The following is a 144,179-nucleotide window of genomic DNA, read 5'->3' on the forward strand; positions in this document are numbered from 1 at the left end:
GATATCCAGAAATCCTACCAGTGGCTGGACAAAGCTGGACTGAAAGACAGCACAGAGGCACTAATCATGGCAGCACAAGAACAAGCTCTGAGTACAAGATCCATAGAGGCTGGGGTCTATCACACCAGGCAAGACCCCAGGTGCAGGCTGTGTAAAGATGCCCCAGAGACAATCCAGCACATAACAGCAGGGTGCAAGATGCTAGCAGGCAAGGCATACATGGAACGCCATAACCAAGTGGCCGGCATAGTGTACAGGAACATCTGTGCCGAGTATAACCTAGAAGTCCCGAGGTCAAAATGGGAGATGCCCCCAAGGGTGGTGGAGAATGACCGAGCTAAGATCCTGTGGGACTTCCAGATACAGACGGACAAAATGGTGGTGGCTAACCAACCGGACATAGTGGTGGTAGACAAACAGAAGAAGACGGCCGTAGTGATCGATGTAGCGGTTCCGAATGACAGCAATATCAGGAAGAAGGAACACGAGAAGCTGGAGAAATACCAAGGGCTCAGAGAAGAGCTCGAGAGGATGTGGAGGGTGAAGGTAACGGTGGTCCCCGTGGTAATCGGAGCACTAGGTGCGGTGACTCCCAAGCTAGGCGAGTGGCTCCAGCAGATCCCGGGAATAACATCGGAGATCTCTGTCCAGAAGAGCGCAGTCCTGGGAACAGCTAAGATACTGCGCAGGACCCTCAAGCTCCCAGGCCTCTGGTAGAGGACCCGAGCTTGAAGGATAAACCGCCCGCAGGGGCGTGCTGGGTGTTTTATATATATATATATATATATATATATATATATATATATATATACACACACATAATAACAGCAGCTGTACAAGTATTAACTGGAAATGAAGAATATAGTGACCAGTGTTGTGCAATCCACATTATGTCTTGTGCAGTGCAAATATGCTTAAAGTGATTTAGTGATGAAGTGAAAACAATGTCCAGAATGTCCAGTGTGTGTGTAAGAACCATATGTGTGGGTCAGTACTGTGTGGTGGTGTGATTGTGATTGAGAGACCGTATCGCCTGTGGGAAGAAGCTCCTCCTCAGTCTCTCTGTGTTGGTCTTCAGGGAGCGGAATCGCTTTCCTGACCTCAACAGAGAGAACAGTCTGTTGTTGGGATGGCTGAGGTCCTTCACCATCTTCCTGGCCTTGGTCCAGCACCGCCTGCTGTAAACTGAGTGCAGGTCAGGGAGCTCGGAGCGGATGGTGCGCTCAGCTGACCGCACAACCCTCTGTAGAGCTCGTCTGTCCTGCATGGTGCTGTTCCCGAACCAGGTTAAGATGTTTCCCGTCAGGATGCTCTCTATGGTGCACGAGTAAAAGTGCCTGAGCACCTTGGAGGGCAGTTGGAAGTCTCTCAAGCGTCTGAGGTGGTAGAGACGCTGTCGGGCCTTTTTCACCACGGTGTTGATGTGACAGGACCATGACAGGTCCTGCGTGATGTGAACTCCGAGGTATTTGAAGCTGTCCACTCTCTCCACTGGGCACTCGTTGATGACAGGGGTCTGGTAGTTCCTCTCCTGCTTAGTGCTGAAGTCCACTATCAGCTCCTTTGTCTTACTGACGTTTAGAAGGAGGTTGTTCCTCTGGCACCAGTTCTCCAGATTCCTAATCTCCTTCAGGCAGGCCGTCTCGTTGTTATCAGAGATCAGGCCCACCACGACGGTGTCGTCAGCAAACTTGATGATGGTGGTGGAGCTGGTAGTGGCCATACAATTCCTTGTAATTAGAATGATATGATCTCATAGGGTGGCTGTGGTTCAGAAGGTAAATGGCCTGTATTTGTATAGCGCTTTACTTAGTCCCTAAGGACCCCAAAGCACTTTACACTACATTCAGTCGTCCACACATTCACACACTGTTGATGGCAGCTACATTGTTGCCACAGCCACCCTGGAGCGCACTGACAGAGACGAGGCTGCCAGACACTCGTACCACCCTCTGACCACCACCAGTAAACAACGGGTGAAGTATCTTGCCCAAGGACACAACGACCAAGACTGTCGAAGCCAGGGCTCGAACTGGCAACCTTCTGATTATAAGATGAACTGCCAACTTTTGAGCTACGAAGGTAGCACATCTATTAATCCCTGTGCACTCCAGTCTGCATGCCAAATATCCTTGGGCAAGATACTAACCCCAAGTTGTTCTCCAGTGTTTCCACTGCAGTGTGAATGTGTGTGAATGTGGGATAGAAAGCACTTAAGTATAGAAAAAAAGCTTCTGTGATTAATGAGGCATGTTGTATAAAGTGGTGTGAGTGATCAGGTAGAGCAAAAACAAGCTATATAAGAAATACTCAATGTCCACCAAGTTACTACTTCCAGAATTAATTCTTTTTTTTTTTTTTTTTTGATTTCTTTTCTTTTTATTTCAGGCAGAAACTCAAGTTCACCTTGTAAGTACAACTTGTTTTACTCTGATATACAGTTTATGTATTTTATAAAGAATACCAGTGATTTTTCTTCTTTGGAAATAACAGATCCACACATACAAACACTGGACCCACAAAACAATGTTCAAATCTCCAGTTAAACGAACACATAGAAAGTGTTTTTTAAATAGTTTATGTGAAAAAACATTTTTCTCTTTTTGTTTTATAATCCAAAGGGTTGTTCAGTCATTCAATTCAAACAGTTTTCATGTTACTATATTTTAACTGCTCTGTCTATAAATAATTTACTTGCACCATTTTGGTTATTCATTTATTTAAGCTCAATAACGTAACCACCTCCTTCATCGCATTGGTTTCTTTCATTATATTTTTTTTTACAACTGAAGACATGGCTTATATATATATTTTTTTTAAATTCTGAATTAATTCTGAAGTTCAGAAGCGATATTTGAATTCTGCACTTATATTCTAATCTCTGCACTTATTTATCCATCTAAACATCCAAGCTTTCAAAAACCTGTGATAACCTTTGTTGTTTTAATAATATATGTTGATTAGCTCTCCATTGTGTAGCCCCTTAAAAATACAGCTTATTTCAAACTGTCAATCCTTCCTCTTAGATGCATGATTATATTCATTGATGATAATCTAGAAAAGCTGAACATATGTGGAAAAATACAAACCTTATTAACCTTGCTCAACTGACTAAATGCTGTAAGAACATCTTGCTTTACTGGCTTGATTGGCAATAACAAAAACTATAAGCACATCCTTGACAGGTCAATATTGCATCAGATGAAGGACTGCTTTGTCATTGAGTGAGTGACAAAGCAGTCCTTCGGTGTAACCCTACCTCAGAAAAAAATCTCCACAAATATTTGCGTACTCATACTCATGCTTGATTTATTAGTCACTGTCTAGTGAAGGTGTCTGATGATCAGTGCGTCAACGTTTTAAATTTCTTTATATAAATGGTAAAATTTTGGGTTCAAGAGCCCAAGTTGTGCATTAAGGTGACCCTGACTATATCTCACTGGTACTCCTCAGATAATATATGATGTTTAGATAATTTATGATGTTTGTGCTTAAATGGTTTTATTTCATATTTAAAAAAAAACCCCTACAGTTACAAGCAAAATAGAGTGGAGTAGAAAGCATTCTTTTTATTCAGGCTTATTAAAAGCAGAAGAAAACCCAAATCTCTGGTGTAATGCACACACTACCTCATTCCTTAAGCTGCAGAACAAAAGAGAGAATAAAAATGCAGAAAAATTAGCCAATCACGTTCATCTGTAATTCAGACATATGGATTACAAACTAACTGAATTACAGGTGAACTGTTAGTTTGTTTCAGTGATGGAATGATAACAGATTATGATAACACATGACAGCAGTGCCAAAGACAGATGGGAGATTAGCGTCATTCACATAAAAACAGAATTCAGATTTCCTCACACACAGGCAGTGAGAGCAATGGTGATCATGACAATCAAAACAAGTAGTTTATCAAAGCAGCTGCTCAAAAGACACGAAGAGAAAAAGAGGTTAATGATCTTTTCTGTCAGTTTCAGCAATAGCATGACTTCTGAACTTCAAGAATTCTGAACATTGATTTATGTGTCATTAGAAGTGATCACAGAGATGCAGGAGTTAAACACAACTACAGCACAGAATGATTCCTTTCAATTTTTAATTCAGTTTTATTTATATCGCGCCACTTCACATAATAATATATGATTCACTCTGTGTACTGTAATATGAGAATGTTTACAAAGCCACTGTATCAGTTAAAGAATCACCTCTCCATTTGCTACCAACTCCTATTGAACAAACACAGCTCAATGTCATCACAGCTCATTATTAACTTTGCTGTATGACTGATCTATTTTGAAACGTCTCGTTATATTTCCAATGTTAGTTTCTGTTGCTTTATCTCACAAGTCAGTAGGTATGCATATTTTATTTCTCAGACTAACTGTGTGACAGTTCAGTGTAATGATGATAAAGTATTTTTAATTTCTTTAATTGGCAGTTCATTGCCCAACCTGTCCTGTATTTATAAAATAGAGAGTGTCTGTTTACAGAAATGTTACCAGAAAATAGTCAATACAATATAATATAAATACAAATTGACAATATACAATTGTCAACCTGAAAAATATTTCAAAGTATTTCAAAATATTTCTGGTAGGAAAGAAAAGAAAGAAAGGGGAACACATATTTAAAATGTGCAGTACACAAAAATGAGATGCCATCCATGTTTCCATGTTCTCTTGTCCAATCCAGGGTTGTGGAAGGCGCAGCACCACTGTCCTGTGCAGCATTCATCAATAATTGACCTCTAACCATGCAAAGATCCAGCCTCCCCTGCATCACCAAGCCACCTGCTTGCATACTGAAAACTTCAAAGCTTTGAAAGAACTGGTGGAGAAGGAATTTTGACTTTTTCTTTCTCTTTTATTATAGTTTGGAAACTAGAGATCAACACCAAAGACTCAACTTTTTAATGTATTTTTTAATTTTTTAAATCTTTGTTTCCTTTGGGTCTTTTTCTTCTCCACAAATCAAAGATAGCCAATTCTAGCATTCTGCTCTGGTTTGTTTCATTTAAAAACTGCTAAATAAGAATGAAAGCTGAATTTACCTGAAGGGTAACAGCCGACCTACTCCTCGTGTTGCTTCAAAGTAACATCTGGAGTGGCTCCTCTTTTTTTAAAGGCACATGCTACTACTTGGGAAAAATGCACCTCTGCAGTGACTGATCAAAACTTTTGACTGGTCACAATAAAACTGGCCTAAAGTTCACATTGGGGTGATCATTTTCATGCTATACTAACCAGTTTTCCTCAACTGGATGAAAGTGCTTTAAAACAGGAAATTGCATGTTTAACTTAAGAAATACATAAGGGGGTTATCAGATGGTGACTGGTTGTAGTAATATAAACCATGCTGAAACAAAGTAATGATTACAAATTTTATTCTCCATTATCAATGCTTTTATCTGCCACTTTTATTAAGAAGAGAATGATATTGTGTTTCACAGACAAAAAAAAATAAAGTCCTCCTAGATTTTACATGGGTGGTGACTGGTCTATAAAAATATAATAGCCCTGGTGTCTCAAATCCCTTTAACTGGTTAATATATAACTGTTTGCAAGATGCTTAAAAACAAGCAAAATAAAGTTAACACAACATCTTCTACTCAGCTTTTTGGCTTGCAGGCAAACGGCAAGAGTTCAAGAACATGCAGAATTATTCTTTATAATTTCTGACCTTACCAGTTTTTCAAGGATTCTCGCTTCATCTTATTTTAGAACAAACAGTGTGAAATCATTTAGAGATTTGAGATAACTAGATGCATATACAAGAACCAAACCATACCAGCATCTAAAAGACTTCAAATGAACCTGTAGCTAGCCACGCCTGTGTAATCAGGGCGGCCACGGGTTAGCAACCGCTATCGCTCCCACAGCAGATTGCCCCAAGCAGCCAGCAAACCAGGCCAATTGGTTGACAGTAATGAGAAAGCCTTACACAAATACTTTTATTCTGTGAATTGCTGGAAAACAAGAAAAAAGAAAGCAACATCAGTTAAATATCTATTTAAAATCTGTGTTTTTAAATTCTTATTAAACTAATCATTGTTGCACTCTTAGAAAAGACCAAGTTAATGGAAATCACTGGTTATCAATCTGATACTCTGCTTCCCTCTAGTGGCTTTGCTTGTCACATACACAGTCATCCAGGTGATTGTAGTCTAAGGAGCTTGCAAAGAAAAGCGTCTGGACTTCTTTGAGTTGCTTGAAGACGTTTCACCTCTCATCCGAGAAGCTTCTTCAGTTCTAAGGTCAAATGGTGGAGAGTCCCAGATATAAATCTAGTGGGAGTATCCCCCCACAGAGGGACAAAGGACCCCCTGATGATCCTCTAATCACCTGAGCCAAGGTTTGAAAACGGGTGTGGGTCACAATCAGCCAGAGTTTCGGGTGTGTTCATTGTGAAACCTGGCCCCACCTTATCATGCGAATTCCTGAGATGAGATGGCCCAGGATGTGAGTGGGCATTAAGGCGTCTGGGAAGGGATCTCAAAACTGGATTATAGATGGCAGAGAGTTGGTGTCGTAAACCCCCGCCTCTGTTCAAAGATGGTCGCTCACAGTGGACATAGATGGCTTCTTTCACTCCTCTTTCAAACCATCTGTCCTCTCTGTCCAAAATGTGGACATTGGCATCCTCGAAAGTGTGTCCTTTATCCTTTAGATGGACTGCTGAGTCTTGTCCTGTGGAGGTGGCTCTTCTATGTTGTGCCATGCGCTTGTGAAGTGGCTGTTTAGTCTCTCCGATGTAGAGGTCTGGGCATTCCTCGCTGCACTGTACAGCATACACCACATTGTTAAGTCTGTGTTTTGTATGGGCTCAAATTGTGGTTATAAATATTTTGTACTTGTAAATCAGGATTTGTATGTGTAAAAAATATTTGTGTGTGGACTTAGCCAAAAAATACAAGATTGTAGTGAATGTAACAAAACACTGATTATTCAGAATACAAAATGCTTTGACTCTTTGAAATTAATTAATTAATTAATTAATTTAATGCTTTTCATACATATTTTAGGGTTAGAGAAACCATGACCAGACCATGATAAACAAAATTTTCTGGTCAATATATCTAGAGGATAAAAGGACTGTGGAGCTGGCTACCATCATCACGGTGAAGCATAGTGGTAGTGGTGTCATGCCCTACTGCATGATACTATTACCACTATGTGTATCAGCAGCAGGAACTGGAAGATGAGTTGTTTTTTTGTAACACAGACCAAGTGTCATGATCCAAAGGTATGACTGGAAAATTCCATCAGGAACCTGATATCTGTTGTGTGTGTGTGTGGCTGAGCACCTGTTTATAGGCGGCGTCAGGCCTGGAGGGTGTGGCCCTGCAAGGGGACTGGCCACACCCGAAGCCACACACCTGCTGCTGATCAGGCCTCGTCGGGGGAGCTACTTAAGAGAGTCTTGGAGCTTCCACTGGCGCGGGATCATTGCATGAGACTCCACGTTAGTCTTCTGTTTAGTCTGAAAGTGTATGCCTGCCATTACGGAGTGTCCTGACAGCTGCCGCTATTGTTTCCCCGCAGGAGGAGCGTGGAAGGCTTGGGAGAGCAGCGAGCACCGGGGGGTGCTGACACGGGAGCAGAGAGCACGAGGGAGACACGACACGGGAGTCTGGGGAATACACTGGGGTTTATTGTTACTTTCTACCATCACTGTAAATAAACGCACTGTTTATACACAGAGTACCGCGCCTGGGTCCTCCTTTTCCCCACATCCCCACGGTTTGCCATGCCATACCGTGACAATAATAATGATACTAATAACACCCCTGCAACAGCCCTCCCTTGCCTCTGGTCTCTTGGATGGCTGCCCCATCTGGTGCCTCCGTCCTTCTTCACAGGATGTCGAAGAAATGTGTTGTCTCAGGTTTTCAGTAGTTTTGGGGGCTGTGGCCTAGATATTTTTTTCTTCCTGTCCCTGATTAGATATTATAATACCATACCATATAAAATTTTATAATGGAAACAACAAATACTAATGAATAAAGAAACAGATAAAAGAAACACAAGTGGAGCCAATAGAGAATGTATAGAGCTGATCTTCAAAAAGTAAAATGTGTTTGGCCCCACAAGCATTCAGATCAGAGTTCTGATTGCAAAAACTGCCAGACAGGACATAAATTTAAAAAAAGGAAAAATGACATTAGTGAAGCAGGGCTTAGCATGTGGTCGACCAAACTGTATTTATTCCAAGAAAAAAACGAAACTGGAATAACAAGATGACAAGAGACATGTTGCAACTCGTCCTCTCTCAGAATAAAATAAAACAGCAGTTTCAGTTGAAGCTGAGCTGCTCATTGCACCACTAAGTAGCACAGCTGTAACATAGCTGCACCTGCTCGAGTTACAAGATACATGCACAGTAAATAAATAGGCTTATATTTAAGAAAAATGAGAAAGAATGTATTATTTACAAAGATTGTATTAACAAATATTATTTTTCAATAGAAATACATTAATTGGTATTAAAGGAGAGAAACAGAGGTGCATACAGTTAAAAAGGAAGACTGTCACAACAATTAAGAATAGGTCAATACAACGAGAACCAAAATAAATAAAGCTGTTAACTTATTATTTATCTACAGATTATATATTGTACAGATGTGCTGCCTCATTTGCAAATAAAGTTTTCTTGATTTGGACTGTATATAAATATAGCCTATTTAGACCTTAAAACGATGTTGTTTGGCTCTTATTAGTCAGATCGACTCTGCCATGCATGGCACTTAAATTCATTATGAAAACTCTTTCTAATACAAGACCTTTATGAATGGTGCCTCACAGAAAAGTGCTGCTTCTGATTTAGCATTGTAGCTATCACAGATTATTAGACTCAGTGCAAATTTAACAGCTGGTGAAAGTGACAGTCATCGACTGTAGGTTAGAGGTAAGAAGCCCTTCTTTGGTTGCCTAGATGAAGTTAAAACATTTTGGGTCTTTTGAGGTTTCTACAGTGATTTTAATTTTACTTCCTATATTATGGCCATGGACATGGTCCAATCCTGAGGCTCACCGCTCCTGATTGGCCATTTTAAAGCAAAATTAGCTACACTAGGATTGTCAGTCTGTGACTTTGGGTGAGACCCAAAGTAGCTGTTTTTTCTGAAATGGTGCGACTACAACCAGAAAAGTAGTTACAAAGTTACAATAATGCACTGGAATGGGAAATGGAGCATATTCTCCTTGTTTCCAAGACAATATGTTTTATTCTTGGACTCCTAAGCAGCTTCGGATGGTTCACAGTTCAAAATAATACTTATTTATCTTTGTTTTTAAGCCTCAGTTTGACATTTCAGTTCGTCTTCTGTCTTTTCTTGGCTCCTCTCCCTATAAGCCAACTTTTGTCTGACTGACTGGTTTCCCTCATAAACAGAAGGTTTGAATGGTAAGGGGACCTTTTGTGCTCATGGTCAGAACTACATGTCTCAGATGAAAATATTGACGATATCCACTCTCTATAATGCAATAAAAGTGATTACATGACCTCATCACATGAAACAGATACTACAGGTCATCTAACACAGTAAGAAATGTAACAATCAATTTGCACAGATGAACTGAGTTGAGTTATTGCCATTTAGAAATACATACAGAGAGACTAAAGCCATGCTGAAGACTGTTTAAGCACAGGTGCTTTGTTCAGGGATATTGACAATGACAGTCACTGTATTCATGTAAACTCTTTTTCAAAGCCTGTTTCCCTGTCATTGAAATGTGTAGCTTCTTCAGCTGCTCTCCTGCTTCCTCCAGATATTTCAGAAGCTCCACTTCCTGATCTTACTTCATCTGAAGTTCTTGCCCCTCTGGAGTTGTGTGGTTATCTATCAAAGCTGTTCCTTGTGGTGTTTACACATCTGGATTCTTGAGCATCACCTCTTTTTCATCATGTTCATGAATCCTAGTAAACATACAGTGTTAACTTGTCATTTTGTGTTCTTTGTGGTCACATAGAACAATGTATACAATTCACAGACAAGAGGATTCACTTGTGTTTGAATATTGGCTTAGTTTATCAGGCTTTTTAAAGTATTTACCCCCTATTTGGAATTGGTTTTATTTTGATTCTTCATGAATGAAAAAAGAAGTTTAGGGTCATGGCACATTGTTGACATGCTTGCCATGTTGTCTCAGATCTCAGTAGAGAAAATTTAATGTTCTTGTAATGACAAAAACACTATTTTAAAATGGAAAAAAAGAGAGACTTGTTTACCTTACTCGGCATCTGTGAATGGTCAGTAGAATACTCAGAAACACGGCGAGTAAGCCCGGAACTAAGACCAATTTCAAAGACCAGGACGGGACTGGAAGATATCATGTAACATTATTAAAAACCACAGTAGTTTCACATATGGCATATGAAGCATTTCATCATGAAATCTACCTGGAACATGTATGTGTGTCTCTCTGCTCTGGTTGGTGTTCCTCTGTTGGACTCTGCAGGTGATGTTGTTGCTGTGTCTCTTCTCCACGGTCACTCTGCTGCTGACAGTATAGAGGTCATCAGGACCTCTGAGGGTCTCTGCAGGGCCAGCAGAGAGGAGGTTTCCCTCACCGTCCAACCACAGCAGCTCAGGCTCTGGATACCAGCCTGCAGACTCACACTGTAACACCACCCTGCTGCTGGTTTTACTTATTACAGTGACTTTAGGAAAGGAGACAGCACCTAAAAAAAGAAAAGAAAACCAAGACCAGGAGAAATACTTTAAATTCACAGCACCAACATTGTGGTTATTGGTTGATTATGTTTGTAAAAGGTATCAGTGTGACCAGTAATTTAGAAAAGTGAACAGGAAAAGCAGAAGAAAATGAATCGATGGAACAACTTTGCTAAAATAACCAAAGAGACACATATACACTTAAGTTAATTATACAAGTTAGTTATTATGAAAGCAAATTACTATCATAGTGTTGCATTTTGAAGAAAATATTATTGCATTTTGACACGGTACACCCTGGATGGTTTGCTAATCTGTGGAAAGGTTAACACATAAAGTCAAAAAGCATTCACGCCTACAGACAATTTTGAACTGCCAGTTAACCTGACCCCACTAACTGCATGTCTTTAGACTGTGGGAGAAGGTGGGGGTACTGGGAGAGAATCCACACAGTTGTGGGAAAAACATGTAAACGCCACACTGAAAACACCAGTCAAACCCATCAGAGCTAATACCCAAAACACTACTGTGAGGTATCACTGCAACAGCATGCTGATCATAAATGTATTCATTTGTTGACTTATTAAGGGGGCAATAAATAAGTTAACCTCTTAAGCCGCACAGAAAGCACAGAAAAAAAAAGTCTTATTTTAATTTTTGCTTTTTTGACAAAAGTTATGGTTTGGGTTTGAGATCTGGTTGAGGTCATCAGTGGAGAATTAGATCTCTCGAAGTTAATGACATATCCTGAGTCATGCATACATATTAACAAGAGGATCCCAAGCTTTCTTCCCTCAAGGTTGAAAAATCCTTCTACTCCATGCAGGGATCCAGTCCCATGACACTAAAGGATAACTTGATCTGAAGTAGTTGTAATGAGTAGATGTAATGTTTCCATGAGAACAAGAAGCCAGTGTCTCCATTCTTTTCTTTCAGTTACATGAGATTTTTAAACTCAAATTGAGCACTCAAAGTACTTTAAAACACATTAATACATAAAGAAAGGACATAAAAAAATAATATAACGTGCATTTACTTACCAACAATGAGTTTAATGAAGGCCTCTTGTCCCACTTGTGGCACAAGGCATCTGTATATTCCCTCATCAGAGATGGTCACGTTTGAGATTTTCAGTGAAATGTCTCCATGTTCCAGTTTTTCCTTAACCACTGATGTCCTTCCTCTGTACGACGGCTGTTTGTTCACCACGTGTTCTTTTTCGTCTGCCCACTCGTAAACAAACCCGGGTGTTAGGTCAGGTCTCGCCCACTCCAGTCTCATCCCATTAGCATTCATTTCTGGTTTAACGTGGCACGGCAAAACAACCTCTTCCCCAACTGTGGCCACGACTGCTCGCAATGGAACGACAATGAGAGGCCGCCCTGAGGAGGAAATGGAAAATGGAAACAGCGGAGTAAAGTGAGCATTCCTGACAGTGTAAGTCACAGTTACTGTCAAACCTCTTACAGTTTACAAACAAGTTGACATTTATACTGTATAAAATTAGACCAAACTGGAAATACTACTTCTACTACTACTACTACTACTACTACTACTACTAATAATAATAATAATAATAATCTAACCTATTGTGGGGTTTTTTTTCACGTCTTAAACTTGTACTTTCTTACATGACCCAAATATTTCCCATGTGTGGGACTAATAAAGGTTTATCTTATCTTAACTTACCAAGCACTTAACCTTGGTGACGTTGAGCTCAGAGAAGAAAATGAAAAAAATGTACAAACTGTACTGTAAACTGCAGTCAAACCACATGACAGTCGTTTACACAGAAGGCATCTGACCCCAGGATATAATAAAAAACAAACAAACTACGATATAATATAATATAATATAATATAATATAATATAATATAATATAATATAATATATGACAACAATCATGACCTGTTCAGGCAACCAAAAATGTGGCCTTTGCTTCTGTTTTTTGGTTTAAGAAGGAGAAACACAAAAGGTTGCATAACAAAACATATAATGCAATTATGCAGTAAAAATGTCTAATAATCCAATGGCGACATCAAATGAGCGTTCAGTAGAAAAGAGTATTCAAAACACAAAAGACTACACAAAGAAATGCTTGATAGGGGTTGTATTGTGAAAGGCTTTGTGGGTTGGCTCTTTGATTCTGGAGGAGGAAGTTACTGATCTCAACCACAAATGTTTTGCACGCAGTTAAGAGGCAGCGTGTGCAATGTGAAGTGACACCATGCTGATAAAACTATGAACTCACCTCTGTGTATCAGGAGAAGGCAGAAAATCATGTGCTGTAAAATCATGGCTCTGTAGCCTCTCAACGATAACTTATATCTCCACAGATGCATCTTGGAAATCTTAAAGAAAAAGAAAAGTTGTAAAATTAACGAGATTAAAGACAATCAAAATAAATCATGCTAATTGTGCGATTTTGCTCCAAGAGAAAAGGCATTTTCTGTTTGTTTTGTCCTCTTTTCTTCATCATTGACTGTTTTTTCTCCCTCTTCTGGTCGTTTTTAATTCGTTTTTTATATTTGCTTTCAAAACAATGAACTCCCCCTTCCAGATCTTTTCATATAAACCGATTGTTAAGTTTCTGCATTGACTCCGGACTTAGTTTTGTCGCTGTAGTCATAAGCTTCTTGCTTTTGTGTTAAATGACATTAAGTATCAAAGTTAAATCAAAAATTTATACTCACAAGAGATACTTAACTGTGATTTTATCATGTCATATAATGCGAAAAAAGCTATTCTATTCTATTCTATTCTATTCTATTCTATTCTATTGTTTTAATCTCAAAGCCAGAAAACGACAAAGACATATAAACGATGTTGGACGGTTTTAAAATCCCCCGAACTGCTGTGACCCCTTCCGTCAGCTGAGAAAACTCTAACATTTAAATCGACTGTACTTGGATGGGTAACGAAATGTTTCTCCCACTGAAAACGCTACAGCGGGATGACAGAATCGACCTTTTGGGAATTGCGACTTACTGCTATTGTGTCCTTGTTTACTTGCATTCATCTTTTATAAGGCATTGATGCCTCTTTTGTTGTTGGACCCTATCTGAAAGTTACGGATACCACGTTCACTTTCACTGTATTGTTGTCTGTTTCTTCTTTGTATTATTTGTTACGATATATTTATATAATTGCACATAAACGTTAAAACCTTTACATCGACACTGTAAGGTGTTTTACTTCTATAACAGTTCTGATGAGAATAATCAAAAGTATTTAAGAGGAATTCTTACCTCAAAGAGAACAAAAGTCTACGACTTGCTGCGCAAGAGCTGTTGTTTGTTTACACTGTCACGTGCGATCAGCCGCGTGAGCTTCCTGTCTAAAACGAGGAAATCGTGACGACGATAATATAGCTCAGTGTTTTTAAGCTAAACGTTGTTTGCAGATGCCATGTATATGTAAATATATAGCAACAGATATATAAAACCTCGTGTCTCAGCGTTACCGTGAGCTTTCACTGATATGGCATTTCTGGTGTCACTTTTCTCTATAACGCTCTCTCTCTCTCTCTCTCTCTCTCTCTCTCTCTCTCTCTCTCTCTCTCACACACACACACACACACACACACACACACACACACACACACACTGTGGTCTTTGATTTCATCATTTTCATATTTTGACAAATTTGTTTGAAGGCTGTAAAATAAATCGATTTAATAACGTTCTTTTAAAAATATATTTTATTTGGGTTAGATCAACACGTTTTTGTACATAAACGTGAAACTGGACTCGTACAGTCTCTCTATAAGAACAGAAACACCCTACAAAGCCTCGTTATCAGTGCAAAATTGCATTGAGGTTTTGCAAAAACGACGTGCTTTACTTGCTCTGTAATTCAGCCTGAAGCTGCCTCAGACCTAATAATAACTAAAGTAATACACAAGGCTTCGACAAAGATAAGTAAACTATATACTATGGCAGACTCCACGAATCAAACTATAGAGCTGGAAAGTTGACACGTCGATGAAGCACCACCAGCCCGTTTACTGTGTAAATCGAGTGTAATGTTTCATTTTTAACACCAGATGGCGACCCCTGGAGAGGTCAGGAGCACCACCTTTTTTCTTCTTTTTTTTTTGTTGGTGTTGAAGCGTCAGTGTGTCAGCAGGTGAGAAACAGCGTAACTGCTGCACCGCCCACAGCCAAACCAAGATCAAAAGTCTGAGGTTGTGAGTGTCAGTCAGTGTGTATGATCACACTGATCTGAAAGGCTTCTCGTGTCTGCAGAGAGAATGATAACTTCCGAAACATTTAATTTGGTTCTTCAGTAATTGAGGGGGAAAGTCGTTTGTCCTTTAGGGATGTATCGTCGTCTTTTCGTGGTTGCCAGTCTGCTGTCATCCTATATGGGTAAGAAAGAGAGCTGGGTTATGCTGATTTTGTTTAGTGCAACGATTTAATTCACGTTCAGTCAAAGACTAAAGTAGGGGAGACCTGGGATAGTTGTAACATTTTTGACATTTCTGTCTGTAAATTGGAGCTCGTTTAAGGTAGTGGATTCAAAATGTAATGCAAAGTATTTACATGTCTCTGCTATTAAATAGTGCAGCTATTTTCTCTGCAGCACAATTACCCATTGCATGGTATGGTCTCAAACACGAAGAGTGAAATGTTACAATTAACCCCATAGTCTGGGTTAGTTGTAACATATCCTGGGGTGAAATGTAACACAATGAAATAAGGGTACTAACAAAACATTAACGTGTAATCTTTGTTTATTCAACACATGAATGCACTTAGAGCCATTTATGTAGCTATGTGTGTGTGTGACAGAATGCAGAAATCCAGCTTTTGAACATATTCCAACCCCCCAAAAAGACAAATTATGTAATTTTCTGCAGCTGAATATTTCATTAATTTTGGTTGGTCTTCCTTGAGTTTGGCCTCATTGGCTCAGTGGGCATTATAACCTACAACTCTTGCACTAATTTTGAACATAACAATGAAGCTGAAAAAATGTAGTTGTTCACCAGCATCGCAATTCCATTACTTTTTATCATGGTTTACCTTGGTGTGGTTTGCAAAGTTGTAACATCTGCATTATTGTTACAACTAACCCAGACTGTTGCTGTTACAACTGACCCAGACTCCTATAGCCATGAACTAGCTAACATTACAGCCAACAGCTAAAACATTAGCACTAAAGACCTACACAGAATATATCCCCACAGACATACAAATAACATAATTTAAGTTTGATGAGTTTAACTGCAAAGCAGATAATGCTATTAGAAGTTGAAATTAAGTAGAAAAACGTACTTTTTGTCATACAAATTACTTTTTTTCATGTTAAATTGTCTGTGTTTGACAAAATGTGCTGATTTTTCACATGTGATAGCAGAACTGAATTGGGCATGCACAGGATGAGTCACATCATTTGAAACTTAGCCCTGATTGGAGAAATTGGAAGTGTTACAACTGACCCACGTTACAACTATCCCGGTCTCCCCTAAATCAGAAGTGCCAAAGAACGTTAGGGATTTTACTGAAAGGAAAATTTAAAAGGTCGGTTAACTGCAAAACGCCCTCGTCATGCATCGCTGTTATCAGATAAAGATCACAGGAGCCAACAGGTTTTTTTTTTTTCAGGATTTCTTTAAATTAACTTTTTCCAAGCGGTGAACAGTGATTCCTGGCCGTCAACAGGATACTTAACAGCACAAGCTCAACATGACCTTTCATTGCACGTGCCGCGGATCCAAGCAATACTGTGATTGTTTGTCTTCCACTAGTGCGAGAAAGTGTTTGTTTAAACTTCACCTGTTGCCGTTACCTGTGTAAATCATGCCAAACCAGTTAGCTGAAAAATAATAACTCAGCGTCCTTAGGTCAAGTTTCAAATCTGCAGTGATCTCAGGACGTTGTTAAGAGATTTTCAGAATAAAATAATAGTTTTCAACATTATAGACAGGATTTCATATTATACATTCTGTAGTCGTGCTGTATAATTACTACAAACACTGTTGTCATAGTATTTTTAACCAGTGCTGAAATTATGGTTATTTAATGTAATTACTCACAAAGTTTGAAAAAACAAAACCATAATGCATTTAAAAGTAACCCCAAATCAATACGAATATAATATCTATAAATGGATAAGAGAGGAAGAGAAAATAACAGATATGTCAATTAAATATGCCACAGTCTAGTGCAGAGGGAATTTGGGGGACTTGAAAGAGGAAAAAACACAAACATAATTGTGAACAGCAATGATGTGCAATCATTTAATCATAATTGTTCTTTAATTGTTAAAGATGCACACACTGCATGCCTGAATCAAATGAAATGTACGGTTTGTTAACTGGTGCAGAACTGTGCACCATGTTCAAAGTTTCTGATGTTCAGTCTTAACTATGTCTGCATGTCTTAATGAGGAGTTGCTGCCATGTGATTTGTGTGAATAGATATTTGCACTGACATGCAGTTGAACTGGTGTACCAAATAAAGTGTGTTTCTATGCATCTTGCTTACGTAAATGTCACAATTATCTGTGTCCTGAAAAAGTGTGGGACATAGAGTATGTGTGAGACAGTGTGGGACATTTTCATGTATGTACAAAGTATACATCTTACAGGTTTGGGGACTTCCCCACCTTACCTCATGAACATCACTGGCCAATATCTTAATCACGCTGAACCAACCAGTGCAAACCTCAATAGATGGACTCGTGCCAATAGTTGTATCATTAACCAAATACTATGCATTTAAAAATAAATGCCATCAGAAATGCAGTGCATTCAGAAGTTCATGATTAATTGGATGAGAGAATATTTGAGTGACTAAGCCGTCATTGTTGCGTCACAGGAAAGTACTGCTGCAATGTTATGCAGGTGAAAAAGATAATAAGTGCAAGCAGCTGATTGTGGCATTCAAAGTCCTCAGAAACAAAACGTCCTTGTCAGTCTTGCAGCTTTGTTTTCTGTCGGGCTCTTTGGGTGGCAATTTTCTTTCATTTCAAATAAGATACGATGGCCAAACCTGGATAAGAGAAAAAATAAATCAACAATGCCACCAAAAAACAAACAAAGAAACAACAAAAAAAACAACAGTTTAATGTGTCAGAATATTTTTTTTTCTCTTAAAAAGGGGCTTTCTCTTCTGAATGTCGTACTTTTGTTACAGATGTATGCCCTTATAGCTTTAATGTGGCATTAAAAATATATGGGATAGACTTGATTGTCTCTGTAATGTAACTGTAATCCTGCTGGTCAATACTCAGAGTATTGATCAGGATTTGAAAAAGGCTGGTAAACTGCAGAGTTTGCCTTGCAGCTCCGTGCTCTCTTCACCTATAGAATAACATATAGGAGTCAATCCACCTGGAGGCGTAAAGTTTTACTCACATTGTTTATTGCCTACTTCAATAACTTTAGTTTTTATCATTTTAATATGGTTGTTTATCCTTTTTGTGTTTCTTTTTTCTTTTCTTTTCTTTTTTCTAGGTGGATCCCCTGCTCAGGATCAGCCACTGCACGTTCTTGCCTTTGCTGGTGGAGATGTTATTCTACCGTGCAGTTTCAATATCTCTGACAAGGAAGACTTTCCGACTGTTGAGTGGTCCAAGGAAGGCTTGAAGCCAAATGTTGTCTTCTTGTACCGGGATGGTTGTGAGGCCTACGAGATGAAGAATCCAGCCTTCGAGTACAGGACAAGCCTCATCATGAAAAAGCTCAAAGATGGAAACATCTCATTACGGATCTCCAATGTGCAGGTGTCTGATACTGGAAAGTACCAGTGCCTCGTATTCCAGAAAAATGTCGCCAGGAAGGTTTCAACAGTGGAGCTGTTTGTGGGTATGTCCACTCATGTTCATTTCTACACAAAGAGTTCACCATTGAATTGCCTAAGTGTGCTCCACCCACTTAAATGTTGGATTCTTGTCCAATTCAGCTAAATTCATTTAACATGCGATCAGGATCTGGGTTTTACTTTAGAGTCAGAGCTTGAAGGGGCACAATTTTGAATTACAGGAGGATAAACTATGCTCCACAAAGTTTATGCTAGGTTAGATGGTGGTCATTGATATAAGTTGACCCTACCCCTAACAGCACAGAGCTCTTGGCTTTAAACATAGACAGTATCTGTGAGCTGCTTCTTTTCTTCATCTGTATCTCATTTCATCTTCTATCTATTTGATTTTCCTTTTGAATAAACAATTGAGCTATTAATTATACCTAAAAATCTGAATCCATTCTTCGGGTCGTATAGCAACTGAATAAAAATCAATGATACGTCCATAAATCCACACACTTGTAAAACTTCTCACATTTCAGCCTTTGGTTGTCAACAGTCTAAAACTACTTCAAAGTTAAATGAGTCTTGATGAGTATCGAGCTTTATTGGTTGATAAGGTTAGCCACTATCTTGCTAGAGCAAACTTTCCTTCTGCTCAAATGTTCTGTTTATGGAGGTCAACAGACGAAAGCATAGGAAACAGGGGAAACTAGCTTCTTTTAGACAGTGGAGCTGAACAGAAGAGTTGCACCAACGACCAATAAAAGAGGAGTAGACCATATTTTGACTGTGACATATACAAAGCTGCTCTAGTTGAGTTCAAAGATAAAAACATAACATAATAGATCCAAAAAAGGAAACTTTAAACAGATTTCCAAATGGAAGGAACAGAACAGAGATTATTTAAACACAGAACAAGCCACTACTTTCAGCTAAATATCACACTTTAGTGGCAAGTATCCCGAGTATAGGCTGTAAATATAGTAGCAGTTATGAAAAACACCGAGAATCAATTCCACTTTGCTCTTTAAGTAATACATTGTGTACATAACATTTAATCCTATGGGTTAAAAATACGCGACTGTATTCTGCGTCATTTCTGAAGCTTAAAGTACAAACAACAGCTTCATCCACAGGAATGTCCTTTGAGTTCAGTGTGTGTACACATTTGACTCTTTTTTTTTTTTTCTTTTCTTTTTAATAGTTGGGTGTTTCATAACAGGCTGAACTGGTTGATCATTAGCCTCATTGCTCATGTAGCAATCGCCCACCTGTGGGCTGGACCGGAAGAACATATCCGGTGTGTCCTCATTTGGTTTCATGTCTCTCTGTTTAAATGTGATTTAGACCAAATGTGGACATTAAATCAAGCTGCCACTGCCAATAATGAAAAACAGGAAATGAGACTATTGCATTTCTTGAAATTCTTGTTTCATTCGTGTCTTCATTAAATCCCTGAAGTTGAGTCACAGTCATTAGACCTTAAACAAGCAACCATTGCATCACCAAACCTCTGCCAGGGGTAGTTGATAAAATTCTGTTATTGTTACAAATTTGGATATATTTTTGTCCCTAATGAATGAAAAATATTAACACAACCAGAAACCATGGTGATACCTGCATCATTTTTTTTTTTTTTTTTGGGGGGGGGGGTCTGTAAAGTAAATTGTGTGTGCTAAACTTTCAAATGACACCAGCTTTATTTCATTATTTTACTGGGAATATGGCCAGTTGGCCTTGCTCAGAAGTGCATATTATACTATTAATAATATTTGTCCAATGTAAGATTTAAACTTCTGTAAAAGTTGCCATGGTTAAGGATTGGTTCACATGAGATAATCTTTCTTTCATCAGAGGAACAGACTTTCAGGATGTCTTTTTATAGGAGGAGACACTCATCTACTTAAACGCTCAATTTCAAGGAGCTTTAGAAAAGTTGTTTACTTTATAAAAAGCACAGCTCCATATAATTATCATAGGGTCGTGACCTTACAGTTTAAATCGCTCTGAGGCAACTGCTGTTGTGATTTGACACTGTCTATAAATAGTGTAATTTAATTGTGTAAAAGCAGTTTGTATTGTCTGTGTATCACTTAGTGTCTTTCATTCTTCTTCAGAAGCCAAGAGTGTTATAAAGTGTGGGATTGACGTCATAGATGTAACTTTAACATAAAAACAATAACAGGTTTATCAGAAATAAGGACAGGTGCATCGGATGGAAGATTTATGATCACACCTTCTGGTTTTGTTGTTTTTACAGTGGCTGTTTCTGAGCCAAGGCTTTCAGTGATTTCAGCGGAGGGTGATGCCATAACTCTGCATTGTGAAGCAAAATGCTGGCTGCCAGAGCCTCAGGTAACATTTCTGGATGACAATGGAAAGAACATCTATGGGGAAAACCCCAAAGGACAACAAGATGCCCGTGGATGTTTCACTGTGACACAAAGAGTCACTCTGCAAAGAGCTACCAGCAGGTTATACATATTTTTTTAGACATTAATAATTGGATAAGCATTTTTAATTTTATTACAGTACTGTGCAAAAGTCTTGAATCTCTCTCTTTATATTCTGATAGGACAACAGGAAAACGCAGCGTCAGAACTCATTGTTTCTCTGGCTTTAATCTCATTAAGTAACTGTCAGGAGTAGTTCTCGTGTAGTGTAACCCTATCTGCTGTGGACTGGCCTCCTGAGAGCCAGGACCCCTATATTCACACTGTGAGATCATCATGACACAACACAAAATAAACATCCAAAGGAGAATTTCAGTGACCTTCAGAAACCCCGATGAGTATTCTTGAAGACTACCTAAAGAAATGACAAGAAACATTGCCTAAGAGAGTTCAGACTGTGTGCCCATTTGTGTTTGTACTTTTCAATAAATCACTGCACTTTCCCCCCATTGAATTCTTTAGGTGGGAAAAAGTGCAGTGATTTATTGCACGTAGACTGGCTCAAGACTTTTGCACAATACTGCAGATTATGTTTAACCAACTAACTGTAAAATTAGATTTTCACTTATATGATGTGATTTATAAACTGTGTATTTGTCAAACAGTATAACCTGCAGAGTTCATCTACAAGAGTTTAACCAGACCAGGGAAACAAAGATCCTCATACCAGGTATGCCAGATCTTCACGTGTGCATTCAAACACCCATATTCACATTTTGTTTAATGCATTTGCTATCTATTTAGGGTTTATGTGTAGGTTTTATTGGGATTTCGTGTGTGGAGTTTTATCAGATGACCCCTATGTTAACCATTTGCTCTCTTGTTGCTTTCCACATGTCACTTCACACCAGGATTGACACCCTAACCCACTGTTGTCTTTATTCTAAGCTGTAAGAAATCCACACCAGATCTGGGTGTACCCTCATGCTTTGCGCATCTTTTATTATCTCTGTCACGCTTGTTGTACACGCTTGGCTGCCAGTCATACACATCAACGATGAACCCCAAACATACGACCCTACACAGATTCTAGGCTGATTGCAATGCACAGGTGCGTCTGCCTTCCCTGCAGCGGCACCGCAGAACACACCTGTGATTGATAATGTAGTTCTAGCCAAAATATCTATACTTAGAAACCGATCCATCCATCCATTCTCTTCCGCTTATGCATGTCTTTGGATGCTGGGAGAAAGACAGATTACCTGTGGAGAACTCACGCAAACGCAGGGAGAACATGCAAACTCCCCACAGAAAGACCCCGCCCTGAAATTGAATTCTTTCTGTGAGGCAACAGTGCTTACCACCGTGTCACTGTGCTGCTTAGAGATCATGATAACAAATTGTATCTTTACTCCAATACAACCTATGTACAGCCTCTGCACCACATGCTTGCCAGTTTGCATATCGCCTCTATTCTTGACATTGTCTGGAGTCCTGTTGAGTTTTGTTGGCAGATCTGTCTGTCTGTCTGAGAATTATCTGTTCATATGTCAACACAATGTTATGTCATTTCAGGTGTCTGCATGAAGTCTGATCCTCACACTATCGCCATCACCATTGGAGGAACAGCACTTCTTTTCTTAGTTGCAGCTGGATTCATTGCCCTTTCATGCATAAAATGCTTCAGATTTGGTGAGTCACAGTTCTGAATTATACAAAAAAATGCATAGCAAGGGCCATTGATATAGACTGCCAGTGAGCAGTTGAGAAACATTTTGAAATGACAGCAAAGTGGTTTTGGTGTTTTATTTTTTATTGTTGTTGTTTTAAGGATGAAGAAAAATGTAGCTGCTCTTTACATAGAGAACACAAAGACAGAAGTGCAAGTCTTTAAGGTGGAAACTCAGGAGTTTTGAGACTGACTCAATAGTATACACTGATCAGGCATAACATTAATAATAACTGACATGGCACCAGTAAGTGGGTGGGATAAGTGGGAGCCAAGTGAACATTTGTCCTCAAACTTAATGTCAGAAGCAGGAACAACTGGTATAGGCATTTGAGCATTAGTTTGGGCCTAAATTGTGATGGCTAGATGACGAAGTCAGAGCACCAACGAGTTCATGTTGAGCCAAGGCTCACTGATGGATGCGCGATCCGATCCAACAGACGAGCTACTGGAGCTCAAATTAAAGAATTAATTAAAGTTAATTTTGTTTCTGATAAAAGGTGTATGAATACATACACTGGGAAACACTTGGGAAACACCTGGTACCACAATGTACTTTTGGAAAAAGGCAAGCAGCAGATCCTGTTATACTGTTCTGCTGGAAAATCATTGCTCCTGCTACCCATGTGGGTAATACTTTGATACGTACCACCTACCTAAGAATTGTTTTTGCAGACCATGTACCCCTTTCGTGGAAATGGTTCCCTGAACTTTTTAGCAACATAATACACAACGTAATAAAGCAAAAACGGATCATGAATGGTTTATGAAGCTCAATCCAATCTGTTCGTCTGTGACATGTGTTTGGGCAAAGAAGTCCAGTCCAGTCCACTTCACAACTTCCACGACTTGAAAGACATTTTTCTAACATCTTGATGTTTTGACAGTGAAAAAGGGACCAAAACAATATTCAATGGGTGATCATATTGTTTTGCCTGATCTGTGTATTTCTTGGAGTTCCTTTGTCTGTACAGTGATCATAGTTTTTGTTTTGTTTTGTTTTACTGAAGTCATAAATCAAGTGAAAGGTTGGATAATTTTCCTATAGCCAGCTATACAGTTTGAATTCTATTTGCCACAAGATGATTCAGCTTTTTTGTATTTTATTTTACACAGCTATTGTAAAGCAGCCAGTGAACAGAAATACATCAAATCAAAGCCTCCTCCACCCGACAAGAGTTAACAGCACAGACAGCTCGGTAAATGGCAGCATTGGACAGATGAAAAGACAGTCTGGGTTTCTTATCGAAGATGAGACCCAAAAACTAGAGGACAGCAAAGTTGTTTCCTACAACAGTGGAACAACTGTCCAATGTCATTCCACAACCACAGCAGACGTTTCAAAACCCTCCAAACTACTGTTAACTCACGGCCCTGACAACAAGAGCTTGACCAGTGTGTACAATCCAAACCCATCTTCAGTTTCAACCAGCTTTAAAACTCCAAAATCTGATGACTTACCCAAAAGCAGGGGTTCAAAGCTTATCATCAAAAGGCAAAACAGCTTTCCAGGACCTGGTCACATATCTCAAAGAAACCACCGTATGTACAGCAGTCCAGATATTTTACAACTACACTTACCAACATCCAACCCTTCTTCTGCTCTCAGTAGCCACCAGATGATCAACTCCAGTGTCTCACCCCATCAAAGCACCCACCATCCTCAGCGTAGACACTCGTCAGTACTTCCACAGTTAGCTGAATTTCATAACCGTCACAGCCTCCTGAGAAATTTACCTGAAGAAGATGAACATAGAAGTTTATTAAGAAATGAAAAGTAAAGGAAATGTAAGCTGTACATTTCAAGCATAAGGCAAGACAATGCTTGCTCGGTTTAAATGACTGAAACTCCTTAACTGAGCAATAACTAGAAACTGAAATTTCACACCAGTGATGGAAGCACGGAGTAGGGGCTTGACAGTCAGCTGCAGTGTCTCCTGTTCTTTGAATGTTTTTAATATTAAGCATGATTTCTTTCTTTTTCTTTACATTACCAGTCAAAAAATGGGACCAGACCATGATGTATGGTGCTTGCGATACTTTTGCTTATATATAAAAGGCTGTTTCTTTTTACTTTCATATTAAGAGTTGGGGCTAGTTTGTATCTTTTTGTTTGTTTGGAGAAAAAAAACCATTTCTTTGTTAACATTGTTAACACTCTGTGGGGAGATCGTGGCTCAAGAGTTGGGAGTTCGCCTTGTAATCGGAAGGTTGCCGGTTCGAGCCCCGGCTTGGACAGTATCGGTCGTTGTGTCCTTGGGCAAGACACTTCACCCGTTGCCTACTGGTGGTGGTCAGAGGGCCCGGTGGCGCCAGTGTTCGACAGCCTCGCCTCTGTCAGTGCGCCCCAGGGTGGCTGTGGCCACAATGTAGCTTGCCATCACCAGTTTGTGAATGTGTGGATGACTGGATGTGTGAAGCGCTTTGGAGTCCTTAGGGACTAGTAAACCTGTACAAATGCAGGCCATTTCACCATCACTTTGTTAACATATAGGAGTGCTTTTCCAATAGATGAAATAATTTTAGCTAATTTTTTTCTTGCACTTTAAAGCCTTTTTTTACTTGCTATTGTATTTTTTTGTATACTGTTATGTATTAATGTGCTTGAGGAAAAAAAAATATATTTCCAATTATGTTTTTGCATAAACTGTGCAAATGGAAATTGATATGTTTGTATTTTTATAGATGAAACATTGGACATTGAGCTCTGTTTCAGTGGCTCATGTAACAAAAATGTTTTGTTATCCGAAAAAAAGAAAAAGGCTCCCAAATCATTCTTGTTTGCTAATGTTTTGCACAAGGTCATTTGTGCCTTTGTTTGCTGCCCTGATTATCCCAGTGTACTTTCTGCTGCCATGAATCAGAGCTAATTTCCCTGACTTTACTTTTTACTCAGGAAATGCTTTTATCGCTGCCCCGATTTTAAGTGTCAGATGACTCCACCAGGAACACTTAACCCAGGTGTTAAGTGTTTATTTATTTCATTGTATCTTTTCATATCTATAATGTATATTGATGTAAGTCTTTGGTATTACTTTTATGTCTTCAACTGTGTTTATTATTATTATTATTATTATTATTATTATTATTATTATTAAAATTAAAAAGTTGTAGTTTGTAAAGTTTGTAGGGCATTTGTTGAATTTGCACACACTGACGACAACGATTAATACATTGAAAAGTACAAACACAAATGGGTACAAAGTCCGAACGCTCTTAGGCAATGTTTCTTGTAATTTCTTTAGGTAGTCTTCAAGAATATGCCTCAGGCTTCCTGAAGTGCATTCACAGTCAAAAATAACCACTTCATACATTTTCCCAATGCATTGTCATGTGACTTGTGTCATCCGTGTATATATTCAGGTTGGAACGTCCTTGTGTGGAGGGAGAAAATGTTCTCCCACACTCATAAACGGAAAGAAAGAAAGAAAAAAGTCAAGGCATCAAGTGGCAAGTTTAGTCCATTGTGCTACAGTGAAACTGGTAGCACAAAATGCTTTTATCACTGTATTTTATTTTATATTTTAATGACAGTTTAGCACATTAGGTAGCTATAAACACGGAGTGTACTTGAACGCACCACACACACACACACACACCGATAGTGAAACCTCATGAATGAACTCCAGGCAGTGTCTCTGTGCGTCCTGTCTACCGTACCATCTTTAATGGGCTCGTCCTGTTTTCAGACCGGTGTACACTTTCTATGAACTTTTATACCATTTCAGAGACTAAAGGGAAACTTCAGCCTTTCCCCCTTGGTGATGTATCAGCGCCTTTTTCTGTGTGCCAGGCTGCTGCTATTTTTTACAGGTAAGGAGGGGAATACTACTTCAGCTGCTATTATTACTTATATTACATGTGTCTATAGCTATATAAATGAGCTGCAAATTTATGTAATCCCAATGGTAATGACAAAAAAGATTACAAATGAAGTTACACAGAAGAGCAAAGAGGCAAATGTCCATGATTTGTACGTTTGAGTAACACAAAGTTTAAGGCTAAATAACAAATAAGACAAACTTGTTTTACCAGCTTTAAATTCCATGAACATGACAGCAAGAAGATCGTTGTGTTATTGTTAAAATGATAGTCTTGCTGTTGTTTGTACAAACCGTCTACTACAAGTGAAGCTATTTAATGGAGCCAGAAAACTCATTTCCTGTGCTTAGCATATTAGAGTAATGACAGTAATTCTGTTTAGTAAAAAAGCAAAATCTGATGCAGAACATTTCAAGAAAAGAAGTGCTTTACAAAGTCCAGATAGATACACATAAAACAACACACAAGCCTGTCTGAACAAATGAGTTTTAGGCTGGTTCTCCTGCCTCCTTTAGTCAGCCTGCAGAGTGAAGGAGGCCAAGAATATATGTCAGGCTGCTCCAAAGTTTTGGATCCATAGTTTTTCAGGTGGTCATGTGAAATCACTAAAAAAAGACCTAAGAAACCACGTCGGAGAGTAGTGGTGAAGTAGTTTGACAATAAGGGTGGGGACCTCACCCCATAAAGCCATAAAGGATAAAAGTAAGAGCCAAGGTTTTAAACTGAAGTCTAAACCTGACACAAAGCCAGTGTAAAAGCCTGAAATGGAGTGATATAAAAGTTATTCTGCTCGTAATGTGTATGGACAGAATTTCTAGGTGCAGCAAGTGGCGGAAGGCTTTCAACTGGGTGGTCTCAGAATGAGTCAGGGACGGGTTCCTGCCCCAATTGGAGGAGTTTAAGTATCTCGGGGTCTTGTTCACATGTGACAGGAGAAGGGGAGATCAATAGGCGGATTGGTGCTGCGGCTGCAGGGATGCGGATGCTGTGCCGGTCTGTTGTGGTGAAGAGACAGCTGAGTGTAAAAGCAAACTGGCCTGCATTTGTATAGCACTTTTCTAGTCCCTAAGGACCCCAAAGTGCTTCACACTACATTCAGTCATCCACCCATTCACACACACATTCACACACTGGTGATGGCAAGCTACATTGTAGCCACAGCTGCCCTGGGGCGCACTGACAGTACCTCCTGGGTGAGGTCTTCAAGGCATGTCCCACCAGGAGCAGGCCTCGGGGCAGACCCAGGACACACTGGAGAGATTATCTCTCTCAGATGGCCTCGGTGTCCCAACAAAGTCCCCGATTCTAATTGGATTTTCCTAAATCTTTTTATAAGTGCAAAATGTTTACATGGGAATGCAATTACATCATAAACTGTATGTTGACAGAACCACCTTCGTGTTATTGCTATTATAACAGTAATTACAGGCCCACAGAGTGATACGAGGGAGATATGACTAGGGATGGATATTGATAAGATTTTCACGATTCCGATTCCATTTTCGATTCTGTTTAACGATTCGATTCTTTATCGATTCTTTTTTAAAAAGGAGAACACTAAGGTCGATTAGCTTAGAACTTTGTTTTATATCTTCTCTTTGAACAAGATAGAAATTTAGGCGTAACATAGCCTTACAAACCCAACAGTGAGATCTTAAGAGATCCAGCCTACGGCTCTTCAATGGGGTGTCACAGGGTCCCCAGGAAAAAAATTGTAAATGTAAAATAATAAAATAAATATTCTTCTGTAGCAATAACAAAGTATAACATAAATTATTCTGTAGCAATTACACAAGAATATCCAGTAATGTCCCTGCCTACAATTAAACACATTCACTTACCGAAAATCGGGGGCATCTGCTGTGGCAAATGGGTGCAAGCCTTTTACCACAAACTTAGTCACTGCTCGGTGACATTCGTCTATCCTGGCCTGAAAGGAGATGCTACCGGTAGACTGCAGCAAGAACTGCCAGCATCTGAGCCAGCCAGACTCTGTCTCTCTCATCATGGTCACCTAAATGCACAGTAATGACAGGTTTGTAATAAGGCAGATCGCGCTAACATAATATGCACTGTTAGTTGATTATTTACCTGCCGCATTAACGGGAGAGGACGTGCAAACGTTACCGCTGCTGCTGGGCTGAGATTCACGAGTCCGGAGCAGAATTAAAAACACGACATTCATTTAAGGCTATCACGTGTTTTGTGAGCAAATGCTTTTGCATATTCGTGGTGTTTCCTTCCTTAAATTAAGTATCTACTTTGCAAGTATTGCAAGTTGCCCTGTTGTCATCCGTTCTTGTAAAGTATAACCAAACTTTTTAGCGTTTGAGCCGCCATGTTTCCTGCCAGGTAAATGACGCTCTGCAACGTGGTGACGTCATTCAGGGCGACTGGAATCGATAAGGGAATCGTTTGTTAAAATGGCAAACCATTCCAAGGAATTGAAACAGTGGGAACCGGTTCTCAACAAGAACCGGTTTTCGATACCCATCCCTAGGTATGACTCACACATTCTTGCATTCACAGTGTTGGAATATGAGATAAGTTATTGCATAGTTTCCACTCATGAGTCGGATTAACTTAAGACCTGTTTTCACATTTATACCTTGTGGTAGGATGTATGCAAAAGGTTATGTCAACAATACAAATCATTGTTCTTCTGCAAGAGGTGCAAATATTTTTCCGGGAGCAGAGATTTTGCTTTATGCCTCCGGCTGTTTCATGTGATCATCACTGTAATAATGCAGCTTACAATATTGTTATATTTTAATATTTTACTACTGCTACTGTTATTCCTTACTAGTGTCGTTTGAGAGTCCGTGCTAGTTTGCTAACTTGGATTAAAGGGCAACAGCCAAATTTTCTGGATCTCATGGGTGGCCCGGAATATTTGGTGCGCCTATGATTTATCAAAGGAACCCCAACCAGGAAACCCGAAAGTGTGCAGCACCACAATGTTTGTCCCTTGTCCAGATATTCTGAATAGTTGTATGTTTACAGGGATTGCTGCTATTGTGCCTTATCACACTGCACTATTTTTGTGGCAGTTGTTTGTGTATCTAACTCTGAGTATCGTTTCAGTCACAAAGACCAAGCTGCCTTTGATTTTATGCAGTTAAAGCAAAGGCACAAGAGCGATCCAGCACTCAAAGCACCCTTAATGGAAATTTATGGGAAAATTTTGCAACATCAATCAACATTAATCGGGTCACATTTAGAACTTTTTTTTAAAGAATGTTTATGGAAAAACCTTTAACAGAAACAACTATACAATCTAAAAAATTGGGGACTCCTGAAATGTAAGATCTTTATTTGAAAGCTAATCCACTGGTGATGTGGTGTTAATAAGTACAGTGTTGCATTTTTTTAATGTCCTGGAAATTAATGAAGTATAGCTAATTGAACACTCTTTAAAAATAAATGTATTTGATTGTTAAAGCATTTTTCTTGCATCCACAAATGTTAGCATGATTTTTATGATTTAAATCTTCTTGAGGCATATTCATCGAAAGATTTCCTAGATGTGCACAATTACATTGCATTTCTCTGGAGTTTCCATCAGTCTCACAGTCGGAATGAGCGCCATAGGTAAAAAAAAAACAAAAACCCATAGCTTTACTGTTTAGCTATCACTACTAATAATAATCATTATCTTATTACCTGTGTTGTGTCACAAGTGAAAAAGGATCTTGTTTATTTAATCTCCTACATGCATTGTTGCACTAAATTATCGCAGCATAAAACTATGAAGTTGTCAGTCTGACGCAGTGGACTTTTTTTTTTTTTAACTTTTGTTTATGCTGCTTGATTTTGAAAGTATGAGGAAGCGCTCTCTATCTGCCACGTGAGGTGGTAGAGTTTGTCTTTGGTTTTACAGTTGTTTGTAATTCCTCGATCATTATTAATTAACCATCTCTTTTATCTTATCTGGTTATGCACTGCCATTTGTGAGTGATACAGTGTTGCTCAAAGAAAGTCACTCAGCCCTTCTTTATTTTATAGTTTTTACAGTCGGTGGCTGCAAATCATCTCACGTTTGTGCAGCCTGATGAGACAATCATGATGACATGATATCTGCTGCCATATCAAGGAAGGAAAAACACAAGATTGCGTAAGCAAACAATTGTTCTTGCGCAAGAAAGCAAATGCAAGCCACTGAATAATTTAAAGAGCCAAACAGCAATTGGCAAATGCAAATGCTATATCTCAATCTGGTCACAAGTAGGAAACTGACTAGTATAAAAAACTGATAAGTATGGCAAAATAAAAAGTTCAATTCCTTTAAGGTTGCACAAATAAGGTCCAAGGTCTCATTATTACAAGTAAATGCAATACCATCCTATAGGAGTCAGTGGAATAGTAGTGCTATCCAGTGCAGCTTTAAAAAAAAACAATCATGTCTTTGTTTTATTATTTGTCTGATTGTTAACTGCATAACTGAAATAAATGAAAACAAGCCCAAGTTATAAATATAGTGACTGAAAGAAGAAGAATTCTGTCAAGGCCGGTGGGGCGAGCCGTGTAGAATTAGTAAAGGACCCAAGATGCAGGCACTGCTGATGTGAGGTAGCTTTATTTGTGGCGATTGAAAATACAAAAAGGCGACGGTGGCGAAAAAACAGAACTGAGAAAACCTAAACTGGGAAGACTAAGCATAAAACAAACCTGAAGCCAGAAACAGAGATGCAGGAAGACACAGAGAGAAAACCATAACATGCTGTAGGGAGATAACGCAGATGAACCAGCAACTAACAGGCAGACACAAGGCTTAAATACACAGAGGGATAACAAGGGACTGAGACACAGAAGGAGGGCACAGCTGGGAGTAGTCTGACATGGCGGGACAGGTGATAACTGAACACACTGCGATCAGACACGGACCTTCAAAGTAAAACAGGAAACACACACACATGCAAAGACACAGACTTAGAGACCTGACTACACTAGAGGGGATACACAGGCAGGGATGACACAAAACAGAGGGAGCACAGAATAAACACTGGGAAACCAAAACACAAACAGTCATAATTCATAATAGTATCAAAAGTAAAAGTACAAAAACCAAAAACACTGGGTCACCGACCCGGGACTGTGACAAATTCAGGCCTTCAGAGTCAGAGTAGAACTGCTTATTCTTCATAGAAGCCGTTTGAAGTAATTATGACTGGATGACTCCTAGGTGGGGTGTTTTGGGTGGATTCGGGATTGAGAATTGCTGAGGACACACCTGAAAATAACTGGAGTAATTACATTATTAAGTTGGTTTGGGAATGCCATGGAGAAGGAGGTCTGGGCAGATCTGTTTAGACTGCTCGTCCCTCACCCAGAGATGAATAAGTAGTATAAAATGTAGCATTAAATGAAAACATTTATTCATATATTTATGTATTTTTTTTCCTAGGTGAACATGCTGCACATGGTAAACAGAGGCAGGTTCTAGCATTTGCTGGTGGAGATGTTATTCTACCATGCAACTTCAGGATCTCTGACAGCACTGACTTTCCGACTGTTGAGTGGTCCAAAGAAGGTCTGAACCCAGACGTGGTCTTCCTGTATCGGGATGGCTGTGAGACCTACGAGATAAAGAATGCAGTATTTGAGTACAGGACAAGCTTGATCATGAAAGAACTGAAAGATGGAAACATCTCATTAAGGATCTCCAATGTGAAAATGTCTGATGCAGGGAAGTACAAATGCCTCAAGCTCTGGAAGAATGCTCCTCGGGAGGTCACAGTAGTGGAGCTTGTTGTTCGTACGTCCTCTCAAGTTCACTAAATAACCAAAGCTAGGAATGCTGCACAGGCCTCGAACCTTGTCTAGTTTATCAAATCGTAGGCTGAACGAACCAAGTAATGTGAATGACTCCTTTTATACATTTCTGTGAATTATTCAGATTCAGTGTCCAAATAGACCCAGCGACGGCATTTTGATGGATTAAGCCAAGTCACGTCTAAATGATGAAAGAGGATAACACACTTGCTTGAGTGTAATTTTCGTAGTATTCGCCTCTCAAAACAGCATCAAAAAGAGTTTTTGGCTGATTGTAAGATTGTAACACATGGTTAGATAGACATTTTTGCAGTACAGCTGGCTTCTGTGAGGCAACAGTGCTAAGCAATTTTTGGCCCATAAAAATGACAAAAAAAAAAAAAAAACAGCTAGTTGTTAATACTTCAATAGTAATTTCATAATAGAAAACATTTTTTAGCAGCTCCATTACACTTTGTGGGTAAATCTAGAACCTGTGTTTACTGTGAGTATGAAATGAAGCTTGTGAATGGACAAGAAGTAACTGACACTTCTAAGCTTGTGTGAAGTACTGTGTCAACAAAGGCTGAGAGTTCAGTCTGTGCACACATGTGCGTCAGAGTGTCTCAGGTTCAACTGGTTTTGTCCTCATTATGTTGTCATTGTGTGCTCTCTCCAGTACTTTAAATTGTGTACAGAGTAAACTGTGTACACTATTTGTTCCCCATGTAGTTATTCTAAAAATCACGTCTCTTTGAAGTTGTTTACCAAGTTTATGTGATTAATTGGTCGATTTTTCCCTCTAATGAAGCTTCTAAAGAAGACTTTTTATAGTGTTTAATTTTATTAAGAAAGATTTTAATCTTTACCTATTTACCTTTTGATAACTTGGTTATCTTTAGCTACTCACAGTGAACTACATTTGGTATAGTTGGTTGCTTGAAGCTTAATTAAGACGATGGCTTGAATTATGCACATAAAACTAGTCATGAAGCTGGTTATTCAGGAAGTGATGACAGATGAAAGATTCAGTTGGCACACCTGATTAGATTATTTTTGTTTACAGGTGCAGTCTCGGAGCCAAAGCTCTCAGTGGTTTCGGTTGAAAGATGTGGGGTGACTGTGCAGTGTGAGGTGAACTTCTGGCCAACAGAGCCTCAGGTAACATTTCTGGATCACCAAGGAAACGACATCCCTGCTCAAGGTTCAGAAAGAGATCGAGATGCCAGCGGATGTTTCATCGTCAAACAAAGAGTTACTCTGCAGGAAGCAAACAGCAGGTTCAACTGACATCATTGCTCCGTCTTTCAAAACTCACTGATAATTTATTTTGTGTAACATAAACAAAATGTTTTCCTTATGCCTCAGACGCATCAGAAGTTGCTCTCTCATCTGCAAGAGGTTGCGATGCAGTACATCATGTATCATGAAACAGACTTGTTGTTGAGTTAAGACATCATTAGTGCAATGTGAACAGGAATCGTTTTAAATCTTATGACCTTATTTTGACTGGTCATTGGCATTTATGATTTCTTTAAAGGTAAAACTCTTGTGTATGAACGTATTTCTCTCTGTGAAGTCTTAAACGTCCAAAGCAATAGACACAAGAGATGTGAAGAAAAGAGCGAGGGCAGAGGGTGAGATGTGCATGGATGACTTGCTGCAGTCACCCCTAAAGGGAGCACCCAAAAAAAAAAAAAAAAAATTAAATTTGGTTCTATTAAATTGATCCTGTTTTCTTAAAAGATTTAACCAGTGATATACTATGTTTGGTAAGTAAATCAGACACAAGCAGCCAGTTTTTTTCCCCAACTCATCATTATATTTAATTTCTTAAAAAACATCTATCCATCCATTTATCTTCTTCCAATTATCCGGGGCCAGAAGTCTAAGCAGAGAAGCCCAGACCTGTCTCTCCCCAGCCACCTCCTCCAGTTTGCCCATAGCAACACCAAGGCGTTCCCAAGCAGCTGAGTGTTCCACTGGGAGGAGGCCCGGGTGGTTCAGGCATTTGACACTGTCAGATGCCTGAACCACCTCAACTGGTTCTTTTCGATGTGGAGGAGCAGCGGCTCTACTCTGAGCCCCTCCCGAATGGCCCAACTCTCTAAGGGGGAGGCCAGTCACTCTTCGGAGGAAGCCCAATTCTGCCGCTTCTATCTGCGATCTTGTTTTTTCAGTCACTACCCACAGCTCATGACCATAATTGAGGGTAGGGAGGTAGATTGATCAGCTAACAGAGAGCTTCACTTTGACACTCGTCTCTCCCTTCATCATGATGGACCAGTATGGCGTCTGCATCACTGCAATCACTCATGGTGCAGTAACTCGTCCCTGAGTGGGCACTCCTCCCTTTTCCAGCTGATTCTCATTTCCACCGCTTCACACTTGGCTGCGAACCGTTCCAGTGCGAGCTGGAGGCCATTACCCGATGATGCCAACAGAACCACATCATCTGTATAAAGCAGACATGAGATTCTCTGTGAAAGCCTTCCACCGCTTGGCTACACTTAGAAATTCTGTCCATAAAAATTCTAAACAGAATCGGTGACAAAGGGCACTTAATGTTAAAAATCTTTTGAAAACAAAACACCTTTGTCCACATAAAATGTTACTAATTTACTCTAAAACTAACCAACTTGCATGTGCCATATTTGTTCTCACAGCATCACCTGCAGGGTTCACCAGCCAGAGATCAACCAGACCAGAGAGACAAAGATCCTCATATCAGGTACACGGGGACTTCAACATCACACATGTACCTGCTGGCTAACAGAATAAGAGAAATGCAGCCTGTTGCAGGAAGTTCACTTACTTTTAAAAACTCCAATCTGCTCAGGAACTCCAGATGCAAATTAGTGTTAAACTCTGGAACAGTGCATCAAATGACAACAATCATTTTTATATAATACATTGTCCCTTTTTAACTAAAACAAATAAAAAAAGAACTACCACCACACATATCCAACCTCAAATCAAATCATATGCATTTTGATTAATCTGTTCATTAAATAAACAGTTTTCTTGCATTATATCACATCTGAGTTGTAGAAAGTCGAAGGTGATTCAATTGTTTTCAGGTATAGTCTGCAAAGTCTTCCGATAATTAGCTCGGGAAACATCTTGTTGTAATAAAATAAAAACATAAATGTGTTCTATTTTGTATACATGGAGCCATTTATGTGATTATGCAACACTTCTTAAGAAAGGAAGCTGCTTAGTTTGCCATAGTTCCTAGATATTGGAAAATCAGTTCTATGTTGAAGACATCATGTTTGTGATTTAGCAGATAATGTGATCAGATGTTAACATCATGCATGGTGTTATTTCAGCCACCTGCAGCTCCGACATTTGCACCGCTGCCTTTGCTGCTGGAGGGTTGGCTTCTGTCTTATTTTCAGCTATTTTAGCTCTACTGATATATAAGGAACACAATAAATCAAGTAAGTCACTGTCTTCATTTAACAAAGATGATACAGCTAAAAAAGTGAAGACATGAGCGAAGTGGTGAGCATCTAAGTGTTTTCTCTGCCTTGAAAAGGTTCACGTCTGTAGTGTTGTCCAACTGCCACAGGATGGCAGACATGCACCTCTCAAACAAGAACCACATGCTCAAAGAGACCACAGACCTCAAAGTGCTGTTGCTGAGTACTTACTCGTACTTAAAGACAGCTTGTTTCAGTAGAAAAAACAATAGCAACAGCTTTGCTTTTAGTGCTATCAAAAACATCAACCCACTCTTCAAAAGAAAAAAAAAACAATGTCCTGTAAGACTTGTGAAAGTCTATTAATGTCACATATTATAAAACAAAAGCTAGAAATATAGTTGCAGTGCTCTTAATGGCCAAAGGGGCACACATAGTGGCAGCTGTGGCTCAGGTGTTAGAGCGAGTCATCTGCCAATCGTAAGCCTGGTGGATTCGTCTGACTGACTACGCGCTGAGGTATCCGTGTTCAGATACTGAACCCCATTTTGACCCCAGTGCATTCATGTAAATGCTATAAAGTACTTAAGCGCTGCATGAACACATGTGATTGGGTGAATGAGACTTAGATGTCTGCTCAACTGAGTTGAAAGGTGATATACAAGTACCAGTCCATAACATTTACTTCTCCATAATCACCAAAATATCTTTATTTAGTACCTCTACTTGTTTCATGTCTATTCAGGGACACCTCTAGAAATCTTTCATATGGGGGCCAAAAAAATATCGGGGTGGCACACCAAAGACAGAACAGTGAGGGACATCTAAAGTGACAAAAATGATATAGGCAGGAATAAATAACAAGTTAATGTCTCAACTCATTGTAGGGTGTCTTGCCCTCTCTTGTGTTCACTTGTGTTCTTGGTGCTGGGGGTCACTTGGGGGGCCAGCAAATTTTGGTGGGTGCCCAGTGCCTCCCTTGGTGGTGGTCCTGTACCTGACACCAATCAAAAAAAAGAAAGTACAACTATGCAGTGAAGTTAAGGACGGGCGACAAGCTTGTGAAAAGTTGCCTATAAGTGTTTTAATGTTTTTATTACCTTCAGATTCGAATGTTTGGTGGGAAAAATCTTCATTTTGTTGCTTCACAGCTAAAGTCACTTTAAAATTATGTCTTCTTTTACAAAAATAGTTTGGGTTGCTTTTACTTTCCCTTCTTGTTAATCCGTAAATTAATGTCACATTATTAATGACACATTTTTTTTTCTGTCTACACAGCCCAAAAAAAGAAGCGTCTTCACAGGAAGTCATCAGACCAAAGAAAGAATAGCAGCACTGAAAATATGTTAAACAGTTTAACTGAGCAGCTAAAAGAAAGATTGGCTGGACTCAAGTCAGAGCTTCAGGAGAAAGAAGAGATCATTCGCCAGCTAAAAAGAAATGATCAGCCGTCTCGTGCTGTTGCTACCCAGCATGACCAACCAAATTGGGGCCTTTTCACGTCCAAACCAGAAATCCCCGAAAAACCTTTCAATCATTATTCTGACCTTGACTCCAACGCTAGTTACTGTGCTGATGACTATAATCCAAAATCCACAGCTTCAACCAAAACTTACCCTCCAAAATCTGGCAGTTTACACCACAAAGGTTCACATTTAGGAGTCAAGAGGCAAAACAGCAGTCCAGCACCGGGCCAACCAATCCAAAGAAAACATCGCAACAGAAGTAGTCCTGCTATTATGTCTTTAGCGTTACCTAGCTTGTCTTTAACCAGCAATGCAGAGAAAATGCTGGACCACATTAGCAGCTCAAAGAGTGAAGCTGAAGCCCTGCTAGATCAAGATGCATTCTCACCACTGCATAGAAGTTATTCAGGAGGTTCTCATTTAGCTTGCAGTAATAACCGCTTTTATGTACTGGAAGATTTAACTGAAGAGTCATGAGCTGCCAATTCACAAAAGGAGAACAAAAACCGGAAAACTTTCAGTTAACATCTACTAATGACTGCATCTTAGCCAGATGTTTTACAAGCTTGGCTTCAGAAACTAGAAGATATCAACTTTGAAATTACTTTGGCCTTATAGTTCTTTTATAAGATTTGCATTTGGTTGTGCTATGGGGAAAAATCCATGTAAAGCATGGCTAGAATGCTGATGGATAACACTTAGGCAGACATTCATGAACCGACTGCTTTAATTCCTATTTGTATTTTTGTTTATGGATGGTTATTTTTTTACACCAACAGTTATTTAAAAGGTAAGAGCTGAAAATGAAGTCTTGGGTTTTAAGCTAATGAGCATTAAACATAATGAATCAGATTTGGATGTATTATATAACCAACATATTTTGTGTGTGTGTGTGTGTGTGTGTGTGTGTTGATGTTTTATTGAATCTCAGTACCTTAATTTTGATTTATGTTTTACTGTAATGTAAATGTTGCTTTATGTTACCATAACATTTGATGTCAAAGGTTGTATTGAGGGTTTACATTATTTAAAACTGCTTTGTAATACAAATTTAAAATGTTCTGTTTGGCTTAATGTTTCAGGTTTCAAAAGCTAAATACTTAATGAAATATTTATGTGTCATATAAACAAAAATGATCATTTTCTCAAGCTTATGCTTTGTATTTCTTCCACACTCAAGTTCATTGTTTATTTCTTCAGACAATATTAGTCTGAAACCTGAAAGAAAATAAAGTGTGAAAACTACTGAAGTACAGGAAACCTCCAAAATTCACAGGGATTACATTCATAGAGCACCTGCGAATTGTGAAAAACTGCAAAAAATTCCTATTTTTTTTTATAGTTCAACCCCTAAATGTGTATTTGGGTGGCATCTTTGGGCTTTAATAGGGAAAAAGAACAAGAAAGCATTCAGTGCAACACTTAAAATGCGGAACTGCATTTGCCAGAGATGCAACAACATGTTGTTGCAGCTGAAAAGACATATCAGAATCAGAGAAACTTCATTAATCCCAGAGGAAAATTGAGCATGTGAAAATGATCCAGAAATACCACCTTCTCTGGGCAGGTTAGACATTTCCTGAATATAAGAAGCTAATGAAGTACGATACTCTGACTTCAAACATGAATTAACTTGATGCTATGTGAAGAAAGTTTCTGTAACTACTCAGTTACTCACTTACATGCATGCACGCGAGCACACACACAGACCTTGCACAGTTTAAGAGTTTGTTGGATTTTCTAATCTTTATATTTTGAAATACCTGTTAACAGTTGAGATGATTTTTAAGTTCTACTGAATCTTTATAGTTAAGAGCAATTTGAAAGGTAAAAAGAATAATACATTTAATAGTCATCCGTTTTTCCTCATCTTATTTGGCATAAATCAATTGTTTGTTTGTTTTAATGTGAAACTGAGGAACATTTAAATGATCACCTTAAGGCAGAATACAGAAGAAGAGCACCCTCTTGTGGCGGAACTGAAACATTCCATGTAAATGACTCTCAAACTCGTGACTGATGTCATTAATCTAATCATGTTCCTGCCTGCCTTCTCCAAGCCAACCAGGCTCTACTTTGCTTGCTTTAGTTCTTAATGTTCTTCTGTCTTTCATTCTCCAATCCGTGCAATAAGCCTCTTGGACCCATCCAAGCTGCAATCTTCATCTTCACTCCCATGTAGAGTCTGGGGATCCTGTCCTAAATCATGTCACCACTGGAATTATTTCTGCTTTGATGGGTCGTTGGAGTCAAATTACCAAATAGCTTAATACAGTTCAGTATCTGAAAAAATTGTTAAGTGTCAAGTTTTTCTATTGAAGTATTATTGTGGATATTGCTGGATTGTCTAATTAAACGTAGAAAAAAAAAGAATCACTATATTTTAAGATAATTTTTAATCAGATTTTTCAGGTAGCTGTCACACCACCTTTGATGGCACGTCTCATTCTAACCTGTTAGAATAAATGAATTCTCGTTTTGCAGTGTAGTCAGGGTTACACAAAAAGTCTTCTAATAATTATTAATGAAAGGAAAAAAATCCAACACGGATCTGTCAGTGAAAGCTTGTCTAATACTATCATATTTATGATAAATCTGTATTTTCTCCTTTTTGTAGCTGAGGTCTTTTAATTATTATTTTTGAACCTGCTACATTAAATATTCATAAATATTTGTGTGTGTGTGTGTGTTTTAATTAGCTCATCTCAGGAAATACCGCTCTAAATAGAAGAGCGGAACCACCACCCACCCACTTGATTTGCAAATTCAATATGGACCTCCAGCCATCCTTTAAACGTCTTGGAGTTCAAGTTAGTGTTTTCATTTTTTGTTTTGTTGTTGTTGTATTTTACAGGGAAGTTAGAGCTGGTGTTGGCGTGTCATGTGTAAGCGAATGAGAAGTAAAAGTGTAGCAATCTTTAACACACCCACCCATAGCACACACCCAAGCCCAGGTCCAAAGTCTGAAGTTGACAATTCAGTTCTCATTCAGTGTGACTGTTTTTTCGCAAGTCTGATCTTAAAGAGTCGCTTGTGTCTGAGGAGAGGATGATTACTTTTGAAACATTTAACTGGTTTTATTAATAACTGTGTAATGATGATGTATCATCGTCTTCTCGTGATTGCCGGTCTGTTGTCAGCTTATATAGGTAAGAAAGAGAGCCGGGTTGCTTTAAATTGACGTTGCGCATGTCAAAGTTAAATTACAGTTATTCAAATGGAAACATGACTTGAGAAACAAATTAAGCATTTCGCTGAAAGACAAAATTAATAGAACAGTTGACGGCAAAATGCTTTTTTTCTGCGGTTGGCAGAATAAGAATCACAGGAGCCAATCGATAAAACAACAAGCATGCGTTTGGATTTCTTTAAATGTCCTTATTTCTTTTTTTAACCCGAAAAGCCGGTTAAAGCCAGTATAGCACATCATCACGAGGATGTTTCAGTGTATGTACTGAGGAGATGCAAGCAGTACTGCTACTGTTTATCTTCCACTGCTATGGGAAAGTGTTTATATAAACTGCTTCACCTGATGCCGCTACCTTTTGTAAGTCAATTAGCTGGAAAATGATGTCCGATCAAAACGTTATTAATAAAATTTGTGGATTATATTTCTGACACTTAGAAGAAGAGCAGAAAAAGTTCCTCTTGGGTGTTATAAGTGGGATTTTATATCATGTATACATACAGTAACAGGAATGTATGATTATGGCAAAAAAAAGAAAAAAAAAAGAAAAACATGTATTTATATGTAACCCCAAGTATAATTCATCTGCATGCATGAACTGAGTGAAATGTAAAATTATAACTGTGCATACAGTGGGGCAAAAAAGTATTTAGTCAGCCACCGATTGTGCAAGTTCCCCCACTTAAAATGATGACAGAGGTCAGTAATTTGCACCAGAGGTACACTTCAACTGTGAGAGACAGAATGTGAAAAAAAAATCCATGAATTCACATGGTAGGATTTGTAAAGAATTTATTCGTAAATCAGGGTGGAAAATAAGTATTTGGTCACCTCAAACAAGGAAAATCTCTGGCTCTCACAGACCTGTAACGTCTTCTGTAAGAAGCTTTTCTGTCCCCCACTCGTTACCTGTATGAATGGCACCTGTTTGAACTCATCATCTGTATAAAAGACACCTGTCCACAGCCTCAAACAGTCAGACTCCAAACTCCGCCATGGCCAAGACCAAAGAGCTTTCGAAGGACACCAGGAAAAGTATTGTAGACCTGCACCAGACTGGGAAGAGTGAATCTACAATAGGCAAGCAGCTTGGTGTGAAAAAATCAACTGTGGGAGCAATCATCAGAAAATGGAAGACATACAAGACCACTGATAATCTCCCTCGATCTGGGGCTCCACGCAAGATCTCATCCCGTGGGGTCAAAATGATCATGAGAACGGTGAGCAAAGATCCCAGAACCACACGGGGGGACCTGGTGAATGACCTGCAGAGAGCTGGGACCAAAGTAACAAAGGTCACCATCAGTAACACACTACAACGGCAGGGAATCAAATCCCGCAGTGCCAGACGTGTTCCGCTGCTGAAGCCAGTGCATGTCCAGGCCCGTCTGAAGTTTGCCAGAGAGCACATGGATGATACAGCAGAGGATTGGGAGAATGTCATGTGGTCAGATGAAACCAAAGTAGAACTTTTTGGTATAAACTCAACTCGTTGTGTTTGGAGGAAGAAGAATACTGAGTTGCATCCCAAGAACACCATACCTACTGTGAAGCATGGGGGTGGAAACATCATGCTATGGGGCTGTTTTTCTGCCAAGGGGACAGGACGACTGATCCGTGTTAAGGACAGAATGAATGGGGCCATGTATCGTGGGATTTTGAGCCAAAACCTCCTTCCATCAGTGAGAACTTTGAAGATGAAACGAGGCTGGGTCTTCCAACATGACAATGATCCAAAACACACCGCCCGGGCAACAAAGGAGTGGCTCCGTAAGAAGCATTTGAAAGTCCTGGAGTGGCCTAGCCAGTCTCCAGACCTCAACCCCATAGAAAATCTGTGGCGGGAGTTGAAAGTCCGTGTTGCTCGGCGACAGCCCCAAAACATCACTGCTCTCGAGAAGATCTGCATGGAGGAATGGGCCAAAATACCAGCTACTGTGTGTGCAAACCTGGTAAAGACCTATAGTAAACGTTTGACCTCTGTTATTGCCAACAAAGGTTATGTTACAAAGTATTGAGTTGTATTTTTGTTATTGACCAAATACTTATTTTCCACCCTGATTTACGAATAAATTCTTTACAAATCCTACCATGTGGATTCATGGATTTTTTTTTTTTTTCACATTCTGTCTCTCACAGTTGAAGTGTACCTCTGGTGCAAATTACTGACCCCTGTCATCATTTTAGGTGGGGGAACTTGCACAATCGGTGGCTGACTAAATACTTTTTTGCCCCACTGTAAGTTTAAAGTTCCCGAAATTACTTTTCTTTCTCATTTTTAAACAGTTTAAACATCAGCAGGTTGTCTTAACCACGTCTGCATGTCTTAATGCAATAATTTGTCGCCATGTGATTTGTGTGAATAGATATTTGCTGTGATGGCTGCACTTACAGCCACACAGTGGTAATATCACCATGTTAGTGTAGAGGCTTATAAGTAACATTGCATTCACATTTCTTTCTTTAAATATAGGAATTTATTTACAGAACAATAAATAACTGGTTTTGGTTTAGAATTCATTCACATATCCACATAACACTGCATTCTAAAATAAGTGCGCACATTTTAGTTTACACTGTTATGTATGATTAATCTTTTGTTTTCTGAGTTACCTTAGTTGCAGCTGTTCCAGTCCCTTGATTAAGGAGCCAAGAGGTGGAAAAGGGGCGGAGCGAGGTTTAAAGGAAGGCTACAAATTGGTTCACGCCATAACTCAGGACCATGGGGGGGGAATTAGAGTTCAGTATGTTTGGTTTAGTTAGGTTTTGTGTGTTTTACCCCTTTTCCTGTTTTTGTGGGCTGATCAGCCACTATTTAAGTTTCCCCTTTGTTGCATTAAGTTAGGGCAGTTTGTTTGAGTTATCAGTTGTGTTGTCAACTTTGAGTAGAGTTTTGTTAGTTTGACCTCTTTTATGGGCCCAAGATTTTGATTCTTTTTGCATGAGTTAACCAATTATGTTTTTTGGGTTAAATAAAAAAATCATTTTTTGGACTTTAACCTGTGCCTAAGTTTCCTTCACTGCTCGGTCCATCACATTTGCATTAACATGCAGTTGAACAGGTGTACCTAAAAATTGGCTGGTGAGTGTGTACTTGTGTTATTGACATGACATGTTTATCTTAATTGAATGTCACAGTTTTCTGAGTCCTAACAAAGTGAACATAGAGTATGTTTGTGTGGGACAGTGTGGGACATCTTCATATAAAAACTATACATCTTACAGGTTTGGGGTCATCCCCTTACCCCATGAACTATACCTTTCCTTTTCTGTCAAGAAGTGGAACAGTGTTATTCACTGATGTGCACCCCTAGTTCAACCTGTGTTTTTTTTTATTGGTGAACAATATCTTAATCGTCCTAAACCAATCAGGAACACTGTGCAAACTTCACCACATGGACTCGTCCCAATAGTTGTACCATTAACCAAATACTATGCATTTTGTGTGAACCCCAACAGAAAACTCAGTGCATATCAAATGTTTATGAGGAAATCGATGAGAAATGCATTCGAGTGACTAAGCCTCCAATGTACTTGCATCACAGAAAACTACAGCTGCAATTTATGCAGCTGAGAAGATTATTAGAAATACAGCTGATTGTAGCGTTTAAAGTGCTATGAAAAAAAAACAGCCTTGGTGCTTTTTTTCGGTTGGGCTCTCATTAGGGTGGTAATTTTCAAATATTACCTAAATTAACTTCAATTTCAGGAGCCTTGAGGAGTCAAAAAGAATTTTAAAAATTTTTAAAAGGTTTTTTTCTCCTGTTGAAGTCAAAGGTTTACCTCTATCTCTGTTGTCACAGATTTATGCCCTTACAGATTTAACATGGGGATAAAAACATATAGGTTATACTTCATTTTCTCTGTAATATAATTGTAATCCTACTGGTCAATACTCTGCGTATTGACCAGTATTTTAAAAAGACTGGTAAATTGCAGAGTTTGCCTTGTAGCTCTCAGCTCTCTTCACCTATAACACATAGAATAATGTAAAGGAGGCAATCCAGATGGAGTTTGCACACAGCTTTATTAGTATAAATATGGTTGATTATTCCTCTTGTGGGTTTTTTTCTAGGCGGATCCCGTGCTCATGGTCAGCCACTGCACGTTCTTGCCTTTGCTGGTGGAGATGTTATTCTACCGTGCAGTTTTAATATCTCTGACAACACTGACTTTCCGACTGTTGAGTGGTCCAAGGAAGGCTTGAAGCCAGATGTTGTCTTCTTGTACCGGGATGGTTGTGAGGCCTACGAGATGAAGAATCCAGCCTTCGATTACAGGACAAGCCTCATCGTGAAAGAGCTGAAAGATGGAAACATCTCATTACGAATCTCCAATGTGCAGGTGTCTGATACTGGAAACTACAAATGCCTCATATTCCAGAAAAATGCCATCAGGAAGGTTACAAAAGTGGAGCTGGTTGTGGGTATGTCTACTAATGTTCATTTCCACATTGGTAATTCGGCTGTGAACTGTGTGGTCCACCAGCCTGAGAGTTGAATCCTTGCCCATTTATTATATGTACATTAGAGTCAGAGCTCTTAGCAGCATGTAGTTTAATTATGAAGTAAAGCTATGCACCAAGTCTTATAATAGAGGATGTGTAAGGCTATAAAAGAAACGTTTTTTATAACTTACCTGTACTACATTTTTAGTTGATGCTGGGTTGGGGTTTAGAAACCAAAACTGTTCAATTAGGCTTACAATAAGACAACCGACCTTATGGTTTTCCATGGTGACATAATGTAGATATTACAATCCTTTTTTTATTTTATATAACATTTTGCTTGCCATGACTTTGGAGACTTTGTTTTATCCGATATATTTTTACCAGGATAAGCTATTCACATCATCATCATTCAGAGGACTCGTTCTTAAGCAGGACCAGGTTCAATCACGTCCTATTAACTTGATTGAAGTTGGTATTCTTTTTCATGAACTGATCATGTTTCTCTTTCATTGCAAGGAAAACCCTTCCTGGATTACATTGGTATCATTTACACGAATGCCTCTGCTCACTATCTTCATCTGTTGGATTCTGTCTATCATGGGGAGTTAAGATTTATAACTGGCTGTAAACTTTTAGCTCACCACTGTGCTTTATGTTCACTGGTTGACTGGTCCTCATTGGCAGCATGGTTCATTGGTATCATTTTATCTATCAATCTTTTTCTCCTTTACTGTCCTTTTATTTATCAGAGTATATGTTTAGTCAGACTGCAGCGTTGGGACATCATTACATCATTACGTTTACTGTTCCAAAACTGACCTTTAAACAGCACCAGCCTTATCTAGTGTTTAGTCTTGAAGATGGGCATATAACCAGCTATATTTAGTCTCTTGCTGTTGCTTTTTACTACTTGACAGAATTGCATATTTTATGATATTTGATAAATATGTGATTTAAGGTCCTGCAAAAGTTGGCATAATTAAAGATTGGTTCACAGAAAATACATTTCCTTTCCACAGGGCACAGAATTAGTTTTTTCGGATGAAGGGACACCTTGACAAACCACAGTCATCTACTTTGGCTTGACTCCATGTAGCTTTTGAAAAAAAGTAGTTTACTTAATGAAAAGCACAGCTTCTTAAAATTATTGTACGGTTAAAGACCCTTTCAACAATAATAACCTTAAGACAACTGTTACTGTGATTTGTCACCATGTACAGAGGCTTGCAAAAGTATTCGGCCCCCTTGAACTTTCCCACATTTTGTCACATTACAGCCACAAACATGAATCAATTTTATTGGAATTCCACGTGAAAGACCAACACAAAGTGGTGTACACGTGAGAAGTGGAACAAAAATCATACATGATTCCAAACATTTTTTACAAATAAATAACTGCAAAGTGGGGTGTGCGTAATTATTCAGCCCCCTCTGGTCTGAGTGCAGTCAGTTGCCCATAGACTTTGCCTGATGAGTGCTAATGACTAAATAGAGTGCACCTGTGTGTAATCTAATGTCAGTACAAATACAGCTGCTCTGTGACGGCCTCAGAGGTTGTCTAAGAGAATATTGGGAGCAACAACACCATGAAGTCCAAAGAACACACCAGACAGGTCAGGGATGAAGTTATTGAGAAATTTAAAGCAGGCTTAGGCTACAAAAAGATTTCCCAAGCCTTGAACATCCCACGGAGCACTGTTCAAGCGATCATTCAGAAATGGAAGGAGTACGGCACAACTGTAAACCTACCAAGACAAGGCCGTCCACCTAAACTCACAGGCCGAACAAGGAGAGCGCTGATCAGAAATGCAGCCAAGAGGCCCATGGTGACTCTGGACGAGCAGCAGAGATCTACAGCTCAGGTGGGGGAATCTGTCCATAGGAAAACTATTAGTCGTGCACTGCACAAAGTTGGCCTTTATGGAAGAGTGGCAAGAAGAAAGCCATTGTTAACAGAAAACCATAAGAAGTCCCGTTTGCAGTTTGTCACAAGCCATGTGGGGGACACAGCAAACATGTGGAAGAAGGTGCTCTGGTCAGATGAGACCAAAATGGAACTTTTTGGCCAAAATGCAAAACGCTATGTGTGGCAGACAACTAACACTGCACATCACTCTGAACACACCATCCCCACTGTCAAATATGGTGGTGGCAGCATCATGCTCTGGGGGTGCTTCTCTTCAGCAGGGACAGGGAAGCTGGTCAGAGTTGATGGGAAGATGGATGGAGCCAAATACAGGGCAATCTTGGAAGAAAACCTCTTGGAGTCTGCAAAAGACTTGAGACTGAGGCGGAGGTTCACCTTCCAGCAGGACAACGACCCTAAACATAAAGCCAGGGCACCAATGGAATGGTTTAAAACAAAACATATACATATGTTAGAATGGCCCAATCAAAGTCCAGATCTAAATCCAATCGAGAATCTGTGGCAACATCTGAAAACTGCTGTTCACAAACGCTGTCCATCTAATCTGACTGAGCTGGAGCTGTTTTGCAAAGAAGAATGGGCAAGGATTTCAGTCTAGATGTACAAATCTGGTAGAGACATACCCTAAAAGACTGGCAGTTGTAACTGCAGCAAAAGGTGGTTCTACAAAGTATTGACTCAGGGGGCTGAATAATTACGCACACCCCACTTTTATTTTATTTGTAAACAATGTTTGGAATCATGTATGATTTTCGTTCCACTTCTCACGTGTACACCACTTTGTGTTGGTCTTTCACGTGGAATTTGAATAAAATGGATTAATGTTTGTGGCTGTAATGTGACAAAATGTGGAAAAGTTCAAGGGGGCCGAATACTTTTGCAAGCCACTGTAAATAATTGAATTGTTTAACAGCAGTTTTTATGGGGGTATGTGCCTTTCATTTTTCTTCAGAAGCAAGTTCTATAAAAAGATTTAGGATTAGACATCATATATTTTAGTATAAAAACAAGAGTAGAACAAGCAAGAAATTAGGATACATGTGTGGCAGATATATAAATCTGTTTTTGTTGTTTTTACAGTGGCTGTTTCGGAGCCAAAGCTTTCGGTGATTTCAGTGGAGGGCGGTGACATAGCTCTGCATTGCGAAGGAAACTGCTGGCTGCCAGAGCCTCAGATAACATTTCTGGATGACAAAGGAAAAAAGATCTCTGAGGAAAATCCAAAAAGAGAGCAAGATGCCCGTGGATGTTTCACTGTGACACGAAGAGCCACTCTGCAAAGAGCTACCAGCAGGTTATAAATATATACTTATACTTTCTAAAACATCTGTAAAGTGGTTTAGAAATGAGGAAACAAAATATTCATCTTGGCATTAAATGTTTTACATACTCTGCAAAACATTTGAACCTCTCTCTTTCTATTCTGCCAGGAAGATGGTAAAACACAGCTTTAAAAAATAATTATTTTGCAGGACACGTCACACAATGAAAAGGTCACGGTCCACGAGGACACTTTTTCCCATATAAATGAAGACTGGCTCAAGACTTTTGCACAATACTACAGATAATGTTTTTACGAACCACCATCAGTAAAATGAGCTTTTCACTAATATAACACTAATTATGTCATTTAGTGTCACCTGCAGAGTTCATCAACCAGAGTTTAACCTGACAAGGGAAACAACAATCCTCATACCAGGTATGCAGGGACTTCACTGTGACATGTGTACATCTTACACCTAAAATCATGTTTTATTTGCATTTTTCATCCATGTGAGGTTTATGTTTTAGAGTATTTTATATTTTCAAAATATTCCAAGTTATTTATATAACTGCACAGTGTTATGTCATTTTAGCTGGCTGTATGAAATCTGATCTTCAAATGGTTGTCATCACCATTGGAGGAACAGCTGGGTTTCTCTTAGCTGCAGCTGGACTGATTGCTCTTTTGTTTAAGCCATGTGGCAAATTTGGTAAGTAACAGTTCTCAACTAAAAGACGAAAACAAAAACAGTGCTACAGCAAGGCAAGCCACGGAGCCATATACTTTTATATATACTGAGCAGCTTAGACATATTTTATAGTGAGGTATGTCCAGTGATCAGTAATCAGTGTTGGGAAGTGCACACACTGATTCTTAATAACATTATGACCACTGATTTTGTCTTCATCATAGCACCTGTTAGTGGGTGGGAAACATTATGGAGCAAGTGAACATTTTGCCCTCAGAGTTGATGTTAGAATCAGAGAAAATTGGCAAGTCTAAGAAATTGGAATGGTTAGGCTAGTCAGAGCATTTCTAAAACTGCAGATCTTGTGCGGTGTTTCTAGTCTGGAGTGGTCAAAATCTATGAAAAATGGTCCAAGAAAGGAACAGTGGTGAACCAGCAACAGGATCATAGGTGGCCAAGGTTCACTAATTGTTGTGGGAAACACGGGCTGGTCTGTCTGGTCCAATCCAACAGACACGCTACTGTAGTTCAAATTGCAAAATAAGTTAATGCCTGTTCTGATAGAAAGGTGTAAGAACACACGGTGCATTGCAGTTGCATAAGGGGCTGCATATGCATAGCCAAAGACCAGTCAGGGTGGCAGTGCTGACCACTGTCCAGCACTGAAAGCACCAACAATGGACATATGAGCATCAGAACTACACCACAGAGCAATGGAAGAAATGGCCAGCTGGATGGCCAGCTTTGTTTGTGTTGCTTACCTGGGGAACACCTGGTATCATGGAGAAGAGCAAGCTGTCAGATGCAATGTGATGCTTTGGACAATGTTCTGTTGGGAAACCTTGGGTCCTGCCATCCATGTAGATGTTATTTCGATGTACCACCTGCCTAAACATTCTTATACACAATCCCCTTTCATGTGAAAGGTGTTCCCTGATAACTGTGGAACCTTTTTGGCAGGATAATGCACCCTACCACAAAGCAAAAATGGTTCAGGAATGGTTTGAGGAGCCCAACAATAAATTTGAGGTGTTGACTTGCCCTTCAAATTCCCCAGATCTCATTCCAATCTGTTTGTCTGTTTGACATGCTGGAGAAATAAGTCCTGGGAATTACTTTCCCAAAACAGTGATTGGGAAAGTGTTTTCTGAAGTCATAAATAAAGTGAAAAGCAGGGTAATTCTCTTGTAGCTGTATACATTTTGGTTTCTTTCTACAACTAGATTATTCTTCTGATTTTTTTAATTTTTTTTTTTTATTTTACAGCTATTGTAAAGCAGCTAGTGACCAAGAAGTCATCAGATCGAAGTATAACGTGTGAAAGCTACCACCTACAGACAACGGACAACTTGGTAAATGGCCACAATGGGCAGATGAATGAGTTTCTTATGGACGATGAGATCATAAAAATACAGAACAACAAAGTTACTCACTACGACAGGGCAACAATTGTTCGACGCCATTCCACAACCACAGGAGATGTTCCAAAACCCTCACAATTATTCTTAAATCATAGCCCTGACATTAATAACGTCACCAGTGTGTACAATCCAAACCCATCTTCAGCTTCAACCAGCATTAACACTACAAAATCTGGCAACTTACCCAAAAGCAGGGGTTCGAAAATTGTTATCAAAAGACAAGACAGCTTTCCAGTCCCTGGTCACGTATCTCAAAGAAACCACCGTATGTACAGCAGTCCAGATATTTTACAACTACATTCACCAACATCCAACCCTTCTTCTGATCTCAGTGGCCAACAGATGATCAACTCCAGTGTCTCACCCCATCGAAGCACCCGCCTTCCTCAGCGTAGACACTCCTCAGTACTTCCACATTTAACAGAATTTAATAAGCATCACAACCTCCTGGGAAATTTACCTGAAGGAGATGAACAGAAAAGTTTATTAAGAAATGAAAACAAAATGAAACGTAAATTGTACTAGAGTTCAAATAAGTAGTAGAAAAATGGAATTTAAAAGGACTGAGCCAGCCCGGTGGTGTATTTCCAGAAAACGAAGCTAGTCCTTCAGAATCAGAATACTTTATTAATCACTAAGGAAAGTATGTAAGAGATACAGGTCTTTGATTTTTTTTTTTTTTTTTTGCATTACCATTTGCAAAATCACACAGACAATGATACTTTACCATGATTTGGGGGAAAAAACAAAATGTTCTGTGCTAAAATTAGCATGGATATCTTTTCCAAGAATCTAAATCAAGTAAGCTTAATTGTTATTGAATTATTGTATATATCATGATGTATTTATCCTGCTCATACATTAACCCTTTTGTTCTTTAATTAAAAATATTTCCAGGTTTTTGCATAAAATGTGCAAAAGGGTATCTTTGTATTTCTGTAATTGAAACGTTACATTTGCTAAACTTGGACAGTGAGCTCGGTTTCAGTGGCTCATGTAAAAATGTTTGTCATCTATCATCTGTAATCCCAAATGATATCATTTTTGTTTGGTGATGTTTTTTGTACAAGGGCATGCATTCATTTAAGTTATTATTAAAATGTAACTTTCCACCAACTTCACCCAGCTGTGAAAGTACTTTACAAATCTCTCAGCACAATGTCCCAACAAAGTCCTGTATTCTAATATGATTTTCTCAAATATGTGTGTATATATATATATATATATATATATATATATATATATATATACTCACAACCTAATTTCTCAGAGGCAACAGTGGTAAGCGATTTTTGGCCAGTAAAAATGATAAAAATAAACAGCTAGCCGTTCGTAATGAGCTAATATTTCATAATGGAAAGAGCATTTAGTCGCAGCTCCATTACACTTTATTGGCAAACCCAGAATCTATGTGGATATAGAATGAAACCTGCGCATTGATAAGATCAGAAGTAGCTAACCCTTCTGAGCTTGTGTTACATTTGTCAACAAAGACAGAGTTCAGTCTGTGCACAGATGTTAGATGAGGTTGTAATTTGTGGGGACGTGGCCTCTCAGAACGAACTGGTTTGTTTTTATGTGCTCATTGCATGCACTCATCAGTACTTTACAAATTGCATACAAATCTTGTTCAGATCACAGGTAGTTATGGTATAAATTATATGAAGATTAGAAAAAAAGTTACAAAAATTAAACCGATTCCATCTTTAAGTGAGGAATGAGATGATCTAACAAACTGACTTGTTGGGTTTTATTTTATTTAATATAAAACAAAAAAAGTAAAAAAATTAACACTTTGGGTTTTAATCCTCCGTTTCACTAAGAAATTTGAATCTTTACCTATCTGCCTTTTTATAGTCTGATTATCTGAAGATACCCATAGTAAACTACATTTTGTTCAGTGGGATGCACACAGATTAATTTAATGTTTGACAGAGTAGTGGATCTCTTGGAGGACCACAGGGTAGATTCATTAATGTAGTAAAGAAGGACATGCATTGAAGATTAAATGTGTGAATTTCTTTCCCCCCCAAAACACCCTTGTGTTTTTCTTTTTTTCTTAGTAGCATATGTATAAAAGCTGTATTGATGTATAAGGGGAACAAAAAAATGAGGTTAGTCATTGTCTTCAATTAAAAAAAGATGGTAGGCTGAGAAGTGAAGGCATGCCGAGTGTTGAGCAGCCGAGTTTTCCCTCTGCCTCGAAAAGCTTAACATTTGTAGTGTCCTCCAACTGCCACAGGGTGGCAGACCTCTCCAAGAAGAATCACATGCTCAAAGAGACCACAGACCTCAAAGCACTGTCACTGATTTGTCAATGATGTGGTTCATTCTTAATGCTCTCATACTGAATGCACACCAAAGTATCAGATATTGAACCTCATTTTGACCCCAGTACATTCATGTAAATGTTAAAAAGTGCTGAGACATAAGCCCAGCATGAATGTGTGTGACTGGGTGAGTAAGACTTGTAGAAAGGTGATATATAGGTGACATGCATGTCCATTTACCATTTACTTACTTTTCCACAATCACTAAATATCTCTATTTATATGGGGGCTTATATTATTTAAAACTGCATTGTGCTAAATATCTGTTGTGTAACCAAAACGTTAATCTAGTGTTAAAATGTTAAATTAACACTTGGAAGAAATAAAATATGAATTCTACTGAAATTAAAAAAAGCACTTTTCCAATTTCTTTATCAGTGGAAAAGAACGTTAAAGTGCAAAAGGGTCTGTTGTTATGAAAGTGGTTAGCCATTTTAGTGAAAAGACATTAGCTGTGCTTGCTAGGCTAGCAACTGCTTGTGTGATTATTTGTTGTCTACTAAAAGACCATCCAAGAAGATGTTTGTTACCAGTTCTGAAAAATTCTGTCATTGTGTTCATACCTGTTGTTTATGCATGCATCTCACTGGCAAGCATTAGTGACAACAGAGCATTCAATCTTTGGATACTTTTAGCTCAAAGAAGCCGCAATGCTAAAACTAGTGCTTCAGAATGGTAGCTCATAGTGATGTGTCGGTCGCGAACGAAACGGCTCTTAGAGCCGACTCTTTGACGTGAATGATGCGAGTTTTTTTTTTTCTTTTTTCTTTCTCTCACCCTCTCTCGCACTTTTTTCCGCTTCACTCTGCACAGGACTTGTGCTTTGAGCTGGGAAGAGGGGGAGGGGCGGTAGTTACACTCTCAGTAGCACAGGAACAGAGCGGGAGGGAAAGAGAGCCAGAGACAACAACGTCACATTAGAAAAGTATAGTAATCATCCACAACTATTTTCAGTTGCGGATGATAAAGGATTCAGAAAAGTTTATTCATGCAGGCCTATATAACAGAGAATATGCATCTTCTTTTTGTTTTCATATTTTAATTTATATTTAATTGTGTTGTGATTTGCAGTGTTTTATGTTGTTTCACTTTAAATTTGTTTAAAAGGAAAAAGCAGCACGGTGGCACGGTGGTTAGCACTGTTGCCGCACAGCAAGAAGGTCCTGAGTTCAATTCCACCATCAGGCCGGGGTCTTTCTGTGTGGAGTTTGCATGTTCTCCCCGTGTTTGCGTGGGTTCTCTCCGGGTACTCCGGCTTCCTCCCACCGTCCAAAGACATGCAGCTTGTGGGGATAGGTTAATTGGATAATCCAAATTGCCACTAGGTGTGAATGAATGTGAGTGTGAATGGTTGTCTGTCCTTGTGTGTTAGCCCTGCGACAGACTGGCGACCTGTCCAGGGTGTACCCTGCCTCTCGCCCTATGACAGCTGGGATAGGCTCCAGCGCCCCCTGCGACCCTGAAAAGGATAAGCGGAAGCGAATGGATGGATGGAAGGAAAAAGCTGAAAATTTAAATAGTTGAAATGGAAATAGTTGGTTTTTGTATTATATGATTTATTTATTATATTTTATGTAGAGTGAATAAATAAATGTATATTTAAAGTATATTTACGGCACGTACAAAGTCCGAAGCACGTACAAACACCAAAACATGTAAAAACTCCGAAGCACGTACAAAGTCCAAAGCACGTACAAAACCAAACAGAAGTGCTCCAGGATGCTAGGCGTAGTGTTGAGCTTTTGTTACCTAGTGGCTGCACAAGCCAGGAAGCACCAACAACCGGATTTGGTGTGTGGAAGTAACAGGTAAATGAACTTTGTTTTTTAAATTATCTGAATATATATGAGTGCTTGTGTATAAATACACAAACAATACACACATGCTTTCAATTGTGTAATTTAAGTGATCTAGGTAGCTCTGTTTTGGAAGTTCAGTTCATGCTAGAAATGTGTTTTGGAGTTTGTACGTGTTTTGTCTCTAGGGGCCACCGTATATATTTATATATAAACATATATAAATAAAACCACTTTTTTTTACATTAGTAATTCCTTTTGTGCATAATTTTGTATTGTTGTTAATAATAAATAAATTAAAGCAACAAAACAACCTGGAGAGCTGGTTGAGAGCCGAAAGAGCCAGCTCTTTTTAGTGAGCCGAGCCGAAAGAGCCGGTTCTCTAAAAAGAGCCGGAAATCCCATCACTAGTAGCTCATAAATCAGCCCACAAATCAGCAACTGATATTAACTCTTAGATCCACGAGTGACTGGACTCTACATTCTTAAGTAAGTCAAACATTGCTGTTTTCTTGCCTTATCTGCTCGCTGTATTCAATTGTGACAAACTACCTGTTTCGAGCTACAATCGATACACACATACTGTTGACTTTACTTTACAACTTTACGACCTTTGTTTCTAGGAAACTTATGATACCTATCGGAGCGTCATTTTTGAGCCACTTATTAAAGTTTCTGGTATTAATACAAAAACGGCAGTTTTGTAAAATGTATAAAAGGTAATTAAAAAACGTAAATGGCATGTATCAATAACATGTTTGTTTGTTTGTTTGTTTGTTTTGGGTTTTTTTTTTTTTTTTTGGGGGGGGGGGGGTATAACTGCAATAAAAAATAATAACTTTACATTATGAAGATATTGAAAGAAAACAACCTCACCAGATCATTTTTGACCCACTTACACATTTAAGGGTTAAGGTGGCTGCTCGCATCTTGTAAAAAAGATAAATTGGTGTAAGGGAGATCAAAAACAAGTAATGGATATCAAACCAGCATTTATATGCATTAAAACAGATAATACTGTTAATATGTGATTGCATTACTTGCACAGGCAACTTCTTGGGTTGTTTTATAGTTTGGTGTACTTTCCCCGAAATAAAATCGATGCATCTAGTAAGCAGGTCAGTTGCATTAATCAAATCAATAGCATGCCATGATAACTGTTGATGAGCAAACACATTTCGATGTGTTTCCCGCAGCAGCTGCCATCAAACAAAACAAGCACGCCTACCAAAATCTTCAGGAAGTGAGAGATCAGCGTCTGTTTTTCTGTTAGTTGGTGTTGACACAGGATGCAGCTAACACCATTCTGCCTGATGCTGAGTGAGTACAAAATTCAACATTTAAGGATATTTTGAACAATTTGGACAATTTTTTTCTTATAATCCATCATTATCCCTGCTTACACTTTAATTTCTTAAACACTACTTTTATTCGGTCCTTAATATATTATTTTCGTTGTTTTTTTTTGTTGTTGTTGTTTTGTTTGTTTTTTTAATTTTCACCCTTTTCTTGTCTCTTTCTCTCTCCCTTCCTTCCTACAGCCTGTCTTCAGGTCAGCCCTGACAGGTCTCAGTTCTTCAGGTATGACAACATCTCTTTGAGCTGTGGCGAACAGTTGAACAACACTGGTTGGAAAGTGAAGAGGAAAACGCTCGCAGGGGGGACCAGACCCTGCTCCTCTGGCTGGGGCTATGCCTCCTCGGGTTCGACTTGCATCATCGGACAAACCTACCCACCAGACAGCGGCGTGTACTGGTGTGAGTCTGTCAGTGGGGAGCAGAGCAATGTGGTCAACATTACCATTACTGGTATGAATAACACTACGTTAAGTTCTGCTATGCAATATTTAAACTTAAAGTCACACTTATTAAGGCAGATCATTTAGAAACGAAGCAAAGAAAACCTATAAAAATGACAAATCTTGATTTTCTGCATTTTCCAAAGATCAGCCTGTGATTCTGGAGAGTCCTGCCCTTCCTGTGTCCAAGGGTGCCACTGTAACACTGCATTGTACACCTGAGACAAAGTCCTTCAACCAGTTTTTTGATTTCTATAAAGATGGCCACTGCATCAAAAGGAACTCCACAGGAGAAATCACCATTAAAAGGGTTTCTAAATCTGATGAAGGACTCTATAAATGCAGCATTTCAGGAGGTGAAGAATCACTAGGCAGCTGGCTGGCAGTTGATGGTGAGCAACAAAAATCCCATCACATACACAATGTTGAGCAATTTAAAATTTTTAAGCATTTTAAGAAAAAAGAAATTTAAAAAAATGGCTGTTAGAGGAATTATATCTAAAAACTCCAAAATTTGCATATTTGTCTATGTATTTTGTACATCTGCAAATGATGAAGAGAGAAAAACATTCTACCCCTAAAAAAGACACAATTAAAGAAAACATGTATTTAATAAAGCATTTAAATGTATAATTTCCATGTTCATCTCTTTACAGCTTCATCTCAGGAGTTTCCTTCATCTACATCTGCAGCTGAACCGGCCGCTCCCTGCTCTTTTTCTGTCTTAAGACTAGTATTTCACCTGTTGGTGGGAACGCCTTACCTGGTGTCCACTGTTCTACTGGGGCTTATATACCGAGAGAGGAGGAGAGGTAAAGTAAACCCTGCAAGTGTGTAAGAGGTATTTCTTATCAGATTGGGTTATAACAACAACAACATGTGCTATCAGCTAGTAAACTATTTTCTGGAGGCTTTTGTTTGTTGTCAGTGACAATTTCTGTCAATCAAAACTGTTGTCTGAAAATAGAATGTTACATAAAATAGATATGTCATCTATAGTTGATTATTTTGTTGTCTTCATTTTTTTTTCATATTTGGCACAGTGACATGCATCAAATCATTAAGAAAATAATAGTCCAATGTATCCAAACCTGTTCATTTTAAGAATTTCCTTAAACAGAACCTTTGTGACAAAGTGAATCAGCCTAAAGATTACAAAAAGCAACAGATCATGCCACAATCTACAGGAACACCGCAAGCGAGGTCACAAAACACCATCTAAAGAACTGCAGCCTTCACTTGGTTCAGTAAAAGTCAGAATTCATGATTCAACAATAAGAGAATGGATACGAATTGTATTCATGGGAGAGTTCTAAGTAAATCACTGCTGACCAAAAAGAAAGGCTCATCTCACAGTGTCAAAAACATCTCCATGATCCCCAAAACCTTTGGCAAAATAATGTCTGGACTCACAAGACAAAAGTTTTTGGAAGGTTTTCTCATCTCACCTTTTCTCAGCATAAGAAGATCATCATGCCATCAGTCAAACAAGGTGGTGGTAGTGTGATAGTCTGGGACAACTTTGCTGCTTCAAGACCCGGACATCTTACCATAATTGATGGAACCATGAATTCTCCTCTCTACCAGAAGGCCCAGCCATCAGATCAAGCTTATACATATATATATATATATATATATATATATATATATATATATATATATATATATATATATATATATATGCACACAAAATTTCTCCACAGCAATGTCACAGGCTCACTGCCAAATGTTTGATTCCGCCCTTACTGCCAAGTAACTATTAGCTCTGAAACATTTAAGTGTGACAAATATCAATAAAAGAAAGAAAAACATTGAAAATGGAATGCAAATCCTTTTTTTTCTCTGTACTGTACGTATAATTTGGCCACTAATTCAAATTCAATTCATAAAAGTCTTCATAAAAGTGGCTGTAGCGGTAGAGCTGGTCATCTACTGATTGGAAGGTTCGTGGTTCGATTCTTGGCTTCCCCCAAGTCTGCATGCCAAATATCCTTGAGCAAGATGCTAACCCCATGTTGCTCTCCGATGCATCCATCGAGTGTGACTGTGTATGAATGTTAGATAGGCTAACAGCTTGTAAAAAGTGATTGGGTGAATGAATTAGTTGTATAAAGCACTTTGAGTGCTCAATTAGACTAGAAAAGCACTATATAGGAACCAGTCCGTTTACGTTAATGTACAATTTTAGAATTCATAAAAGGGAGGCTTTTGGAAACTGTTTGGTTTCAGCGCTTACATCAAATAATCAAATCATCCATGCCTAACTGTGTAATGTCATCCTCCTTTTGTTGATATGATGGCAATGGATAATACTCCTTAAAATCTAATGCCGTATTTGTAGTTCACTCTACGATATATTGACTATATATATGTGTGTGTGTGGGTGTTGGTGTGTGTGAGGTTGGAAATAGAGATAAAGGAAAGTAGATATGTTCGTTTTCTTATGTCAAATATAACATTTGTATGTTCGTTTTCACATTACACATGTTTTAATGGTTGCCAGAGGGCTTTAACTTTTAAATTTTAAATTTTTAAATTTTATTTCTTGTCTGGCTTTATCATTTTACAGTATTAACTGAAGGTGGACGGCCTCCACAACATAATTCTTGGTTATAAGAACTAATAATCTGGTTTCAAATGGTGCTACAATAGTGTGAATTTGAGCTTTCATAATGAGACTTTATAAATCATCGGTTGATCTCACGGTGGTCATGTCCATTTTTTTATACTGTGCTCATGACCAATAGATGTTATTGGTAGAAAAAAGTCTGTTCTTTAGGTGCCACGTTATTATAAAGCAGCCATGTTTTTTCTGGTGAACTGTGTTTTGACACCAGCTGCTGAGGTTATTGAGGTTTGCAGGTAAATTCCAAAGTTACAATGTGGTATTGCAGGTGACCTTTGACAAACAAGTTACTTCTAGAAAAATGAGGCACTCTTGATCTGATTAAAAACCTTTTACTGCTGTTTGCTGACGACTGTTAAGACAAAAGCTACAAGAATTCATGTTGCTGTTCTGTTTGTTTTTTCTTCACAGCAGCTCAGAATGCTGCAAAGAGAATGAGCACGGATCATGTCATCATGGAAATGGTTGTTTAACCAAACAAGCTGATGAACATGTACCACGAGGTGTCCTGAACGTGGGTATTCATTTTTCACCAGCTTTCAGTTGACATTTTCCAGCATTTATCTGTGCAGGGCCAACGGGGACCGTAGTGTCATTCAAAAAAAAAAAAGAGCTGAGGCCTGCGTAAGTGGTCTGTTTGTAACACTTCTACAAACTGAGTCTTCTAATAACTAATGTTATTGTCTTGCTGTATTCTGCCACAGTATTTCATGTTTTGCATTGTTATTGTGTGTGTGCAAGCCCATCACCATGTTGTTTACTTTGTTTATCAGGAAAACAGTAGTTACTATCTGAATATCAGGATAATGTTTTAATACGACTTCATGTTCACTAACACTCGAGTATAAACCTTGGTTTTTTATCTCAAAGGGTTTTTCCTGTCCTGATGCCACTGCGTGTGCCTGCTGCGCAATCTTTCTTCATATCTTACCACTTATAGCCCTTTCAACAGTATCTCAGGTCGACCTGATGTGGCTCTAATCGACTTTAATCATTTTCCATTAAAAGGACCACTTAATGTGCGTGAGGTCATCATAGCAATGTGGACAAAAGACCCATGACATCATTTGCATGTGACGCCAACACCACGACAGGTTGAGGCGATGGTTCACCTGCTTCGATGTATGACACCCGGTCATTGGGGGCTATTGATGAGTTAGGCTCAGAGAGAAAGGTTTGAATTCAGTTAACATCCACTCATTTGAATGGAATTTTTATCTGTTTGGAAAACCAAAATTGAATAACCAGAGTGCAAAACGATGCATACTTAATTTACTTTTTTAGCATCTAGCTAAAACAAACCGTGGGTTAATAACCCTAGATGGGTCACCAGAGACCTGTTGAATGTTAGGAGTTTAAAAAACAGAAAGTGCAAGTGTGTGTTTAGAGGAGACAAAGATGTGTCTTAGTTTTTATTCCTGTAATGAGATTTTTTTAATCAAATTTTTGTTTTTGGTTTATTTTAAAACAGTGGTAAGGTTTTGAATTAATATTTGATATGTTAGGTTCTTGTCAATAGTTTTTCACCTATTATGATCTTTTTGTACAGATTTAACCGATTTTTTAAAAATTGTTTTAGTTGAATTCTTAATTTCATAGCAAGAATAAATATATTTTAAAAATAAATACTTCATGTCTGGAGATGAAGAGATGCCTCTGATTCATTCTTGTGTTGTTGGTTCGTCCGGAGTGGTTCTTTTGTTTTTTCTCACTATTAAGGTTTTCATGACCAGTTTCTCCGATCACATTATCAACCCTGCCGAGTGACTTTTCTTAAAATCACAGAAATCTTAGGACTGAATAAATGTTAGTAAGCTTTCCCGGGTTCTGTGTTTTGTTGCTCAACAAAGGCTGTTCACTTTGCTCAGTTCCTTCCTGTTGTGGTGTGGGAGGGGACAGTAGGAGAGCAGAAATATGAAGAGACACATAAGAGCAAAACTGGCCAGTTCTTTTATTGGCCACAGGTGGCTTTAGTCAAGTTTCCACTCAGTCATAAATCAGTAATAAGCAGTGAGGTGTAAAGCATGCTGTGACATTTCTGTTGACATGGAGCCCATAGTAAAAGTCCCAGACATGGCTGCTATCTGCTATTTTTGACGTGTGACGCTTTTGACCTTTTGTGACAATTTTCCTCTGTTTTCATAAGAGCAAGAACATTTGTTGAAAAATATCAAACTGTTAGATTACAGAGGATGTGAAATGCATAATCGCTGTGTGTGAAAAGGAAGTGTAGGGGCCTTCAGTGCTCGGCGAAGTGTTTGTGGTTTTATTTTCATCAGCTTTTGTACGGCTGTCTCTTGTTGTTTTTGTCCACACTTTCATCTCCATTCAGCATGGGCTCAAAACTTTACTCAAAATTAATAATATTTCTTTAAATTGCAAACAGAGAAATGCAGTGATTATTGCTCCATCAGCTCTTTCAGCCAATATGGGTCAGCTGTGGTTAAATTGAGTGTATTCAATCTAGGGGAGTGTAATTTCTGAGAAGACACAGGACACTGTGCCAGTTTAAAAACCCACAACACAAACAGCTCAGCAGTTATATTGAAAGCATGTGCAGTTTAAAATGGCAAAAACGATTTAAAAAATGGAACAAAAAAACAAAAAAATGGAAACGAGTATAAGTGCTTGTTTTGACAGGTAAACTTGTTTGACCTATATTTAGTTTTCTGCTGTGTGGCTGGAAAATCCTGTGGTCTGGTTTCTGAGTAAAGCTGCTCTCTGTTGTGTTCGGTGGTGGGAACAATAGGACCTATCTCAAACACTGAACCAGAGGTTTCTGACCCTGAATAAGTACTGATGTCACTGTCATGGAGTGCACTGCTGTGTAAATCATAGTGAATCTTTACAAAATCTTCACATTACAAATTATTTAAATATTCTCCAACATTTTGTACATAAGAAGGGAAAAAAGGAGGGGAATTGACGATGAATGAAGTAAAGACAGAAAAATAGAGGTAATTTAGTTCTTTTTTTTGTTATTTTATATAACAATATGTCTTGGTCAACACAATCACAGCTGCATTGTGCCAAATACAAATGTAAACCACGGGCAAGTCTGTCTGACTGAAACCACTTCCTGTGGAAAAATTTGGCCAGATTTGCAAAAACGCTAATATGAAACACTGTTAGGTTTCTGTTGTGTGATACACTTTTAATCTACATTCTCATATTCTTATAAAAGACTCACTAAATCGCACTCATTCTCAGAACAAATCAAATGTCAAACTTGCTCCAGCAAAGAATGTGAATTACAGCTTGGCCAGAGGTAACCAATAGAATTAGCACCATCTGCTGGTTTTCTCTTAATACAAGCAATCCAAATGATTTAATAGTACAGACATTTAATGTTAAACATAGAAATGAATAAAATACACACACAAACACACACACACACTGGCACAGTGGGGTTTGGGTTACCACCTATAAGCAAAGTCTATCTATCTATCTATCTATCTATCTATCTATCTATCTATCTATCTATCTATCTATCTATCTATCTATCTATCTATCTATCTATCTATCTATCTATCTATCTAGAGATGTATTGGAACGTAACTGGATGCAGTGGCAAAAAGCACATTGCCAATGGATTCTAGAGCTGTTTCCATTTTAAGTTTCCAACCTTGTCAGAACAGTTTGGCTATGGCCCCTTCCTGTTCCAACATGACTTGCACCAGAGCACAAACCAAGCTCCATAAATACATGGATGAGTCCTGACATCAGCCTCTTAGAAAACACCTTTGGGATGAATTAGAGTTAAGTGAACCAGGCCTTCTTATCAAACATTAGTTTTTGATCTCACAAATCCACTTCTGGAATAATGATCAAAAACTCTTACATTACTAAACTTTGTGGAAAGCCTTCCCAGAAGAGTTGAAGCCCTATGACTAAAGAATGAGATGTCACTGTAGTTTGTATGCATGTGAAGGCAGATGAGCAAACCCCTATAGTTTGTATGCATGTGAAGGCAGATGAGCAAACCCCTATAGTTTGTATGCACTCAAAAAAAAAAATCTAAAGTGACAAACATTCAAAAACTATTTACATTTTAAGAGAAAGATAATGGCTGTTTTGTGTTTGTCTAAATGATGAGATTCTGGTCATATTAGGTTTATTGTTATCACCGGCACTGATTTCCACCTCACAGGGTTAAAAGATGTGTTTGTCAGCCCTAACAGCCCTGACTTTCCTTCACCATCCAGATCACAAAACATAAACAATAAAGCAACAGAACTAAAGTGCTTTTAGTGCTCAGTTGTAGCAGAAAGGTGCATTATAAGAACTTTTCTTTTTTCTTTTCAGGCTTCAAACCTCAGTGCCTTACTTCCAACCATTTTCTCTGTACATATTAAACCTGCCTCATTTGTATGTTTACATTTAAGTCTGTAAGATGTTAAAGGATGAAATACACACATCTAAAAGCTGCTCTCTGTAGCTTTTATTTACAACTCTGTACATGTATGTCATGCCATCATTCCACCACCAGATAGAGCCAAAGACTAATATCAGTACACTGGAGATTGACACGATGGTGCGATTCTTCATCAGTAAACAATATGCATCTATATCATATAGTATATACATAAGTAGAAATGTGATTATTTACTCAGAAAAAAAATGTGCAGTAACAACGTTTGTGATATCCTTTTCCCAAGTTCTCTAGATTTTATAGCCAGTTTTGTTTTTCCTTAATCTCTTTCTTCTTCCATTAGACTACTTTATCTGTAAAAATAAAGAAAAAATACTGTTGAACGACTGACTTTACACTGTTGTTTTTAAGCCAAAATAAAAGTTAAAGTTAAGAAACAGGAGAACTTTTGACTCACAGAACGCGTGTGGACTTCCTCTCACCACCCAGACCACAATGCCAACGGTCGCTGCAACACCTACAGCCCCACACACAGCACCAGCAATTTTGCCAGCACGACTGCTGTCATCACCTGCATGTATGCATGGCAGAAGGAGAATAGCTGAAGTAATCAAGTACATTGTATTCATTCATTTTATAACCTGGCTGCACATTTTCAACCCATTAAAAGTATTCATAGTTACCTGATGCTTTGGGCTCATCTGCCACCATAGTTGATATGCTCAGTGTTTCTGTTTCGGTTACTGTTAAAGACAAACATATCGACATGGTGGGAAAATGGCCACATTCAGATTCGTTCCAGTCCTGCACCACCACCAAGGAGAAAAACATGCATTATTTTGCAGCTACAACTAGTGATGGCTGAATGGCTCTGTCTTGTTGGGCACAACAAACATCTTTGTTTTGATCACTCCTAGTAGAATTACACAAAAAAAATGCATTTGATAACTGAACGCCACTAATGGTAATAACAGGTTACAATAACCAGACGTCAGTGATGCAGGACTTTAACACAATATTAATGCTCTCTGTGTTTGACGCACCAGTAGTCGTGCTCGCTGGAGTAGTTGAAGGCAGAACGGTTGTTGGCATAGATGTTGTGATGACTGGTTCTGAAAACATGATAATAAACATGTAAAAATAATTGATCGTGAAAAGCAATGAAGGGAAAAACATAATGTGAGTGTGCTCACCTGTGCGATAGCTCACAATCACACATCGTAGCTCAGACTGATATTTGGCTGCACTGATGAACAATTGAAATAGTACAAAAACATAAATTTAAAATATTCCAGTCCTCGTGTATTTACTGTATGATGTGCTTTTCACTTATTATTATTAATGGATCCAAATCCCACACTGACCCTTTCTCTGCCTGGACTAAGAAGCAGACGGGATGATCTTCTCCATCTTGATTCTCAGATGGCGTCCAAGTCAGGATAAATTCTCCATGTGATTCATTGTGTTTTACAACATTGTGCGGTCCACTGAACAAAAGCTTTAAAACCCTTAAAAACACACACAAAGGAGAGATTGATGCTGAAAAGTATCAGATATAGAAATAAAAAGACAAAGATAAACCCTAAATACCAATAACCCAAAAACAACAATATAAGGTAGTACTATATTTATTCTGCCTCAAATGAAGGGAGTATTTAATTGTTTCAGTTTGTTTGTCTGTTTGTTAGAATTCTAGCATCCACAGTTTTGAAGATATAATTTTCCAATTTTGTGTGATGGTAGATACCGAAAACGGCTGATTTAATTTGGGTCAAAACTGGGTCAAGGTCACACTAAATTTGAAAATCTGTAAAAACAAACAAACAAACTTTATATTAGCCACAATTTTGTAATGTAATGTTAATTTATTTTCTTCGAACTTCACAACACTATGACCTTGACCTTCAATTTCAGCACTCAAGGTCAAAGGTCAAATTTCAAGAAACCATATCTTTTCATTTTTTTCAATTGAATGTTGCAATGACTCAATAACAGGGTGACATCATCATATTGCAATAAAAACATCATAAAGCGTTAAAGTGTTAGTACAGCCCTTCAGTTTTGGGGAAGTTAGACTCTCTGAGAGCACTTGTTGCTTGTTTAATTGATTCTTGGGATTTAACTTCGTGGGCGCTCCACCTTTGTATTAAGTGGAGGGATCTAACCACTAAACCTTTAAAAAACACACGTGTAATGGTGCAAAAATTTTATTTCTTTGTAAGGTAAACATGGTACTCAAATATGTTCTGTGTTTACTCACATGGTGTTTTTCACCTCTGCCATAATGGTAATGTTCACTGTGTCATTAGTGTACATGCGAGCCCCATTGGCTGGGGTTGGAGGTAGAAACCTGGGCAGGTAGACTCCCTCTGAGCATGATGGTGCAGGAGAGTCCACTGGAAAAAGATTTTTAGGTCATTACAATAGATAGCTAGCAAAGTAGTGTAGCAAGCAATTTAACCTTGATATGAAGTTTATCAAATTTTGGTTGCTCAATTAAGACACTGGTTTGATATGTAAGGTTCCAAAACTGACAGAAAGTCAGAGTTGATTTGCACATGTGCAGAGGAGGGATAGAGGACATATTGGGCAATAGATGTTGAATACAGAGCTGTCAGGCAGGAGAAAAAGAGAGGGACCGCAGAGAAGATTGATGGATGTGGTGAAGGAGGACATGCAGAGGGTTGGTGTGACAGAGGAGAATGCTGGTATAGGGTGAGATGCAGGAAGATGATCTGCTGTGGCATAAAGGGAGCAGCCGTGAGTGAGTTCATCTTTTCTTGCAGCACTATGGAGTATAACATCCCTGTGCTGATTTTACTTTGAATAAACAGGATCCTCAAATGGTAAAAAGCTTTGAAAAAGAAAAAAAAACCTACCCATCAGAGCAAATCTGATTGGTATTTTGCTGAGAGCCTCGCTGGGAGTGATGTTTGTCTGAAAACCATAATCACTGATGATGATAGTCTTTTTTGGGAAGTCCTCCATTTCCAGCTGTACTGCATATGAACCTTCATCTTGCCTGCTGACAGGATTAAATGACAATGTGCAAGCCTGCACAAGTTTGGTGAAGACTTGTTAAAAGTGGGCATTGTGTTTGAGTTTGAGGGGTAGAAATGTTTGTGAATTGTGGAGAGACAAACGGATGGATGGAAGAAAGACATTTTATCAGCGCTTACCATCAGCAGTCCTTCAGCTAGAAGAGCTAAGAATTAATAATTTACAACATTTCTCTGTTTCTGTGACTAGTTTTTACTGTAGTATCATGCTGTAAGTGTATGTGAAACTCACTTGTGAGATGGTCAGAACAGACGGTGGTGTACAAGGATTACACTCATCTGCGTCTATGTCTCCAAATCTGCATTTAACCTTGTCTCCATCAGGGTCAAAGGCCGACAGGGTGAAGACTCTTTGACAGTTTGAAGGGACTCTGGCACATAGGAATCACATGCAGTACAGTAAATACAAAACTCACCCAAAAATCAGCACTGTAACTTTGGTTTTTAACAACTGCAGTTTCAACAAGGCTTCCTCCAAGGAAAACAAAAATAAAATACATGTAAGGACTGTCAAGAATCACCCATTTAACCCTGTTAACATTCACCATGTCACTGGATATTCTTTAAGGGTTATAGATCGGGATAGAGCTCTGATATCTCCACATATTTTAAAAATATTGGAAAATGGAAAATCCTGTAACAGCAAAGCTGTAATGCCAAAACGTGTGAGGCACTGGTTGAAAGGTGAAAAGTGCCTTTAAAATTAGGTAGCCATAATGTTTTGCTGGTGCCCCACTGTCTGCTACTGACTTGGTTTTATGTGAAAAAAAATAATATGCAAGTCATATTTTATTTTATACTCCTTGTGCCTGTGCAGGTTCTCTTCCTCCCACAGTCCAAAGACATGCAGGTTAGGTTAAATGTCATTTATTAATTAGCCATTTGTGTGAATGTGAATGCAAACGTTTGCCTGTCTCTCTGTGTTCACTCGGTGATGGAATGACAACCTTTCCAGAGAGTCCTTGTGACCCAGCATTTTGAGTTTCTTTGTTTTGGTGATATTTTGTATTATGGTTTATGTTCCTGTTCCTGTTCATTAGTAGTCTTAGCTTGTTTCGAGTTTCTCATGTTCCTTGTTTAAGTCTTTGATGATTAGGCTCTCTGTTGTGTCTTTGTCCTGTAGGTCTTTCTTCGTGTCCATGTTTATCCATGTTTCCCCAGCCCGTCATGTATCCTCTCGCCCCCTCTCCTCCACTCCTCTGTCAAGCTCATGTGTCAGTCTGGTGTTCCTTTGTTTCCTGTTTTATTGTGAAAGTCTTGCATTCCTTATTCAGTGTGTTTAGTTTTGTTTTCCCAGTCTCGTTGTGTATAATTAGTCTCAGCTGTGTTCCCCATGTGTTTTCTGTTGCCTCATGATTTTACTGTGTATTTAAGCCCTCTGTTTCCCTCTGTCCAGTGTTGCATTCTCCCTCATCTGTCGTGGCTGTGTGCTTCTCCGTGTGTTTCTTTGTTAGTTCAGTATTCCTGAAATTTCCCTGTTTAGTTTTGTATCATTTATTCCACTCAGCAAATAAAACTGTGTTTTTGTGTTAACGTCCTGCCTATGAGTCTGCATTTGGTCCTTTCCTGCCTTCATTACAGTAAGTTTATGACAATTAAAACAATAAAGAAGCTTACCGCAGGGCTGGCAGGATGGTGGTCTGAGGTGACTTGTTTGGCTGATTAGTGTCGAGACGAGTCCTCAGGTCCACGTTAGTCAGAGCTCTCCATTTCTTCACCTTGTTTTTGGTTTGAATCCAGTCACCGCCATCCAATCTTTGGGGTTTCAAAGAAGGTAATTTGGTTATTTTCTATACACAACTTATGCTAAGAACTTGTGCAACATATACTAATTAGTATTCATTCATACAAGAAATGATGGGGTATTGTTATCAACCTGCCGGGCGGGTGGGTGGGAACCTGATGGACACTCAATGTTGCAAAGGTGCACCTAATAATAATCTGGGATATATTTAAATTTTAATGGCTTTGATCTCAATGTCAAGGTTAAAGTACAAGTTTTCTGAAAACCTTGTCTGTGTGATAATTTTATAACGAGGTCATCTAGGCGTCTCAAATGATTGCAATTATCAACTCAAGGTCAGAGGTCAAAATCAATCAATTTTCTCGTAGACTCCTGGTGGAGCATAGGCCTTCTAGGTCAGAGGTCAAGTTTACTGAAAATCTTGTAAATACAAATTGATGTATGTAAATAGATCTTTGTGAAATAGCAGGCAATGAAGTATAATCAGGTTTTGATGATGTTTTAGGTAAGACAAGTCAGGTAAGACTACACTGTGAATGAAAAAGGGCTCATATATATTAAGGTGTGATGCATGACATTTGATGCATTGTTAATTGTTGTTTTTGGTTTTTAATGTTTGTTAACTAGAATTCTTACGCTGATTGGGAAGACTAGAGAGAACATAGAAATCCCTTTTGTGTTGTGTCTGGCAGGACATCTGGCATTAAATCAAAATCAAATATGCAGTGCTACCTGTAATAGTGTGGCAGCCCATTGCAAATGCGGGAGGAGATGAAAGTAGCTCTGTTACATAATCTGATTGCCTCAAATTAGGATTAGGGGCTGGTTTGGAGTTATCATCTATGATAATTTAGACCTCAGAGGATTAAACCTTTCTTTTTTTATCTGACGTGTTACTGACCGTAGCTGAAACACAGCATTGCTGGAAACCTCCCGAGACATGACTCCTTCCCTCTGACACCACTCTTTGTCCTCCTTATCCACAATGCTCAGCTCCACACTTTCTGTACCACAGTCACCGCTGACACAGCTCCACGTGTCTTGATCGGTGCATGAGCGAAAGCTCAGCTTGTAGTGAAAGGCCACCTGTAATATTGTAACAATAACACCTGTTGTGTTATTATAAAGAGTCCATGCACTGTTCAAATAAAGTCAGTGCTTTTAGGAGCCTTTTGGAATGTCAGTGAATTTGCCTTTACTTCAATCCTCCTTAATTAATAAGTAAAACTCTGAGCCCCTATTTCAGACTAAACTAAAGAGTCCTGGCATTAATGGTATAGGTACACCTACCGTGACAGAGCCATTATGCGTCTTGTCTTTGGGGGTAAAAGTCATCACTGTCCCAAAGAAATGGTTAGCCTGAGAACCAAAGAGCAGCAGCAATAGAAACAGGAGCAGCATGTTTATATCCATAGTTGTGATCAGTGCAACTGCGTAGCCCTAAAATAAAGTTTAAAATAGAGTAAAATAAAGTCCTTGACCCAGTTATGTATGGCTCTGAAATGAAACAAACAACGTGTTTTTCTCCCAGTACTCCTCCTACTTTTGTCTCCTCCCTTTACAACTATAACTATGACACAGTTATGTTGTAAACTGAGAGCAGACAAACGGAGGCTGTCTCTTCATTCAAGGCTTCATTGTACAAGCACGACTTTTCTCTTGATCCTGTTTACTTAGAGTTAACTAACTTTTTGCTCTAATCAATCTGATTGTATTGAGGAGCCCCACCTTTAAAGTTCACATCTCTTTCTCTCTCACTCTCTTGTTTTTGACAGAGTAGCAGTGGAAATATGATATTCTGCCATTCCTGAACGTGAGAAGGAAGCAGAAGGGTGTGCCAGCTGCTACCACGATCCAAACATTCTGGCACTGCAGGAAGCTGACTCACCAACTGTTACAAGCTTTAATTATTCCCACAATAGTGCTGTGATTATGTGCAGATTTACTCTTAAATCATGCAGTCTGATTCAGTGTGCACTACTATGTTAAACAGCAACTACACATTACTTATAGGTCCTAAAGTACTTTTTTATCTTTATGTTGGACATTCCATTTCATTTCTATACAGATAATGGATTCTGGATTTTCAGGCCATTTTCATTTCCATAGGTCTAAAATGATGCAGTTTTGTCTCAGCCACTGCTCTGCCACAGTTAGGCTCTCCTTTGGCAGTGGTGCAACCCAGTGGGAACCTCTGGGATTGGAAAATAAAGTCATCACTAAAGTGCCAATAATGGCTCAGCAGCACATCGGACTACAATTAAAAGTAGGTGACAAAGATTGAGTGTGTAGTGTTTTCCATTGTCAGGTGATTGTACAGGTGATCTGGTGGAAGAAAACCTGTCTCCAAGCACAGACTCCAATGATAAATGTTACACTTGACACCAGAAAAAAAAAGGAGCCAGGAGGCATCATTTTCCCAAAGATGGTGCAAAACAAAACAAAACTAATATGACCTGAACATCCAGCTGCAGGTTCAACAGATGTCTGCAGGATCTTCAGGAAAATTGAAAAGCAGCAGGGAATTGACTTAACTTTGCTATTTACAATATAAATAGCACAGTTGTCCGAGTTGGCCTAATGTTTTTCTAATGTTTAAGTTGGGGGAAACAATCTTTTTCCTTTTGCAAAAACAGCTGCAACATTTTAGCACCAAGGAAATGCTGGACACCAAACTGGAGCCACAGATGTCAGTGGCTATTGGAAGACCTGGCACAAGAATTTCAGCAGTGACTCACACATGCCCACATATTGTGGCTGCCATGATCTCTTTCCTATTTAAATTTCTCCAACATCTGGAAGTCATGCTTTGTCATATTTAGCTCTGGAATTTGTTAAAATGTGGGTTGGTCTTCAAAAGGCACCAGAACAGAATTGGCTTCACGTTGTATGAAAAGAGGACCGATGGAAATAACTTTAGCTCTCTAGTCATCACTTTGAAAGTCACCTACATTGAAACATAGTATGATGAGCTTAGACTACTTTACTTAGGATACTTTTTAGCCTTTTAACTGCAGACCTCTGAGGGGGGAGGGGGGAATGGAAATTGACAGACAAAACTATCCACTTGTATGTTAACTAGAAAACGTTTGCTCTTCTCCAAAGAGCTCCAAGAATAATAAATGCTGCTCTATCTGCAGAACAATCCCTCATATATTTGATACTCATGGTACAACTTGCTGGTAGCACTCCTGCATGTTTGGCTTTGATATAAATGCTAGAACCTTTAGCTGTTGGCATAGGTGTGTCTTTATTTATCATACTTACAGTGTCTCCATTGTGAGCAGACACACACAGACATGTCCATGTATGATCATGTACAAACTTGCTCTCATGTTGACAGGCAGTGAAAATAACCAGTTGCTGACAATCTGGTCTGATTGGTACATGCTGACCTCAGTACTGAGGTAGTTTTTAGTTGAAAAACCCAAATATTAACATTGTCAGTATATAATCTACCACAGATGTGTCAAACTCAGTGTCACTAAAGGCAACACTATGAAATGAGAATCAGAGAGTGAGTTAAAATGTGCACAGAAATTCCCTCTCTGGTGGAAAAAGTTTGTTGCACTGAACACTGAATAAATAAGGAAACCAATAACATAGGTTCAAAGGTCATTGTCATAAAATGCAGTCAAGGAGTTGCTAAATGAAAAGCTCCTGTTGATAACAGTTCAACAGGGACTACTGTGAGTTTTAGGATACTGACAGACATCAATGTTGCCATAACATGTAAATGTGTTAATCAGCTGAGAATCAATGACAGCTGCACAAAAGTATCCAAAGAATACATCAGTGAGCAAAATGTTTCTTGAGCTATAGGAAATGAGGCTCTTAAACCAAAGTAATCATTTCAACGTATCCATTTAATTTTTTTGAGCATATATATGACTTGACTTGTAAAGAGTCTGGACTGCCCAGAAAGTTAATGATAGACAATTTGTCAGGGAGAATTAATGATGTCAGTGAATTAAATAATTCCAAAATTATCTGTGTATTTTTTTAAAGAGATACAGAAAACAAATCCAAAAAATGACAAAGAAGTTCACACAGGAAATAGAAAGATCTTGTTAAGGCCAACATGAAATGGTTCATTTCCTCATTTCAAACATCTAATATGATCTGGTATTCTGTTCAGTTCAATTCATTTTTATTTATATAGCATCACAAGAACAGGTGCCTCAAGGTGTGTAAGGTAGAGACCCTACAATAATACAGAGAAACCCCAACAATCAGATGACCCCTTATGAGCAAGCACTTGGTGAAAGTGGAAAGAAAAACATGTTTTTAACAGGAAGAAACCTCCAGCAGATCCAGGCTCTGGGAGGGCTGCCCATTGCTGCAATCAATTAGGGGTGAGTGGAGGGAGAGCTGGTATCTTCTATCGTAAATAAAATAATTTTTTTATTGTTTATTTTTTTTAACAACTGTGAGCCAATTTGGGATTAGGATTATGGTTTAGAATGTCCAACGTAAAAATGTCCTCAGTGAAGATCGACTAATGAAAAAACCACAGTGGTGAGAAATACCCGCCCTCTTACAACACTACATTTTGTACTATGTTGGTTGAAAATTTTCATATTTTTTGAGGTTTTTAGCTCTCACGCATGACATTTTACTTTCACATGTTGTCTCTGTAGATATTTCCTTTTGCCAGTATTTAAATTTTTCTCTGATAAAACAGAGTCACCTGCATCTGGGGGAGTCTGCCTGTAGCTTTAATGAACAAGCTTGTACATTAATGCCATCATTTCACCAACAGATGGAGCCAAAGACTCAAAACAGTTCATTGACCATTTATGTGAGGCTTTGACAGTAAAATGCAGACCTGCATTATATAACATTTACATTTGTAGAAATTGGAATGGGACGCAAGAAGCGAGCAGCTGAAAGTAGCTAGAAGACCAGTGATTTCCAGATTCTACAGGTTTGTTCTCCCCATCTTCATCCAAAGCTCCAACTTTTTTCTGTAAAATTCAAAAACAAACCAAAAAGACAGGTGAACCACAGCCTTAAATAATGTGTATCATCAGAAAATCCTTTTAAAAATTCTGGAAAAGTAGCAAATGTTGTGACTCACAGAGCACAGGAGAACTTCGATTTAAAGCCCACAAGGCAATGCCAACAATGGCTGCGACGGCTCCAACACCAAACACAATACCAACAACTTTGCCAGCACCCATGCTGTCGTCACCTGCATGTAGAAGAAGGATAAACATAAAAGCTGACAATCTTTAAGCTGCTTTTAAGCTCAAACAATATTTCCATGACAGCTATTCACTTTCAAGCTATGAAAAATAATCATATTTACCTGATCCTGTGGACTCATATAGCACCTTCTTCTGATCTTCTGTTTCATTTACTATTAAATAACAGAGAAATGTAGTGAAAGATGTAGTAAATCCAAACATCAAACATAAGATTTTACTTCAACACATCAAATATCTAAATGAAGCTCATATATTCTGTTGCAAAAAAAGCAATATGACAGGAAGTACAATTGTTAACTGTCTTTTTGCCACTGGTTATAATAAATAACTAATAATGAGAGTTTGAACTGCCATCATGATACAGGCCTTTGGCAAAATTCATGATCTGCATCAGCTCCTCTATATTTCACGTACTGAACAGAAGAGTGGTTGTATGTTCTGGGGTGGTTGAAGGCAGAACAGTTGTTGGCAGAGGAGTGGTGATTGGTCCTGAAAATATAATAAACAAATATGTAAAAATAAACAGTTACAGTAATCAATGAAGGAAATGCACATTTTTGGAGTTTACTCACTAATTTGAATGCTCACAATCACACAGCGTAGCTCAGAGTGATACTTGGCCGTACTGAGAAAAGAAATCCAAAACATAGTAATTAAAAAATGAAACAGTACAACATATGTCCATAAAAATGGTGGTGCGAAAATGTTTAAACCATCTGACTTTAACTCTGCCTGGACTACGAAGCAGATGGGATGGTTTTCTTCATCTTCACTGTCAGATGGTGTCCAGGTCAGGATGAATTCTCCATGTGATACAACATGTTTCACAACGCTGTGTGGTCCACTGAACAAAAGCTTCGAAACCCTTACAAAAATACACAAGATAGAGATTTGGCATATACGGGTAAATCAGAGTGCAAACATCAGAATTTATTGCAGACTGTTTCATCACCGTTCTTTTTATTGTATCTTTTTACAAAAAGAAATACATCTTAAACAATATGTTTAAAGAGGAAACGAGCAAGCAAAGACAGCTCTCTATCAATGCCTCTGCTAAATAATTTTCCCAGTCCTGCATCTGATGTTTTCAAACACATCTATTTATTTATTTTTGACCTGCAATTCAAAACATTCTACATTGCAAACAAAAATCAAATAAAAATGTCTTGCACTGTCAAGGCCATCATGTAGGACATCTATGTAGCAATGCAACATAGGTGACATTGCATGGGTAGTGTAGGGTGATCCAGATCAAGTTATATTCCAACTTGGTTACTTGCCCTTTCTTGGGTAAATTAAATGTATATTTGGTAACCTAGATGGACATCAAAATTGGCCTTCCCATGACTCACTGTGAGGTTGTAGAACCACTTGGATTTTGTCCCAGCTAATCAGCAAAGATCAGGTTATGTGGCTGATACTGACATTATTGCATGTGGCCAACCAATAATGACCTAAAGTTTGTCAGAGTTTAGTGTCCCTCCAGAATTTGGGAAATTGGGTTTTTCACCCCAACCTACTCCCACTCTTGTTGTCATAACATCAAAACTAAGAGTAGTAATTTGATTAAACTCATGTATTATATGGTTTAATAATTATTCTGCATGTTGACATTAATGTTGTTTGTTCTGGATTTCTAAAACGTTTTTATGCCACATAATGGTCACACCATATTTGAATTCATGCCCTGTTCACCTCAAACTATTACAAGTGATGGATTGGATGTTACCACTACTTCATGTATGACTTTACAGTGATCCAGTGAGAAATGTAATTTTTTCGTTTTTTGGTTTGTTTGTTTGTTTGTTTTTTAACTATAATTCTTATTAGTATTAAAATGTATTTAATAATTTAATGTCTGCAATTTATTTATCTATCTTCAGTAGATCTAGACATCAATTTTACTATTTTTCTTCAAATGTGACTAGACAGGGATGTACTTCAACATGTGCATTATATTTACTAAAAGTGTAGTGTGAATCAAGACAAATGTTCATGAATGAATTTTTTCTTAAAGTTATGTGTTTTTCATATAGTTTTTATATACACAATGTTTTGAAAAGAAATGTATATTCTAAACAAGCAAGGAATCATATATGGCAGCGTTACTGATTTTGATTTGTGCAATGAAATTGAAAAACACTGAAAAGAGTCACAAACGTTTAAAAAAAAAAGGTTCTATATTATGCTCACACACATTCTAGGAGAAAGTCTGAAACAAAAATATTCTTTACATATGCCAGTGTTTTGTGTCTTTCTCTTTAACTCACATGGTGTTGGTTGCCTCTGCCATAATGGTAATATTCAATGTTTCATTAATATAGGCCAACAGCTGAGTCCCACTGACGGGGGTTGGAGGCAGAAACTTGGGCAGGTAGGCTCCCTCTGAACAGGATGGCACAGGCGGGTCCACTGGAACAAAACAAAAAGGTGGCATATTAATTCAAGATCATGTCAGTTAGTGACTTAATTGGGCAAGCTAGGATTTCAAATGAGATATGATTTTGAAAGTTATTTCAACAACAAAAATATAGCCAAGTAGCTGTAAATGTAGCTGTAGGTGCTTCAAATGTAACAATGTTGGAACTTTGTGTGGGACATGTATTGCTGTGTTAGCTGGTTATTGTGCCCCCAAATGCAAAGCAATTGAGTCAAGAGTCATAAGTAGTACAGAAATGCAAATCCAAGACCTACACAGTAAGTATTTAATTACTCTTCTGATGTCAGATGATTGCAGAAGAATGAGATGATCCACAGATGTAGACAACTGCATCTGTAGGAGTTTTCATCCAGGACTCTGAAGGACTGTGAAATAGTTAAGAGGTTAAAAGTTAAAGACCTACCTATTAGACCAAATCTGATTGGTATTTTGCTGAGAGCATCACTGGGAGTCCTTGTTGTCTCCACATCATCACTTTGATGGAGAAAGATGGTCTGCTTGGGAAAGTCCTCCATCTCCAGCTGTATTGCATATGCACCTTCATCACTCCTACTCGCAGAATGAAAGGTCAGTTTGCAAGACTACAGAAGGAAACACAGAGAGAAACCAGTTACATGTTTATATAGCTGAATTTGTGTTTTATAAGAAGAAGCTATTTTGAAATAGTTTTTTAGGACATCTTTGAAATTGTCAGAAATTGGAAGGTGGCATGACCATGAGGCAAAACACAATAAAGTGTGTTCTAACCCACTGAGGTTTCAGCAATGACCCCAAATCTATATTTGGGGGTGTAGCCTTTGGGTGTATGAGAGTTATTACTGTATTTTATTGTGATGTAGAGTTATTCATTATTTATTAGATTAAATAATAACCTCAGAAGAATAATAACGTCTTAACTTTGTGACACTTAGCTTGAGACAGATGAAAATGCTTTTAACTTACTGGTGTGATGGTTAGAAGAGATGGTGGTGTACAAGGATTACACTCATCTGCTGCTGTGTCTCCATATCTGCATTGAACCTCGTCTCCATCAGGATCAAAGGCCAACAGGCTGAATTCTCTCTTACAGTTTGAAGGAACTCTGGCACACAGATATCACAGGTCAAATATTCTCGCCTAAAAGGTAGAACTGTCTTGTGGTTTTAATAAGTGCAAAGACAATATATTTCTCTCTAGCTCAAAAGATTTTGTATATCCAAAATCACTTTTGTTTATTAAGCTTTACTTCATTAGCTACATAGCTACCTATCTATGGCTAGGGATAGGTTTGTTACTACAAGCACTTTTATGTAATGTTTGCCTGTTTGAAACACACAAAGCTTTTAAAAGTAATGTAAGCAGTAATGTATTTTTATTAAAAAATAATGTGCATTGGTACTATTAGATTATTCTGTTATTATATGTTACCTTATATATGTAATCAAAGTAGTTGAATTAGAATACTGCTGTAGATCACATTATACCCTTTAATATAGAGTGTGTGAGCTGTATGTAGTGTAGTTCTCATTATACTTTTGAGTTAACAGAACATATTCACATATTAGTTCATTAGATAAATGTGCATCACTCTGTATCCTTGATCTGCTGGGAATGTGTTACACTGTTTTCTTGACATGCTTAATTGTTGAATCATGAAGAGAAGGTTGTAAGCAGGAGACTCTGTGTCTAAAGACAGGGGAGATAGATAGACCACATTCCATACCCCCACCTTACAGAAAGCAGAGAAACAACTGCCGAGGTCATAACTTAGGCACTGTAACAGAGAAAAAATGTGATGTTTTGGCTTTTACGACTAGCTGGGGGCCACTAGAGACTATAAAAAGCTGAGCAACCCGTCACCATTTTGAGACATGTGCCTGACCCTCTGGTAGCATCTCTCCCGTCCGGACGTTGTAATGCTCTGACTGTTGAATTGTATGGAAATAAATGATTGTTGATTAAGCATTGATACACCGAGTATTGTCCCTCCTTCAGCCCAAAGATTCAAAGAATTGGGAGATTTCAACAGTACTTAACTCCTTGCCAGTGAATGTAATTCAGCACACTACTTGTTACATTTACTTGTTTTGTTGCTCTGCAAAATGTTCTGAAATGCATTTTCACCTGATTACCATACCAAAGGCTACAGTCCCAAACAATAACACAAATCCCTACCCTAGAAGGATTTGCACGGGATCTTTTTTTCAGTTCCTAGTTATGAACATAAAACCAACAGCACAAAGGAAAGATGAAAAACCAGGACCCAGATGCCCAACGTGATTCTACTTTAGAAACATGAAAAGGTACAAACAGAGGGCGCCGCCTGACTGCTTATCACTGTCTTGGTGAACTGTTGATCAGGCTCTGCTATGCTGGGGTCAGCATACACTGAGATTTAATATCACTCTGGGTTGTTGGCTAGCTTAGCATTAGCATGCTGTCTGTACAGGTGATTGCAAAGAGCCAAATTTATGTTAGCAGTACAATAAAGTTTCTGTCCTAGTTTCCATTTTACCATCACAAACATCTTTCATGTGATAAAAGTAATGCCCAAAATCTCAACTCAAAAACTCTATGGCTGTATCATTGCACTGCTCTACCACTGTCTTCCTGCTGCACACCAACTAAAATTTGTTGACTGTAGCAGATAGAGAAAATCTTTCTTTTACTTTTTTCTTTCTATCTGGCACACAGATAACTGAAGAACCTTTGTAACACAATAACAACATAATAGTAACTAATGTAATTATTCAATTTGGTACAATAACACACTGCATTACCATGTTGCTAAAAAACAACCAACACTGGCAAAAATGTAATTAAATCCTAGCCCTAAACAGACTAATGGTGTCCTGATTATTATCATGATTCTATGTAAAGAAAAAACATCAAATTTTTCAGGAACCCATATTTCAGTTACATGTTTTAGGACACAGGTGTTGAACTCCAGCCCTCGAGGGCCGGTGTCCTGCAGGTTTTAGATGTGTCCTTGATCCAACACAGCTGATTTAAATGGCTAAATGACCTCCTCAACATGTCTTTAAGTTCTCCAGAGGCCTGGTAATGAATTAATCATTCGATTCAGGTTTGTTGACCCAGGGTGAGGTCTAAAACCTGCAGGACACCAGCCCTCGAGGCCTGGAGTTCGACACCCGTTTTAGGATATATATTACATGATAATTCATTCTTTTCATATGCCATGAAGTATTGAATTTATTTTTGATTTGCAAACAAGATATATGATGAATGTTTGATGCTTTCCTCTAATGATGGTTTGCAAATACTAAAAAAACTAGCCACAACAAAGTTAATAGCTTTACCTCAGAGCTGGCAGGATGGTGGTCTGAGGTGATTTGTTGGGTTGAGCTGTGTCAGATCGAGTCCTCAGGTCCACCTGAGTTATAGCTTTCCAGTTACCAATACCATTTTTGTTGTCAATCCAGTCACCACCAGCCAAACTACGGATTTGAATTGAAGGTTGTAAGGTCCATAGTACACACATTAATATACTAATTTGTACATGAATCCAAGTAATGTATAAGCACAAGACATTTCTAAGATATGGGAAAGACCATTTTTACAGATCAGGAGGCCCCCAAAGCCTGGAGATTTTAAACAATTAGGGATGTTTAACCTCTTAACCATAGGTGTTATTTCGATAAAATTCCTTTCACCACAGCAGAAAAAACATACACTTAAGGTTTTTTCTTCCAAAGGGGACAGTTGTTGTCAAAACTCTGTAATTCTTATTGTGAGTAACCGATGTACAGTGTACTATGTTTTTGTCAAGTGATACATACAAGTTTGACCACTGAGTGAATGCAATCAGGTCAGTGGCATTTTGTTGAATCTGCTGTTTCAGCTGACGTGTTACTGACCGTAGCTGAAACAGAGAGTTGCTGGAAACCTCCCGAGTCATGACTCCTTCCCTCTGACACCACTCTTTGTCCTCTTCATCCACGATGTTCAGCTCCACACTCTCACTACCACAGTCACCGCTGGCACAGCTCCACTTGTCTTCATCTGTGCATGAGCGAAAGCTCAACTTGTAGTCAAAGACCACCTGCGATATTGTAAAAAAAAAAATGAAAGAAAGAAAGAAAAGATGATGCTATTGTTATATAATTTTATAATATTATAACAAGATTGTTGCAACTTAAAAAATTAATAGACAGTACTGTGTTGTCCACTGGGTAGCTAATACCTTGATTATGTTGTAATAACAAATTGGAAACCACACAGCTTCATGATCACCCTCTGATCATGGAATTCATGGCACTTCACACAATAAAACCACTGCATACTAACTAGAGATGGACCGATCCGATATTACGTATCGGTATCAGTCCGATACTGACCTAAATTACTGGATCGGATATCGGAGAAAAATAAAAAATGTAATCCGATAAATATCACGAAAGCACCTCACAAAACTTGCAACACGCTGTAACTCACCTCAGAACGTTAGCACGTCGGAGCAGTATGCATCACGTGATAGAGCAGCTGTGGCATGCGGGACCTGTCGGTGGTCTGGATAGCATGTGGAGCTTCGCTAGCAACCCGGCATTTCATCTCCGACAAAGTTATCCCCGAGAGAAGTAAAGCAAGTATGTAAGTCCATCTCTGAATCTTTGTAAAGCATTCCTGTGTTAAGCTTAACAAGCAACTGCCTCTCCTGCTGCTACTTCAATCATGAAACTGCTTAATGATCAGCTGATCGGCTTTTCTGTCACGACTAGGCCGTGTCTCTTCTTTGTTTTTGGCCCACTTTGCACCAGAAAGAGGAAACCAGCGGCTGAACAACAGCAGCATGTTTAAGCTTGATAAGCTGTTGTTAGAATTTATTTAATATTACTTTCTACACCGGGATCTTTTTCTACGCAGCTGACGGCTGTAACTGTGCAGGGGTGGATCTAGCAAAGTTTAGCCAGGGGGGCCGATACGGCATTAACAGGGAAAAGGGGGCACAAAGACATACTTTTCTTTCTTATTCTCATTTAAAATGTCTGGCTGTTATTAAATAATTATCTGAATCTTACACCCAAAGTTTTAATCTGATGTAAAATGTATAGAAGTCCATTACTGTATATAGTAACTGTTAAGTCTAATATACCCTAGTAAGCTATAGTACATTTTCCTTTGGGAAGGTACCATCTGTGCAGTCTGCAGTTCTGTTGAAGAAAGATGTTGAATCTATTTAATATTTCTTGAAAAATAATTGATTTCTGTGCATTTTTTTTCACACTGCATCAAATTAAGGTTGATTACGTCGATTAAGCATCATGAGGTGGAGCGTGAGGGGTGGTTCCCTATTTTTTATTTATTTATTTTTGTTGTTGCTGGGAGTTGGAACCCTGTTAGTTAGGTTGCTTAATATTTACGCTAAGTACTCTTTAAAATACCAGAATAGGGAGGATGGTGTAGGTTTAAGTTTATTAGATTGATCAGTATTGCTGAACTATGAAATATTTTTTTTTGCATACAGGTATAACAGAATAGCTTTAGTGTAGTTGTTGTTTTAAACTTGAGTATGAACTTATACAAAATGCAGCAAGATATTTAAAAAACAGTTTTGTTGATTAAAAAACACTATATCGGATTCATATCGTATCGGCAGATATCCAAATTTATGATATCGGTATCGGTATCGGACATAAAAAAGTGGTATCGTGCCATCTCTAATACTAACACATGTGAAAAGTTACATTAGACTTACATATATTACACAACAATGATACCAGTGTATTTTTCCAATTTACAGCTTTAAGCAGACTGGACCATTTTGTGGTAAGAACAACAAAGAAGAACTGAATGCAAGATAAATCCTGGGCTTTACCTAAGCTGTCAAATTTATCCAGAGAGCAGCTGTCCCATCCTGCAATGCTTGCACAATTCCCAACAATTTCTAATAGAAAGGTTACATAAAAAATTAGAAAATATATGCAGATTCTTCTTCAGCTATCACACTGAGACGGATCTGTAAAATCTGGAATTACTTGCCCTCTTTGTATATAAGTTCGCACATTGTCAGTAGTTCACCCACAGATTTTGACACTTCCATGTGTGATTGATTTACACTCACGACATCACGTTAATTCCCCCCATTTCGTAAATCAAACAAAGCTGAGCACTTTTTCACTTTTTTTTACAAATACAAATTTTGTAAAAGAACACATTATAACAGCAATCAATATTTTTGCACTGTGCCCTTACCCTTAGAGATCCATCATCCGTGCTTTCTTTAGGGGTAAAGGTCATCACTGTCCCAAAGTAATGGGATGCCTGAGAACCAGAAAGCACCAGGAGAAGAAGAAGCAAGCCTGTGGTCATTATGTCCTCAGTTTAACTGCTGCTTTATACAGTCAGCTACTCGATACAGTACAAAAACGGACTCATCTGAAATGAAACGAGCACAACGGTTAAAAACAGGATTGTTTCACAGCTCCTCCTTCTTTATTCCCCTCCCTTTAAAACATCATTTATGTCCCACTCAGTAGAGGAGACACAGTGAGACTTCTGGTTGGGTTTTACATCATCACTCATAGATACAAGCAGAGATTTGTCTCATGATCCTATTTAATTCAAGTAAGTTGTAGCAACACTGGTTAGACGTTTTTCATGGTTTGGTCTCTAACAGCTTTATCATTACTACTTGATTTCATCAGTACTCCTGCAAAAGAGAAAAAAGTTGAAGGTAGCTCAAAACAAAACTTCACACTAGTTCACACACTAGTTCACACATCAGTGTCTGACCTCACAAATGTGCTTCTGGAAGAATCATCAGAAACTCCCATAAACGCTTTTAAACCTCGTGGGAAAGGCTTCCCAGAAGAGTTGCTGTGATAGCTGCAAAGGGTGGGCCGACATCATATTAAGCCCCATGGATTAACTATGTGATATTACTCAAGTTCATACGTGTGTGAAGGCAGATGAAAGAATACTTCTGTTAGTATAGTGTATTTTACAGTATTTTATAATAGTATTTTTTATTTTTTTTTTACTAATTTTGTCTTTGGCATTTTGTGGTATTTCACCCTTGATTGTGTATAGAGACCATTCTTACAGTTCATCTTTGGTAGTGTCCTAATTTTAAACTGAAAATGTCAAAACCTGTAATTAGAAAGAGACATGAGTCACTATAGGCAAGCATATCCAGACATGGACTTTGTCTAGTTTGGTTTTGATGTTGATCTGTCTTTGTTTATGAAACACAGAAAATACAAAACCATTAAATAATAAAAGAGATTTCAGAGAGTGGTCAAGCATAGAGACACAGATTTACAATACAATAGTCTAAACTAAATAAATAAATAAATAAAAAGGATTAGTCTATGGTTAAACAAAGGAAATGACACAGAATTACTAAAAAGCATGAAACCATAAAATTCGTCCTTGACTGTGTTGATCTTACACTGCCACACCCTTGGAGTTAAACTAGTTGAACTACTGGCTTTGAATTTGGGTAAATCCTATAAACTCAGCTTCTTTTGGGTTTCCCATCTGAGCAGTCAGTTATTAAAAAAAAAGGTTGTGAAACAGTGTTGGGAAGGTTACTTTTAAAATGTATTCCACTACAGATTACAGAATACATGGCCCAAAATGACATTTGTAACGTATTCAGAGAAGTTACACAATGTGAGTAATTTATTCTGAATTCTTTGGATTACTTGATATATTGTCATGCTTTTTACAAATATATGAATGTACTATTTTTTCTCTTTTTTCTCTATATCAGGGGCGATTCTAGGATCAGAGCTTTGGGGGTGCTGAGCACCCAGAGAGCTGCCCATCCAGCCAAGATACACTTTACTCGTCACAATGAGACGTCTTCCCTGTCTCTGTCAGTCCCTGCATCCTTAAATGTCTCCAGTTGTCCCGAGTTCCCTCTGACCGTCTCCTTGGTGCATTTAAACCCCTGTTCCTCCCTGTCCTCGTCATCTGTTGTCTTCATCTCCATTATCACTCATCATAATTTTACCATCTCTGTGCAAGTCTGCAAATTTCTTTATTAAATCATAAGATTCTTAAATTCATCAAGTCTCTCTGTGCCTGGGTCCTCGTCACAAAACATGACATCACTGTTTTGTGCATTTTAACACAATTTAATCCCCACACTTGTGAAAGAAAAGCAAAACACTTTTGTCTGTAACAAAACCATCAAATCTGATAAAGGTTATTTAAATGCTGCTAAAGAAGAAGGGATTGGAATAAAAAAATCCTAACCTTAATTACTGGGGGAGATTAATGAATGATGCTCATAGTGAGTAAAAAATAAACTGAGTGCATTTTTTGGACAGAGGATCACTTTTAATGTGTATGTATAATATAATACGGATACATAAAAAACACTCCTGAAACAGAATAAATTATTACTAATAAATTATTACAAAATATAAAAAAAAAAATATAAAAATGGAGGCAACTTTGCCTGTGGTAGAATGTATACAATGCATGAAAAAATCTTTATTGCAAATACTAATTTTTTGTTAGATTCATAAGATTTATGACTTTCATTCTTTCATAGTGGTACTTAGGAGAGCTTGACATTTTTTATCAGGTGGTACACACTGTAAAAGGTTTGAGAAACACTGATAAGGTAAGTGTATGTGTGCTTTTGGAAAACATTTAAAGCTGCAGTACAGAATCATCAAAACAAGCTTAAAACATTTTTAGAATATAAACAGAGCATCTGCTTCTCTTTACAGCTCCTCACGTATGTACTGCGGCAGTCATACAGACAACTGGATGGTCCAAATGTTGTCCTACCTATTACTGGCTGAGGTTTTAGTAGAGTTGTGGCTGAACCACATAAAAATATATAATTAATTTTAATCTCCCCAATCAATTATGTTGGAATGTTGTTAAAGAGAGTCAAAATGTTTCAAACCAGTTTGTTTAGCAGATTCTGTATAGCAGCTTTAATATAGGGAGAACACAAGTTCCTGATTGTACGAGTAAAATTTGTTGTTTTTCCTCTTTGTCAGTTTAACAGTTTCTGTTGTGCCTGTTAGTATTCCCTGTCTGTTTTCTTACCTGGTTCTTCCTGACCTTGTACTTTCTCCTCACGTTCCCCTCTTTCCTCTCTCCCTCTTTGGACTGACAATCATACACAAATAGACTGTATTCAATTAGATGAAAAATTACATTAATATGAAAAAAATACTATTAAGATCACTAATAAAAAACACATTTTCAACACTGCAGGTTACCTGGTGTAATGCTTTTCAGCTAAAAAGAAACATGGTCTGACTCCTACCTAACTATATAAAGAGTAACTGAAGGATAAATGCAGCTAATATGTCCTGTTTTAAGCCAGGCACTCACACCACCTCTCCACTGCGTCTCAGCCACCATCGCTCTGGCAGAAAGGGCGCTAGAGCCAGAGCAGGGGAGAGGCGAGCTGGAACAAACCATTTTGGGAGGGGGGAGGGGTTATCTATACTTTTGTTGTTAAAATGTTATGTCTCAACCAAGTACTGTATGCTTTTTATATTTTTAGTAGTGTGTCACACAAACAGCAAATATTGTCAAAAAAGTAAGAAATCTTTGGGGGTGCTTTGAATCATTTTGGGGGTGCTGAAGCACCCCCAAAAATGGGCTAAAGTCGCCCCTGCTCTATATAGCATTATTATCACTTAGATCTTGTACTTTCAAACTTCAGATTTGATGTTTTGGATCTGATTTCAACACTTCATCATTTTCTTTGAAAATTTGTAAAATTTGTGAAATAACGGGATAACAGAAGGTATACAGAAAGACAAAAAGAGAATAATGTAGCAGTTATCACAAGCACAAATAATGGAACAAATGACATTGATATTTTATCATGTAAAAGATTAAAAAAAAAATGTTTATAAACCGTTTGTTATGAATTAGCCTAATTTTCACATTTGTCACATTTTCACAAAGGTTGGAAGTAGTTACAATAAATGTTGCAATTCATTATTCACATTATGAATAACTGGTGTTTTGTAATGGTAAACAATGGTTTCAAGCATCTTCTTTTGTACCATATATTATCAGTTCAAAGTTCAACAAAAGCTGCATTCTTTATGGCAGAGGAAAGATACATATAAGAACACAACTATAAAACAAACAACAAGGCTCTACCTAATAGTTATTATAGTTTTTTACTTAAGAAAAACATCTTGATGCATTCTCAATCATTCAGGTAAGTAAATCTCCAAAAGTTGATTCTGTTCATCTGGACGTAGCATTTTGTGGGAGAAACTTTTCGTCACTCATCCAAGTGACTTTTTCAGTCTCAGCTGACTGCAGGTTTCCCCAATCTTATAAACAGTACCTTTGCATAATGACTGAAACCAGCCCACTGAAGGAACAATGGGCAGGGAGGTCAGTTCCTTCATCATAATTATGCAAATTCTCATGACCATTCCACAGAAGAGGGGCCTGAAAACGTAGCATTTTGATCAATTGATCAGTGGTTGTTGATCAACAATCACTGATCTTAAGTTGGCTTGTTCTTAAAAGGCACCAACACAGAGTTTACTTTACACTGGAAGAATGTCATTGCCTGCCAAGGTTAACTGTCCTGTTGAAAATTAAAACCCCAAAACCTTTTATACTTTTTTTTATACTTTGTAGTACCCTATTAGAGCACTTCGCTCTCGCTCTGCAGGCCTACTTGTTGTTCCTAGAGTATTTAAAAGTAGAATGGGAGGCAGAGCCTTCAGTTTTCAGGCCCCTCTTCTGTGGAACCAGCTTCCAGTTTGGATTCGGGAGACAGACACTATCTCTACTTTTAAGATTAGGCTTAAAACTTTCCTTTTTGCTAAAGCATATAGTTAGGGCTGGACCAGGTGACCCTGAATCCTCCCTTAGTTATGCTGCAATAGACATAGGCTGCCGGGGGATTCCCATGATGCATTGAGTTTTTCCTTTCCAGTCAACTTTCTCACTCACTATGTATTAATAGACCTCTCTGCATTGAATCATATCTGTTATTAACCTCTGTCTCTCTTCCACAGCATGTCTTTATCCTGTCTTCCTTCTCTCACCCCAACCGGTCGCAGCAGATGGCCCCGCCCCTCCCTGAGCCTGGTTCTGCCGGAGGTTTCTTCCTGTTAAAAGGGAGTTTTTCCTTCCCACTGTCGCCAAAGTGCTTGCTCATAGGGGGTCATATGATTGTTGGGTTTTTCTCTGTATCTACTGTTGTACGATCTACTGTACTATATAAAGCACCTTGAGGCGACTGTTGTTTTGATCTGGTGCTATATAAATAAAATTGAATTGAATTGAATTGAAATTTGTAGCCTTTTACCTACAGATCTCTCATAGGGGTTTAATCTCTAAATGTTTAAACTTTTTTCTAGTTTAAACATAGTTAATTAGCTTAGTCTGTCATGGATTACTCTGCCAAAAAGAGCATGAAGAATAAAATGCTGCTCTGTTTGCAGAAAAAATTGCTCATATTTTTTGTACTGGTATTAACATTTGCATGACTGTGTGTTAGACTGCAGTTTAACTGTCACAACTTTTACCTGCTAGAATAGTTGTGTCCTTGTTAACTCTCAATGTCTCCATTGTACGCTGCCATATACAAACATGTCTGTGGCACAACTGCCATCATACACAAGATCAGCATTATTACTGGACAGGTTTTAATATGGGAAACATGGTGTCAACTTACTTCCACTAAAGGCCACCTTGTGAAACGACAAACAAATCATGTGGCAAACATACAAAATTAATATACATATAAGAATATATTTCCTTGTACATTTTGATCAGTACATGTAATACCTTTCCAATTACACTGCTAAAAGATTTCTGCCATACACTCAAATTACAACCACCTGTTTCACAATCTTTGATATCATAACTTCTGGCACTACGGGGCATTAACTTAATGCCAGCTTCCATTGCCATGATTCTGGGTTTTTTGACTCTCAGTTTCTGCTTGATATTCTATGCTTGACGTGTTTTGTTTTAGTTTTTCATTTTTGATTTGGTATTCATAGTAGTTCTCAAGGTTTTCTTGTGCTCCTATGTTCCCTGTGTGTAATCTGTGCATGCTAGGTGTCCTGTGTCAGTCTTGTCTTTATGTTTACCTCGGTCATCTTGTTACCATGTTAACCTATTATAATGTTTGTTTTGTATGGAACGCCAGGACTGGCATAATGAATTAATTAAATACACCATTAAATAATTAATTAAATGTGGCAATAATTAATTAAATTAATATTTGTGACACATTTAATTAATTCATTATTGACAAATTAAATTAATTATTTAATGGTGTATTTAATTAATTCATTATGCCAGTCCTGGTGTTCCATAGCGTTATACATTATTATATGCATATAACTGTAATTTCCATCTATTATATTCACCACCATCAAGAAATCAGCAGCAAAGAGAGACCACACCATAGCACATGTTTAAAAAAGGAAAGTTTATTGATCAAAATGATTTATTAAACATAGCTAGACATATTACGTTATCACCCCCCAAAAAATGGTGGCCCAATGTCAGACAGAATTGTGAACTTATAATAAGTCATAATAAAGCAGTTCATTTTAATTTGTAGATTCAAGATGCTTTTCATATTTTTGGCCACCAGATGTCACCAAAGAGGACTGTGTTGAAAAGCTTCAAGTAATAAACCGTTTTTCAATACAGACTTCAGTGCTTCAAAAAAGGTTTATTTAGCCATCACTAATCAATGGTCCCACCCACGCAGTCATCCTGTCTGTGTCTATTGCTCAGAGCTGTGAAACAGCCTAGATGCATGGCCACCTTGGTTGTGGAAAATTTGGACACAAAATGCAGACACTACACAGGTTTACATAAACAAAACACAAACCTTTATTTGCATAAGGCAGCATGTCTAGGTGGTGAATTAAAACATGAAACTTATGAGAAGAACACTCAGGCAGACAAACTGTACAGCATGAGAAAGAACAAAGGAAAACTGAGGGCTTAAATACACAAGAGGGAATCAATAAACATGGCATAGGTGTTAGGATGCCTGGGTCGTTGACCCAGGGTTTTGAGTTTATTATATTATTATCATTTCTAGTCTTTGGTTTCTAAGAGTTCTGTCTTATGGTTTATGTCTCTCTGTATTCCTTAGTTGCTGTCTCCCCTGTCTGCTATATCCCCGTGTCCAGTCAGTGTCTGTGTCTGCCCTGGTCCCACGTCTCTGTTCCCTCTGTTGTAGTGCATGCCAGTGGGTCTGTGTCTGTAAGTTCAGTCTGTGTTATGTTTCCTGTTTTATTTTGAAGGTCCATGTCTTATGTATCTGGTTTTGCGTCCCCTGTTTCGTTAGGCCTGATTTGCCCCAGCTGTGTTTCCCTCCTGTTGCCCATTCCCTGATTGCTCCCTCTATGTATTTAAGCCCTGTGTTTCAGTTTGTCTGTGTTGTGATCTACCCTTATCTTGCTGTGTGTTCTGTCTGCGTACGGTTATTTTGTATTCTCAGTTTTGTTACCCTTTTGAGTTCACATTCCGTCTCCGAGTGTTTGCATATTGGGTCCTCCTACTACCATTCCTGCCTGGACACAGCCTTCACATAACAATAGGTCAGGGGTAGGCAACCTTTCTGATGGCGAGTGCCATTTAAAATTTCCTCAGAAGTCAGTGTGCCATATGATTGCATTAGCAATAAATTTAATAACGCTCTATATGAACAGTTACACAATATAGAGAACCACTTTATAGAATTATATTTGTTTGCAGATGTTGGCAGCTATCAGCGAATAGTTATCAGCTATTTTGAAACAAAAAAAGACACTTTTATCCATAACAAGAACTCATAACAGCAAATGAACTGTGCAACAGAAAATACAAATACTATTTATGGTCTCCTCACAAGAATGATAAGAAAAATAATGGTAAGTACGAGCAGCTGATTGGCTCTTAAATCCACATGTGAGCAAATCATCATAGCTGCTAAAAGATCATTAAAAAAATATATAAAAGTATGAATATTGCTTCAAACCCAGTGATATGTTGATTGTTATTTTGTTCTTTTTCCTCTTCCTCTTCTTCTACAGTTCGAGATCTTCAAGAGCTATACTTTTAGCATCAGCTCGAGCTGCAGGAAGAACAGAAACTTTATTTTATTATTTTTTTATGTAACCCAACATAAGCAGCACCAGACATTTTAATTATACATTTGTTGTTTTTAATTCCTGCCAAGACTGTTACCCCAGCTCAGACTCAGAAGTTGCAACACAAGTGAAACTTTCTGAAGCACTTCTGTTTCCTGTTTTAGTAGCATTGTTGTCATGACAACCACATCTGATAAACCACAACAAGAACAGCAGAGAAGCATCTGTTAGTTTCCAGATGATTGTGCTGTGATATTTTGTGCAGACAACACGAGTGTCTGCACAAAATATTCATTCAGGATGAGCATGAATGCACAAACATACCATCTCAACTTCAGGGGCAAACAATGCAAACAACTATATACATATATATACGTATATATATACACATATACATACATATACAGTGGGGCAAAAAAGTATTTAGTCAGCCACCGATTGTGCAAGTTCCCCCACCTAAAATGATGACAGAGGTCAGTAATTTGCACCAGAGGTACACTTCAACTGTGAGAGACAGAATGTGAAAAAAAAAATCCATGAATCCACATGGTAGGATTTGTAAAGAATTTATTCGTAAATCAGGGTGGAAAATAAGTATTTGGTCAATAACAAAAATACAACTCAATACTTTGTAACATAACCTTTGTTGGCAATAACAGAGGTCAAACGTTTACTATAGGTCTTTACCAGGTTTGCACACACAGTAGCTGGTATTTTTGGCCCATTCCTCCATGCAGATCTTCTCGAGAGCAGTGATGTTTTGGGGCTGTCGCCGAGCAACACGGACTTTCAACTCCCGCCACAGATTTTCTATGGGGTTGAGGTCTGGAGACTGGCTAGGCCACTCCAGGACTTTCAAATGCTTCTTACGGAGCCACTCCTTTGTTGCCCGGGCGGTGTGTTTTGGATCATTGTCATGTTGGAAGACCCAGCCTCGTTTCATCTTCAAAGTTCTCACTGATGGAAGGAGGTTTTGGCTCAAAATCTCACGATACATGGCCCCATTCATTCTGTCCTTAACACGGATCAGTCGTCCTGTCTCCTTGGCAGAAAAACAGCCCCATAGCATGATGTTTCCACCCCCATGCTTCACAGTAGGTATGGTGTTCTTGGGATGCAACTCAGTATTCGTCTTCCTCCAAACACGACGAGTTGAGTTTATACCAAAAAGTTCTACTTTGGTTTCATCTGACCACATGACATTCTCCCAATCCTCTGCTGTATCATCCATGTGCTCTCTGGCAAACTTCAGACGGGCCTGGACATGCACTGGCTTCAGCAGCGGAACACGTCTGGCACTGCGGGATTTGATTCCCTGCCGTTGTAGTGTGTTACTGATGGTGACCTTTGTTACTTTGGTCCCAGCTCTCTGCAGGTCATTCACCAGGTCCCCCCGTGTGGTTCTGGGATCTTTGCTCACCGTTCTCATGATCATTTTGACCCCACGGGATGAGATCTTGCGTGGAGCCCCAGATCGAGGGAGATTATCAGTGGTCTTGTATGTCTTCCATTTTCTGATGATTGCTCCCACAGTTGATTTTTTCACACCAAGCTGCTTGCCTATTGTAGATTCACTCTTCCCAGTCTGGTGCAGGTCTACAATACTGTTCCTGGTGTCCTTCGAAAGCTCTTTGGTCTTGGCCATGGCGGAGTTTGGAGTCTGACTGTTTGAGGCTGTGGAAAGGTGTCTTTTATACAGATGATGAGTTCAAACAGGTGCCATTCATACAGGTAACGAGTGGGGGACAGAAAAGCTTCTTACAGAAGACGTTACAGGTCTGTGAGAGCCAGAGATTTTCCTTGTACATATATATACACACACACACATATATATATATATATATATACATACATATATCCATAGGTCCCGCATCCTATTCATGTAGCCCCTTCCGCCGGGGTTACTTGCATAGTAGCATTCCAACAACGCCCTGTTTTCGTCTCTTACCCACCGATGCCTTCTTGTTCCAGTAGCCCACTTTTCGTCAGGGTGCCCTGGTTCCTCAACACCTGACGCGGACCTTGTTGATCCGGGCGACGTCCGAGCCGGCATGCATTCATATTTATCTGTCTCGCTCATGTCTGCGGTAGGCTTGCTTAGCATAGGGGGTCTAGCCTTAGGACCCTTACTGGATACAGACGCCCCAGGTAGGAATCGAACTTGCGATCCTCTGTTCCAAAGGCGTGTAGTCTAACCACTACGCTATCCAGCTGCTTGGTGGCCAGTATGGGGACCCTAAGAGCCTTCATCAGGAACTCAATGGGGATGTGGCGTACAACACTAGAGGCCAACTCCAAGCCCATAGCACAAGTCACCATCAAGTGCGGGATCTACCAAGGAGATGCTCTGTCCCCACTGCTGTTCTGCATAGGCCTGAACCCCCTCAGTGAGATCATTAACAAGACTGGCTACGGATACCGACTACGGAACGAAGCAGTTGTCAGCCACCTCCTGTACATGGATGACATCAAGCTGTATGCCAAGAGTGAACGAGACATCGATTCACTGATCCACACTACCAGGCTACACGAGAAGCTGGAGAAATACCAAGGGCTCAGAGAAGAGCTCGAGAGGATGTGGAGGGTGAAGGTAACGGTGGTCCCCGTGGTAATCGGAGCACTAGGTGCGGTGACTCCCAAGCTAGGCGAGTGGCTCCAGCAGATCCCGGGAATAACATCGGAGATCTCTGTCCAGAAGAGCACAGTCCTGGGAACAGCTAAGATACTGCGCAGGACCCTCAAGCTCCCAGGCCTCTGGTAGAGGACCCGAGCTTGAAGGATAAACCGCCCGCAGGGGCCTGCTGGGTGTTTTATATATACATACACATATATATACATATATATAAGATTGACGAGGTACAACATAAATGCTACGGCAAGGAGGAGTCAGGACGCCAGGTCAGGGGGGAGATATCATCACCCCTACCCGAGATTGGGTACATAGCCCCAAGTGCGATAGGAGAAGGATCATTGAGTGCGAGAGGAACTGACCTGAAAAATAGGATCATGGCCAAGCTTGAAACCTGGATCCCCGGTTACCCCGGTTAGCAAGATTACGTGAAGTACCTTCAGAAGGTCTGCTAGATGATGTTAATGCAGCACTACGGACGATACCTACAACCACGATTACCGACACTAACAAGCTGATCTACAATATGGCAGCAGTGATCAGTGAGATGCTTGGCTACAAGTTGAACAGCCACAAGGGGCAGTACCCTCCATGGAGAAGGAGGCTAGAGGGCAAGATCAAAGTAGCACGGAGGGAGGTTAGCCAGCTAACGGAGTTGCAGAAAGGTGCGGCAAAGAAGGTGCATAAGAAATACAGCAAACTGTCCATACCTGAGGCCTTGGAAACTGCCAAGCAAAGACTCACAGCCTTGGCCAGCCGCTTGAGGAGGTACACCAGAGAGATAGAAGGCAGGAGAATAAACCAGCTGTTCTCCACAGAACCAGCAAAGGTGTACTCTCAGTGGCAAGGGAACAATAAGAGAACAGCACCACCAAGGCTGGAGACGGAGCAATACTGGAAGAGCATATGGGAGAAGGACGCAACCCATAACGGCAATGCTCAGTGGCTAGTGGATCTGAGGGCAGACCATAGCGACCTCCCTGAACAGGGTCCAGTAACCATCACAGTGGCAGATATCCAAGAAAGGGTCTCCAGTATGAAGAGTTGGACAGCACCAGGGCCCGACATGGTTCACGCCTACTGGCTGAAGAAGCTGACTGCACTCCACGAGCGTCTGGCAGCACAAATGAACCAGCTGCTAGTTAACGAGAGACACCCGGAATGGCTAACCGAAGGTCGAACGGTCCTGATCCCCAAGGACCCCAAGAAGGGACAGGTCCCATCCAACTACCGACCAATAATCTGCCTCAGTACTACATGGAAGTTCCTGTCAGGCATCATATCGGCTAAGATGAACAGGCACATGGGTCAATACATGAGTGGGGCACAGAAAGGGATTGGCAAGAATACCAGAGGCGCAAAACACCAGCTACTGGTAGACAGAACAGTCAGCCGAGACTGCAAGACCAGACTGACCAACTTGTGCACTGCCTGGATTGATTACAAGAAGGCCTATGACTCAATGCCCCACAGCTGGATACTGGAATGCTTAGAATTGTACAAGATCAACAGGACCCTAAGAGCCTTCATCAGGAACTCATTGGGGATGTGGCGTACAACACTAGAGGCCAACTGGAGCAGTTGTCAGCCACCTCCTGTACATGGATGACATCAAGCTGTATGCCAAGAGTGAACGAGACATCGATTCACTGATCCACACTACCAGGCTATACAGCAATGACATTGGAATGTCGTTCGGACTGGAGAAGTGTAGTCGAATGGTAACAAAGAGAGGGAAGGTAGTCAGAACTGAGGGGATTGAACTACCAGAAGGCAACATTGCAGACATAGAGGACAGTTACAAGTACCTGGGGATCCCGCAGGCGAATGGGAACCATGAAGAGGCCGCTAGAAAAGCTGCAACCACCAAGTACCTGCAGAGGGTCAGGCAAGTCCTGAGGAGTCAGCTGAATGGTAAGAACAAGATCCGGGCCATCAACACGTACGCCCTGCCCATGATCAGGTACCCTGCTGGGATAATAGGCTGGCCAAAGGAGGAGATAGAAGCCACTGACATAAAGACAAGAAAGCTCCTTACCATGCATGGAGGGTTTCACCCCAAGTCCAGCACCCTGAGGCTGTATGCTAAGCCGAAGGAAGGGGGCCGGGGATTGGTGAGTGTCAGCACCACAGTCCAGGATGAGACAACGAACATCCAAGAATACATTGGGAAGATGGCCCCAACTGACCGAGTGCTCAGTGAATACCTCAGGCAGCAGAAACCCAAGAAAGAGGAGGGAGACGAGGAACCATCATGGAAGGACAGGCCCCTGCACGGTATGTACCACCGGCAGATAGAGGAGGTGGCTGATATCCAGAAATCCTACCAGTGGCTGGACAAAGCTGGACTGAAAGACAGCACAGAGGCACTAATCATGGCAGCACAAGAACAAGCTCTGAGTACAAGATCCATAGAGGCTGGGGTCTATCACACCAGGCAAGACCCCAGGTGCAGGCTGTGTAAAGATGCCCCAGAGACAATCCAGCACATAACAGCAGGGTGCAAGATGCTAGCAGGCAAGGCATACATGGAACGCCATAACCAAGTGGCCGGCATAGTGTACAGGAACATCTGTGCCGAGTATAACCTGGAAGTCCCAAGGTCAAAATGGGAGATGCCCCCAAGGGTGGTGGAGAATGACCGAGCTAAGATCCTGTGGGACTTCCAGATACAGACAGACAAAATGGTGGTGGCTAACCAACCGGACATAGTGGTGGTAGACAAACAGAAGAAGACGGCCGTAGTGATCGATGTAGCGGTTCCGAATGACAGCAATATCAGGAAGAAGGAACACGAGAAGCTGGAGAAATACCAAGGGCTCAGAGAAGAGCTCGAGAGGATGTGGAGGGTGAAGGTAACAGTGGTACCCGTGGTAATCGGAGCACTAGGTGCGGTGACTCCCAAGCTAGGCGAGTGGCTCCAGCAGATCCCGGGAATAACATCGGAGATCTCTGTCCAGAAGAGCACAGTCCTGGGAACAGCTAAGATACTGCGCAGGACCCTCAAGCTCCCAGGCCTCTGGTAGAGGACCCGAGCTTGAAGGATAAACCGCCCGCAGGGGCGTGCTGGGTGTTTTTTTATATATATATATATATATATATATATATATATATATATATATATATATATTTATTATAGGATAATAGGACTAACTCCAGTTAGTGGACGTCCATCACGCTCATGGATTCCAGTCCCCAGGGGGATGAAAAGCCAGCCAGCAGCAGAGTGTGGATGAACTCTCCTGAGGCAGCATGGTCTCAGAGAGCCAGGCCCTGCGCATCTGAGCATGGACGTAGAAAACAAATTGCCTTCCATGGAACTTTTCATAGCACGCTTACCAGCAAGAACCCACTGCCTGAACAACCAGTACACCTGCTCTTATCTATCTCATTCTGGTCTCGTGGTCTGAGGGCACTGCTGATATAAAACACCCAGCACGCCCCTGCGGGCGGTTTATCCTTCAAGCTCGGGTCCTCTACCAGAGGCCTGGGAGCTTGAGGGTCCTGCGCAGTATCTTAGCTGTTCCCAGGACTGCGCTCTTCTGGACAGAGATCTCCGATGTTGTTCCCGGGATCTGCTGGAGCCACTCGCCTAGCTTGGGAGTCACCGCACCTAGTGCTCCGATTACCACGGGGACCACCGTTACCTTCACCCTCCACATCCTCTCGAGCTCTTCTCTGAGCCCTTGGTATTTCTCAAGCTTCTCGTGTTCCTTCTTCCTGATATTGCTGTCATTCGGAACCGCTACATCGATCACTACGGCCATCTTCTTCTGTTTGTCTACCACCACTATGTCCGGTTGGTTAGCCACCACCATTTTGTCCGTCTGTATCTGGAAGTCCCACAGGATCTTAGCTCGGTCATTCTCCACCACCCTTGGGGGCATCTCCCATTTTGACCTCGGGACTTCCAGGTTATACTCGGCACAGATGTTCCTGTACACTATGCCGGCCACTTGGTTATGGCGTTCCATGTATGCCTTGCCTGCTAGCATCTTGCACCCTGCTGTTATGTGCTGGATTGTCTCTGGGGCATCTTTACACAGCCTGCACCTGGGGTCTTGCCTGGTGTGATAGACCCCAGCCTCTATGGATCTTGTACTCAGAGCTTGTTCTTGTGCTGCCATGATTAGTGCCTCTGTGCTGTCTTTCAGTCCAGCTTTGTCCAGCCACTGGTAGGATTTCTGGATATCAGCCACCTCCTCTATCTGCCGGTGGTACATACCGTGCAGGGGCCTGTCCTTCCATGATATATATATATATATATATATATATATATATATATATATATATATATATATATATATATTTTTTTTTTTTTTTAGGGGTGCAACGATACACAAAATTCACGGTTCGGTTCGGTTCGATACTTTGGTGTCACGGTTCGATATTTTTTCGATACAACAAAAAATGTTCATGCCTTTTTAATTTGTCATTTATTAAATCGCTAGCCCCGGGACGTCGGGCTAGCGATTTTGCGAGCCCTGTATCTGATTGAGGAATCCCTCATCTTTGGAAAAGAGAGTTTATTACAGAGAAATGGCTCTTTCCAAAATAAAAGCTATACTATACGCTTCTTCTGGGCTATATTCTCAGCAGCATATTAAACATATCAGGTCCCCATAAGGAGGATCATGTGCTAACGGCTGTCTAAATGACTCGGGTAAAGTTTGTAGCATGCATGCTTGTTGTTTTTGTCTGCTTCCACTTGTCTTTGCACTAGGATGATGTCGGCGTAAATGTGCAGTCATATTCGTTGTTTTCCCACTAGTGCTGTCAGCGTATATCTCGTTGAAATAACGTTAACGCCACAACACGGCAAATCTCTGTTAACGACCTACCGCGGATCACCCCGTGTATGGGGCTGGACGGCCAACACGTTAACGACCTAACTGCGCTAACACACTAGCTCCCACCCATGTAATTGAGCATTGCATGGCACATCCAACATACTGTTTTACTTTAGTCCATGATGCGCTTACCTTCAGGGTCATACTTCACATGAAAACCAAAATAGTTCCAAACGCCAGATCTGAATGACGATGGGGGAGGTTAAATTTGCCATGTTGCAAGGAGAGCTTAGCTTCTGTCTCGCTAGCTTGCCCTGCGCTCAGTGAATCTGCGTTCGACTACTCCGCCTAGGCTGCACTGTCGAGCGCAGATCCACTGAGCGCTCAACACAGACAGCATCGTCAGAAGGAAAGTTGATCAAATAAATTAAAAATGTTGTATTGTTCAATACATATGCGTACCAAACCGAAAGCACTGTATCGAACGGTTCAATATCGATACGAGTATCGTTGCACCCCTAATATGCATATATATATATATATATTAGGGGTGCAACGATACACAAAATTCACGGTTCGGTTCGGTTCGATACTTTGGTGTCACGGTTCGATATTTTTTCGATACAAAAAAATGTTCATGCATTTTTAATTTGTCATTTATTAAAATTATAAATATATATTTTAACTCAAAAGTACAGTTTTTAAATTTAACCCTAACCCTTGTGCGTGTTTTTTATTTTGACAGCGAATGCGCACCTGCGGACCACTTATGTGCAGCCCTGGTTATTTAGCTCATCATATCGCAGCCACAGAAATTCTTTTGTCCATGAAACCATAAAGCTGCACTTTCTTTTTGCCTTATAGTCTGATTTGTCATAACTTCTCCGTTTTGTGGTAAGCTTTTCTTTGGCTGTCACTTCTTCACCCTGACCTGTCTTATTTGGCTCAGCAGAACTGAAATGCTTTTACACGCTCACTCACATAAGCTCAGCGATTCTCTGCGCGATCAACCTCTCACATGTGTAAGCTGCGGGAGATTTCACTTGTCATGTTTGCATAGTAAGCTAACGATTAATAAGACGATGTCAGAGGAATTGGTGCACAAATTATCATCACTCACAGATCAGTGCTGTCGCTCTCTATACACAGTTCGCACGATTGCAAAGTGAAAGCAAAAAAACAAGCGCAAATTCAAACGCGACTTCAATATGTCACATATTGACAGTGGCTCACCGATGCCAATGACATAATTACCCAGCTACATTTCTGAAAGAATGCAAAAGCATTGACATATATTTTTCCTACAATAGCCCGACGGGCAGGGAAGAGAAAGATTTTGGTAGCCCGACTGAAAAAAATCGCTAGCTCCAGGACGTCGGGCTAGCGATATTGCAAGCCCTGTATCTGATTGAGGAATCACTCATCTTTGGAAAAGAGAGTTTATTACAGAGAAATGGCTCTTTCCAAAATAAAAGCTATACTATACGCTTCTTCTGGGCTATATTCTCAGCAGCATAAGGAGAATCATGTGCTAACAGCTGTCTAAATGACTCGGCTAAAGTTAGTAGCATGCTTGCTTTTTTTTGTCTGCTTCCACTTGTCTTTGCACTAGGATGATGTCGGCGTAAATGTGCAGTCATATTCGTTGTGTTCCCACTAGTGCTTTCAGGTTAATCTCGTTGAAATGACCTTAACGCCACAACACGGCAAATCTCCGTTAACGAGCTACCGCCGATCGCTCCGTGCATGGGGCTAGACGGCCAACACGTTAACGAGCTAACTGCGCTAACACACTAGTTCACACCAATGTAATTGAGCATTGCATGGCACATCCAACATACTGTTTTACTTTAGTCCATGACTCGCTTACCTTCAGGGTCATACGTCACATGAAAACCAAAATAATTCCAAACGCCACATCTGAATGAAGTTCAATTTGCCTGTTGCAAGTAGAGCTTAACTTCTGTCTCGCTAGCTTGCCCTGCGCTCTTCCTTCTGACTATGCTGTCTGTGTTGAGCGCTCAGTGAATCTGCGCTCGACAGTGCAGCCTAGGCGGAGTAGTCGAACACAGATTCACTGAGCGCTCAACACAGACAGCATCGTCAGAAGGAAAATTGATAAAATAAATTACAAATGTTGTATTGTTCGATACATATGCGTACCGAACCGAAAGCACTGTATCGAACGGTTCAATATCGATACGAATATCGTTGCACCCCTAATATATATATATACATATACACATACATATATATATATATATATATGTATATATATATATATATATATATATATATATATATATATATATATATATATATATATATATATATATATCCAGAAGACAGACATATATATATGTCCAGAAGAGCGCAGTCCTAGGAACAGTTAAGATAGACCCTCAAGCTCCCAGGCCTCCGGCAGAGGACCCGAGCTTGAAGGATTGACCGCCCAAAGGGGCGAGTGGGGAATTTATATATATATAGATATATACATATATCTATATATATATGTATATATACGTATATGGTAGCATGATAACATTGTTCCATCAAAATTACTCATGGAATAGCTGGGCGAGCTACAGTGCCTTGCTAAATAAAACAGAAAATGCAGGCTATGTTTTGTGGGGGTTTTTTTCAAATAACCCAACATGTTATTTTTGTCTCTGGTTTCCTATAACCCTGTGGCAAATACTATCACAGTTCTAAAGAAAGCCACATCCCACACAGTCAGGTGTTGAAGAACAATAATCTTAAATATGAGTGCACGTACACACACACACACACACACACACACACACACACACACACACACACACACACACACACAAACAGACCCACACCCATTGGGTGTATTCTTATCCCTGTACACTTTTCAGCACGTACCTTTGTGACTCTCAATGACCAGTGCACTAGTTTGTGAATTAAGACCAACTCAATATCACATTATTAAACACATATACCTGACAACATAATGTAGTGGTTTTCGCATTTCTCTGATCTTGAGAGATACAGATTGCTTTGGTTTGCATCAGGAAAAGCTGCTAGTATAAAAACTCTGCCAAATCTAACATAACTGACTACACTCAAAAAATAATAATATTCTTCACGCTCAATAAACATGAAGCAATAACTTTGACTAAAATACAACTGAAATGCATAAAATCAAGGTTCATTGTTCAAATAACTATTCATTAGGGGAAATATGCTTATAAACATAATATGAATGTGTACCAATAAAGCAAATTTCATTGGACAAATTTCCATTAAATTTCATACTTTATATTGTACTTATTTAAGTCAATCAGTTAATACCATTTTGGACATGAAGATTTTTTGAATGTGTGGTGACACCTTGTCAAAAGGGAGCAGCCAAAATAGCTTTTATATAAAAACTCTTTTGATAATGTTACCTTTAAGAAAAAATATTATGAATATCCACTCTGCATTCAATACAGAGATTTACAGAAATAAATCAAAAGCCGATATTTTGGTCTGTTTTCTTTGTTTTCCCAATAACTCTCTGCCTTGGTCATATGATCAATATTGAATCAAAATGTTTCATTATCATGAGATGTTTCACAGGTACTCTTACCTTGAGCCCACTTTCGGTATGTGTATATACATAACATGAATACAACAGTATACAGGAAAAACAGCAGGACTGTGCACACCAGCTTGGGCAGAGACATCAGAGGTGGAGGGACAGAGCCACTCACAGGCTGAACTCTGGCTGTGAGGAAGAAAATAACTAGTAAACATGAAACATATTTTTTTATATCTGACTATAACACATAATGGCTGTTAGTTGGATGTTTAAATAAGACAGTAGGAAAAGAAGCATAAACACAGGTCAGAAGTAGGCCATGTGTCATTGAGCTATTCATTTTTTAACCAAAGAAAACAAGATGGTTTCTGATGATTTTTTGAATAATGAAATTAGCTTTTTATAATACTTTTGGGTCTAAGATGTGACAAAATTTATGTCACTCATGACCCTGCAGACTCTAAACAGAATGAAGACTGTAGATTAACAGTTCAATTTTACAGAATGACAAATGTTTTAACATATTAAAGCTAAACATATTTCACATAAATTTGTGCTGAACATCACTGTCACCTCTCACAGCCAGAAAACTCTTTGGTGACTCTCCTTTTGTGGGGTGTTGACACTTGTAGAAGCCTTCGTCATACTTGGACACATTGAGAATCATCTTTCCTTTTGGTTCTTCTCCGAAATATATATTGTTCTTGTAGAATATAGCATTGAAATCGGATGTAGAAGTTTTATCATTTCTTTCCTTGTAAGAACAGCGAAGTGTCACATTGTCTCCCTCGGAAACAAGAATTGCGGGGCTCTCTAAGATCACAGCTCCAGCTGAAATATAAAAAGGTTAAACTTATTTCATTCATTAAATTTGAGAATAACTTCAGTACTCTTTAAAACATGTCTGATTACTCTTTTGACCTCTAAAGAGCTGTGGGCAGACATTTGGCACTTGATACATGGTGACTCCAGGTGCTTCTTTTGCTTGATCTCAACTGCAAGTGAAAGAAGCAGTTTTTTTCTTTTACTGCCACTTCTTCATGTCTGTGGGCTTTGGCCGCAGCAGAGGTTGTTATGAATCATGCTATTTGTTTGTACTTTGTTATTGCTGTCTGTTGTCAACTCATCCATCCAATTCATCCGGGGAAACAACAAGAGGTTCTCAGGCCAGCCAAAAGATATAATCTCTCCATATCTTTGAGTTTACTGAAATTGGATTTCAATACACTTTTTTTCTGCATTTTGAAGATGGTTTATGCACAAGTCCTTTTAAATGTTGTAACTTGACGTTCAGAAATGTTCCCAATATTGTTTCCTTTCACAGTTTTGAGAAAATTAATGTTAGGTTGATTTTGATAATAGTTGCCATTATTAGACTTAAAGTTGTAAACTTTGTCCTAAAACTGCATGTTTAGATTTTTTTCTGTTCCTCCTCTACATCTAGGTGGGGGATGCAATCGAAAAGGGTTTAACTGCAGACACATTCCATGTGAGATTCTGGTTTCCCTATCTGGTAAGGGATGTTCACTCCTGGCCATTTAGGAGTTCGCCTATACTTGTATATGGTGAAACATTAAAGTCAAGCCATATACGGGAGTGGGAAGATGACCCTTTGGATAACTAGGAAATGTGGTTGGACAGTTTTAAGCATATATTGTGTGGCAGGAAGTCACATATACACACACACACACACACACACACACACACACACACACACACACACACACACACACACACACACACACACACACACACACACACACCCCCACTCGGTGCCTTAGCTTTTATGCCACACTATATGGGTTTTACATTGTGTAACCAGTTTAAACCAGTTTGACTGTGTTTGTTTTCTGCATTTTGAATATATGTTACCAAAAAGAGCCAATAAAAGAGCCTGTAAGGGAAGTCAGTTTGAAGTCGGCTGAACATCTTGCCGGACTTCCCTTGCCAGCAAGTGAGAACCGTACAGTGTCTTTCTTTTGTTCACAATGATGAACCTCTGTGCCAGCGAGGTCTGAAATTAGACTTAACAATGAATCGGAGAGTGAGAGAGTACACTCATGTCTTTATACTTGTCAAAGACTAAGATTTGTCATAATTCTGGCCACCAGCTGCATACAGCATGTTTTTTTTTTTTTAATGAATGGCTTAAAAAGAGTAAAAAGGAGAAGTCCAGTATGTATCTCTAAAATAAAGTCCAGTATGAGATAAAGCACAAGCATATTTGATAGCATACCAGCCACTGTGATGTTGACAGTGTTGCTGCGCTTCCCCTGCTCAGACTCACACCAGTATAATCCACTGTCTGATGGGTAAACATCTGAAAGGATGCAGGACTCATCAGGGTCTCCAAATCCACCCTTGCATGGCTGCAGCGTCTCAGAAGAAGTGTTTCGCCTCACTGTCCAGTTGCTGGAATTCCCTGAAGCTACACAGCTTAGATGGATGTTCTCATATCGAAAGAACTGACATTTGTTTGGATAGATGTTCAGTGTGGCTGCTGTGGTTTAAAACAGGAAAATAAAACAAATGACTTTTTTTAAAAGTAATTTTGTATTTAATTACAATGACAAACAGTGTACGTCCAGATGCATGCTTAATCATCCAGATAAGTAAATCTCCAAAAGTTGATTCTGTTCATCTGGACATAGCGTTTTGTGGGAGAAACATTTCTTCACTCATCCAAGTGACTTCTTCAGTTTCAGCTGACTGAAACCAGCCCACTGAAGGAACAATGGGCTGGGAGGTCAGTTCCTTAATCTGAAATATGCAAAATCTCATGGCCATTGATCAACAACCACTGATCAATGGCCATTTTCAGTGGGAGAAACATTTCATCACTCATCCAAGTGACTTCAATCTCAGCTGACTGCAGGTTTCCCCAATCTTACAAACAGTACATTTGCATAATGACTGAAACTAGCACCACTGAAGGAGCAACTGGCTGGGAGGTCAGTTCCTTCATTATAGTTATGCAAATTCTCATGACCATTGATCAACAACCACTGATCAAAGACCACAGATGAAAGATCACTGATCAATGGCCATGAGTACCATTCACAGAGAGTTGGGGAATGGCTGCAATCACAGCATTGTAAGATGGTGACAGATGTACCCTTAGGCCCCCTCCTCGATTCAGAGATGGTCTTTCCCTTTTCACGTAAATGGCCTCCTTGACTCTGCACTCAAACCAGCGTTCCTCCCTGTCCAGCATGTATACATCCTCATCCTTGAAAGAGTGTCCACTGGCCTGTAGGTGTAAATAGACTGCAGAGTCCTGGCCTGACGAGGTAGCTCTTCTGTGTTGTGCCATCCGCTTCACCAGAGGTTGTTTGGTTTCTCCGATGTATAAATCCTGGCAATCCTCCTGGCACTTAACAGCGTACACTATGTTACTCTGTTTGTGTCGGGGGACCCGATCCTTGGGGACCAGTTTTTCGCGTGTTTTGGGGTTTAAAAGCCACAGAGACCCGGTGTTTAGAAAAAATGTGTCTCAACTGCTCCGATACTCCTGACACATATAGGATCACTACAGGTTTTCGCTTGGGCAGCGGTTGTCCTTCTCTCCTGGATCAGCTGGAGCTTTCTTTTGGCGACTTCCCAGCTTTGACAAAAGTCCAGCTAGGATAATCACATTTACTCAGGGCCTTCTTGATGTGATGTTCTTCTGCCTCCCCGGCCGCTGTGTCTGTGGGGATGGTAATCGCTCTGTGTTGTAGCATCCTGATGACACCCAGTTTGTGCTCCAGTGGATGATGAGAGTCAAACCTTAAATACTGATCTGTATGTGTAGGTTTACAGTACACATCAGCTTTTAGATGTCCCCCATTACTAATGGAAATCTCACAGTCTAAGACAGCTAACCTGCCACTTTTCATATCCTCCCTAGTGAATTTGATGTGTTTGTCCACCGAGTTAATGTGGACTAAGGTTGGGGAAACCTGCAGTCAGCTGAGACTGAAAATGTCACTTGGATGAGTGACGAAACGTTTCTCCCACAAAATGCTACGTCCAGAGGAACAGAATCAACTTTTGGAGACAAACAGTGAACGTAACCCTTGTGTTGTCCTCGGGCCAAAGATCCGTAGGTGAATGGCAAACAAATATATGGGAATCCCAAGGACAACACAAGGGATTTTAATATACAAAGTAATAGGAACTGGTCAGATCTACTGCTCTTTCCATACTGATTTTCAAAGAAAGGTAAAACAACAGGAGAGAGCTCAGTGAAAAGCTAGGAAAAACATATCACTTCTTTGTATGTTTTCAATATATGTTACTATAGCTTGAGTCAATTAGTGTTATTAGTTAGCTTTAGTGATCCTAACTGGCTGTAAAATCCATTCTACACTCCTTCTGTAGTAGCTAATAGAAGAAAGATTAGAAAATGTCCTGGGTCGGTGACCCAGTGTTTTGAGTTCCTTGTGTCTCTGAATTTTTGTATTATGATCTTAGTTCTCTTTGTTTGCCCAGTTTATTCTTAGTCTAGTGTCTTAGTTCGGCTTTCTTGTATTCTCTTTAGTTTTCTGAGTATTTAGTAGCCGCCCTCTGTCTCTCCTTGTTATTGTTCTGTGTTTCTTAGTTGCTCTGTCTCCCCTAGTCAAGTCTGCGTCTATGTTACATTTCCTGTTTTACTTTGAAGGTCTGTGTCCTACGTGAATGTATTGAGTTTCACTTCCCTTGTTATGTCTGATTTCTCCCAGCTCCCCTTCTGTGTCTCATTCCCCTCGTTATTTCCAAGTGTTTCTCTGTATCAGTGTCACGATCTCCCTCATGCTGTGTGTGTGTGTGTGTGTGTGTGTGTGTGTGTGTGTGTGTGTGTGTGTGTGTGTGAGAGAGAGAGAGAGAGAGAGAGAGAGAGAGAGAGAGTGATGTTATGTTAGAGTCTTCCCAGTTTAGAGTTTTGTGTTCAGCAACAGGACTGACTGTGTTCAGTACTGTTTCGGGTGAGTTTGCGTTTGGGTCCAATTCCTGCCTGCACACAGCCGAAACATGACAGAAAAGGCTGTCAATAGGTTATCTATCACCAAGAATAGTCAATTTACAAAGTAATTTCAATTCTTCAACTTCAATCTTGCTACAGCATAACATAATTGATTTGCTTTTTATTAGAGCTTAAGAAATAAATAATAATATAATAATAATAACAACTCAGTAAATTATAGTATGAACTAAAAAAATCTGTGACTTGTTATTTGCATGAACCATATTACTTTTTATTTACTTTTTTATATCCTCTATCCTGGTATATCTTCATTGTCCATTACTCTAACTTGTCTTTGACTCAATTTGTTAACTTTGTGCAAAAGTAAACTCAAATGACACACCAAGACCCATTTTATGTCAGCACACACAGAACCCGAAGCAGAAAGTCTAAGTTAACAAAGATGCCACACCCATCACTCTAACTGGCGTTTTAGATTTCCTTTAACTAAGTGATGCAAAGAAAGCCTGGCTATAACAAACTGACTGATTTGAAGTTTTGGAGTGGAGTTTAATTTCCTGGTTACCTTGTGTTGAACAGCTTTCTACTGCCTTGTCTTCTCAAATTAAAAAAATATATATATATTTCCGGTGAGCATAATCACAGCTTTAGAAATGATACTAGCAAACATCTTGTTAGCTAAAAATGAAATTCTTCATACCAGTTAACTAACTTTTGTCAAAATTTAATTTCTAGCAATTGTAGATTTTTTAATTTCAGAAATATTATAAATTTGTTGCCCTTTGAATTTAAGGACAGAAAAACTACAGATAACCATAAACAATCACGATAACTAGCATAACTACCAATAAAGAGCCCACCCAATCATAATTTATTATGGAACACTAAACAATACAAAAAATAAAGTAAAGAAATTAGTAAAAACAATGTTTCTTACACAGTATTAGGTAGACTGAGGTGATTTCCATGCTGCTGTTGTCTCTGTTCTGCTCATTTACTGTCACAGTCTAGCCACATGCAGAAAGGATGTTGTGGTAATTGGGTGAAAGAAAAAAAAAGCACGGTGACCTTGTTTTTACTTTGCTGAAAAATAGGTTAGGGTGTGTGTTATCTGGCTTCATGGACAGATAGAGCTGAGCGTCATCTGCATAGCAGTAAAAATTTATGTTATGTCTTCTAATGATGCTGCCTAAGGGAAGCATGTATAATATAAATAGAATTGGTCCTAGCACTGAACCCTGTGGAACTCCATAATTAACCTCAGTGTGTGAAGAGGACTCTCCATTTATATGAACAAATTGGAGTCTATTAGATAGATATGATACAAACCACTGCAATGCAGTACCTGTAATACCTACAGCATGTTCTAATCGCTCTAATAGGATATTATGGTCAACAATATTGAATGCTGCACTAAGGTCTAGCAGGACAAGCACAGAGATGAGTCCACTGTCAGAGGCCATAAGAAGATCATTTGTAACCTTCACTAAAGCTGTTTCTGTGCTGTGATGAGCTCTGAAACCTGACTGAAACTCTTCAAATAAACCATTCCTCTGCAGATGATATGTTGATATGAAAGGAAGGTTGGAGATTGGCCTATAATTAGCTAAGACTGCTGGGTCTAGAGATGGCTTTTTGAGTAAAGGTTTAACTACAGCTAGCTTGAAGGCCTGTGGTACATAGCCGATCATTAGAGATAGGTTGATCATATTTAAGATCGAAGAATTAATTAATGGCAGGACTTCTTTGAGCAGTTTTGTAGGAATGGGGTCTAAAAGACACGTTGATGGTTTGGAGGAAGTAATTATTGAAGTTAACTCAGAAAGATCAATTGGAGAAAAAGAGTCTAACTTAACATCAATGGTACTAAGAGTAGCTGTAGATAATATTACATCTGTGGGATGATTATTGGTAATTTTTTCTCTAATGATAAAAATTTTATTTGTGAAGAAGTTCATGAAGTCATTACTAGTTAACGTTAAAGGGATGGTTGGCTCAAAAGAGCTCTGACTTTTTGTCAGCCTGGCTACAGTGCTGAAGAGAAACCTGGGGTTGTTCTTATTTTCTTCAATCAGTGACGAATAGTAAGATGTTCTAGCTTTGTGGAGGGCTTTCTTATAAAGCAACAAACTATTTCTCCAGGCTAAATGATGATCCTCTAAATTTGTGACACACCATTTCCTCTCCAGATTACGAGTCATCTGCTTTAGGGTACGTGTTTGAGAATTATACCACGGAGTCAGGTACTTCTGATTAGAGGCCTTAGTTTTCACAGGAGCTACAGTATCCAGAGTCGTATGTAGTGAGCAGGTGAAATTATTAACAAGATAATCGACCTCTGTTGGGGTAGCGTTCAGATAGCTGCTCTGCTCTGTGTTGGTACAGGGCATTGAAGATGATAACAGTGGGTGGATTATATTCTTAAACTTAGTTACAGCGCTTTCAGAAAGACATCTACTTTGATAAAGTCTACTCTCCACCGCTGTGTAATCAATTATTGTAAATGTAAATGTTATCAGGAAATGATCAGACAGGAGAGGGTTTTCAGGAAACACTGTTAAATGTTCAGTTTCTATGCCATATGTTAAAACAAGATCTAGAGTGTGATTAAAGTGGTGGGTGGGTTCTTTTGCATTTTGAGAGAAGCCAATTGAGTCTAATAACAGATTAAATGCCATGTTGAGGCTGTCATTTTTAGCATCTACATGGATGTTAAAATCCATCCATCCACCCATTCGCTTCCGTTTATCCTTTTCAGGGTTGCAGGGGGCGCTGGAGCCCATCCCAGCTGTCATAGGGCGAGAGGCGGGGTACACCCTGGACAGGTCGCCAGTCTGTCACAGGGCGGATGTTAAAATTACCCACAATAATTATTTTATCTGAGCTGAGAACTAAATCAGATAAAAAGTCTGAGAAATCAGAGAGAAACTCTGTGTAAGGCCCAGGTGGACGATAGATGATAACAAGTAAGACTGGTTTCTGAGTTTTACAGCTGGGGTGGACAATGTTAAGCATCAGACTTTCAAATGAATTAAAAGTCTGTCTTGGTCTTTCATTAATTAATAGGCTGGTGTGAAAAATTGCTGCCACACCGCCCCCTCGGCCTGTGCTTCGAGATTTCTGGTAGTTAGAATGACTTGGGGGTGTTGATTCATTTAAACTAACATAATCATCCTGCTGCAACCAGGTTTCTGGAAGGCAGAGTAAATCGATTTGTTGATCAATTATTAAGTCATGTACTAACAGAGACTTGGAGGAGAGAGACCTAATATTTAATAATCCACATTTCACTGTTTTACTCTTTGGTTCAGATGTGGATACTGTATTGTTCTTTCTTTGTAATTGTTTATGTTTAAGTTGTTTATTGCTGGTTTTTAGTTTGTTTTTTGTCTGTTTGGGAGCTGACACAGTCTCTATGGAGATGGGTTTTTGGGGGGTATACTGCTAGACAACTGCTACTATATACCTGCTGTCTAAGTGTCACAGTCCTGCGTCAGTGACCCAGTGTTTTCTGTTTTGTATTATTATTAATCCTTGATTTCATTATGTGTCATGGCTAGTATATTGCATCTTGTTTCTGTATTTCTAGCTCCCTAATTTCTTTAGTATCTCCTGATTTCCAGTTTTAGGCTTTTAGGTTTTATATGCCTTCCCTGTGTTCAATATTATGCTTTTTTCATGTCTCTGTGTCAGGCCCGCATTGCTGTGTTATGTTTTTTTTTTCTTTTTTTCTTTTTTTTCTGCTTTACTTTGGCAGTCTGTGTCCTTTAGTTTTGCTTCCCCTTGGTCTCGTAATGTTTGATTACTCCCAGCTGTGCTCTCCTCCTGTGTCTCATTCCCTTGTTATCCCTCCTTGGTGTGTGTCGAGATTTCCCTCATGTTACAATGTGTCTGTCAATCAGCCCAGTTTATTTGTATTTTTTTCAGTTAGTTAACTTTGCCTGGTATCAGCAATAAAGCTGTTTTTTTGGAGTTTATGTTTTGTGTCCTGGAGTATGTGTTTGGGTCCTTTTCCTGCTTGCACACAGCCATGACACTATGTATGTTGTTTTTGTCATTATTATACTCAACATGCACACCTTAAACAATTTTCTTGTAAAATATGGAAAGTAGTAAAAAGTTTTGGTTTTGAGAGGCCGGGATCTTTCTGTGGGGAGTTTGCATGTTCTCCCCGTGTTTGTGTGGGTTCCCTCCGGGTACTCCGGCTTCCTCCCATCATCCAAAGACAAGCAGCTTGTGGGGATAGGTTAATTGGATAATCCAAATTGCCACTAGGTGTGAATGTGAGTGCGAATGGTTGTCTGTCCCTGTGTGTTGGCCCTGCGACAGACTGGCGACCTGTCCAGGGTGTTCCCCGCCTCTCGCCCTATGACAGCTGGGATAGGCTCCAGCACCCCCCGCGTCCCTGAAAAGGATAAGCGGAAGCAGATGGATGGATGGATGGATAGTTTTTGTTTATGTACAAACTAATTACAAGTACAAACAATAACTTTTCTAAAATGTAAGTTGTTAGTTTAAACAAGTGTTGGTTTACAATATTGGTAAGTATTTATAGTTAAATGGCACGTATGGCATGGCATGTATCATCTAGACAGTTATTTGAATATATTAATGTTCGTTTCATACATGTAATTTCAGCAAGAAGGTGGACAGTGGCTGCATACTGACTCTTCTTCAGTTTCTTGTATTTTTTGCTAACCACTTCAAGATTTACACCAGGAGGAGAGACTGGAGAGAGATAGTAGGAGGACCTTTTCCCTAGAGGGAGTAAGCAAAGCATTAAATCACTGCTGACTTTGTTTCATATACAAATGATACCTACTTCATTTAATGGGCTTGAGTAGATCAATAACAACTGAATAAAAAAACTGTACTTAAATTACTTAAATCAAAACACTTACATGACTCTTTATATATTATTTTTCTTTTTTTACTCATAACCTCTCCATCATCATCTTCCCCTTATCTGATGTTTGGTCTCAGTGGCAGCAGAATAAGCAGAGAATTCCAGATGTCCTTCTCTTCAGTCATTCTAATTCCAAGACCGTCCCAGGCCAAGTGACATAGGTAGTCTCACCAGTGTGTTTTGGGTCTGTCCTGCGATGTCTTTCCAGTTGGGCATGCCCAGAAAACCTCAAAAGGGATGCTAACCATATCCCCAAAACCACCTCAAGTTGTTCCTTTCAACGCATGGCAGCAGCAACTCTATTCCAAAATCCTTCTGCTTTCTGAGCTCTTCCTCTCTAAGGTTGATCTCAGCGTAACAAACAGTACACAATGCCTGCTAGTGCATTAATGTTAAAGGACAACTGAATATCATATTTTTCAGATTGGAACCCGGATGCAGGACCCAGAATTAAACTCAACTGCACTATAACTAATAAGACATAGGAAGCAAAACTGAACATGATGCACATGACACAAGGGATTCCCAGAGACCGGGGGCACCTCACCCATTTCGGAGGTGGGGTGCCCCCGGCCTCTCGGCCTGGGGCTCGGTCACTCAGGCACAGCTGGCTGCCAGCGGAGCTCACGGGCGCGTCACTGCAACTCCCCCTGGCTTCTGCTCGGTGGCTGCTGAGTGAGCCCTCATCTGGGACTCTCCTCAGCTCTTACTGGGACAGTGGTGCGGCTGCCCCTCTGTTGGTCTTCCTTGGTCTCTTGTGCTCTGGGGGCCTCTGGATGTCTGGAGTTTTGATCTCCTCCATACCTGCTTGATACCATAAAGGACAGGGCTGTGGCTCCCCACACTCCCTAGCAGATCATTACATGGAGAAACCTTTGGAATGCAAGCATGCTGATCCACACAGGTATGCACACAGGTGTACACACGGGTGTTCACAGACGCGGACTACAGCTTTCTTGGCTGCTGCCTCAAAGCACATTGTGCGCTGTCTATCTTGCGTGCTGCACAATATCGTTTATTATTTAGTAACTATTGATATCTACTGCTAGCTAGTTTATTGTGATGGTGCTGGGTTTTTTTTTTATTATGTTGCTCTTTGTTGTTTGCTTTCTCTTCTGTTTTTTTTCTCCATACAGGTGACCCAGGTGTTTTGTTTTTTTTTTTTTTTTGTTTTTTTTTCTCTCTTCCCCCCCTTCTCACCGTCTCTTTTCCCCTTTGGTTTTCTTTCTCTCCCTCTCTTTCTTTCATTCTTTCTCCCTGTCCTATCCCCCAGTCATGTCTGTCCCGTTTGTAGCAACTGAAAATAAAATAAATTCATAATTATAATAAAGGTCAATCAAATGGACCAATATGGCAAGGCCATGATGATCCACTTGGTAAAATAAATCCGCTTGGCATCTTTCTTGGCCTTAAGACAACAATTCTGATGGCTATAGATCCAAACGGGACACAAAAAAAAAAAAAAAAAAAAAAAGAATGAAAAAGGATGTTTACTCTAGATGGCATCACCTTGGTTTCCAGTAACACTGTGAGGATTCTTGGAGTCATTTTTGACCAAAATATGTCCTTCAATGTGCATACTGCTTTCTTCCATTTGCACAATATCTCCAAAATTAGAAACATCAGAGTGATGCTTTAAAACAAGTTCATGGTTGGACTACTGCAATTCGTTATTTTCAGGATGTCCCCCCCCCCCCCAAAAAAAAAAAAAAAAAAACTCCCTGAAAAGTCTTCAGTTAACCCAAAATGCTGCAGCAAGAGTCCTGACAGGGAGTAGAAAGCGAGAGCATATTTCAGAATCAGAATCAGAATACTTTATTGATCCCTGGGGGAAATTATTTTTTATTACAGTGCTCCATTTTAAACCAACATTAAGACAAGACAGACAATACACTAACTAAGAATAGTACAATATATACATATATATACATACATACATACATAAGTCACTCATAGATAAATAGTTGGAAAAGAAACATGTGTAGTTGTAGCAGCAAACAGTGTGTTAAGTGGATGCGTTGTACAGGGAGATGGCCACAGGCAGGAATGATTTCCTGTGTCGTTCAGTGGTGCTTTTCGGTAATCTCAGTCTCTCACTGAACGTGCTCCTGTGACTGACCAGCATGTCATGGAGTGGGTGGGAGGTGTTATCCAACATTGTCTTTATCTTGGACAGCATCCGCCTCTCCGACACCACCTTGAGGGAGTCCAGCTCCATCCCCACAACATTGCTGGCCTTACGGATTAGTTTATTAAGTCTGTTGGCATCTGCGACCCTCAGCCTGCTCCCCCAGCATGCAACAGCATAGAGGATCGCACTGGCCACAACAGACTCATAGAAAATCCTCAGCATTTTCTGGCAGATGTTGAAGGACCTCAGTCGCCTCAAAAAATAGAGACGACTCTGGCCCTTCCTGTAAAGTGCTGTGGTGTTTTTAGCCCAGTCCAGTTTATTGTCAATGTGTACTCCAAGGTATTTATAGTCCTCCACAATGTCAACACTGACCCCCTGAATTGAAACAGGGGTCAAGTGTTTCCTGGTCTTCCTGAAGTCCACGATCAGTTCCTTGGTCTTTGCCACGTTGAGCTGCAGATGATTCTGCTCACACCACATGACAAAGGAGTCGACCACAGCCCGGTACTCTGTCTCATCATCCCTGCTGATGCATCCAACCACCGCAGAGTCATCAGAAAACTTCTGAAGATGGCATGTCTCTGTGCAGTGGCTGAAGTCTGTGGTGTAGAGGGTGAAGAGGAAGGGGGAGAGGACAGTCCCCTGTGGTGCCCCTGTGTTGCTGATCACCTTGTCAGACACACACTGTGGGAGACGTACATATTGTGGTCTTCCTGTCAGGTAATCAACAATCCAGGACACCAGAGAAGCATCCACCTGCATCGCTGCTAACTCATCACCCAGGAGGGTCGGCCTGATGGTGTTGAAAGCACTGGAAAAGTCAAAAAACATGACCCTCACAGTGCTCGCCGGCTGGTCCAGATGGGTGTAGACACGATTGAGCAGGTAGATGATGGCGTCCTCAGTTCCGAGACGAGGCTGATAAGTGAACTGAAGGGGATCCAGGTGTGGTCTTACTATGGGTCGCAGCTGGTCCAGGATGAGCCTTTCCAGGGTCTTCATGATGTGGGAGGTCAATGCCACGGGCCTGTAATCCTGGGGGCCACTGGGACGTGGCGTCTTTGGTACAGGGACGAGGCATGATGTCTTCCACATCACCGGGACCCTCTGCAGACTCAGACTCAGCATAAACAGTTTATGAAAGACTCCACACAGCTGGGGGGCACAGGTCTTGAGGACAAGGGGACTCACTCCGTCTGGTCCAGCAGACTTGCCTGAGTGAAGTCTCCTCATTTGCATCTCAACCTGGTATTGAGTGAAGGTGATGGGTGGGGGAGGGGTGTCAGGAATCTCACAGGAGGCAACAGCGCCATGTGAAGAGAGAGGCTGGCACAGTGGTGTGGTTCTGGATTCCAGGCTGACTACAGGTGAGGTTGTGGGGGTGGGAGCAGACACTGTGGTGTCGAATCTATTGAAAAACAGATTCAACTCATTGGCTCTATTCTCACCTCCCTCAGTTCCCCTGCTGTTGGTTGGCCTGAATCCAGTGATGGTCTTCATGCCCCTCCACACCTCTCTCATGCTGTTCTGCTGGAGTTTCCACTCCAGCTTCCTCCTGTAATTGTCCTTAGCCTCTCTGATCTTGTCCTTTAGTAACACCTGGATCTTCCTCACCTCCTCTTTGTTGCCCCCTCTGAAAGCCCTCTTCTTGTTGTTGAGGAGGGCTTTGATGTCCTTAGTCACCCACGGCTTGTTATGTGGGTAACAATGAACAGTCTGAGCTGGAACAATGGAGTCGGTGCAGAAAGTTATGTAGTCTGTGATACACTCAGTAAGCCCATTGATGTCCTCGGCGTGAGGCTCACAGAGTGTTTCCCAGTCAGTCACCTCGAAACAGCCCTGTAGTTCTGCTAAGGCCTCCTCTGACCACCTCCTGACTAGGGTTGCAAAATTCCCGGAATTTTCAAAGATGGAATCTTTCCATGGGAATTAACGGGAATTAACGGGAATTTATGGGAATAAACGGGAATTAACGGGAATTTATGGGAATAAAGTGGAAATTTTCAAAATTGAAGGTTGGCTCTTCTTAGGGAACTTAAATATAGTTGAGGAAAGTATATTTTAGCATAATATTGACAAAAACAAACAAATGCAATTCAAATACACTTGAATATCCATGCCATTCCTTAATCACATGTACAGAGCACAAGCTTGCTGCATGGCTATTGAGACCACCTACTGGCACTGTGCATGCCTCCATCACATGTACACATGGACCACACTTTTGAGCCTGAAGGACAAAGAGTATTAAAGGCACACATTTGAGCCTGTGGACTTAACAAGTGAGGTAAGTTTTGATGATATTATGGGAAAATATATTCATTAAATGTTTAAATTGTGAATATCACATAAAATGTATTAATCTGGTAGATAGCAATCTGATAAGATGCTAAATAAAATGCTAGCATCTGATAAGATGCTAAATAAAATGCTAGCATCTGATAAGATACTAAATAAAATGCTAGCATCTGTTAGATGCTAAATAAAATGCTAGCATCTGTTAGATGCTAAATAAAATGCTAGCATCTGTTAGATGCTAAATAAGCCATAGCTAGTATAACATAAAGAAGATGCTAGCTTCCTCATTTGGTTGTTTTGTTTTGAAGATCATTCCAGTTGTTTAGCTAGCCTTACTATTTATATCTGTTTATTATCATATTGCAATTGTATTATTACGATCTCTTGCATTGCATTAGCATTTTTACAAGCTCTTGTTTTATTTTACAGAAAAATGCCACGTGCGCTATCTGATGTGTGGAGACATTTTACACCAGCTAATGTACAAGGGAAATCTGTATATATGTGTAAGTATTGTGATAAGACGTACGTGAAGAATGCCACAAAAATGCAGCAGCACATTGCAAAGTGCAAAAAAATTCCTCAAGGCCCAACACATGCAGCAGCCAGGAATTCCACTCAAGGGGAAAATGAATCTGTTTCAGCTGTATCAGAGTCAGATACCCACTCATCAGCTCCTGGTCCCTCTGGCATCAGAGGATTCTTTGATTTTATGGATGACACTAGCCAAAAAAACGCAGATGAGTGTTTCGCTCGTGCAATCTATGCAACTGGCTCACCCCTGATGCTGACATCCAATGTGTACTGGAAGAGATTTTTGAATGTTCTCCGACCAGCATACATTCCCCCAACCAGACATGCATTGTCTACTCATCTACTGGATGAAGAGTTCAGTCGAGTTCAAGCAAAGGTGAAACAGACCATTGACCAAGCTGACTGTACTTCAGTCATCTCTGATGGATGGTCCAATATCAGGGGACAAGGAATTATTAACTACATAATCACCACTCCTCAGCCTGTGTTCTACAAGAGTGTAGACACAAAGGAAAACAGACACACAGGCCAATACATTGCAGATGAGCTAAAAGTGATCATCAATGACCTTGGACCAGATAAGGTTTTTGCACTGGTCACTGACAATGCAGCCAACATGAAGGTTGCCTGGGCACATGTGGAGGAGACCTACCCTCATATAACTACTATTGGCTGTGCAGCCCATACACTAAACCTTCTCCTAAAAGACATAATGGCACTAAAAACAATGGACACTCTGAATAAGAGAGTGAAGCAAGTTCTGAAATATGTTAAAGGCAAACAAGTAACTTCCGCTACATTTCTGTCAAAGCAAAAGGAAAAGAACAAGAGTACTACACTGAAGCTTCCCAGCATAACGCGATGGGGTGGTGTTGTTATCATGTTTGACAGCCTTCTGGAGGGAAAGGAGTCTCTGCAAGAGATGGCCATATCCCAGTCTGTAGGCATCGACAGTGACATCAAGAAGGTCATCTTGGATGATGTGTTCTGGGAAAGAGTATCTAGCAGTCAGAAAATCCTCAAACCTATTGCAGCAGCAATAGCGAAGATAGAGGGGGATGGTGCCATCTTGTCAGATGTCCAGTGCCTTTTTGCAGAACTCAAAGAAGAAATCCAGACAATTCTGCCCACTTCCCTACTACTGAAAGCAGAGGAAACGGCTGTGGTCAAGTCATTGGAACAGCGGAGGGAGTTCTGCATGAAGCCAGTGCATGCAGCAGCATACATGCTGGACCCCAAATATGACAAGGGCATACTTTCCGGGGAAGAGATCAACGGTGCCTATGCGGTCATTACAGCCATGTCTGACCACCTGGGTCTCGATAAAGGCAAAGTTCTAGGCAGTTTGGCAAAGTATCGAACAAAGCAAGGCCTTTGGAAAGGGGATGGAATATGGCAGTCATGCCAGCACATATCTGCAGCCACCTGGTGGAAGGGACTATGTGAATCTGAGGCCCTTGCACCTGTAGCCTCCATCCTCCTCCAAATCCCACCATCATCAGCCGCCTCCGAGCGCAACTGGTCACTGTTTGGGAACACCCACACAAAGGTTCGCAACAGGCTCACAAATGTGAGAGTGGAAAAGCTGGTCGGCATTCGGGCAAACCTACGGCTCTTTGAGCCTGACACAGAGCCATCCTCAACAAAGCTGGAAAGTGACACTGAAGAGGAAGACTCAGAGTTGGATGCTGAGGAAGTGGACATGTTGTTGGATGATGATGAGGTCCAGGAAGAGTCTATTGACTGAGCAAAAATGAGCAAAGAGAATTGCTTGAAGGAAGATTTGAATGTTTAATGGGACGTTTTGGAGGATAAGTGGCATTTTTCATTTAACCTTTTGAATGGGACTTTGTGGAGATTTTTGGACAGGGGGCATTTTTGAATGAGCGGGGTTAGGGGATGGTAATATTGAACTCAACATTTCTGTTTTTATTCATCCATGAAACAAGTTATTGAAACGTGTTCTATTCTACTGTACTTACAAATAAATCTGTTTAAATATCTGTTGAAAACATTTTGCATGGAGGTTTTCTTATGATTTCTGTTTATATTTATGCTTGGAAATAATATATTCCCAGTTAGTTCTCCTAAATTCCCATTAATTTCCATAATTCCCATTATTTCCATGGACAGTTTCCAATATGGAATATTTCCAAAATTCCCAAGCTTAACTTACCATGGAAATTTACCGGAAACTTTTCGGAAATTTACCGGAAATTTTCCGCCCCTTTGCAACCCTACTCCTGACAGTCCTGGTGGTCACAGGTTCCCTCCTCACAATTGGCACATAGCGGGGGGTGAGGTGAATCAGGTTATGATCTGACCTACCAAGTGGGGGGAGGGAGGAGGAGCTGTATGCATCCTTGACGTTAGCATACAGTAAGTCTAAAGTTTTCTCTCCCCTGGTGGGACAGTCCACATATTGTTTGAATGTTGGTAGTGTATTGTCCAGTGATACATGGTTGAAGTCACCCGAGATCACAATAAAGGCACTCGGGTGCTGAGTCTGTAGCCGAGCTATGGCAGAGTGGATAGTGTCACATGCAGCTGTGGGGTTAGCAGAGGGGGGTACATAAACAGCCACCAAGATGACGTGAGAGAATTCCCTGGGTAAATAATACGGCCTGAGTCCAACAGCACACAGTTCAGTGTCCGGGCAGCAAATCCTTTCTTTGATTGTTATGTTGGCAGGGTTACACCACCGGTTGTTAACTAAAACAGCAAGCCCACCTCCTTTCCGCTTACCGCTAGCGATGCTGTCCCTGTCCGCCCGAACAGTGTGGAAGCCTTCCACGGAAGCATTCTCATCGGGAATGTCCTGGTGCATCCATGATTCGGTGAAACACATCAGGCTACACTCTCGGTATTCCCTCTGACTCCGTACCAGTGCTGAGAGCTCGTCGATTTTAATTGCCAACGATCGCACATTACCCATCACGATAGACGGCAGACACGGTTTAAACCTCCTCCTCGCTTCGAGCCTCCGCTGTCTCACCGTCACCTTTTTTCTTCTCTTCTGTCCTTGACCTCTGCATCCCCGATGTGTTTTCCTCCAAATTTCAGCTGGTACTTCTGCGGGCCTGGCCAGCGAACCGGCCGGCATCAGGGCGATCAGCTGATCTCTGGAGTAAACAGTCCGTGCGTGTAGGAGATGTGCCGCGGTCCCGTTCCTTGATAAAAGTAACAGTTCCACGGCCACCAGAAGAACAAAAACTCTCTCAATCCACATGATTGAGTAAGAGAGAAAACGGAGGAAAATACAAGTCAGGAAAAAAAAGAATACGTAGAAAAAAAAAAGCTAAACTAAGAGAAAAGCAGGAGCGACTGTAACAGGCTGCACGCTGGTTGGCGCATGCGCACTAAGACCTATTTCTCCTATATTTCTCCTATATTTCTCCTATATTGACTTCCCTTCATTGGCACCCTGTTAAATCCAGAATTCAAAATCCTGCTCCTCACATACAAGGTTCTAAATAATCAGGCCTCATCTTATCTTAATGACCTTGTAGTACCATATCACCCTATTAGAGCACTTTGCTCTAAGACTGCAAACTCACTTCTGGTTCCTAGAGTATTTAAAAGTAGAATGGGAGGCAGAACCTATGGTTTGAGTTTGGGCACCCCTGATAATTTTCATGATTTTCTTCATAAATCATTGGATGTTTGGATCAGCAATTTCATTTAAATATATCATATAGCAGGCGAACACAGTGATATTTCAGAAGTGAAATGAAGTTTATAGGATTTACAGAAAGTGTGCAATAGTTACTTACAGTGGGGCAAAAAAGTATTTAGTCAGCCACCGATTGTGCAAGTTCCCCCACTTAAAATGATGACAGAGGTCAGTAATTTGCACCAGAGGTACACTTCAACTGTGAGAGACAGAATGTGAAAAAAAAATCCATGAATTCACATGGTAGGATTTGTAAAGAATTTATTCATAAATTAGGGTGGAAAATAAGTATTTGGTCACCTCAAACAAGGAAAATCTCTGGCTCTCACAGACCTGTAACGTCTTCTGTAAGAAGCTTTTCCGTCCCCCACTCGTTACCTGTATGAATGGCACCTGTTTGAACTCATCATCTGTATAAAAGACACCTTTCCACAGCCTCAAACAGTCAGACTCCAAACGCCGCCATGGTCAAGACCAAAGAGCTTTCGAAGGACACCAGGAACAGTATTGTAGACCTGCACCAGACTGGGAAGAGTGAATCTACAATAGGCAAGCAGCTTGGTGTGAAAAAATCAACTGTGGGAGCAATCATCAGAAAATGGAAGACATACAAGACCACTGATAATCTCCCTCGATCTGGGGCTCCACGCAAGATCTCATCCCGTGGGGTCAAAATGATCATGAGAACGGTGAGCAAAGATCCCAGAACCACACGGGGGGACCTGGTGAATGACCTGCAGAGAGCTGGGACCAAAGTAACAAAGGTCACCATCAGTAACACACTACAACGGCAGGGAATCAAATCCCGCAGTGCCAGACGTGTTCCGCTGCTGAAGCCAGTGCATGTCCAGGCCCGTCTGAAGTTTGCCAGAGAGCACATGGATGATACAGCAGAGGATTGGGAGAATGTCATGTGGTCAGATGAAACCAAAGTAGAACTTTTTGGTATAAACTCAACTCGTCGTGTTTGGAGGAAGAAGAATACTGAGTTGCATCCCAAGAACACCATACCTACTGTGAAGCATGGGGGTGGAAACATCATGCTATGGGGCTGTTTTTCTGCCAAGGGGACAGGACGACTGATCCGTGTTAAGGACAGAATGAATGGGGCCATGTATTGTGAGATTTTGAGCCAAAACCTCCTTCCATCAGTGAGAACTTTGAAGATGAAACGAGGCTGGGTCTTCCAACATGACAATGATCCAAAACACACCGCCCGGGCAACAAAGGAGTGGCTCCGTAAGAAGCATTTGAAAGTCCTGGAGTGGCCTAGCCAGTCTCCAGACCTCAACCCCATAGAAAATCTGTGGCGGGAGTTGAAAGTCCGTGTTGCTCGGCGACAGCCCCAAAACATCACTGCTCTCGAGAAGATCTGCATGGAGGAATGGGCCAAAATACCAGCTAATGTGTGTGCAAACCTGGTAAAGATCTATAGTAAACGTTTGACCTCTGTTATTGCCAACAAAGGTTATGTTACAAAGTATTGAGTTGTATTTTTGTTATTGACCAAATACTTATTTTCCACCCTGATTTACGAATAAATTCTTTACAAATCCTACCATGTGGATTCATGGATTTTTTTTTTTCACATTCTGTCTCTCACAGTTGAAGTGTACCTCTGGTGCAAATTATTGACCTCTGTCATCATTTTAGGTGGGGGAACTTGCACAATCGGTGGCTGACTAAATACTTTTTTGCCCCACTGTAAATGAAATTAGGCAACCTTCCTGTGTGGAGTGTGTCAACCCTGATAGACAAGGCTGCCTGGGATCCTGAGGTGCAAGTCTCGGATAACAGTACAGACCAGCAATGTTTGTTCCCCTCTGAGAAAGAAAAAAAAAAGGCTGCAAAAGTATAGGGAGGAATGGGAAGAGGAAAACACCTGGCTGGAAAAAGTGAACGATAACACCTATAAAGCGCACAGCACTGTGTGCCGGCGCACTTTTTCCATAGGACCTGCAGTTCAAAAAAAGCGCCCCTCCGACAGCCAAACCCATCTGTTCTCTGATTGGATTGTTACATTTGTGATTGACATGACATTGACCAATCAGATGAAAGGAAGAAAAATAGGGTCAAAATTCATACTTGTAACTTGCAGTTTTTTTTTTTGGCTAAGTCCACACACAAATCTTTTTACACATACACAAATTCTTTTTACAAATACAAAACTGATTTACAAGTACAAAATATTTATGACCACATTTTGAGCCCATACTTTCATGTGGAATTCCAATAAAAGGGATTCATGTTAGTGTAATGTGAAAAAATGTGGAAAAGTTCAAGGGGGCCCGAATACTTTTGAAAGCGACTGTATGAGCTGCTTCCTGGATATGCAGCAGTTCTACCACAGGAAGTGGTACTGTAGGCCAGCTGTAGGGTTTGTCACACATCTTGCATCTCTATGCTGAAAACTTTGACTCATTTCACAGAAGACCTGTTTTCATATTCTGATGTGGTTCCTTGAATTGTTTTCTGTGAAAATGCACAGTGAATTCTGCATGCGTATCAACATGAAATACGGATGTTAAATTAGCCTTTTTTATGTAATGCTCGCTCTAAACAGAAGAACTGATGATAAAACTTTATCTCCTAACAGAGAACAATATCCCCGTGACCACCCCTGATCCAGATCCTGATCCTACTCCTCCGATCGCCCTGCTCAAACTTTCGAGCACCATCCTGCTGTTCATCCTCTACACCTGTATACTCATACTGGCTGTATACACCTACAGGAAGTGGGCTCAAGGTAGGAAAACTTCAAAAAATCCTGATTATATTGGGTTATGTCCATTTTCCTAAAAGAGGACATAGGTGCTGAAGCAATGTCAAAAATGAATTATCATATATAATGAGTAAACTTTACAAAAACTAAAATTTCACTCTGGACATTAAGTTCACAATGTCAGACTTTTAACCCATTAGCCCTTGTGCACATGGTGCCACCTTAGTTGCAGGCTTACTTGCAGATGTTGCGCCTCTCTTACTGATCTTTAACATGCACTTTTTTGGAAGGCCTTTATTGCAATAAGACAGTGGAGAGAAGACATGAAAGCTGGGAGCAGAACCCAGAGTAAAAGCTCAGGTTTCTGTATTAGCTTTATGACATATGCATCACCTGCTGAACCCAGTGAGCTAAACCACTGCTGTAAATGTGCGTTCAAGCTGGATTTTATTACTTTAGTCATCAGGCACAAAAGTTGCTTAAAGATGGAATCTGACTGCATGAGGTTGCAGACCTGGCTGATGTCTGAAGCAACCATTTGAAAGGACTTTCGATTTTATTGTTTCCAAACACTACTTGACGTAATGTTTTCAGTGGGAGAAACATTTGGTCACTCATCCCAGAGGCTTCCTCAGTCTCAGCTGACTGCAGGTCAGTATTGCATAAACAATATTGCATAAACTAATAAATGTATATTATAATCTACACAAATTAAATATGGACAAATATAAATACATGTGCCATCACTAAAGGTTACAAAACTGACAGCTAAAGAACTTTTCAGTGGATTTGAATTATTAGCTTTTATTTTTCTTAAACTTGATTACATTATTTGAATAATATCCTTTTTCCTGAATTCAGCTCTGTGATCAGAAATGCTTCCTGGTGAAAAATAGTCTCACTGATGTCCTCATCAGCATTGTGTCTGTCTGTCTCCACCTTGTGGACATTTTGACATTTGTTGCTTGTTTCAATGCAATTTGAACACTTTATATAAAGTAATTAAAATACTTATAATCTTGGTCTAGAAAGTTCCTTTCATAAAAGATGACCCAGTGTCCCCTCTGGTTAGTAAGATTAAATAATCAAGCACTGAAGCCTTTTTGAATAGTTTAAGTCAGACAGCTCTTATTTTGGCTGACAGAAACTTTGGGGACATTCACTGAGTAACCTTTAAAACCATTAAAAGCAAAAATGGCCATCAGAGCACACTTCCTGAATTCAAGAATTAAAAAGGAAACACGAATGTTGATATAAAGAAGGAAGAGCCAAAATGTTTTATTCTCCCACACACTGTGGACTCTCATCCACTGTTTGGATTTTGTTAAAGGTAAATCAATATGTTTCTTATACAGATAGAATAGAATAGAATAGAATTCAACTTTATTGTCATTGTACATGTCACAGGTACAGGGCAATGAAATGCAGTTTGCATCCATCCAGAAGTGCTTTAGCCATGATATAGATATATTACAATATATATTAGCAATAATATAGATATGTGAGTATATTACAGAAATGGGTCTATTACAGTATGTAATATGTACACGGTATGAAGTATGTTATGAATATTCTATAATTATAAGTATGTACAGGCTATGTACAGGATATAAATATGAAAACTATACAGAAATATGAAATATACAGTTATACAGAAATGGGAACTATGCAGGTTATAAACAGTTGTAGAATTAAAAATTATCGTATGTACAGAATGATTATTTACACAGAGCTATACAGTAGTGCAGTTAAGATAAGTGAGACGTGGATAATTTCTACAGAGGCTATATAAAGTGCTGGTGGTTGTGAGTGGTGGTTCAGTCCAGGTTATTATTGTGTGTTTGAGGGTACAGTTGTCCATTGTGGGTGTGTGTATTATTCAGTCCATGAGTTTAACGTGGGTCAGATGTCAGGAGGCAGAGTTCAGGAGTCTGACAGCTGTGGGGAAGAAGCTGTTCCGGTACCTGGTGGTCTTAGTCCGGAGGCTCCTGTAGCGCCTCCCAGAGGGCAGGAGGGTGAAGAGTCCATGTGATGGGTGACTGGGGTCTTTGATGATTTTCCCAGCCCTTTTCAGACACCGCTTCCTGTAGATGTCTTTTATGGCAGGAAGTGGTGCTCCGGTGATGCGCTGGGCAGTTTTCACAACCCTCTTCAATGCCTTCCGGTCTGAGGCAGAGCAGTTCCCGTACCAGACTGTTATGGGGCTTTGGAGCGTGATGTCACGGGCGTGGGCGTGGAAAGGATTTTGGCCCAATCCGCCATTTTGGGGTTCTAAATAAAGCGCAAGCGAAAAAGGAGCGAAGGCACACACAACAGCCATGGTTCGTATTTGCTGTGTGGTCGGCTGCAATGTTCGATCGCATGACCGGCAAGAGAATAAGCTTGAAAAGGGTTTGTCTTTTCATTCTTTCCCAATCCTGACCAACAGTTGGTCAGGATGCTCTCGATGGTGCAGCGATAGAAGTTCACCAGGATGTCTGAGGACAAGTGGTTCTTCTTGGAGCAGTTGGTTGTCCAGATGAGATCCTCGGAGATGTGGACTCCCAGGATGTCACTTTTAGTAACTTTTTACACACGAGTTTATGGTTTGTGAGTCAGCCTTTTTCAGTGCAGCATGAACATTAATAATCCTCTTATCATCTGTCTGTGTAACTGCATAGACTTCTGAGTGTTTTGACACTCTGTGGTACTTTTTGGAAGGATGTTCACTTGTTCGCATCACGTTTTACAGCAAAGTTTCGGTAGCAGAACAGCTGACAGATAGTTTCCTTGTTACAATCGATGAGGTGTCAACAGAGCTGTTTGTCAGGCAACATTGGATGAGTAATGGTTTACAGTGAGGATAAGATTACTTAATATTGCGAATTTTCTGTTGAAATTAGAAAAATAAAAACAATAAACCAGATGTAGTCAGAGCTGAAAACTAACCTGAAAACTGTTTTATTTCTGCCTTGACAGTAGAGATTTTTATTGAGATATTTTAATAATTTTGCAGCACAGCGCACCGCTCTCTCTACTGATACGAATGATTGGAGCTCACCCAGCAATCCCCGTTTCAGTCATCTACATAGCAATCAGTGAATGACATATTTATAGATTATTGTAATTATAATATTTATTTAATTACACTTTTGATTTCAGTGTATAAGTAATTGAAAAGGGAGGCCGTTGTCTTCTTCAAACTAAAAAGTCAACTAGTGACACTTTTTCTATGGTCAGAAAATGGGCGCCCTGGTGCCTTGCATTGCCTGGAAGCAGCAGGTACGTCACCTGTCAAAACTGGGGAGAAGCAACTCAAAACATGGAAGTCTTCATATGACCTGGGTGTTTAGAACCACGCACTGGAGCAGGGTTTTGAAAAATCTGCGCTTTGGAAGCTCGACACTGCCTGTTTCGAGCTTCCCATCCCTAGCTCACTGCTTCATTTGCGCATCACTTCCTTTCACCCAAGCCACAATTAATCTTGCGGACTAACAACAATATGTGAAGGAGTGACCCACAAACCAGTTTTACTAAATGTAACCCACCACTAAGGTTTCGAATAAAATGCCAAAGTAATAAACTGAAAATGTATTTATTCCATCAATTAAACATAAATCTACTTACTTGTGGGCACGCATTGCAAACAATTCGGGTTTCAGCACAGCTGGGAATCAGGGCTATGTATGAGCTGCAACCTTGGTCTATAAGATGCTCAAACAAAAGAGAGAAAAAAGCAAGAAGCAACTTTTAGGACGGACGGACTAAACAAAATTACAAATCAATCAAAAGAACAAAAACAGGACAGCAGTGGCAGAACAACAACAACTGCAAAGCACAAACAAGATTATTGATTAAAATGTTACACAATAAAAACATCATTTTTATTAAACCAATAAAAATAATCACACATCTTAAAACCACCCAATATACCTATATATTGCATGTTTTCCCTGCACACAGTCGATCTAGAGCATGTTTGAGCTCCATTAAAACTTATGGTGACCCTAAAAAGTCCAAAAACACGCATAAAAAATGTGCACCTAAAATGATTAATAATCCAGATGAAACAGCCAAAGTCCGATATTGTTACCGAACAATATACAAACTCGCACCAAAGTGAATTAATTGTCTCTGAAACTTCCCTGAGCGCTGACCTCACCGCTCACACCCACTGTTCAAAGTTCCTCTGCAAATCACAGGAAGAAGCTAGCAAATTGTCAGGTGACACTTGTTACATGCATATTTTGTACACTGCGTCCATCTGACAACAGAACTCGAGCGGACAGCGAACGCGATCTCTCTCCTCGACCATAATCTTTACCGGTGGGAAAATAGGATGGAAGTGAGCTGGAAATCTGTGCTCGGCGCTCTAATTCTGTGTTTCCTGAGCGCGCAACTTGTACTATACCAACAAGTTTCTACAGAAGAACACTCGGGTAAGAGAAAGAAAAATCAGTGAAAACGAAACTAAGCTGTCTTTTAAAACACGATCGATTCTGAAATATCAACAAAGGATGTGCTGTTAAAAACCGGCACGATCATACACACTCATGTCTTTAACCCAGCTGTGACGACCACTGCGCAATACTGCGGCCAAGTGAGCCCTCACTTACGAACCAGTGTTGCCAACTCCACAGTAAGAAAAATCGCTACTGGCTGTCCTAAAAGTCGCTAAATGACGTCATCGCCTAATTTGCATAATTGGTCATGCGTAACCTACGCTGTTGGAGAGAGAAATAACATCGTGGGAGAGAGATAAAGTCAGTAAAAAACGTCTTAAATCCATTCATAATTTATATCTTTTAGCAATTATTGTTTTTTTAATGTCACAATTCCAACCCTGCTCCTTTATCCGGGCTTGGACCGGCAAAAGTGACCCGAAATAGGCACTCTGGTTTAGTTATTTTGTGTGTGTGTTTATAAGTATTTGAAAACCTTGTGGTCCACAAAACAACATAACAGTAAAACAACTGACTGCGTCAGGGTCGTGCAGAGAGGTTTAAAGGGGCGGGTGCTCAAAGTTAAAAAGGGGCACATTGAACCAGGCTGAATAACAACAACACACATTCATCAAGAATCTAATATGGGCAACAAGGCAAAGCAAACGTAGCCGATGCTTTACCTGATGGGTACAATGTTGCTGCTGATAGTGCTGGAGGGCAGGGCTGTGTTGATCTGAGACTGTAGACATTAAAAAGTCCACAGGAGAGATGGTAGCTGATTAAAAAAGTGTCATGAGATAATAACAAAATGCAAAGATTGGTGACAGCGCTTGGAACCATAAGGCAACAAAAAACTGTGAGAAATAATTTAGGCTCTGCCTGTGAATCACTCTTTGCTTCTCTTCTTCCTTCCATCCCATCATTTCATATATCACTCTCCACTTGCTGTCTATCTGAGAACAAGGCACAACTTGCTATTGCAATAAACTATAATTTAATTATCCACACCTAACAACTCTTGCACTTAATCTATAATAAAATGATGACAGAAAAATGTTATAGCACTGCCTTTAGTAGCCTCACACAGCTCCTACTGTTTCCTCCTCATGTCCTTACCAGCCATGTCTGGACAATGTTATATCATGAGTAATAATTTAAAAAAATCTATATACATAAAACACACACATGCACGCACACACAGTGACATTTTAGACCTTCTTCAGAATACTGTATATACTATGGGCATCATGGTGCTGATCCAGAATCCTTACATTATTATTTATTACTAGAGCTACAATAATAAAGCAATGAGGAGGGGGAGGTAATAAATATGAAATAATGTCATTATGATGATTCTATTTGTTTCACTATCCACTCTGTGTAGGGGCAAAGCTTATTACATTTTTAAACTGTAGAGATACAATGATTTTACTGCTGTAAAATCCAAATTTTGTCTTATTTAAAATATAAATCTAATATAATCTGCTTCTTAATGTCCATCCATCCATCCATTCGCTTCCGCTTATCCTTTTCAGGGTCGCAGGGGGCGCTGGAGCCTATCCCAGCTGTCATAGGGCGAAAGGCGGGGTACACCCTGGACAGGTCGCCAGTCTGTCGCAGGGCTAACACATAGGGACAGACAACCATTCACACTCACATTCACTCGCACATTCACACCTAGTGGCAATTTGGATTATCCAATTAACCTATCCCCACAAGCTGCATGTCTTTGGACGGTGGGAGGAAGCCGGAGTACCCGGAGAGAACCCACGCAAACACGGGGAGAACATGTAAACTCCACACAGAAAGACCCCGGCCTGATGTTGGAATTGAACTCAGGACCTTCTTGCTGTGCGGCAACAGTGCTAACCACCGTGCCACCGTGCTGCCTCGCTTCTTAATGTATGTTCTTTAAAATACAGCGTGTGTTTTTTAATATATTATAATTATAATAATGCATAATTATGTGGACATGCATATTACATCGTTTTTTAGTGAAATATAATCCCTCCAGAAAGGCAGGAAAAGCGCTGTAACTTGCTTTAAAACTAAATATGTTCCCTAAAACGGTGACAGAGCTACAGACCCATGACAGTCTTACACAGTTAGCCAGCAGCTATGATCAGCACTACCTGTGCAGTTAATAAAAGGACAAGTAATGTTTGTCGCGCTGTTGCACACACAGCACGCTCGTTTGTTTCAGTTCGTCAGTTGCAACAAGACAGCTTACCAACGTGTACGTAATAAGCTAATACTCCTGTGTGCTACACACTACAGTTTACGCTGTACACCTACTTACTGGTTTTGTCGCATCAGTCTGTGTCTCTGAGTTAACTTGTGTTTCTCCTACAGCTCCGGACCGGAAAAAATGCGCGTGCTCTTTGTGAGCTCGTTCCCGGCTCGTAACCAGTGCGTTCTGCCGTCAAGGGCGATCATTGGTTAAATGTGATCATGTGACTGATGCAAGCCAGATCCTTTTATTTAGCAAAACTGTGATTAATAGTTAAATATTATTGTTGAGGGGCACAGACAAGACTCCGCACGCACACACACATTAAAAAAATAATAATAATAATTTTTTTTTAAAAAGTTGCCTCAACAAAAGGGCACCTTGGGCACTCATCAGGAAAGGGGCAGGTGCTCAAGCCCCTCTAGCCCCCCCCTCTGCACGTGCCTGGACTGCGTTACAGTCAGTGCGGGAGCAGCGGCTTCGCTCATGCGCTATTCATGCAGTTTGGATGCATAGGTTTGAACGTCTCCTGCCCTGATAGCAGCTGGGGGAGGACTATCCTCCGCCTGTGAGCGCTTTGGCATGGGCGAGGTGCCCATGGCAGCACCCGCTGCTTATTGAGAGCAGTGTTGGTCAAGTTACTTGAAAAAAGTAATCAGTAACTAATTACTGATTACTTCCCCAAAAAAGTAATCCCGTTACTTTACTGATTACTTATTTTCAAAAGTAATTAATTACTTAGTTACTTAGTTACTTTTTAAAAACACGATTTACAACCTGAAGAGGTGATAAAGCGATAGATCTTTCAGCCCAATTCTACTTTTTCTGCATAAATCATCATACAAAATGTAATCAAATGGAAAAGTCTCTTTTTTTTACTTGTTTTATCAGTTTTAATCTTTTAACTTTATGCATCAAGCAAAAATGTATTTATCTGCAACATTCTCTGACTTGAATAAATTAGTTTAACATTTAAACCTATTTTCTGCACATTCCAGCACATAAAATAAAATATTTTTTGTGTTTACACTCACTCTTTCAAATAGATGCAAGTAAAGCACAGCAGAAAATAAATAAAGTCAAAGACTAGCGGTCCTGTTGCTCTATTTTCACCTATAAAGCAGGAGTGGCGTAGGCGTAGGTTTACCCTGGTGCAGGTGTGCCGCGGTCAGTGGAAGAATCCGGGAGTTTCTCTGTGAGTTTCCCATCACGTCGTAGCTACTCGGTGCTTGCTCGGAAGTTTAGGGGGTTTTTTTCGCTGTAAAAAGAAGTTTTCTTCCCACGCACAGCGGACACTAATCTCTCTCCCGCACTCGATATATGATCCATTGTTGATCTGCACACAGCTGTTGTCACCAACGGCGCACTCGCTTACGTCACTGTCATGAGACATTCTCGCAAAAAAAATCACGGTTTTAGTAACGCAGTAACGCAGAGTTCATACGGGAAAGTAATGCTAATTACCAATTTTGCAATAGTAATCCCTTACTTTACTCGTTACTTGAAAAAAGTAATCAGATTACAGTAACGCGTTACAAGTAACGCGTTACTGCCCATCTCTGATTGAGAGCAAGAGCGATACGCGTTTTCACGTCAAAAGTCATCATAAATAAGGCTCCAATAACACCAGAAGAAGTCACCAAATTTGTCGCTAGTCGCTTTTTAGAAATAAAGTTGCTAAGGGGGTCTGAAAACTCGCTAAATATGGCAACAAAGTCGCTAAGTTGGCAACGAAGTCACAGTCAAGCTAGCCCACTTGACCGCAGTTGCGCTATGCGCCGAGTTGCAAAAATCAAGAGGTGTATGACTGATGAATGTGCCACAAAGACTGGTTTTGAACGCTACAGCTACAAGCTGGATTTTCCTGTTTGGGTGCAGCTAGCCGTAGAGCAGCTTACTGCTATAGAAAGAGTGAAAGTGAAAAGTATATCACCAGTTTTTTTTTACATTAAAGTCATTTTTGCAGCCAGGGACAGCACAAAATCCCCTTAAACAGATTTTTAGTCTTGGATTATTCTCTGAGTTAGCAAACTAATGACAAAACTTCTAACATATGTAAACTATTGTAAGTCTATTACTCACAACCAACCAACCAACCAACCACATGACAATCAGGCTCTATTTCACTTTCCTTTAAAAAAAATTACTTTAAGCACTTATTTCTTTAATCCAGCTACACAGTTACATCTATTTACGTTTTTGAGGGCTCCGTGGTGTAAATTAGCCTATACATGTTTAGTGTTTCTTATACCCTTGCAGAAGGTTGACTGCAGCCGTTTCACTTTCTATTGCAGCGTCCAGCACGTACTGGTGAATCTAAAGCTGTGCATTTGGTTTACTAGGCCATTTTATTTCAAGGCTTTTGTAACTTTTTTCAAAGTGGAATAAAATAAAATATTATAATAAAACAACTTGATTGATATTTAAATCATAAAGGGTTTTTCCCCCTGAAGACCAATAAAAAAATGTACATGGGCCAGTTACTATTAACATTCATTCATAGCATCTACACCATCGTAACGTCTTGTTTTCAGCAGAGCATCAAATCGCAGGTCAAACTTCAGAATACTGATATGCTTGTTTTTCATTATTGCAGTGTTACGACCCCCCCACACGAGAAACTGAGTAAAATAAAAGGTTTTATTGCAAACTTCAAACAAAAAAACGGCCGATCTGTTCAACAGACTACTGGGCAACCAATTGCCACATCCAACTATGGGCATAAATTTGTGCAGTCAGAAAATCAATTTGAATAAGTTTAATTCGAATTTGAATTGCTTGGATTGAATTGAACACAACAACAACACTCCCACTAAGGACCCAGTAGCGCCATGGTGAGCCGATGAAGCTCCGGTGTGTCGGCTTCTCCTGCAGCCGTACAAAATTGTTTTCTCCACAACAAATACAAAAACGCCGATGAAACATTTTGCATCATCAAACGCAACCACAGGTGTCTTTGGTTTCATTCTATAATAGTGGACTTTTTTTTTTCTACGAAGGTTTGAACTTTGAGAGTGTTTAGACAAGAGAGAAAAGTGTGAAAATGTTCATGCCTGTCTGAGAAAAGTGTATAAAGCGTGTATTGAGGGGTTTTACAGCCTTAAAACATCTATAATAATTGTAAAATGTAAAGTTCTCTACTTCGCGGATTTCACCTATCCGGTCTTTAAGTCTGACGTCATTAGCCGTGTCTGGGCCCAAACTCCGCTGCAGGGCCATAAGCCAAACGATCACTGCATCATCACTGAGAGTTAAAAACTGTCTAAATTCTTTCATCTGTAATAAAATGATCAGTGTGGCTGCTCTACCAGGTGTAACAATTAAGTTAAACATCCAGGCATCCATGAAAACGGGATTTGTTTAACTTGTAATAAAAACTGAGAGAGGGCGACAGTAGGGCTGGGCGATATGACCCAAAATTCATATCTTGATATTTTTTAGCTGGATGGCGATATAAGATATATATCTCGATTTTTTTTTTTTTAAAGCCATAAGTTAAGAACAAAAAGAGAGTTCTTAGTCACACTGTGTCCCAGATGTCACACGGGCACTTTTATTTACATACAGCGTAGATGTACATGAAGAAATTACTTAAAAATAAATTATCAGCATTTATTAAATAATCATGGTCCATAAATAAAAGAAAACAATGTTGTTTTTGTGCATAACAAAAAGCTCACAATTGTGCAGTCAAAATGTAAACTAATAGACGCTGAGCATAGTAACAAAGAGACAGATTTCACAGCTGCACCACGTCTCTGAACAGGTGCCATTTGTGGTCCTTATACACACACAGTATGGTAATATTACGTTGAAGCACAGTACGTATCACTCCGCGAGGCTCCTCCCCGGTAGCCGTAATCCTCCGACAATCCATCAAGCGGTGCAGCTCCGTAGCTTAGCAAAGTCATATTAAAACATTTTTTGACGGATTGCTGAGCGCTGTGTACCACATAAAATCGGTTCGCGGTCAGTAAGCACAACCAGAATTCATACATAAGGCGCACTGTCGAGTTTTGAGAAAATGAAAGGATTTTAGGCCGTGCAGCTCCTCCGGGCTGCATGTCGTTAGCGCGGTTAGCTCGTTAGCGTGGTTAGCTCGCTAACACGTTGACGCCGTCCAGCCCCACGCACGGGACGATCCGCGGTAACTCGCTAACGGAGATTTTCCGCTTTCATCTTGTCATTGCCTGCAGGTGAAGCTATGGGGGAGGGGGAGTTGTGTTCAGTGAAGGAGAGGCGAGGCCGAGTAACGTTGCGTAGAGACAAAAGTGGACGAAAGAGAGGCAAACCTGCGGCTCCACAAGTATAATTATAATGTAACATAGGCTATATCGATATAAACGATATTGTCACATCTTATATCTCGTATGAAAATATATCGATATTTTTAAAAAACTCGATATATCGCCCAGCCCTAGGCGACAGTGATCACTGACTGTTTTTAGGAGCTTTTTGAGTATAAATAGAACCAGATACAAAGCAATAAAGCATGTTAAAAACACAAAAGCCTTATTAAAGTCTGCCCCAGGGCAGCTGTGGCTTACAACTGCCTCCACCAGTGTGTGAATGTGAGAGTGAATGAATAGTAGAATTGTAAAGCACTTTGACAGCTATACAGGGAGTGCAGAATTATTTGGCAAATGAATATTTTGTCCACATCATCCTCTTCATGCATGTTGTCTTACTCCAAGCTGTATAGGCTTGAAAGCCTACTACCAATTAAGCATATTAGGTGATGTGCATCTCTGTAATGAGAAGGGGTGTGGTCTAATGACATCAACACCCTATATCAGGTGTGCATAATTATTAGGCAACGTCCTTTCCTTTGGCAAAATGGGTCAAAAGAAGAACTTGACAGGCTCAGAAAAGTCAAAAATAGCGAGATATCTTGCAGAGGGATGCAGCAGTCTCAAAATTGCAAAGCTTCTGAAGCGTGATCATCGAACAATAAAGCGTTTCATTCAAAATAGTCAACAGGGTCGCAAGAAGTGTGTGGAAAAACCAAGGCGCAAAATAACTGCCCATGAACTGAGAAAAGTCAAGCGTGCAGCTGCCAAGATGCCACTTGCCACCAGTTTGGCCATATTTCAGAGCTGCAACATCACTGGAGTGCCCAAAAGCACAAGGTGTGCAATACTCAGAGACATGGCCAAGGTAAGAAAGGCTGAAAGACGACCACCACTGAACAAGACACACAAGCTGAAACGTCAAGACTGGGCCAAGAAATATCTCAAGACTGATTTTTCTAAGGTTTTATGGACTGATGAAATGAGAGTGAGTCTTGATGGGCCAGATGGATGGGCCCGTGGCTGGACTGGTAAAGGGCAGAGAGCTCCAGACCGACTCAGACGCCAGCAAGGTGGAGGTGGAGTACTGGTTTGGGCTGGTATCATCAAAGATGAGCTTGTGGGGCCTTTTCGGGTTGAGGATGGAGTCAAGCTCAACTCCCAGTCCTACTGCCAGTTTCTGGAAGACACCTTCTTCAAGCAGTGGTACAGGAAGAAGTCTGCATCCTTCAAGAAAAACATGATTTTCATGCAGGACAATGCTCCATCACACGCGTCCAAGTACTCCACAGCGTGGCTGGCAAGAAAGGGTATAAAAGAAGAAAAACTAATGACATGGCCTCCTTGTTCACCTGATCTGAACCCCATTGAGAACCTGTGGTCCATCATCAAATGTGAGATTTACAAGGAGGGAAAACAGTACACCTCTCTGAATGTCAGAAATGTATATTTGTGAATGTGGAGATGTTATATTGGTTTCACTGGTAAAAATAAATAATTGAAATGGGTATATATTTGTTTTTTGTTAAGTTGCCTAATAATTATGCACAGTAATAGTCACCTGCACACACAGATATCCTCCTAAAATAGCTAAAACTAAAACCAAACTAAAAACTACTTCCAAAAACATTCAGCTTTGATATTAATGAGTTTTTTGGGTTCATTGAGAACATGGTTGTTGTTCAATAATAAAATTATTCCTCAAAAATACAACTTGCCTAATAATTCTGCACTCCCTGTATAAATGCAATCAATTATTTAACGCAGGTTAGTTTGGGCCCGGAAGCAGGATTCATCACGTTATCTCTTAAAGACCGGATCGCGGGTTATTTTTGGACCGTAACCCCGGCGATAAACGAGGGAACAGACACATGCACAAAGAACACATACACCTGAACCCACACTAACTCCAACTCATCCAGGAGACCCTTATTCAGATTCCATCTTCACCTTTTTTATTTGACCCTTGACTGTACTTCAGAATATTTATTTTTGCATTTAAGAGAATATTTTTTTAACTTCAATTTTAACATGATGTGTAAGTACAATGAAAATACTTAGCTTTCTTTATCTTTGACGTCAGCCCTAAATTGAACATACTCTTGCTTGTTTTATCTTGCAAATGAAGGCTGTCAGAGGTTATGACTCCATTATGAGGGTCAAGTTACTAACTATCTTCAGTTTTGTATTTTGCTGCCGACTGTATTAAGGCTCATTAAAATGATCTATTTTTAAATTTTTATCTTTATTTTTCAGGCTCATTCTCCTTGAAGTGTCCAGAAACCATGAAAGCAGAAATCGGTGACACAGTGATTCTGCCGTGTTCCACTGATCCTCAAACCAATGTCATTAGAGTGGAGTGGATGGTAAATGAGGCAACTGAGGTCCATGTGTACAGAAAAGGAAATGATGATCTTCGTGACCAAGAAAGCATCTATAAAGGAAAAACATCTGTTTTTAAACAAGAACTACCAAAAGGGAACTGTTCACTGCAACTGGTGGTTTCTCAGTCTCATTTCGGGACATACAAGTGCTCTGTACTTACATCAAGGGATAGTAAAGACAGCTGTGTTATAAATCTCACTGGTAAGTACACTGAGGCTAGTGGCATTCTATGTTATAAGCTAATTTGAATAAAATATGTACAATTCCATCAGAAGTGATAAATGGCAGCATAAAGAATAAATTTAATGGTAATAAGTAGATAAACTAACATATAGTGCTTTTCTAGTCGTATTAATTATTCAACTTTTTTTACTGTTAGATATATTTTGTTAATGGGTGTCTCTTCATGGTGATTCCAGGAACAGCACTGCTGTTTGGACGCTAGAAACACATTTTATTTCACTCCACCTGAGCTCAGTGTCTCTGTAGCGGCTCCGTCTCTTTGCTCTTTGCGGTGTTAAACAGACTCAGGCTCCACGTTAAACTGTGTCAGCAGCATCATCATTGTGTTGTCGATGTTTCTGTTTAAAACTGCAGGCTGTGCGGGAAACGCTTTTATTCACATGCTGCTCCTGAACACATTTCTATTGCAGGTCTGTTTTTAGTCACAAATGTGGGCAAAAATGCTCATTTTCGCATTTCTGTGGTGACAAAGGTGTGTTACAAAGCGATGCCTTAAACGAAGCATCGAAGCAAGTGGATGGTAAATGAGACAACTGAGGTCCATGTGTACAGACAAGATAAAGATGAGCTTGCTCACCAAGCCAGTGTCTATAAAGGAAAAACATCTGTTTTTAAACAAGAACTACCAAAAGGGAACTGTTCGCTGCAACTGGTGATTTCTCAGTCTCATTTCGGGACATACAAGTGCTCTGTAATTACATCAAAGAAAACAGAAGACAGTTGTGTTATAAAGGATTTTCTTAGTTCACAGTCAAAAGTTTCAGGAAGCACCATGAGATTAACTGTGGATTTATGAATCGGAATTATAATATTTGTCTTTTCTCTACTTGTTTTTAGTAGTGTTAGATTACAGTCTAAAAGCAGGTCAGCTGACACTGGCACTGACAGAAGAGGAGTGAGCTCAGGCTTGAGAATACCCCTTGTCGTTTTCTCATTTATCTCAAGAATGTGTCTTAAATAATAGCTACTTTACAGTAGATCAGTGGTTCTCAAAGTGTGTGGTGAGTTCTGACAGAAGAGTCTTGCGGAACTAATGTTTAACATCGGAATCACTTTTACAGTGGAACAAAGAAATTCACGGCAGTTACATTAATAATATGCACATCCGCTGCATCCACAGAAAAGCATGTGTAACTCCACAGCCGCAATAAAGAAGTGGACTAAAAAGTGGAAAATGTGGTTGGGTCTGTCGTCCATCGATTACAGTGGTGCTGAAATCCGGTACGAGAGACCGAACCACATGTTGCCGCTATATTGCGGCTGTCGACTTACACACTCTGAAATGCCAGGACTGACATAATGAATTAATTAAATACACCATTAAATAATTATTGAAATCTGGCAAAAATTAATTAAATATTTATGACACCTTTGATTAATTAATTAATTATTGTATTAATTAATTCACTTTGGCAGGCCTGACTCCTTAAGCTCGCATCGTCTGCTGGTAAAGTCTTGGAAATGAGCGCCTCATGGTGCAGAAAACAGTGCGTAACAATAACATCTGGGTGTATCACCTTCACTGTGCTAACGAAACCTTTGGTGCGCCCGACCATGGCTGCTGTTCCATCAGTGCAGACACTCGGGCAGTTTTCCTCCTTGTTCAAGATATTCGGATGTAACCGGAAAAATTTCCTCTCCCGTTGTTTTTTCTGGCAGTGCCTTACAAAATAGAAAGTTTTCTCTGATGGAGCCTCCATCCACAAAACGCACTTTGGCCAAGGCTTAGGAATGTGCACTAATGTCCATAGACTCATCAAGTTGCACTACAAACTTCCCACTAATGCGAATGTTCTCCAAAACCACACTTCCGATGTCTGCAGACATGTCATCAATATGTCTGGCAATTGTGTCATCTGAGAGCGGGACTTTGGCTCAGGGTTTTAATAGTTTTGCAATTTTCATTAGTTTTTATTTTTATTTAGTTTTGACTTCAGATTTTCAATTTTATATCAGTTTTAATTAGTTTTTACCAATTGTTTGCTAGTTTAGTTTAGTTTTTATTTTTTGAAAATCCTTAGTTTCAGTTTAGTTTTGATTAGTTTCAGTTATAGTTTTAGTTGTGTTTGCAATAATTAAGTGCAACAAAATCCCAGTTTCATCATATCAGTCATTCTCTTCTGCTTATCCTTGGGTATGTTGCTATTCCAGCTACCATACCCTGCACCCTGGACAGGTCGCCTGTCTGTTGCAGGGCTAACACGCAGGGACAGACAACTCACATTCCCACCTATGGGTTCTTTAAATAAATAAATAAATAAATAAAGGCAGATGAACAACCATTGATACCAGGCAACTATAAAATGTATATCTTGGCCCCAATGAGACTATTAACTCTTGCAGCACCGCGTGTTCATAATTTTGGTTCAAGTGAATTGATAAACTTTTTGAAGGCAATTGACTCACACAGTTGATTAGATATCCCAGTCCTGTTGTCTCGGGATGCATCACGCTGCCTTGTCTGGGGTTAGCTTCTGTTTTCTGGGGATGAGGGTTGAGTGTGCTCCCTTACCTTCTCAAGGTAAGCTAGGTTAGCCTTCTTGTGTGAGCTTTTCAAGTGCACTTTAAGGTTTGTGGGATTTTTTCGTTTCATAAATGTCCCTCATATTTTGTCTCTTTCCACTACAAGACACTTGCTTTAACCAAAACACAGTCATATTCAAAGTAATCCCAAATCGGACTCTGGTGCTTTCTCCCAACTTTTCCTGGCATGATTCTGCGCGTGGACGGAGCAGCGACACAGACGACTCGACTAACGTACTGCCACCTGCTGGCATAATGAGACAGCAAGAAAAAATCTGGAAACTAAACTTCATTTTCACCTTTGACTATTGTAGGACACGCACACATCAATGAAAACTAAACACATTTTTGCTATTAATTCAGTTAATTTTAGTTAGTTTTGTGAACACTCATTACAGTTTTAGTTAGTTTTCCTTTTTTTGTTTTTATTTTTATTTCCGTTAACGAAAATGTTTTTTCACTTCTAGTTTTCGTTATTTCGTTAGTTTTCGTTAACGATAATAACCTTGCTTTGGCTATTTCTTTATCCGCATCAGGGCCGAGAATCTCGTTCACAATGGCTTTGCAGGCAGGTAGTATTAAAGTCTCTGCTACGGTGTGTGTTTTTTTTTTGATTTGTCTATAAGTTCAGCCACTAAGTAGCTGGCTTTGAGAGCTCTTTCAGACACCTTTGGGTTTTTTCCTCATTAAAGTTACCTGTTTCTCAGCGTGTTCACGCAGGCAAACAAAATAGTCTGTGTTCTTGTTTTGTGTGGAGATGGCGTTTAAGCTTGCTTGGGGCCGCTGCACTGTTTGAGAGCTTTTCTCCACACACCAAACATAATGGACTCGGTGCAGTCGGATCTCCAGTGAAAGTAAATCAGAACAAAAGATAATTTTCGCTGTATTGCCCCGAGCTCACCGTTTTTTGCTTTCTTTTGACCACCACTCGTACTGGGCTCTTCTGGATTAGAATTTTGTCCACAGCCGAGTTTGGAGTCCAAAGTGCTTCTTTTCAAATATTTATCCATCTTTGTTGTACTTCTTGCAGCTGCCACATACTGCACGCATCACTCATTCTATTGTTTTAACTTAACAAGGTGATATTGCGCTACCCACTGCCACCCACTGACATGAAAGACTAATTACTCTACCAGTCACTTTATTGAAACCACAGATACCCAACAATGATTTTACTATTTGGAGTAATTACTAAATTGTCATTTTTGGACTAATTGATTGAAATTAAATAATTTCCCAGGGCACATCTGACGTTCGCATAGTAGTTTGGAAACACTGGTCTAACGCAACACTGTTGTAAAAGAGATGAATGCTTCAGTTTGTCACAGATCAAAGTGAATTGAATGTGACTGGTTGAACAGGTTTTTAGGGGGAAGTGCGGGTGGACTCAGAGAGCAGAACACATGGAGGCACAGAGTTGTGGTGAAGGAAATTTATTTACAGTGAATGGTGAATACTCAGGGGCAGAGTATTAAAAACAGAATGAGGATGGGAATGCAGAGACGGGAAGTGCAGGTGAAGAACACACACAGGTAGCGCACTCGATCTAAGGGGAGAGGGACACGAGCTATAGGAGGGTCTTGCCTGAAAACCGAGAAAAAGCATTAACGAGACTTTACTGGGAGTTGGAGAATTTAATTGGTACTGTTTGCCAAAAACCCACGGAAGGAAAACAAACCAGGCGAAACAACTGGGAGGAACAGAGGCGAAATCCTGGGAAGGAAACAAAACTTGGGTGTGCACACCTGAGTCGTGCTAGGTTCAGTGAATCACTGCCCCGCCTACCAATGCCAAAAGAAGACACAAAACACACACAGGCAAAACGCCATACAACCATAACCCGGCTCCTAAAACAGGTGTTTGTGATCTGTGTTATCTACATTTCCATCAGTGTAAGAGACTCAGCAGCAGATTAGAACAACATTTATACATTTAATAAATCACCAAATTAATACACGCAAGAAACGATCAAATCAGTTTGAGTTTGTATTCCCTCAGCTGCAGACTTGCTGCTGTTTAAATGTTTGAGAGCGAAGATTAGATATAAAACAAACGTAAAACATAAACTCAGTCTAGTACACATTTGATATGAGGTCAGCACATACAGTGGCTGTGTACTGTTTTAAGATCACATATGTAAAATAGTTGCCCGACCTGCTTCGATCCAGCCGCCAATGGTTACCATTGTGCCATTATTTAAGTAGTTTCTGTCTTGAAACAGTAGAACATCTGTTTGATGTCTGCTGTAAAGGTAATGGCTTCTTTTCTGAACCGTCTTAGGACCCCAAGCAGTGAGTTATCTGGTCCTGTTAACAGCACATCGTTCAGGAATAGACCTTCATACTTGTTGGCGCTGCTGTCAAAGATGACCCTAATCTGTTTGGGTTTACGGGAGTGGTAGAAACCCACATTCTTCATCCTCTTTTAGTGGAGGGGCAACTTCTGTGTGTTTGTTTTGGAATATTTTGTCCATGGAGGTGATGAAATGTTCCTTCATCTCTTTTTTTCTTTTCAAAGCTGCGAAGAAGAGACATTAGGTGATTCAGGGCCTGTGGTCTGTTGTTAGGGAGCTTTAGGCATGGAATTTTAAATGGTAACGGAGCTGTCCAACTGTTATCTGTGTTCTTTGTTAGTCCTTCCATTTTTTAAAGAAGGAAGGTGTCCTGGATGGAAGGTGAGAGTTAGTTCTCTTTTCCTGTTTGTTTGAACACATTACATCCTAAATGATCAGGTTCACAAGCACTGTCTGCCAGCTGGGTGCTAAAGCTAAATGGAACTTGTATCTCACAATGTTTCTTTTTTATGTTGAAAACATTAGGACATGGCTTGAACGCTGTGGGACGTCCCTTTTAGTTGCATTGGTGAACATAGTCCTTATTGCAGGAGTTTTGTGGACATCACCTAAATGCATGTTTCCTACTATGACCCATCCTAGGTCCAATTTTTGTGCATAGGGTGCATTTTTTTGGCCACTTATCTAACATCCCGTCCAAGAAGCATTAGTATGGTGGCATTAGAATCCAAGTCAGGGATGAGGTGACCCACTGATTTTAGAAGGCTGCGATGCCTAGCTTCACTGGGTGTGGGGAATCTGGGACTCTCCACCATTTGACCCTAGAACTGAAGAAGCTTCTCGGATAAGAGGTGAAACGTCTTCAAGCAACTTAAAGAAGTCCAGACGCTTTTCTTTCCAAGCTCCTTAGACTATGATGACCTGGATGACTGAGAACCTTCACAGACATATATGGTTTACTTTGTCTTACATTTTCACCTTGTGATTGTTGAAGAGCAGCATAATTTTCTTTTATCACAAATGTAGATTGTGATAAATCTACATTTGTGGATTTGTCCACAAATGTGGATAAATCCACAAAAGCCGGGATAAATCCACAAAAGCCGGCAAAAGCCGGGGCAAAAGCCGTTTGCCCCGGCTTTTGCTCTCGCTTTGGCTTCTGCAGAACCTGTAGAGGAGGCACATAAAGCTTCGGACTGGGTCTTGAGGGATGATGCCTTGCTGGACATGTTGGAGTTGACATATTGTTAAGTTTGCTCTGCTGTTACTGAGGGACAGAAGTTGCTGTGTATTTCTGTGTGTGGGTCAGTAGCTACTTCGAATGACTCTGCTTCAGCAATGGCTGAGGCTACATCTTTTTCATGATGTAGAAATTCAATAGATGCCTCAATTTTAGCTTTTGCTACTTCTATTTGTGCTTTTACTACCTTCAAATCCATTTCTTTAGCTGCGAAGCTGACGTGTGCTTTGGCTGCCCCGGCTTTTGCTCTCGCTTTGGCTTCTGCAGAACCTGTAGAGGAGGCACACAAAGCTTCGGACTGGGTCTTGAGGGACGATGCCTTGCTGGACATGTTGGAGTTGACTAGATGTCGACTGCTGGCTCACTGCTGTATGCTGTGTTGCTCCAAGGCGTAGTAGTGGTCAGCTTCATTCTAGCGTGCAACAACTGCATAGTCTTTGTTTGTGCGGATGCCGGCGTTTCACTGTGCCGTTGTGGGTGCATGTCTGATGCAGTGGCATTAACACCCTTCTTATATCACCACTCTGAAGACAGAAGTTTTTCAAAGTAAAGCCGTTTCCAAAATGCATTACTTGGAGCAACCACAGAGGGTGCTGTAAACACTGTAATGAATAACAAAATTAGAAAGGATATTTTAGTAATACAACAACATTTTACAACTTTTAGTGATAACAGAACAACCATGGTTACTGCATAAGCAGCAGTGAATTAAACAGCAGGCACTACATGGCTCTACACTTGATCTTGCCGCATCTGGACTCCCCCGGAACCTACGCCAGGATCCTGTTTGTGGAATTCAGCTCTACCTTCAACACCATCCTTCCAGACCATCTCCAAGGCAAGCTTTCCCAGATGAATGTTCCTGATCACATCTGCCGGTGGATCACTGACTTCCTGACAGACAGGAAGCAGCATGTGAGGCTGGGAAAGAATGTCTCGGACTCCCGGACCATCAGCACCGGCTCCCCTCAGGGCTGTGTTCTCTCTCCTCTGCTCTCCTCCCTGTACACTAACTGCTGAACCTCCACCTACCAGTCTGTCAAGCTAATCAAGTTTGCACATGACACCAGTGTTATTGGACTCATCTCGAAAGGGGATGAGTCTGCCTACAGGAGGGAGGTTGAATGTCTGGTGTCCTGGTGCAGCCACAACAACCAATCCACATGCCAGTTGTTGGTGTGCAGAAAAATGGGATATTTTAAAAGTTTACGCCACAACCAACCATTGCTGCCTGTGATTTGAAATGCATTCTGGGATTACTGGCTGCCCCAAGTCCACATCAGCAATCGATTATCTAGGATCGACCTGTCTTGACTTACTTTGCACGGCAACCAATAATGTGCAATGAATTAAATGTGTCAATGATTATTTAAAATGTGAAATAATTAATTAATTAAAGGAGTCATAAATATTTATTTAATTAATTATTAGTGTGGACTCATGAAGCAGTCTAGTGACAAAAGTTACAAATAGTTGTTTGAAATAAAAGTTGTTTGTTTAAAACAAAAATTACTGAAGGATTCATTGTGAATGAGTTTATGATCTAAATAAAGTTGCAGCTAGGCTTTTCTGTCATTGTTTTGTTTAAGCGGGGTGTGAAAATATTTCCTCTTGCCATGTGGGGAATTATGTAAAAAGTTGGAGAACCTCTGCAGTAGATGAGTTAGATCAAGATAAAATTCCGTTGATTTTATCATTATATGATTCCCACTATTTGATTGAGCTTTTGTTTTTCTGTTGCTAAAAGCATCCTGAACTCAAATGTTTAAATTGTGAACATTCCCCTTTTAGTTAATGTTAAAACAGTAAAGATTATACAAAAGTATTACATTGCTTTAATTGCTATTAAAGATTACTTCAGGTCTTTAGAAAGTAGCAGATCCTGGGGAGCTACATGTATGTTAATTGTTCATTAGAGGATGTTTGGCCATTGAAACCATTTTTTGTTTTTGTTTTGTTTCTATATACCAAAACAGTTGATTTTAAATAAAAAATTCAGGATTTAATTGAAGTGCAAACTTTCAGCTCAATTTCAAGGACTTCAAAGATGTGCATATTTAGTTTAGGAATTTGAGCCAGTTTTAGGTATAGACCTCAATTTTCAGAGGCCTCAAATGTAAATGGTAAACTGACTGAAAAGCAGTTTCATGTTCAGGTGAGGTCTGTTCCCTTATTATTTAATAACTCAGATACTTTCAGGGAAAGAATCTGTAGAGATGAACTTTTTTAGAAGTTTTAAAAAATATATATTTGGTTTGTTCTTTTCTTAGAACCCTATGGGCAGTAAACTCTGATTCTTTACCCCCACACTCATTTGAAAGTGAACTTAAAAGTACTGCTGTTTAATCGCATTAATTGTCTTTCAAAATTTTACTCTTTGAACAGTCGATGCGAAAGACGCCCAAATCAACACTGTCCGTAAGTTACTGTGTTATTTTTCAATGATATATTTTAGTGTGGCCTATATGAATACCTGTAAGCTGTTACTTAATATCACTACCTTATGTTTTTGCAGGTTCCAAAAGCAGTTTTGACTTTCAATATGCAGCTCTTTTTTCCATTGCCTGTGCCGTTCCTCTCTTTTGGTATCTCTTCTATGAAGGACACTAAAATGGACAACATCAAGAAACAGCAAGTAATTCATTTTGGGGTTTTTTGTTTTGCTTTTGTTGTTGATGCTTTCTGGGTTTTTTTTTTTTTTTTTTTTGGGGGGGGGGGGGGGTTGTATTGCACTTAAACCCAAAAGACACAGTACCCTGGGCAGTAAACACTTCTTAATATTCAACTGCACATTTATTGTATATAGTGTCCTCCATAATTTGGGAGATTTCTTTTGTCCTAAAACCTCAACCTAGCTACTTTCAGGGCTCGCAAAATCGCTAGCGATTTTGTCAGTCGGGCTACCAAAACCTATCTCTGCCCTATCATAGGAAGGAAAAATATATGTCAATGCTTTTGCATTCTTTCGGAAATGTAGCTGGGTAATTATGTCA

At 39.8% G+C, this 144,179-nt stretch overlaps 8 protein-coding genes and 1 long non-coding RNA gene across 10 annotated transcripts; 5 read left to right on the forward strand and 4 right to left on the reverse strand.

Moving 5' to 3' along the window:
* Positions 1 to 7,742: 7,742 nt before the first annotated feature.
* LOC146673784 (butyrophilin subfamily 2 member A2-like) lies at positions 7,743 to 28,736 on the reverse strand. Of its 2 annotated transcripts, XM_085391590.1 has the most exons (8): positions 28,462 to 28,736; positions 28,212 to 28,384; positions 24,130 to 24,285; positions 12,924 to 13,023; positions 11,713 to 12,054; positions 10,399 to 10,680; positions 10,228 to 10,318; positions 7,743 to 9,915 (listed from the first exon to the last, which is right to left on the reverse strand). In XM_085391590.1, exons 3-8 carry the CDS (start codon positions 24,133 to 24,135, stop codon positions 9,864 to 9,866), a joined length of 873 nt encoding a protein of 290 aa, XP_085247716.1. In that variant the 5' UTR covers positions 24,136 to 24,285; positions 28,212 to 28,384; positions 28,462 to 28,736; the 3' UTR covers positions 7,743 to 9,863. The 2 variants fall into 2 exon arrangements, with proteins under 2 accessions (XP_085247716.1, XP_085247724.1); XM_085391598.1 differs by lacking the exons at positions 24,130 to 24,285; positions 28,212 to 28,384; positions 28,462 to 28,736 and adding an exon at positions 13,921 to 14,197.
* Positions 14,904 to 24,627, forward strand: LOC146673785 (uncharacterized). The gene is made up of 6 exons (XM_085391575.1): positions 14,904 to 15,042; positions 18,135 to 18,485; positions 20,687 to 20,900; positions 21,485 to 21,549; positions 22,395 to 22,511; positions 23,665 to 24,627. The coding sequence occupies exons 1-6, from the start codon at positions 14,994 to 14,996 to the stop codon at positions 24,327 to 24,329; spliced, it is 1,461 nt and encodes a 486-aa protein (XP_085247701.1). The 5' UTR covers positions 14,904 to 14,993; the 3' UTR covers positions 24,330 to 24,627.
* Positions 26,268 to 38,057, forward strand: LOC146673786 (uncharacterized). Its single transcript, XM_085391581.1, has 6 exons — positions 26,268 to 26,361; positions 31,775 to 32,125; positions 33,188 to 33,401; positions 34,788 to 34,852; positions 35,454 to 35,564; positions 36,825 to 38,057. The coding sequence occupies exons 1-6, from the start codon at positions 26,313 to 26,315 to the stop codon at positions 37,487 to 37,489; spliced, it is 1,455 nt and encodes a 484-aa protein (XP_085247707.1). The 5' UTR covers positions 26,268 to 26,312; the 3' UTR covers positions 37,490 to 38,057.
* A 6,210-nt stretch (positions 38,058 to 44,267) lies between these two features.
* LOC146673787 (butyrophilin subfamily 1 member A1-like) lies at positions 44,268 to 47,978 on the forward strand (the record flags this gene model as incomplete). Its single annotated transcript, XM_085401019.1, has 2 exons — positions 44,268 to 44,625; positions 47,657 to 47,978. Coding segments are annotated over 2 exons (579 nt in total), but the record flags the coding sequence as incomplete, so codon positions are not given.
* Positions 47,979 to 48,201: 223 nt separating this feature from the next.
* On the forward strand, positions 48,202 to 51,014 carry LOC146673788 (uncharacterized). Its single transcript, XR_014908822.1, has 3 exons — positions 48,202 to 48,275; positions 48,433 to 48,549; positions 49,795 to 51,014. It is a non-coding gene; the product is annotated as an uncharacterized LOC146673788 (long non-coding RNA).
* A 4,344-nt stretch (positions 51,015 to 55,358) lies between these two features.
* LOC146673789 (high affinity immunoglobulin gamma Fc receptor I-like) lies at positions 55,359 to 59,069 on the forward strand. Its single transcript, XM_085391639.1, has 5 exons — positions 55,359 to 55,395; positions 55,617 to 55,883; positions 56,020 to 56,265; positions 56,530 to 56,685; positions 58,911 to 59,069. The coding sequence occupies exons 1-5, from the start codon at positions 55,365 to 55,367 to the stop codon at positions 58,970 to 58,972; spliced, it is 762 nt and encodes a 253-aa protein (XP_085247765.1). The 5' UTR covers positions 55,359 to 55,364; the 3' UTR covers positions 58,973 to 59,069.
* A 3,712-nt stretch (positions 59,070 to 62,781) lies between these two features.
* LOC146673790 (uncharacterized) lies at positions 62,782 to 69,158 on the reverse strand. Its single transcript, XM_085391611.1, has 12 exons — positions 68,965 to 69,158; positions 68,576 to 68,760; positions 67,548 to 67,685; positions 66,163 to 66,301; positions 65,751 to 65,925; positions 65,132 to 65,267; positions 64,236 to 64,379; positions 64,065 to 64,117; positions 63,915 to 63,983; positions 63,555 to 63,614; positions 63,329 to 63,442; positions 62,782 to 63,224 (listed from the first exon to the last, which is right to left on the reverse strand). Exons 1-12 carry the CDS (start codon positions 69,085 to 69,087, stop codon positions 63,211 to 63,213), a joined length of 1,350 nt encoding a protein of 449 aa, XP_085247737.1. The 5' UTR covers positions 69,088 to 69,158; the 3' UTR covers positions 62,782 to 63,210.
* A 2,936-nt stretch (positions 69,159 to 72,094) lies between these two features.
* On the reverse strand, positions 72,095 to 81,691 carry LOC146673791 (uncharacterized). Its single transcript, XM_085391625.1, has 12 exons — positions 81,517 to 81,691; positions 79,182 to 79,366; positions 78,624 to 78,761; positions 76,267 to 76,405; positions 75,728 to 75,905; positions 75,155 to 75,296; positions 73,606 to 73,749; positions 73,457 to 73,509; positions 73,299 to 73,373; positions 72,986 to 73,036; positions 72,755 to 72,868; positions 72,095 to 72,641 (listed from the first exon to the last, which is right to left on the reverse strand). Coding segments are annotated over exons 1-12 (1,338 nt in total). The 5' UTR covers positions 81,634 to 81,691; the 3' UTR covers positions 72,095 to 72,639.
* Positions 81,692 to 100,351: 18,660 nt separating this feature from the next.
* LOC146673792 (low affinity immunoglobulin gamma Fc region receptor III-A-like) lies at positions 100,352 to 106,260 on the reverse strand. The gene is made up of 4 exons (XM_085401020.1): positions 106,230 to 106,260; positions 102,584 to 102,847; positions 100,921 to 101,178; positions 100,352 to 100,533 (listed from the first exon to the last, which is right to left on the reverse strand). The coding sequence occupies exons 1-4, from the start codon at positions 106,258 to 106,260 to the stop codon at positions 100,352 to 100,354; spliced, it is 735 nt and encodes a 244-aa protein (XP_085257146.1).
* Between the last annotated feature and the right edge of the window lie 37,919 nt (positions 106,261 to 144,179).

This window comes from Rhamphochromis longiceps, linkage group LG3 (genome assembly GCF_057381845.1).
Source record: "Rhamphochromis longiceps isolate RC_006_pf linkage group LG3, R_longiceps_female_GT1.1, whole genome shotgun sequence".
NCBI lineage: Eukaryota > Metazoa > Chordata > Actinopteri > Cichliformes > Cichlidae > Rhamphochromis > Rhamphochromis longiceps.

Excerpts from the sequence above, each read along its gene's own strand:
- LOC146673785 (XM_085391575.1), top strand. The coding sequence starts at position 14,994 with ATGTATCGTCGTCTTTTCGTGGTTGCCAGTCTGCTGTCATCCTATATG. Across the intron at positions 18,486-20,686 it reads AACAGTGGAGCTGTTTGTGG|TGGCTGTTTCTGAGCCAAGG; the intron begins GTATGTCCACTC and ends TTGTTTTTACAG. Across the intron at positions 21,550-22,394 it reads AACAAAGATCCTCATACCAG|GTGTCTGCATGAAGTCTGAT; the intron begins GTATGCCAGATC and ends ATGTCATTTCAG.
- LOC146673784 (XM_085391590.1), bottom strand. Across the intron at positions 10,681-11,712 it reads CTTCATTAAACTCATTGTTG|GTGCTGTCTCCTTTCCTAAA; the intron begins GTAAGTAAATGC and ends TTCTTTTTTTAG. Across the intron at positions 9,916-10,227 it reads ATTCACAGATGCCGAGTAAG|GATTCATGAACATGATGAAA; the intron begins GTAAACAAGTCT and ends TATGTTTACTAG.
- LOC146673786 (XM_085391581.1), top strand. The coding sequence starts at position 26,313 with ATGTATCAGCGCCTTTTTCTGTGTGCCAGGCTGCTGCTATTTTTTACA. Across the intron at positions 34,853-35,453 it reads GACAAAGATCCTCATATCAG|CCACCTGCAGCTCCGACATT; the intron begins GTACACGGGGAC and ends GTGTTATTTCAG. Across the intron at positions 35,565-36,824 it reads TAAGGAACACAATAAATCAA|CCCAAAAAAAGAAGCGTCTT; the intron begins GTAAGTCACTGT and ends CTGTCTACACAG.
- LOC146673790 (XM_085391611.1), bottom strand. The coding sequence starts at position 69,087 with ATGGATATAAACATGCTGCTCCTGTTTCTATTGCTGCTGCTCTTTGGT. Across the intron at positions 67,686-68,575 it reads AATGCTGTGTTTCAGCTACG|ATTGGATGGCGGTGACTGGA; the intron begins GTCAGTAACACG and ends GAAACCCCAAAG. Across the intron at positions 63,443-63,554 it reads AGATGAGCCCAAAGCATCAG|GTGATGACAGCAGTCGTGCT; the intron begins GTAACTATGAAT and ends GCATACATGCAG.
- LOC146673791 (XM_085391625.1), bottom strand. The coding sequence starts at position 81,633 with ATGACCACAGGCTTGCTTCTTCTTCTCCTGGTGCTTTCTGGTTCTCAG. Across the intron at positions 76,406-78,623 it reads ACCATCCTGCCAGCTCTGAG|AGTTCCTTCAAACTGTAAGA; the intron begins GTAAAGCTATTA and ends TCTGTGTGCCAG. Across the intron at positions 73,037-73,298 it reads TACAACCACTCTTCTGTTCA|TAAATGAAACAGAAGATCAG; the intron begins GTACGTGAAATA and ends GTTATTTAATAG.
- LOC146673789 (XM_085391639.1), top strand. The coding sequence starts at position 55,365 with ATGCAGCTAACACCATTCTGCCTGATGCTGA. Across the intron at positions 56,266-56,529 it reads CAGCTGGCTGGCAGTTGATG|CTTCATCTCAGGAGTTTCCT; the intron begins GTGAGCAACAAA and ends ATCTCTTTACAG. Across the intron at positions 56,686-58,910 it reads ATACCGAGAGAGGAGGAGAG|CAGCTCAGAATGCTGCAAAG; the intron begins GTAAAGTAAACC and ends TTTTCTTCACAG.
- LOC146673792 (XM_085401020.1), bottom strand. The coding sequence starts at position 106,260 with ATGGAAATCACCTCAGTCTACCTAATACTGT. Across the intron at positions 101,179-102,583 it reads TGTCAACATCACAGTGGCTG|CTGGAGCTGTGATCTTAGAG; the intron begins GTATGCTATCAA and ends TTTATATTTCAG. Across the intron at positions 100,534-100,920 it reads GAGTTTTCTGGCTGTGAGAG|CCAGAGTTCAGCCTGTGAGT; the intron begins GTGACAGTGATG and ends TCTTCCTCACAG.